This window comes from Perissodus microlepis, chromosome 18, assembly GCF_051167445.1.
Source record: "Perissodus microlepis isolate ML-2025 ecotype Zambia chromosome 18, ASM5116744v1, whole genome shotgun sequence".
NCBI classification, from domain to species: Eukaryota; Metazoa; Chordata; class Actinopteri; order Cichliformes; family Cichlidae; genus Perissodus; species Perissodus microlepis.
Genome location: NC_140478.1, coordinates 19,706,983 through 19,814,304, shown reverse-complemented (window position 1 = coordinate 19,814,304; position 107,322 = coordinate 19,706,983). Strand labels below are relative to the sequence as shown.

The window sequence follows — 107,322 nt, the reverse complement described above, 5'->3', positions numbered from 1 at the left end:
CTGAATGCTCAGTTTGCCTCTTAACAGTTTTGTTTTTGCATGTTGCAGCTGGCAAGTAAACCAGATAAGAGATGTGAAAATCAAATGATGCTAATACCCCATGTGGAGCCTGGGCGAATAAACTGTATGTGATAGTCCTCTGCAGACAAGAACCTTTGGATAACACATACTCAACTGATTGATTGTTAATATGAAATATTGATTAGACTGGCTGTTGATCTTGCTCTCAAGCAAACACATTTAATACTTTCCACAGCAATATCTGGTTTTCTGTTTTTGTAAGTCATCATTTTCATTGCTAATGGAACATAATGTCAAGATGTCTTATATTATCAATTATCTCACTAGCTCTCATCCGCTTCTGCTGTAAACGTGAATTTTCACAAATTTCACATATACCGCTTTATTAGTGGAAAATTACAGATTACATAAAGGTGTGAAATGACTGCAAAGAGACTGACTGACGCATCCTGCAGAGGGATGCTTTTCCAAATAGATTCGAGTATCATGCTGATGTCTCGGGGCACGTCTAATAGGCCCTTTGACATGAAATGTCATTATTCAAAGTGGATTTGGTGTCATTATAGCTCCATTTTTGCCATCCAGCCTTTTTCACATTCCTGAGTAAGTCTTTAATTAACAGTGACAAAGTACCTTGTCTTTGAATGTTTTCTTTATAGCTAAAAACAGTCTGAATTGTCCCTGTAATCACCAAAGAAACAGGGACATCGTGTATTATTTAAACTGATGGGTGAACACACACTTCTGTTCCTCCATCACACTTGAATCTGACTTCCCTGATCAAAATCACTGAGAAACGTACACTACTTTAGAAGGCAGAAGCCCCATCCTGAGGGGGTTTTGGTGATAATGAGAATCCTTATCTGCATGCAGAATTAGTCAGAAATAGCTCCCTGTGATTGGCTTTCTGACAGAGGTGTAGGATGTAATCACTATACCAGTGCAGGATCTGTTAGGTCCAACCACTGGCGTATGAAAGAGTCTTTCTTGTTGTTTAATGCAATATGCTTGCACAAAGCTTCTTTTTTGTTGTTGTTTTTTATTTTTGCCATGAAATTGCTATTCGTCAAAAAATGTTATTTCACAGGCAGTTTAAAAGAAGTCTTTGAAATTGTGTTCCCCTCACAGACTATATATATATATATATATATATATATATATATATATATTTTACACAGTGAGTGTCTCCTCTCTAGCTTAGCATTATATTTATGCGGCAAGCAGGTCTGCCGGCAAGCAACCCTTAGTGATAATGATGCTTTGTTGTGACATTTTATATGTAAAATGAGATGGTTATGAAAGACTGAACAGCCAATTCACACCCATTACACATTTGTTTTTGTTTTTTTAACCAAGGTTAAAGTATTAAAATGAAGCACCAGCTTAATATTTTACATTTGAAGCACTTCACATATCTACTGAATGCACCTCAAAGCCCTGAGCAAATCCAAATCTTGTTTGATTCTATACCACTGTCATCGTAATTGATGGTGAGCAAAAATATTTATACAACAGCATATCGCTTTGTTTTCTCTAATGAATATTGATACACTGGTGCCGAATGCATTAGATGAGACTTCCTGTGGTCCCTCTTATCAAATAAATCATGGAAAAGTGTAAGGAAATGAACTTACCTGCAACAAACACAAAAAAATCCCACAGGATAAAAATCGCAGACAGTGGTAGAAAACAAAGTCACAAGCTAATTAATTTATGATAATATACGATAATATACACATGCTATTTCATTTCAATGCAATGATTAAAACATCTGTTTTTTTCTTGGCTTTGTTGCTTTCAGGGATCTTTTGGCTTCTTGGATTAACTCTACCATGGTGCATCTATTCTAAGTAATTGTCTTGCACGTCACATAATCTGTGTTTAGAGATAACACTGTTAGTGTCGATATATGTGAGCATGAATTGCAAAAATAAGAAAACAAAGGGAAGGAAAAGGAAACTGCTCAACAGTACAATATTGCCATCTATATAGCCGTGGTGGCTGGCACACTTGCTTACTTTTTGTACTTTCAAGAGAACTATAAATTCCTTCAAAGATGTGTATTATTCTTCCTGCAAAAATGGCAAAATCATGGGTGATACATACATGTTAAAGTAGTGCAATGGTGCTTGTTAGAAGTGTTTCTTGCTTATGGACACCTGTACTCTTACCTGCAAACAGTGTACAAAGGGGACCAAGCGAGAGTCACTGAACTTTTTATTGCCTATTTATTTCGGAAGTTTAACAAAATGCTAAAAAATTGTTGAATGCGCTGCCCTTTGTGACTAAAGATAACAGTAGTATTGCTTGAGGTGGGCTTGAGGTTTGAGGTGAGAAAGAAGAACATGAAGACATGGAAATACGGGAGAAAAGAGAGCAGTGGTGGAGGAGGAGAAAGACATGATTACAAAGAAATGATCACAAAGAAATGATGAAAAGATACACTCACAAATGTTAAATGGTCATATGATGTTTTAAAAAGCTATTTGTGATCATGAAATTAAAAGTAACTTATAAGACATCCTACGTAACTGGCTGGTCATAGACTGTGATAAGGCAGAACAGCGATGTCCATCTCAGCCACCGTATTCAAGATAGCAAAGTTACATGGTAGCTTCCACAAACCGGCGTCCTCTCCTTTTTTAAAAAAAATGTGTTAATTTTAAGTTTATAGGAATGGATCATATGTTGGAAGATGCAATTACTCAGTAATAAATGTATATTCATGAGTACAATATTATTTTTTCTGTTAAATAACTTTAAAAAATGACTTAATGTACCTTTAAGGCTCTTGTTGAACTGTCTTCTTCTACATGCCTCATATGGAAGTCCGGGACTGATTGACAAATTTGAGATGGAGGTCCTCCCTTTTTAAAAAAGGGAGCAGTGTCGCTTCCAACTTAAAGGGAATTACACTCTGTGGCCCCTTGGGAGGGTCTATGTCAGAGTACTGGAGAAGAGAGTTCACTGGTTATTAAACTGTGGACTGAGGAGGAACAATGTGGTTTTCCTTCTGGAAAACACTGGACCAGCTCTTTATCCTCTTGAGGATATGCAGGGGTGTGTGAAAATTTGACAAATCAGTTTATATGTGCTATGTGGACTTGGAGAGAGCATTTGACCCTTTGGGGTGACCTGTAGGATATATCCTGTAGGGGGTACTTTGGAAGTATGGAGTGTCAGGCCCTTTGTTATGGGCTATTTGGTCCCTGTACAACTGTTGTGAGAGTTTGGTTTGCATTCCCAGCAAGAAGTCATGCTGGTTCCCAGTGGGTGTTGGACTCAGGATCCAGGACTGCCCTTTGTCACAGATTCTGTATCCACCTCAGAGGCACAGCATCCACTCCAGGGGCATTGTTCACAAGTGAGGGGGGGGGAAAAGAAGCCTGGCAGATGGATTGGTGCAGTATCTGTAGTAATGGGGATGCGGCCATAAGTTTGGTAAGGAAACTTATGGCAGCACAAGCTGTGAGTAGTGAACAAACAATTAGATCATAGACACAAGTGGCGGAAATGAGCTTCGTCCAAGGGTGGCTGGGCTTTCTTTTAGGGTAAGGGGCTCGATCATTTGGGAGGGGCTCAGAATAGAGCCACATCTCCACCACACTGAGTCAGTGCAGTTCAGGCATGCTCAACTGGGATGCGACCCAGGGCAGACCCAGAAGAAATTATATCTCTCAGCTGTCCTTTGCGTCCTCCAAGAAGAGCTGGAGGAAGTGGCTGGGGAGGAGGTGGTCTGGGAATCTCAGCTTAAACTGCCCCTGCGACCCAGATAAGCTGCAGAAGACAAACAGATATTTTCACCAAAATTAATTCACTTGCCCATTTTGTTTACTGTTTGACGTTGATTTGTTTTTGCTTTCTTCGTGTTGGTCAAAAACATGATAATAATGACTTGTTGCATGTTCATGCCTCAGAAAAGGTCAAATGGCTCGTCTGATTATTATGCAGGGAGTCAAAAGGTCTCCCAAAATGTTTGACATTTTTGTCCTATGGCTATGTGCTGAACTAGATTCAGTGCAAAAAAGGAAACATGCTCAGAGACATTATGCTATGGTAGTAGAAAACAACAATGGCAAAACACACACACACACACACACACACACACACACACACACACACACACACACACACACATATATATATATTTATTTATGTTTTTATTATGTATCAGGCTTCTTAAAAAGTGTCAGCTTTTTAAAATAAAGCAACTGTTAGTAGTACAACACACAGGGTGGTACCCTGTTTTACTAATTCAATATGAAGTCATAATCTGAATGATTAGCTGAAGAGTTCGAGAGTATCTGTTGTCTTGCCTGAGAATATTCAACCACTTTGCACCCTTACACGCCTACATAATGCTACAGTATATGATTTTGCACAGACACCTTGAGGACCTGTTAAGTGTTAATTAGTGGATGTGACTGTTGTGTCAAAACAAATATTCATACATTTATATTCAGAAAACATACACAGACAGCATCTCTGTGAGCAACTGGCCTCCTGGGGCTTCACTACATCTCAGCTGGTGTGTCATTCCCCTTTGTCTCCCCCAATTATTTCCATCTCTCTCTCTCTTTCTTTAAAACTATCAGACAAAGGTAAAACTAGAAAAAAAAAAATCACACCCTTGTTATCAGTGATGCTCTCGCACACATCTCCAGAAGGCTGCAGATCTCATTAACCGTGATCATATCTGTGAGCAAAATGTCAACTCTAACATGGAAGCATTCGTTAAGGGACTTATTAAACAATTTTTGCTTGTTAAAGGACCTCCTGCCACGCAGCTGCAGTCAGGCGGAAAGTCTGCTTGCAGGAACATAAAGGATATCTGCACCAGTGGTGATGCATACATATGACGAAACAAATGGACAGAAACCAACTTCCACTGCTGCCCAGTTATCATGAACATGATGGCATTAGCATTTTGGTCTCTTCATAAAAAATACATACACTGCATCTCTTCCTGACAACAATAGTTTTACAAGCGTGTTCAAAAGCAGTTGGGCAAATAATACTGAATAAAAACAAAGAAGCTTTTTTTATCCTTTTTTATTTCCCATGACCATCATCGGATATAAGGTGGAGTGGTTCCAGAAGAAATTGATTATTTCCAAGTTTGATACAACATGGTGAGAAATTCAATTTAGAGTGAGAAAATTGCTGGGAGGATTAGATGTGGAAGAGCCATGAGTCGAGAACAACACTGGGTTACTAAAGCGACTGGGGAGGGGGGGAACACAGCCTTCAATGACAGAGCACTTTGAGCACAGATTGTGAGGAGCTACAGTTTTTCATAAGACAGCATTTTTGTAAGCAGTCTGTGTTGTCCTCTCAAGTATCTCAACCAAAACATCACAGCTGGTTTAGTCTCCAGTATTAATAATTCTGTATTATAACTGTGTTCATCCTTTTTATCAACTCCAAAAGCTGGAAAAATCAATGATTAAATGACAACTGTGTCACAATAATGGCAATTAAACTCTGCTGTATGAACTGATAATGCACATATTTGCTGTTAGTGTCACATTAATCCTGCAGGATCCATTTAATTTCATTTTTGGCTTCAAATCAAAACATAGGAGTCGCCATCAAGTACTGTACTTAACTGACCACACTGCCATCTAGTGATGCTACTTGTATTTAAACATATCTGAGCAAACTGAAATTACTACAGGGCTCACGCAGTATTGACTCACTGCACTGTACATAAACGAAGTGTAAGCAAAGGAAGGAGTTTGAAAATGAACAAAAACAAGACTCAAAAAGTTTGAAATATAGGTGCAAGAGGCACAAATGAGTATCATGCTGAGGTGATCTGCTCACGAGCCTCACAAGGCTTTAATGAACACCTCCACACCTGATTTTTAAAATCAATTTCAGTGTCGTTAACTCACCCCGTACACTTTGATCTTTACCCTTTCCCTCACCGCCACCTGGAAAAGATAAAAACTCATTACTTTAATTCTACTTACTGTAAATGAGCACATTAGGACCCTGCTGTTTATTTTCTTTCCATTACATGTAAATGAGAGGGACTGGGAGATGAATGGACGCATAGAGGTCCAAACCGTTTTCTGGCCTGAGCAAAGTTCACAGATCCCTCATATACTGATGGCTAACTTTAACCTCTGCGTTCACAGCTGCACTATTTACTTTAGTTTCTGGATGCAGTCAATGGTCTGCAGGAAGCATTGGTCCAGAACGAGGGAATACCTCTGAGGAGAAGGATGGAGAAAGGAGTCATTCAAACTTGGAATGACAAATAGGTGAGGCTGTTTACGTATGCTGTGTTTACATAAGTTTGTGTTTGGTTTGGTGGGTTATTGGGCATTTTGGAATAAATCTACACCTTTCTGCGTAATACAGCTACATAAAACAATAATAAAATTGTCTGGCAAGGTGTAATTTATTTGAAAGTGATGACACTCTTAAATAACTGAAGTCAACATGAGCAGTCACATTAATCCCTGATATTAGGTCAACTGAAACTTCAGTATAACATGTCTGAAAAAGAAAAGCTCACTGAAAAAGGATGGAAATGATGTCCCTCTTGCAGTCATGCACTGCGTTAAAATTATATACGATTACAGGTTTGAGAAAATGCTCAAACGCTGGCTTCATATAAAGTACAGTTTTGTGGCAAAGTTTGAAAATGACCCCCCCAAAAAAAACCATAAGAAGTTGAACGCTTTCCTGGCAATCAGACGCAGTTAGGGACCGTGACAAGCATTTGCTCCATCAACACCCTTTCTGACGCACATTTCCTCACTTGATACGTATCTGGCAATCTTCATCTGTTCGTCTCTCATCTTGCTCTTACGGTGACACGTCTCACTCTGTTGCATTAAAGAGCGCCTCACCTTCCATCCAGGAGGTATTCAAACACAAGCTGTTTTTTGTTACTCTGAGCATAAAGGCTTTCTTCATCATGTCCAAACTCTGATATTTTTGTCTTGTGGCACTTTCTCGCTCAGTCCAATGGGGACCTGCCAATCTCCCACAGGGTCCTGGAAGACATAGTGCGGTATTTGAAGGAGCACACTAACTCAGCCATGGTTTTAAATTAAGCGTGATGTGGAGAGGGAGGAAAGGGGGGGATGTTCTGCTGAAACCCTTTTGGCTACATCGGAAGAAAATAACTCGGATGTTAGTATGAATGTAAGGGCCACTCCCACTGGGCATATCCAGACAACCTTTGGATTAAGAGCCATATACTGTACATGTGTGACCTGCTCTGGGGAATGTATAGAGGACTACAGTGGGAGTTTGTGCAGCTTGAGTTTGCAGTTATTTTCAACCGCTATTCCCACAAAACTGGTTTCAAGTCAGAAATGATTAGTGTTAATATTTAATAGGAATATTGAAACGATTTGGGAACTTAACTGTGGTGATTACTATTTAGCCTGGCCTGTCGCACATTTATTTACAACTGTATGGAGCCAAAAAAAAACCTTGAAAAAAGAAAGAAAAAAAATCAACCAAAGTCATCGCCATGAAGGTAAACAATGTATTGAAAATATTTGTTGAGGGTTCGGTTCCTTTTCACTGATTAATTTGGATGTTTCTTTGGTTTACAGAAAATATTTACTTTGAAAACAGACAGCATTGGTCTCGATACCTGTAATGCATTTAAGGTTACCAGCCGAGGAAAGACAAACATATATTTAATAAAATGTGACAGTGACATTTATAAAACAGCAAGCAGACGAGATGTGAAACCACGGGGAGACGTCTTATCAGCACCGACCGCTCCTGCAATCACACGGGACACTTGTCTGATGCCATCAGGGTTAAGTTGAAAGCTATTTTACTCAAGGTACTTAAGTCGTTAAACCGAGGTCACCCGACCTTACGTCGCAAACTGTCTTTCGGGGACTTAAATGGAGAGAAAGTCAGAGATGCATATAATGTTTGTGTGGCTGAAGAGGAGAGTTTTTTTTTTTCTTTCTCCTGCAGGCTGCTGTTTTGTCACATGTGACAGGAGAAGGTAGGGCTCAGCTGGAAGTGAGGCTGAGCAGGGACCAGCCAGTTCCCCTGGTTAGTGTCTTGTCTGTGCTGTCACAGAGCCTCCAGGAAAACATGCCTGACTTGTCTCATCACGTCACTGAAAGCTGCAGGTCATGGTGGAGAGTGCTCTTTAGGGATGCCCTCAGCGCCCGCGTTTCCTCCAGCTGAATGACCAGCCAAGAGACAACATACAAGAACAACATGAACATCTCCGTGCAACCTCGATGTGACGGGCAGAATGAGCACTGCTGTCTGCAGCGTGTCTACCGCCGTACATCATTATTTCTGTCGTCTGGTTAAATCTTATGGTTGGAGAAAGAAAACTCCTGAACCAGAACCAGTTTAAGGCAGTGTTGTCAAAGAAATAAAGTGTTTACAAATGCTGGACTGTTGGACAGTCTGTTCAGGTTTGTCTGTGGACAGTTCCTGTTGCTCAGAGACTCCATGGTGCTCAGGGACTCTACTCCTGCCGACAGAGCTGTGATAGCCATGAGCAAGAAAGATAAGGGGGAAATTGGAAAAAAAAAAAAGAGAGAAGAAGAAGAAAATCCTGATATTGTCACATCATGCTGTCACTGAGCCTTGGCATATCAGTCCTAGTCATGCTGCATGCACAGTGTTTACTTTAATCTAATTTTGGCCTCTCAAACTCCTCCAGGATCACTGGCCTGTGGTGCTCCTCTTGGTGCTTGTGCCTCCAAACATGTGTGGCTCATCACTTTCTCTCTAGAAGAGTCAGACAAATGTTGGATTGCATTAGAGTTAATGCAACGGAATTCTTCTTAATAGACACAGCTTTGGAGTGACAAATATAGATTATACTTACCCAGACAAGCTATTAGCTTGATAAATATGTGTAATTTTATATGAAAGTTTCATTTTTACACCATTAAATTTCTGACGTTAAATTGAAAACTGTAAAATAAACCACCACGCTCTCATTAGTGCACACCACAGTCATTACTGTGGTATGCACTGCATAAATAAAATGAACAAACACCAACAGAAATAGCCTCCCTGTGTTTGTAATCTTGGGATGGAAATATACAAACTGATTTAACATTTTAGTTGTGCAGCATTATAGCATTTAATTTTTACACTGACAAGAAAATAAAAGTGGCTACTTTAGCTTTGTGCAGTATGCAAAAGTGCAAACTTGAAATGTGAAGAAAGAACATTTGCGTGAATCATCCGACCACTTCATTTGGCAAAAAAACCCCCAACAACCAGCGCATGGGTATCGACTCAAGTGGCCTTTTTTCACCAATAAAGCACTCCTTCATCACCATCTTCGATGAGTAAGAGAGCCAGCAGCAGTGGCATAAAGATGCCGTTCCAGATCAAGCTGGAGAGCTGTTAGCTACAGCAATCTGGATCCCGTGTAAGAAAATGAAAACGATCTCGCTTTTGGAGACATTTCGTGACCTGTGCTGCTTGCTCGATGTTTTTATCTAGTTTTTTTTTGTTTGGGTACTTTGTCAGTACAGAGCAGACATGGTACACATTAAACTTACGTGAATTCTATGCCACTTCCCACAGCTGGCAGCACCAGTTTGTGACCAAATTTAGAAATTGAACTGAAAAACAAAACATTTGAAGGCGGTAAACAGAAATCCCACAGGAATACAGAAGTGTTTAACATCACAGTCATCAATACGCCGATAACAGTGCACCCCAACGTTAACCTTAGGTAATTATTTAGCCTTATGTTTCTAGACAAGACGAGAGATATCAGTGCTATGTGTGACACTTAGCCTCAGAGGCTGGTTTCAAGTGCAAAACAGAAGACGAGATGAACAAAAATTATCTGTCCTGAAGAAGTAAATCAGGGTTTCTCAAAGTTGTATGAAGCTAAAACAGTTCTTACTCAACACGTCATAATTCTTTCTCAAACCTAAAAAAAAAAAAGGTTCCCAGCTTAATTTTACTTAAGTAATTTTTTGCTTAAATATTTTATTTCTCACCACGTGCAATGGATCCATATCCCACAGATTGGGACCCACTAAGCTAAACTAAAAATAAGCATATTTTAATGATGATCAGATATTAAACCAGCACAAGTACCCTGAAGATGGAATTCTTTTGGTAATGTCTCCCTCTTCTGGGGAAACAGCAGAAGTACAGTTTGTTATCCTGATGGTGGGCTGTCTGTGCACATCATCGTTCTTCAACACCTATAAACACACGTTTAATTGCTGGTCAGACATCTCATGCTGAATCTTGGAGAATGCACAAAAATAAAAAAACAAAAACAAAAAAAAACCATGGTAATTATTTATTGATTACCTTATCAGAGAATTGCTGTTTTTTCTGTAGTTTTTTGATAATGACATCTTTCTCAGCAAGTATCTCCTTAAATCTCTGGATGATAGCACTGTGCTCTGAAGGTATGTTGCTCAGCTGTTGTCCTACACTCTGCTGCATCACCTTGCTCTGTACGTTTTGCTTTTGGCTGAGTTGTTTTAATACCATCTGCATCTGGGCCTGCTGCTTCTGCCAGAGGTAGAAAAGATATACAAACTTTATAGGAACAGTAGTAGTAAAGCATGGACACATCACAGGATATCCTCTGCTTTGCAGTATGTTGACTTCAACTCATAAATGTCAATTGAAATTGGTACTAACTGCCATGGTATTTAACAAAACTATTAATAGTGTAATCATGCATGAGATACCTTATTTAAAGTCTTACAATACCTACTTTCTTATTAAGATATACATTTATTAAAAAGGTAGAATCTATACGACTCTAACCAGATATTTGTCTCCAGTCTAATTTCTTACCATCAAAGCAGCCACGAACTCATCATCGTGTTTCCCCTTCTCCATCAGGGTTGATATTTGATGCTTCAGAATTTTGACTTCAGCAGATAGAGTTTTGTTCCTGGCTTTAGAGGCTTCCAGCTTTTGCTTCACATCTTTGTGTTCTTTCAAGAGCGCCTCATAATCCACTGAGAGCTTCTGCACAGTTGTGGAAGGAGAGAAGGGCCTTAGCACATTAACAATGTAATGTCTATGTTCATATAAAATCATTGCCTAAGTCCCAGTTAAACAGACAGAGAGACCAGTCAACAACCCTCTCGCAATCCAACATGCACGTGACTTCCAGCAGCCACTAAATGGCAGTTTCTTTTTTTGATTACATGTAAAGTCTGTGTTCTTAACATAAGAAATGAAATCAGAAAAACGTATGTAGGTTTGCACTGGCTCAAGGTGATTAAAAACACAGAGACATAAAATACAAGTCAACACACACACACACACACACACAATTAACTGTAAGCCTGTGAGGATAACATGGTTTGAGTCTGTTTTTGCATGTAGACACAGTTGTAGTTGACCTCAAGTCAGTGGGATGCTTGTTCCAAACAACAGGACCACAGTAACTGAAGCACCTGAGCACACTTAAATCTAGTTTTGGGAATAGCCAAAAGATCTGCACCTGCTGACCTGAGAGGTCTAATTGGGTTAAAGAGGCTGCGCAAGTCAGAGATGTACTGGGGGTGCCAAGCCATTGAGAGGTTTATGAACCAATAGAAGGGTTTTAAATGTAATTCTGCATTAAACTTGGAGCCACTGTTGTGACTTCAGTCCTTGAGTGCTAATAAAATGCTGAACTTGCAGCATATGTGTAAGGACTCTCTTACAGCAATACAGTTTAACCTGCTTGATATGAATGCATGGACCCATTTCTCATAGTCAGTTTGAAATAAGAACTTTTGATATATCTCTGAAATTCAAATTTTCATTTAATAAGTGGCTGGCATTGGTAAAAAAAACCAAAAAAAACCCCACACTTTCGCTAAGCAACAGATGGTTGGTCTGCAGGCCTCTGTGGTTGTGGCTATACATACCTCAAGGGCTTCCCTCTTCTCTTTCTCTATAGTGCGGATGTAGTTGACATTTCTTTCCCGAGGAGGAGTTTTCTGAAGAACACCCATGCCCAGAAACTCTTCCTCTCCACTCAGAACACTTGACTGCCTTTGTTGTGTTGATTTGTTCAGCTGCTGCTCAAGCTCTCGTACCTGTTGTTCAAGTTTTGTTCATCATCAGTTCAGTTTCAGGGTTTTTTTTTATGCTTTCCTGTGAACTCACTATTTTGAAAAGCACTTCATTGGTTATAATGTTCTAACTTTAAAATACATTTATGTAAAATCAAGTTAAACTTGAACCTACCCTTGTCTGCAGAGCAAGTATCTGCTGTGCTCGACCTCTAAAGCTCCCAGGGCAGCTTAGTAATTGCTGAAGGTTGACCTCCTCTCCAATCTCACTAATCAGAACCTGAAGTAGTTCATATTTTAGAATCTATAAGTCACTTGTGAAAAATCATTCAGATATAAAATATTCTTCTTGAGTGATTGCATATAAGACAGAAAATAAAGTAAGTCTCCTACCTTCTGTGCCATTTTCAACTCCTGCTTGGCAGACTGCACCTGGTTGCGGTACTCGGTCACCTTCAGTTGGGTAGTTGCTAATTTTTCCTGCAGAGATTTAACCAGTGCACTTTCCTGCTTTCAGAAACAAGTCATAAATGATCCTTTCAGTGATGCCATTATTTTAGTTAGGACCCTACAGCAAAATGTTCCTTTTGTTATTATTCCTTACCTCACATTCTTCAGATGAGATCTTAACTGGTGATTTTGAATCAACTTTTTGCCCAGGTACACCATGTACCAGCATGGCCTGCAGCTACAGAAAGTCACAACAGTTTTTCTGAGAAGGACAAATTTTCATGCATCAAATTATTTCAAATGATACACATAAAGCAAAACTTTACCTCTCTCTCAAGCTCTTTGATTCTGTTGCCGTTTTGCTTACATTTAATCTTCTCTTGCTCAATTTCAGCAGTTAGTTCTCTATTCTTCTTGGATAGTTCAACAATCTTGGTGGCAGCTACAGCTCCTGCCAAGCCTGAAGTACCTAAACAGATGAGTAGATGAAGCAGGAAGAAGCTGTCACATGTCTGTAACATCTCAATGCAAAAAAAAGCGTAAAACAATTTACATTATACCTGCTAAAGCCAGTCTTTCTTCGTCTCTTTTCCTCTTCAGGTGCTTAATTTCAAAATCTTTCTCGCTCAGAAGTTTGAAGAGCCGACCATTTTCATCCTTTAGCTCTCTCAATTGGTCAAGGAGGGCCTTATTCTGACTGTGCAACAGCCTATGGAAGACAAAATGAACAAGGATGAATGTAACATGACAGAATGGTTATTTACAACCATGTGAAAATGACAGTTTTCGTGGGATTCTATGCAGTCCTGTGAAAAATTGAGTCCACCCTTAGTGGTTACCTTTAAATGGGTTAGTGGCAGCCATGTGTGATTAACTGATCATCAGAAAGTGTGAGCGCCATGAAAAGCAGAAATTTTGGCAGTTTACTGGTCCGGACCATTCAGGTGCCACAATCTTCCAAAAAGTGGGTGTCCCAGCAAATTCATCCCAAGGACAGACTTAGCAACGCTCAGAGTCTACAGGCCTCACTTGGCATGTTAAATGTCGAAGTTCATGACAATACAATTAGAAAAAGACTGAACAAGTATGGCTTGTTTGGAAAGGCCAAGAGAAAGCTCTTTCTCTCTAAAAAGAACATGGCATGGCATTGTAGAGTTGAATCTCAACAAACCACAAAACTTCTGGAACAATGTCCACCAAAGTGGATGTGTTTGACCATAATGCACAGCAACATGTTTGGTGAAAACCAAACACAGCATATCAGCACAAAAACGCCTCATACCAACTGTCAGACATTGTGGTGAAGGGGTGGTGATTTGGACTTGTTTTGCAGCCACAGGACCCGGGCACTTTGCAGTCACTGAGTAACTATCAGCTTCTCTGTATACAGTACCAACGTATTCTAGAGTCAAATGTGAGAACATCTGTCTGAAAACTAAAACTTGGTTGAAATTTGGTCGTGCAATGACAGGACAATGATCTCAACCACAGCAGCAAATGTGACTGAACAACAACAAAAGAATGTGTTGCAATTCAAGTCAAAGTCCAGACCTCAGCCTGACTTATCAGGCCATGGGACCTACCCTGCAAACCTCAAAGAACAAAAGCACTGTTGTATGGAAGAGTGAGCCAAAATTCATCATACAGAAAATGATTACTCGAAGTTATTGCAGCAAGCCACTTAGTTTTTCACATGACTGCATGCAGATGACAAAGATTTCCAGTCTTGAATATATATTCCTTCATAGAGGTTTATGTAGCAACATTTATGGAAAATACCTTGAAAAACATTTAATTCCGCAGTTTAAGTCTCACCTGTTTTGGGGAGCATCACAGCTTGCCTGAACACCTTGGTTAGACAGATCCAAATCATCCTGAGCGCCACTGTCATTGAGCTTGTCTGGCTGTTTCTCCTTTTTCCTCTCCTGTTTCCTTTTTTCCTGCTGTTTTTGCAGTGCTTGAAACTGAAGCCGCAGTTCGTTCAGCTGATCCTCAGACTCCATGCTCTCTGATTTATGGCACTGGAAAGTTAAAGGTTGATATTATAATCGAATCAATGCTGAGGCTTAAACTATTATGTCGTGTTGTGCTTCTTATCTGACACAGGTAAAAGCAAAGTTCTTTAGAATGATCCGTGCCTTCGTTATTGTTTCACAGAGAAGCTAAGTCAGGCAAGACGTTTTCAATGATAAACAAACCATGAATCCAGAGAGAATGCCCTTAATACGATGTCTGTAGTCGACGTTTACAGTACGTAAACCGTACGTACGTACCGAAAGACTATTCTCTGAGCCTAAGCGAAAAGTTCCCTTTAAGAGGGATTAAGTTGAAGAGAAAATATCTCACCTGTTAATTAGTCAGGTCCGTGTAAACAAATTGGTTTTAAACTTCACCACAGGTGAAGACAACTCCTGTATCCATAGCAACTGCCGTCCGGGGACTCAGCTCAGCTTAAAACAACATCTCGCGGGAGCAGAAATGTAGTCATAGAGACCAGGGGACGCTTTTAAAGGCTAAAACATTTTTTCAATGGTGCCCCGGATATGTCACCTTTAATTCAAAGTCTGACTTTCTATGGCACAAATGTATTCACTTCATTTTTTTTAACTGCACTGACAGATAAAAGCACCTTCTGCATCTGCAGTGCTTCTTAAACCTATTGGGCACTGTGCTAGTATTCGTTCAGTATAGCCTGGGTTTTGCGAAACTTCCATTGTTTTTGTTCTTCTTTTGCTCTTTTGTTTTTATTTTCCAGTGTAGTGGGAAATAAGGAGGCTACTTGCACTGCAGCTCCCTCCGGTGGATTGTAGATTGTTCACCACTACAAAAAATGTAATTGGAAATTTTAATTTAGTTAGTTAGTTTAATATATTTCACATTAGATCTGTCCAGGGTGTACCCCAGCTCTTGCCCTCAGACAGCTTGAATAGGCTCAGTTTGTTTCATGTTATGTCACCATACATCACAGTATAGTGATTTTAACTCATTTTAATTAAGATCTTTTGTAAATGTGGTTTTAATCACAGCCAGAGGTACTCTTCTATGGTGTTTAAGCATGCAATCAGATCAAAGCTACTTTGAGCTACTCCTTTAGTCACAAGAGGTCAGCACAGCAGTTAGCTCCACATATTTGATTTGGCGGGCCCCTTCCTATCCTTGCTGTTGTTTCATGTTGCTATACAGCTAAGCAAAAAGGCATAACTTTTTGCTTAGCTGTATATTGCAGTGATAATGTAGGCCTGTAACTGTAACATCCACGGGTTGGATAGTTTTGGAAGTGATAGATACGTACAAATCTTAACAGTAAACTGGAGTGGTCATAACTCTTATCCTGTGTACAAGAAGGGCCAAAGTTGTCTTCATCTGCTGGTCAGCTGAAGCCTTTTGAGAGGTGCAGAACATTACAAGGACCTTTTATGACACTTTGACTCCATAGAGGAGGTGGATGAGAGTAAGTAAGTAAGTAAAATTTATTTATATAGCACATTTCACAGATAAAAATCACAAAGTGCTTTACAATAAGATCAGACATACAAGTTAAAATTAATTAAAAGCCCGTTTGTATAAAAATGTCTTCAGCTGCTTTTTAAATGAGTCAGTAGAGTCTAGACAGCGTAAAGACAACGGCAGAGAGTTCCACAGCCTAGGTGCCAGTGCCTGAAAAGCCAGATCCCCACGTGTTTTAAACCTAGTACGTGGGACCACCAGTAGCCTCTGACCTGAAGACCTAAGTGCTCGGGATGAAGCATGAGGTTTCAGCAGGTCAGAGATATACTGGGGAGCTTCACCGTGCAGAGCTCTAAAAGTTACAACTAAAATTTTAAAATGAACCCTAAAATTTACAGGCAACCAATGAAGAGAAGCCAAAACTGGAGTAATGTGTGACCTCTTGTTTGTACCAGTTAAAAGTCTTGCCGCTGCATTCTGTACAGACTGAAGGCGATCCAGAGCTGATTTGTTGAGACACGTATAAAGACCGTTACAATAATCCAAACGAGAAGAGATAAAAGCATGAATAATCATCTCAAGTTCTGCCTTTGACACCAGTAGTCTGAGTTTAGAAATGTTTCTTAGATGATAAAAACAGTTCCGGACAAGTTGTTTAGAGTGTTTCTCAAGAGACATTGAACTATCAAATATAACACCTAAGTTTCTGAGACTCGACTGAAATGAAGGGTCTAAAAAACTGATATGCTACCTAATTTCTGAGAGCATGTGATCAGGTGCAATAATCAAAGTTTCTGTTTTATCTGCATTTAACTGAAGGAAATTGTCATTTTACCATTGTTTGATTTCTGACAGACAATTATTTAAACAAGACAATTTATACAACTCAGAAGCTTTGAAAGAACAGTACAACTGAATGTCATCAGCATAGAGATGATAAGAAATATTATTGTAACATCTGATAATGTGGCCTAGAGGGAGTATATACAGCAAAAAGAGAATAGGACCTAAAACAGATCCTTGAGGTACCCCAGAAGGCAGAACTGATGTTTCCGACAGCACATGATTTATACAGACAGTAAAGGATCTCTCAGATAGATACGACATAAACCATTTTAAAACAACACCAGTAATCCCAAACAAGTCCTTCAGCCTATTTATCATGATGCTGTGATCAACAGTATCAAAAGCAGAGCTGAGATCCAACATAACCAGAACGGTGTACTCTCCAGTGTCTGCTGCCATCAGAATGTCACTAGACACTTTAAGCAAAGCGGTTTCAGTGGAGTGCAATTTGCGGAAACCAGACTGGAAAATGTCCAGAACATTGTTCTTTTCCAAAAAGTTGTTAAGTTGTTCTGCAACTGTTTTTTCCAAGATCTTTGACACCAATGGTAATTTTGATATTGGCCTGTAACTGCTTGGAAGAGATGGGTCCAAATTTGGTTTCTTTAATATTGGTTCAACAATAGCTTGTTTAAAATAGCTGGGAACTGAGCCAGTATAAAGAGAAGTACTGGGTGTTACTGGAGGATGTTAGCCAAACTAATGTCCATTATGGACAACAACTCTCACCATCTGTCCCTGAGCAGCTCCTTCAGCAGTAGACTGTTAAAGCTACAATGTAGGACTGAGCGCTATCATAGGTCCTTCATCCTGACAGCAGTCAGACTATACAACACAGTATTGGGGGTTTTTTTGTACACAAAAGCGCAGCCTTACCTAATGTCCACCATACTGTTACTCATTTTATATTAAGATTAAAAAATCTAGTTGGTATTGGTATGGAGAGTAACCTTCAGTAATAGTAGTAAATCACACAGCAATAGTACATTCATGTAGTTGTAAAGAAGCATGATAATATATACACGTAGACTTTATATGATATCTTGGAAATGCCTATTTTCACAGCAGCCCCATAGTCACAGTGACAAAGCATTTTCATACCTCAAAATGATGCAGCTAATTCCCCATTTAGAGGAAAAATTAATACAAATAATACAATAGTGTATCAGTTAACAGAGTTGAAAAGATTTATTTGATAGAAAGAAAAGCTAGAAGACCAGAAATGACATATTCTGAATAGCTTAACAAAGCATCAATTAAAGCACAAAACAGGTTAAACAACATTTTGGTGGCTACTACAAAGTATATATAGAATATCAAAGTAGCACAAATAACAAAATTAAAATCATTGAAAAAAATGAAAAAGAGAGTTCATTATAATTAAATTACATAAAGGCTACAGAATTACATCTCAAATTCTTTTCCAGTTTCAGTTTACTGTAATGGCTTTATAAATGTCTCCTTCGGGTTAATATTAGGCCACTAGTGCCAGTTATTTTAGAGCTCTACTCATTCTACAAAGCTAAATGTTGTGAAAAGCTTCCTCAAATGTTCCAAATGTACTGGGATGCCCATTTAATAATAAATGGGCTCAGGTGCAAACAATGTGAATGTGGCAAACATCCCTAAATGACTCTCTTAGGCAAGCTTTCTTGTCATTTCTTTAAGTAGTCTTTGGGAAAAGGTCTCCAGGCTTCTTCTTCACAATCCTTGTGAATGTTGGCTGGCTTTTGCTCCGTTTTCTTGCATTGCTTCATTAGTGTTGAGCACCGCCCTCTGGGGAGGCCAATCCATTACTGAGAGTGTTCTTGGTCTGTTTTTGTTCCCTAACAGCAGCTTGCCCACCAAGAGAGCAGGGAACTACCAATCACCAATCACCAAGAGAATTGGACAGCCAGTGAAAAGTTTCATCCAGTGTGCAAAATTACCTTTGGATCATCAGCATTTCATAATTTTCCATGGCCTGTCAGCATACAGTAGCCAGGCACGTTATAGTATTTTTTTAAATTGTTATTATTATCAACATGTTTTGTAAATGTAGCTTTAATAACAGCCAGAGTTGCTCTTGTATGTTTGTATTGCACTACGCTCAAGCCTGCTTCATCTCCATAAAACTGATACGTTATCACCATAGCTATGTTATTTTTTTTAAGGCGGTGGGGTCATCTGCCCTGGTAGTTAGTTGTGGTTTGCTCCACACAGAAAGCGTTTCATTAATCTTTTGCTATCCTTACTGCTGTTTGATATGTCATTTCATAACACCCCCTGGGTTACTTCTGGTATTAGCGGTAGTTTAGAGTTTTGGGGGGGAAATTGTTGCATACAAAGAACTGATTTTGTCAATTAATAATTATAATGTAGACCTGTAGCTTGCACAAACCCACCCACCTCCCCCATTCGGACATTCCTCAAACACCAGTGGGCCTCTGTGGACCACTGCTTTAGGCCATCATTAGGCAACATCCTGCATGAATATATGAACTGAGCTGCTATACAAAGCAGTTTTTGTTGAACTGTTAGAGGTAAATGTGATGTGACAATTTGAAACAGGTAACACACAAGAACATGTTTATTTAGTTTTTTCCATTTGGAAGATTTCCAGTATTTACATCTAGTCCATGTTTTTAGTAGAGATCATTTGGCAGGGATTCCCAAATGGCAGGGACGTCAAACTCATTTTACATTTGGGCTGCATACAGCCCACTTTGATGTGAAGTGGGCTGGACCAGTAAACTACATTATAAACACGTAATGTTACAGAAAAGGTTCTGGTAGATTATTGCTCAGACTTTGTTGTAATTATAAATTAATTATATAAACTTTTTATGAACTCACAAAAAATGTTATTGTACTTTGGTATGTTATGGATCACACTAGGTGGTGTGGATCTGTAACAATAGGCAAAGCATTAAAACTTCTGTAGTTCAAAATATATGCACTCCTTTGCATTTTCTGGTATCCCACTGGATAGCTTTGTCCAGATTGGAGCCAGGCTGATTTGGGCCCCTGGGCCCTATTTCAGGAAGCCGGTTTAGAAAACTCAGAGTGAAAAACGATACTCAGGGTTGAGTAACCCCGAACTGTCCAACTCAGAATATTCGGTTTCAGAAAGGCTGATAACAATTAGTTCAATCAACGCGGAGTTGCTTTAACCCCAAGTTAAGCGCGCGCACGAGGATACATAAAGCCCTGATTAGTGGAGCACAGATTAAGCGAGTCACCATGGAGACGGAGGGAAAGAAGGCGCGGTCAATGTATTTTACAGCGCTTGAGGCCGAAATTCTGATGGCAGCATATGCCGATAACATGCAAATTTTGCGGAAAAAAAGTAACACAGCCTCAGCTGCAAAAGAAAGGGAGCATGCATGGCAAAACATAGCTGACAGAGTCAATGCGTGAGTGTTAATTTAAACATTGATCTAGGGATTTCCACCCATTTAACACGTTATTTTATTATATTTTATTTTATTTTGTATTTTATACATTTTATTTTGTGACGTGATGTGAGCGCAGGTGCAACCCAACAGGCCCCAAATGTTCCTGGCAACAAGTAAAAATGAAATATAAAAATATAGTCCAAACAGGTAAGGTGTAATTGTATTATGAGCCATAGTGCTTGGTCTGTTTGTCCTATGTAAATCAATTGCAGTTAGAGGCTACATTAATTTTCTTTCTGTGAGCACTTATTGAAATTATCTGAGCACATTACAAGTACATATTTGCTTACTCTGTATGCTCAAATGTGACCCGTTATAGCCAACAGAAAAAAAGCGGAGGCCCGAAAAACAGGTGGGGGTCCTCCACCACCACCACTCACAGAGGCTGAGCAGTTGGCCCTCAGCCAAAACAGTGGGCGCCCAGTGGCTGAAGGCATCTCTGCGGGGACATCCTCTGAGTCAATAACCCCGCAAGACACAAGTGCCTACATAAGAGGTAAATTCAAAATAATACATGATGTGCATACATCCTTTCTTCACAGTCACCTTTGCAGTGCTACTCATTCATTTGATAAACTCTTTACCATAATGAATTATTTTGTAGTGAAGTTATTTTCCTACTGATTTTGCCTTCCCTCAGTCTTGGTTGTCTTTGAGAGCATAATGACAATGAAGTGTAAGGTGATTGGTATATGTTTGTTAATTGCCATTTGGTCCCTTGTAAGTTATAAGTGACCTGTATAAACCTCATATTCTATCAGTTGATGGTGTACTGCATCTGGTGCAGCCTCCTGTTGAGCCAGACCAACATGCAGTTGTGAGTACTCTTAATACTCCACAGATTATATGAGTTTACAGTAGAACAGCAATGTTGTTAATTTCTTTACTACAGGAAAATAATGAAGAAACATTGACAGCTGTTACAGAGGAGGAAGCAACAGAGACACTTTATGAGGTTTACATCTTACAATGGAAAATATAACAATTGAATAAAATGTGGTACTATAATAAAACCATGGACTTTCTATGTCTCTAACAGAGTGATGATGGAAATGAAGAGGAAGAGGGTCCAGCCACTTCTCCAACAAACCTTTCCTCAGTAAGATGTTCAGCACTGATTTACAACCAACCTAAGTAGCCATGTACTATGAATGTCAATGCTATTTTCTGTGTTTCAATAGCTCCCTGTAAAGCAGCTGTACAAGACCTATTTGATCAAGAAAATAAAAAAATGCGACTTGGAAATGGAACACTTCAAGCAGCAGATCCAAAAGACCAAGATTGAGATTTTACTGCTGGAACATCAGTTAAGGGTGGGTGAAGTGGTCAGAGATGGACGAATTATTTCAGTGTTTGAACAACATAATAATATACTTATTAATACTTTGTGTACAGGAAATACAGGCGACCAATAAAGCCAGTTGAACAAAAAATCTGTTTATTCTTCTTTCAACATGTTGAGGTGATGGGTCAAAGGAAATGATTGTGACATATGGTGTCTCTGACTGCTCTTCCATCTTGTATGTCCGTGGGAGGGTCAGGATGTTCATGGTTTGGATCACTGCTGATGTTTGGTTCAGAAGGACAGTGTTCTCCTCTAATTGTGGCAATGTTGTGAAGAATCACACATGCCACAATAATGTCACATGCCCTTTCTGGGGTGACCCTGAGTCTTTGAAGGCACTGGAACCGGGCCTTAAGCATTCCGATAGTCATTTCAACTCTGGCTCTTGTCCTGCAATGAGCCAGATTATATCGCTGCTGTGGGCCCGGTTCAGGGTCAGGGTAAGGGGTAAGCAAATAGGGTAAACATGGATACCCCCTATCACCAAGCAAGTAGCCAGTGAACTCTCCTAAGACAGAAGGATACACTTCAGTTCAAATGTCCCTGTAGCAATTGGTCTTTATATATTTTAAAGTATTTTCAACTCACCATGTCCAAATTTTGTGCTCAGTGTACATTCACGAAAAATTTGTGAGTCATGACCAGAGCCTGGCCACTTGGCTTCCACATTTGTGATAATGTTGGCAGCATCACATATGATCTTCACAGTGCAGAGAACACAAATTAGCATCCATTACTATAATGAAATAATTTGTTAGTTTGAAATGCTACAGGGAACTATGTACCTGTACATTAATGCTGTGGAAAGACTTCCTGTTCACATAGTCTCCTTCATTTACTGAAGGAGCAATGATTGGAACGTGAGTGCCATCTATACAGCCAATCATGCCTGGGAACCCTGAAAATAAATGTAAAATTTAAGTAGTAGTTCAAGTATCACCACATCATGAATTAAGTTTTGTTCATCCTGATACCTGCAATTTTGTGGAATCCCTCTTTGATAAATCTTGTGGGTCTATGACCGGGGAACACCACAAACGAGTACAGGAGACGTTTCAGTGCAACTGTAACATTCCTGACTGCCCGACAGACGGTAGCCTTGGAAACGTGCTCAGCGTCACCAATATTATACAGAAAGCTCCCGTTTGCAAAAAAACGAAGTGCAATACAAATAATATGTACAGTACTGAGAGAATGTCCGCGATGTGTCACATGAGCAATATTAGGCCTGAGGATGTTATTCAAATGAATTATAGATTGTGCTGAAAAACGGTAACGTTCACACAGAAAATCATCAGGAAATGATAAAATGTCCAAACGCGCTCTAATCACTCTCTCCCGGCGGAGAGCTCTGCGGAGAATTTGGGCTTCAACATCTACTGGCTCTTCAAGGAAGGTGCACGCCATGTCTGACACTTCCTACAGTCAGGTTTCCGACAAAGAGGCGGAGAAAGTCAGGGTAAGTTGCAGTAAACCTGCTAGGGGGCAGGTTAGCTTCACGGAGTGTGTCGTCATGGTGACTCACTCAGAATTAATCTGAACTCGCTTTGTGAAACCGAAGACCCAGAGTTTTCGTTCACTCAGGGTGTACTTACTCAGAGTTTGCACTAAACCGGCTTCCTGAAATAGGGCCCCGGACCTTATGCAGTCACCCGTGCCACGGGACCCTAACTATGTGTCACTTCACATACATTCAGATGTGGAGTCTGTTTGAGGTCACCACTCTACTCTACCACCTTTCTTACTGATGTTGTTTTTGCATAATTTTGTGCAAGATAACTAAATGAAGATAACAGCAGGATCTGTGCATGTTTACGCATGCCATTGATAGGTGTGCTCTTTTCGGTACAGGATGAAACACGATACATGGCACGTGTCAGGTAGAATATCAAGGAAATGCCTGTTTACACACTTTCCAAAGTCACAGTGACAAATCATTTTTCCCAGCTTAAAATTATGCCAGGCATTCCCTGATAAGAAAGTGAATAGAAACAGCATATGACTGAGCAAATCACAGAAGCTTTATTTGGTAGAATTGGAAAGAGAAGATTACCTGTTAGAAACTGTGTCGTCAGTGAGAAGCTCAAAAAAAAAAAAAAAAAAAAAAAAGACCCTAACAACAAAAAGCTGCAATGTTATATTGTGGTTCAAACTTGGGGAGAACTTTATGATCACTGTAGAGTCTGTCCTTTCATGCTGTTGAGTTTATTAGTTTAGAGTGTTGTGAGCCTTTCCTGTTAACTGTAAATGTTTTAGCTGCTGTAGGTGTACTACACAACCCAGAAGATGGGGGTGATCAATAACAATATAATGGCACAAAGACAACATTTAACAGTCAAAACACATCAAGGTACCAAAAACCATACACAAAAAAAAAAAAACTTTTTTTCTTTAACACTTAAAAAAAAACAACAACTCTCAAATGACATCCTGTGCTTGTGTACAACTTAGCTTAGAGAATAACTTCACAAGGCAACTAATTAAACACAAGGCTGCTACACAGTGTATAGATGTTCCACGGAAGCCAGTGCTAAATTGAAGTGAAAAAATAAATAAAAGAATTTCACCATTACAATAAAACTGCATAAAAGCTACAGAATTAAAGCCTTTTTCTCCACACAGTTTCAACATAATGGCTATATAGATTTTTTCTATAGGATAATATAGCTCAACACCACCAGTATCAGTTATTTTATCACTATCATTATTTTTTACTTTAGGGCTCTGCTCCATCTGACAGCCAAGTGCTGTGAACGGCTTTAAATACTCAAAATGCACTGGGATGCTCATTTAGAAATATATGAGCTCAGGTGCAATCAATTTTAATCTGGCAAACATCCCAGTATTAGTACAGGAAATGAACAGGGATGGTTAGCTGATACGAGACAAAAATAAATATGTAGCATTTGGTGGTTAATTTTTAATCCAGGCCCAACTCAGTAACACACATGTTCAGCAAAGTTTATACATTTTCATTTTGATATTTTGTAGATATTTCACTCACAGCAAGAGCAGATGAACTTTCAGTAATGCCCCCAAACTATCAGGGATATTAACACCAAGAAAAATCTGATGGGATCAATACAACTCCTACTATGCACAGTGTCATCAAATAGTTTCAGCTATTTACAGCAGACATGTGCATATAAAAGTCAGGACATCTGTGAAACAAATCTTGTGCACACCTTAATATGAGGCAATACTAAGGGACATAAAATATGAGTCCAAGAGGCCATGTTCACTTGGGTTGGGTTGCTTTCTGTTCTTGTTCAATAGGCTTTGCAAAGTAATCTCTGTACATGGAGAACAGGACACCTGAAAACAAAACAAAAAAATAAATAATGTAAAATGGCCCGTGTTTATAGTATTATGATTTCAGGTTCAAACCACAAATCAAAAATAAAGAAGTGGTTGCAGTTTGGTAGTAAGAACTGAAAGATGACCCACCAACAGTCATTGCTCCCACCACAAAGCCTTGGGCAGCTACACGCATGTGAATCAGGTGCACCGACATTTTTGTATCTCCACGACTTTTCATTTTCATCAGCCTGTAGCCAACAATAGCAACAAATCCAGCCATCCCTGCAAAAAGCAAAAGTCATTAAAACAAAAATAAGACAGCAACATATCCCCCAAATCCTCTGAAAACTCACTCAATAAACCCCAAAACTTAAACTTTTGTGTTTGTGAGCACATATTTTATTTGTCCTTGTCATAATATGTACTCACCGACTGGGACAAATGGATTCTCCTTTGCCTTTCGCCAGAATTTGGACTCACTCTCCTGATAAGAAGACATCTCGCCTGAAACAAGAACGAGGTCGACTGAGTTCAAACGTTTGTTGGCCGTGTAGCAGTACAGCATGCAAGCTAATTCAGTGCTGATAGAAACCAATAAAACGCATAGAGAAACATGTCAGGAAGTATCAGGCGGTGCCTCACACAAAAAAAATCTCCAAAATCAGGCTTTAAAAGTCGTTCCCACGAAAGATGTCCGAGAGTCGCTATTAACAGGACATGAAAACTTCAGAGGTGACAGATGAAGGGCACGGACTAGACCTATCTTTCACAGACCTAACATTAAACAACTGTGCCTGATATGACGCGACACTTTTAAGTAGTATTATATTTAAATATTATATATTTTGAAAGGGAAGAATTTTTATTCAGCTGCGAGGCCTTTCCGTGTGGTGCGGGAGAAAAATGTGGAAAAGCAACAACTCGAGAGTTAAGATGAGCTACACTTTAAAAAGCACGTAAAGACACTTCCACCGAACTGAAGAGGGCTCCCTCTTACCTGCTTTAAGGTGTCGTTAGCTGGAAGCACCAGTGAAAGAATTATCCGCGGAGATCTACGTCTCCTCCGAGCAGCAGCTTGTAGTTATGGAGGAAGTAATAAGCCGGCATCTACGTGATACATTCTGCGTGCTACATAACAGTTCCCCCGTACGCATGCCTGACGTCAGCAACCGCTGTGTTGTGTTCACGTTCCAAGAGAATGTAGTAAATACAGGTAACATCTTCGAAAGCCTTGGACCTACAAGCTCAAGAAGGCGGAGAAAGTGGATGAGGTCCTGTTAGCATTTTCACAACATGTGGAACATGACCCAGTGTGACCTAGAGTAATGTGTGTCTACAAAGGATATGCTGGAGCACTCTCTGTATGTGTTAATGTGCTCTGGTTTTGTTTCAGTTTACTATACTGTCATTGCTGTAGGTCAGGGATCAAAATCAGAAAGACTATTTATCCCCAAGGGGCAATTAAGACACAATAGAGCAGCATGACGTTGAAGATAAGGACAGGCATAAACAGGCAACAGTAGTGAGATAATAAATACACAGAATATACAGCATATATACAGTTTTAAAATGACACAGTTTTAAAATTAAAGTGACTGAAAGGTGAATAAATAACTGTAAGTGAGTAAAGTGTCGGCAGTATAAAAAGAGTGTAGAGTAGTTTATGTTTATGGGTGTGGAAAATGGTCTTATTGGCTGGAGTTAAAAAGCAGGGTGGCTTTGGGGACAAAGGTGGCTCTCCTCCTCTCAGTCCTGCAGGAAATGCAGCGGAGGAGTCATAATGCTTTCCAGGAAGGCATAGTAAAATGTCATCATGATGGGTGTGCTGACTCCAAAGGAGTTGAGTTTCCCAAGGAGGTATGGCCGTTGGTGGCACCTTCTGAAAATCTCCTCTGTGTTGGCAGAGAATATCAGGAGGTTGTCAAAGATGGTTCCCAGGTATTTGTACTCCTCAACTACCTCCGCTGGCTTCCCATGGATGGTGGTGGTGACTGAAGCAGCCAGCTCCCTTTGCCTACTGGAGAAGGTCACCACCATCTCTTTGGTTTTGCTCACATTCAGTTCAAGTTTGGAGCTGTCACACCACTACAAACTCCTGAAGAGCGGGCCCATGGTGTTGTGAGGGGCCTGACAGCAGTGACAGGAGAACCTTGTCATCAGCATATTTCACCAGGTGACAGTTGGGCTGTGTGGATCTGCAGTCATTGGTGTAGAGGATGAAGAGCAGGGGGGAGAGCACACAGCCCTGGGGGGAGCCAGTGGAGGTGGAACGAGAGTTGTTGACCCAAACTTTCTGAGTCCTGTTGGTCAAAAAGTCCAATATCCACAGGATTAGCTGATCATCCAGGTGAAATCAGGAGGAAAGTTTAGTGGCCAGGATATGAGGCTGCAGAGTGTTGAACGCTGATGAGAAATCAGCAAACAGAAGACTGGCGGAGGAGTCAGGGAGCTCCAGATGTTTGTGGATGGAGTCCAAGATGAAGATTTTTCCATCATCAACACCTCTGCATGCACGGTAAGCAAACTGGAGTGGGTCCATCAGGGGGTCAGTTGCTCTTACAATGTGCTGTTTTATGATCTTCTCCATGGCCTTCATCACCAGGGAGGCGAGGGCCACAGAACGAAGATCAATCAGAGACTTTGGGTTGTTTCTTTTGGGGATGGGGGTGACTGTGGAGTGTTTCCACAGCTGGGGGACGGTGTGACTGTCAATTGAGTGTTGAAATAGAGTCCGGAACACACTTCCTAGTTGCCCTGCACAGTGCCTCAAAACTCGACTGCTGATGTTGTCATGGCCGGGTGAGCTCCTCTGTGTTTGAGGGATGTCTAACTCATTTTACATGGTGTGGGACATAAGTGGGCCAGACCATTTAATCCTGGAGATATTTTATTATAAGCCAAAAGAAGTGTTAAAGAATTTCAAGAACCTTTTTGAACAATCTCATACACTTGCACACCTTCGTACATCAAGTTTCTTTTTGGACAATGCTAAGTACACTGAAATACAGGGTAAGTATGTTACAGTTTAAACTGAAATGATAAGTCATTCGACACTGGAAGAACATGTAAGCGCCACACAGAAGTGAACCTGCTGTTTTTTGTTTTTTTTTGGGGGGGGGGGTTAGTAACTAAAAGTTTAAAAAGAGAGAGAGAGAGAGACATATAAACATTACATAGAGTAGTAAATTCAATAGCCAATGATAGACATCTGTGCATCATGATGACCCCTCCCACTCGATTTGTTCTCCTGGTCATGTGCCGGAGGGTTGTAGAGTGGCGGAGGTGGGGCTACAAAAGAGCCACGCCTGACACTAATTCACTGAATTGCTGTAAGGAAACGTTTCCGAGGTGTCCTAAATGCAACGTGAGTTCGGTAAAACGCCTTTGAATAAAAAGTAAAAATGGGGACACATGATGCAAAATAGCTCTCTGCCTGTTGTTTCTTAATGTGGGTTATCGGGTTGCAGTTTTAACGAAGCGAGAGAGCTGTATGGTGTGAACTAATCTCTATTTAACCGATCGCGGAAGTAGGTGTAAGGGAATCCTTTTGCTTCTCGTGTTAATCTCGGGGATGACGTAACTGTGGCCTCAAGTCACGTGCAACGCCTGCAATGTGCTGCATATGCTGTTCCATGATGCTGCTGGAACAAAAAAAAAAAGGAAAGAAAAAGGACTCTGTGAACCCAACCTCTCCATCTAATAACAATACACTGAGAACGAGAACTGTGGAGGCTTCACTGTGCCAGAATAAATCACAGTATTTGATTAGAAAATTACTTATTATGATGAATTTAATATCATCAACTCAATTTATATACTATGATTGGTTTGTTGTTGTATCAAAAAATAGCTGCCTATATTCCTGATGTAAAAGATTTCACTGCACTTTACTTTTTGTAAATTACACCCCAAACAAGCCAGTTATCTGAAGCAGAGGAATAAATTGTTTGTTTCTTAACAATAGTAGTTGGCCATGCCTCTCCAAAAGCTTCTGCGCTGTGTTCAGCTTTCTTGAGAATGAACATCAAAAGAATCTTTCAAGTCTTAATGAGCCTGTGGTATTTCCTTCATGCAATTATGGTCCAGTTACCACTGATTATATGCCAGAACAGAGTGTACACAGGAGATTAAAGTAGAAAAGTAGAGATACAAAAGTGGGAGAGCAGCAATCGGCCTTCCAGACAACCTTATGACAGCACAATTAAATAAACATGGTTCATATTTATTCCCATTTCCTTTTAGAACTTTAGTCTAATACCTTCTGAAGTCCTTTGTGCTATACAACCCATAAGATTCTCATGATTTCAAAAAAGATTTATTTTAAGAACTAATGATTAATATACTATTATACTATAACTCTTATCAGTGACCAGGACAAGTCACTGATGCTGTTTAGCACAGACCTTAACCCCGTGATCCAGCTCATTGCAAAGACTCGATACAGATACAGATTTAGAAGCAGACACCAAGCTTTACACAAAGAGGAAACAAGACATCAAATCACAAATCAACCTCACCAGGATCTACTGCAAGGATATCAGGATGTCCTAAAGATATAGTAACTCTGGTAATTGTCAGAAAGCCTTCCTACAGTAGATGGCTACAAGTTCCTAGACCACAAGTCAGTGAAAATCACGATGGAGATACTGAGGACGTCAGCTAGATACAAACATCTCCTGAAGGTAAAACGGATGATGTGAAGTCAGCTCAGTGAGCTTAGTCAGCCTTACATATATGGCCTACCAGCCACAGGAGGACATAGATAAAACAGATATGAAGACATAATGCAAAGTCCAGCACCCTAAGACTATACATTGTTGCAATAAAAAAGAGACAGGGTAAGGATTAGCAAGGGTGGGATCCACAATGGAGGATGAAATAAGGAGTTCATCAGAGGGATGACAGATGATGATGGGAAGGAATAAAAATATAGTGGAAAACCAAGTCTCTGGGATATATCACTGGGACGTAGTGGAAGTGGGTGACATAATCGTTTATATTAGCTCTAATAAATGAGACAAATGCCAGAACTAAATTTCTCGTGTTGCCAAGGCCGTTCTTAACCACAAGGGGACCCTGTGCAAAATTTAACTTAAGGGTTTCTTATCAGATCCTGTAACTAATGAATATCTCCACCTCTGTGAGACTCAATAGCTGAAGTGGGTGACATCAAGAAATCCTCCCAGTGGTTAGAAATGGGTAGCCTGGTGAGCAGCACGGAGGCTACATATCTGATCCATAGAGCAGACAAAACCCAAGCTTCAGGCCCTGCAAAGATGAGACAGTCCAGAACATAAGAGCAGCAGGGAAGTAGGAAGCAAGCTAGGCAAAACTAAGTTCATGGCATAGTGCAGAGGAAGACCTATTTATGGATTTGAAATCCCAAAGGTACAAACCTCCAACTACTTTTAGATTTCTCTTCTTCTTCTTTTTCTTTTAGTGATCCCTTTGGGGTTGGCCACCGTGGATCATCTGCCTTCATCTTACCCTTTTCTGTCACACCAACCCTCTGCATGTCCTTTATCACTACATCCACGAATCTCTCTGTGGTCTATTTCTTTTCTTTCTGCTTGGCAGACCCATATTTAACGTCCTGTGGCCAGTATATCAACTATTCCTCCTTTGCAACCAATATCACATGAGTGCTTTTTTACACACATATCAGAGCACCAAATATGCATTCATCAGGGTGTCTCATCTGAAAATCGATATTTCCTAATAATGAAGTGGAAAACTGCAAGGGAAGCTCAGTATTAATTTTTTCTTTTCTTTTCTTTTCTTTTCTTTTTTTTTTTTTTTGCAAATTTTGAGAGTTTAGCGAATTGAGAATTTCTTCTGAAAAGGGCTTTATCAATGGCCATCCCCAGAATTAATGAATGAATTTAAAATTTCCATCCAAAATTCACCATATGTAAGAATTGGAATTTACATACATTCAACTGATTTTCATCTGGTATTGAGAAACTGCCCTGCTGAGCTATCAGGATTCTATATTGACCTTAAAAAACAGATGGTTGCCAGACCTAAAGGTTTTGTGTTGTTAAGGCTATCCTCAGCCATTTGGGGACGATGGCTGAGATTTAACCTGTAACTATCTGCACCTCTGGGAAACTGATATCATTCACTTATATCACTTTTATATCTTTGTGATATACAAACTATCAAAGTACACATAAATTTGCACATATTAGGCTAAGCATCCCTATAATATTCTATTCTTTTGATTATGTTAAAAAAAATAATTTCATTTAAACAGTGTAACACAGAAATGTGCACAGTTGTGTTTAATGGCAGACAGCTAATGTAGTTCACATACAGTTCATATATGCTACATTATACAGTTGATATAGCAGCATACTCTGCTTTTAAGCCACATTGTCACTTGTGTTGATGTTTAGATTAACACCTGTACTGCTTTCTTTTAAAAAATAAAATAAAATAAAATAAATGGCAAGCTGAAAAACAGTCAAGCACTCAATTATGCTGATTCTTTTTATTGTTCGCCATAAAAACAAAAGTCCAGCAGATGGTGCCACATTCCCACTGAATTCAGTAGATCAGCGTGCAATTAAATTAATAGAGTTTAACGTTCAAAGACAAATCTCTAATCATTTATGATCGGTAATAGGTTTCAGGGTCAGTCACACAATGCATGCGAGCTTCCAAATGCAGGCCGAAGTCAGCTTTTTTTTTCTTTTTTCTTTCTAGTTATCGCAACCATAAAACTACACTGAAAAAAAGTGGATTTATGTAAGCATCTTGCATGTATTTAACACAATTGCCTCGTGTTTTAAAGTTAAATGTAACTAGATAGTGTAAAAACTACATGATATGCAGAAAGGGTGTATTCTGTAACATGTTGACCTCCATAGATTTTAGCTGTTGTTTTGCTAGCTCGTGTGTGCGTGCATTTAATAAGAAGCTCGGTATACAGACAAGGATAACACATGGTGTCAGAGTAGCGGTTTTCTACGCAATCCCTCGCCGTCGGACAGCGCAGTCATGGAGGCTTACGGCGTTCCCACACCGCGCATGGATTGGGACTCTAGCAACCTGCCCGAGGCATGGCGGCGTTTCAAGCAGCACGCCGAGCTAATGTTCGCTGGTCCTCTTCGGGGGAAGGAGGAGGCAGACAAGTGCAGCTACCTTCTTCTATGGGTCGGTGAAAAAGGACGGGACGTCTACAACACGTGGACGCTCACCGCAGACGACTCCCGAAAGCTTCAGACGTACTACGATAAGTACACTGATTACATCATACCGAAAGCTAACCCAATCTACGCCAGATATAAGTTCCATGAAAAGATGCAGGGTGAAAATGAGGCGTTTGAACAGTTTATTACGGAACTGAAACTGCTTGCTAAAGACTGTGGGTACCCAAATACAGATGAAATGGTCAGGGATCGCATCGTATTTGCCACTAACTCGCCACACGTCCGAGAAAAGCTACTCAGCCAAGGCGCAGAGCTCACGCTAGAGAAAGCTATAGATATAGCACGATCACACGAGCTAGCAAAGCAACAGCTAAAATCTACGGGTCACTCCAGGGGCCAAGAAACTGTGCACGCCATCGGCAGGAAACCGTACAGACAAGAAAATCAAACAAGAAGCGTGAAACCAAAAGAACACGCTAATGCAACACTAAAAACGTGCAGCTATTGTGCCGGACAACACAGTAATAAAGACACCTGCCCAGCAAAAGGGAAGCAATGTGCAAAATGCAAGAGAATGAACCATTTTGCAAGAGCATGCAGGTCAAGACTCCCTTCGCAGACAAAAGCCCACCTCAAATCAGTACACACTGTGAGAGAGAACATAGAAATGACAACTAAGGACACAGATGAGGAGCAAGACTGTTTCTACATTGATAGCATCACCATAGAAAATGAAGGAAGAAATGATGAGCAAGCATATGCAGACATGCAACTTGGTTCCCCCCCACAGACAGTGAGGTTTAAAGTTGACACTGGGGCACAAGCAAACACAATTCCAGCCAACATGTTCCAGACACTCTTCCCACGTGTGACACTGAAGCCTGTCACACACAAGCTCACAGATTACGGGGCACTCACTCAGCGTGGAAGGGAAATGCCAGCTAAAATGCAAACACAAACACAAAACCTGCACGTTGGAATTCCATGTTGTTAACACAAGCGCCCCACCTGTATTAGCAATGAAAGCTTGCCGTGACCTTAACCTGGTCAGGATCGTGATGGCAGTGACGGAGGAAAGAGACAAGACAACCAACAGTTCACAGGCAATACTAGACGAGTATGCAGACGTATTTAAAGGGATAGGAGAATTTCCTGGTGAATGCAGTTTCCATGTAAACCCAGACGCACCCACAGTCAGCCCACCTCGTCGGATTCCCATCGCTCTGCGAGCCCGACTCAAAGACGAGCTCGACAACATGGAAAGGAATCAAATCATATGCAAGGTCACAGATCCTACGGACTGGGTGAATGCACTTGTTGTCGTGGAAAAACCCAAGACAGGCAGACTCAGAGTATGTCTGGACCCCAGACCCCTCAACAAGGCTATACAAAGACCCCATTACCCTCTACCCACCTTGGAGGATGTCACCACAAAACTTGCTGGGGCCAAGTATTTCAGTGTTTTGGACGCCAGATCAGGCTACTGGGCCATTAAGCTAAGCCACGAATCATCTCTGTTAACCACATTTAATACTGTGTTTGGCAGGTACCGCTTCCTCAGGCTGCCATTCGGCATAATCTCAGCCCAGGATAAGTTCCAGCGACGCGTGGATGAGACCTACGAGGGCCTGAGGGGCGTGGCAGCCATTGTGGACGACGTATTGGTCTTCGGAGAAACCAAACAGGAGCATGACGACAACCTGAGGGCCATGCTGCAGCGCAGCAGGGAGAGAGGTGTAAAACTGAACCCTGACAAGTGCACCATCTGCGTCAAAGAGGTCAGTTACTTCGGTCACACATTGTCACACGAAGGACTAAAACCAGATCCACAAAAAGTAAAAGCTGTCCAAGACATGGCGCCCCCACAGAACAGGGCAGAACTGGAAACAGTGCTGGGGATGGTTAATTATTTAGCAAGATTTGCCCCACACCTGTCAGAGATAAACGCACCGCTCCGCCAGCTGTTAATGCAGGACAGTGAGTTTGTATGGGACAAGAACCATGACAGATCCTTTCAACGAATGAAGGAGCTGATCACTAGAGAACCAGGCCCAGTTCTCTCCTTCTTCAACCCCAAGAAAGCGCTACGACTCCAGGTCGATGCATCCAAAAGTGGCCTCGGTGCTGTGATGCTGCAGGATGGCAAGCCAGTCGCCTACGCATCCAAATCACTTAACAGCACTGAGCAGAACTATGCCCAAATAGAAAAATAGCTGTATGCTGTTCTCTTTGGCTGCAAGCGGTTCCACGAGTACATGTACGGTCGACATGTGACCATTGAATCGGACCACAAGCCACTCGAGTCCATACTCAAAAAACCACTAGCATCAGCACCACCACGGCTACAGAGGATGATACTACAGCTGCAAAAGTACGACATCAGCATCATCCACAAGCCAGGGAAAGACATCCCGGTAGCCGACACGCTCTCCCGGAAATCCATAGAGTTCCACGATAAATCACTATGTGACGGGATGGATGCGCAGATCCACTCAGTCCTCAGCAACATGCCTGTCAGTGATCAGAGACTCTCAGAGATAAGAAACGAAACAGCCCAGGATCCTCAGCTCAACACCCTGACAAGGACCACATTGAGTGGATGGCCGGATAAAAGGTCTCAATGTCCGCCTGACATCCAGGAGTTTTGGAACCACAGGGATGAGATCTCACTGATAGACGGGATCATGTTCAAAGGAGAGAAAATGATCATCCCAAAAAGGCTCAGAAAGGACATGATAGATCGGATTCATTCCAGCCATATGGGCATAGAAAAGAGTAAAAACAGAGCCAGAGACCTTCTGTTTTGGCCAGGCATGGGAAAGCAGATTGAGGAAGCAGTCGGAGCCTGCAGCACATGCCAGGAGAGACAAGCTGCTAACCCCAAGGAACCCCTGTTGTCACATGCAATACCAGAACGACCGTGGCAGGTCATAGCCACCGATCTGTTCACTTGGAACTCGGAAGACTACATCATCATCGTAGATTACTACAGCAGATTCTTCGAGTTGGAAAGACTGCACAGCTGCACTGCAGAAGCAGTGATCCACAAACTAAAGTCAGCCATGGCTAGGCATCGTATTCCAGAGTCAGTGATTAGTGATAACGGCCCGTGCTATGCTTCAAGTAAGTTCCAACAGTTCGCAAAGTCATGGAGTTTCACCCACACCACTACTAGCCCCCATTACCCACAGAGCAACGGCCTAGCCGAGAAAACGGTCCAGACAGCAAAAAAACTACTGGACAAGGCCAAAGCTGAACATAAGGATCCCTACTTGAGCCTATTAGAATACCGGAGCACCCCTGTGGACAACTTAAAGTCACCTGCACAACTACTCATGAGCCGGAGACTCCGCTCCATCCTCCCTGCAACACCAAAACAGCTGGAACCCCAAGTAGTTTGCCAGCAAACAGTGCGTGAGAGGAGAGAAGTCTGCCAGCAGCGCCAGCAGACTTATTTCAACAGAGCCGCCCGACCTCTGCCTCAACTATATCCTGGCACACCGGTCTGGTTCCGGCAACAAGATGGTTCCTGGAAACCAGCTGTGGTCACAAGTTGTGCCGACACGTCCAGAAGCTACAACATAACCACAGATACAGGACAAGTTTATCGCCGTAACCGCCGACACCTCCGCGAAGGCAGAAACAGCGTAGGAGGTGAGGAGATCATTTAACCAACAGTCAACAGCGATGACAGCTCTGTGGTTTCTCAGCCCCCGCCTGTGGTGCCCCCTGATAAAGACATTACAACACCCGGATACACGACTCGATATGGGCGTGTTACTAAACCAAGACAGGTCTTGGACCTGTAATATTGTAAAGGGTGCAGGCGGATCGCTGCCCTAAAAAAAAAAAAAAAAAAAAGGGGCTGGTCACATGTTTGTTGTTCCGATGATGTCACTAAATGCATCTGTTTATTATGGTAATGATGTAGCCAGTATTGAGTCGAATGCTATGTTAGTAATGGATGTTGCTCAGGATGTTATTCCCGTAATTTCAGTTGCCTTAGAAATTTTACAAGCCTGAGTTGTTTTGTTGTTTTGGTTTTTTTTTAAGAAGGGAGCTGTAACATGTTGACCTATGTTTGTATCAGCCACTAGATGGCACTGTGTTGCTGCAATGTGTGTAATTCACTGGCGAGCAAGAAGCTCCAGGAAAAAATGAGAATAGAAAATAAAGTGGAATCGGAGCAGAGATCGGTGTGTGCGTGCATTTAATAAGAAGCTCGGTATACAGACAAGGATAACACATATTCAATTGTTCATATCAACGTTAAATCTCGGGGAACCACGCGTGATTTCATCTCGCGGGCTGTGGATCGTGGTTTAAAAAAGGCATCCATCTCAGTCAAGTCGAGCAGCCAACTCTACTTTTTTTTGGTATGTCTTGATTTTTTGAATTAATATTTACCATATTTCAGCCAAATGTAGTTAAACGTCTAGAGTGTCGCCATGTAACATGCTAAAAAAGAGCTGTTAGCTTATTTGCTGTTTTATCTGTCATCAAAGAATTGGCGCTTTTTCATTTGAATTTGTCTTTGGCACAAGAGCCGTAATATCACATTAAACCTAATTACGAGGCACTCATAACATAATTTGGTTTTCTGTGTGAATAGATTTGCCAACTGACTCTTCAGTTACATTGTGTATTTACTGCACCATGGTGTTAGTGAGATTTTGGACATTGAACAGCTTTAGCTAATATCATCAGCGGCATTATGCTAGCTTACATCCCTACCCCTCCTGCCCTCACCTACTGTCCTTTTGTTTTTGTTTTTGTTTTTGTTTTGTTTTCTTTTGCTGCACATTGAGAGATGACCTCTATTCTGCATTTCAACAGGAGTCAGCTGATGGATTGTGGGTTCAAGGTGTTATGGTGAGAAAGTATATTCTATTTTCGCTTAAGGTTTCTGTAACTTAATTATAATAGATTTTTTTTAATTATTAGGTGCATGCATACTCAAACAGACCACCCTATTAATACAACTGAGAAATCCAAAATCTGCCATAGGTTTAACTTATACCCGTATGTATTGTCAGAAAGGTGATTACTGGACTCACATTAATGCACACTTGAACTAAAATGAGGTTGTAACTTGTGGGTTGTTGGGTTGCAAATCAGAAACAAACATCTTTGGATTTTTTTAGTCCCATAAGATCAGGAAACACAGTTTTTATTCAACAAAACATTACTGATTAACCAAGCACAGTGCCTGCTGTTATTTCAAAATAATTTAATGTCATTTCAGATAAAATGCAGCATCCCAGTGCATCCCAACCATGCCTTTACAGTCAAGGTTTGTGTATATGTATTGCATTAGGGCAGTAAAAGATTTTTATGCTGCATCCATTGAAACAGTCAACTATTACCCGTGAGTACAGATTCCACTAAAAGGATGCCATAATTTTCGTCATGCATTTACTGGCCCACTGAGAAAAATGTATCTTTTTTTAAAAATATATGTTCTGGAAACTATATATCCATAAAGTTGATGTCAAACAGGAACTTTTGATATTGCTTTGTTGGATGCTGGTGTTGCATGTTGACTGGTTTAAAAAGTCAAGAGTTTTTGTCTGGGATCATTTTCTTCTGTGCTACTGAAAAGTTCACAAATCTCTGTTTTCTTTGTTATAATACTTAAGGATGACATTAATGCTCGAAGGGAGTCCCTCATCAAAGTGCTCCGCATCTGTGTGAAAGACAATTGCAACATCTTGGTGCAGGAGTTCATGGTGAGTGTTTTATGAGTAGATTGTGGCTTTGCGACATTTAAAAATGCATTTAGTTATCCACTTGATCCTCATTGGACTGGTTAGGACCAGTAGTCCTCTTTAGTAATTTGAAGTTCACATGAAGCCTGGTAGTGAACTCGGCCGCCGGCCCTAGAGGCCCCACCCCTGTATTAGGGGTCACATCAGTGTGAAAAAACTTTCAATTTCTCATTCTAGTGAACAAAGGAAAATCCCACCAATATTTACATTAGCTTTTGTTTGGGGAAAAAAAAATGACCAACTGACCAACAGCTAACCAAATTGTGGGGCTGAAAGTCTAAATTCTAACATCTTCTCGGTGACATAACCTGTATTTCTGATGGGCCGGTGTCTTTCTAACAAAAACTAATGTAAAGCATTTGAAATTATTATGTTTTTCACTCTCTCTTAGAAACTCTGTTAGACCATGAATGGCAGCATGGCAGGCCACTCTTTGGCTATAGCTATTTACTATGGTTTAAATTACTCTAACATTAGAACTGGTAGATGAGTTTAAAAAGGAATCTTAAAGAAATGTTTTGTGTTTAACCAGGACTTGACTGAGGCCACTGCACAGATTGAGAAAACCACAATGAACATCTGTCTCCAGAGATGCGCCAGGCAATGACTTTTCTGATGTTGGCATCATCATCAAGGGTATAGTAGTTCTTCAAGATCTGGATAACGTGACCTTTGCAGTAGCCATGCTGTTTGGACCTTTTTTATTCCTTCAATATGAATTACCCATCACAACTCTGCTACACTTTTGAGGTGATTCAAAGGGTGGTAATGGAGTTGGATGCAACTCAGCTCTCAAGAAAAGCTCACAACTAAGACAAAACTGCTCTTGCAAGGAAAGCTCACTGTTATGCATGTGAGGTGATCAGCTCTAGGTGAGAGGACATTTAAATCTCAGACTTGTTCTGCTGCATTTTTGAAGCTCAATTCCAGGAACAGATCGCAGGGTTCATTGTTATATACTCTGCAACTGCCATGAGGACAGGGCCGTTTTTGTTGTTGTTGTTTGTTTTTCCTTTTGCTCTGTACAAGTTCTCTGTTTGTCTGTTTGGCAGCATTTTTCAATTTCTGTTTGTATTTTTTCTTTCTTTTACTAGTGAAGAGATGTAGCGTGAACAGTTATACAGTCTAAATATCCCATATGGGTCGTGTGAAATGGTATTTTCAGTTTCATTCAGTTGAAGTAAAGAACATTGAATATTTCTAAGTGTGCTGTTTTGAACCAAGATGTCACAGTATGATCAGTGCTGTAATTTCTGACAGTCACTGTATCAATGTTATTTTTGCGTCTCTTGAATAAAGGTTTTGACCTGCAAGTGCTAATTTCTTTAGTTATTGGGGTAAAATGGGTAATGTTAATAGGAAAGTGTTTGCCAATTCAGTAACCTAATTTAAGGTAATGGAAACTAACATTACCTCAAATTGTTTAGTTATAATTGTTGTTTAACTGAATCTTGACGTCAGAGGCCTTAAATAGAATGTTTTGTATTGTTCTTTCCCAAGATGGTTATCTGTAAAATTTCTTTGCTGTGATTGATTCCAGAGAACACGGAAGAACTGACATTATTTAACTGTTGATTTATATAGATTCAGTAGAGGAGTAATGTCAGTTTAATTCTTTACCTACTGTCAATGCAGTGAAATTAGACATTTTGTTTTGAAAGGTTACTGGTGGATGCCAGCAACCATCTTGGAAGAGAACAATACAATCTGTTATAAGGCCTCCAGTTGAAAATTGTGTATTTGATACTAGAATATAATAGCAAAATGTAATTTGAAGATAACATGTAGTATTTAAGTGACCAAGTAGTATTAGGTAAAAGTTATTGAATCGTGTTGGGATAAAGTGAGAAAATTGTGAAGGATTAAAATATTCCAAGAGCTCAAATTACTTCATCAAAACATGTTTAAGTCACATTTTATCAACACAAATTGCACAGGTTCATTGAACATGAATAAATTGTGTTAATTTAACTCAATTGTTTAAGTTGCTGCCAAAGCAAAACATCTGTGTGCAACAAATGTCCACTATTGAATTAAGTAAATCCAACAACATATTTTTTTCAGTGTAAAACATGTATAATAATCTCCAGGAAAGTCTGTAAAACGCGTCCTTCCTACATGTTTCAGCTCAATAGTTTCCCTTTTGGACAAAACAGTTTCTGAGTATTGGCATGTTTTGCTTGCCTTGAGGAATCTGCAGTTTTTCTTTTCTTTCTTTGTTTGGTGCTATGAAACATTCAGTCTGTAATGAAGCTGGACTCGATACGTCCGATCTTTCGTCGGGGAATAAACGGATGAGAATGGAATTCTGCTGCATGCCAGATGTTAACTGATTGAAGAACTCAGTTCCAGAGAAATTTGACACTGACTTCAAAGACCATTTACGGGTTGTTGATCTTGATTTTAAGGATGTTTGAATATTATCGGATTGCATAAAGGTAATTATAAGCAATTAAGATGAAAATTATTCTTCCACGAAAGTACATTGTTGATTGAACATAATGTGAATTGTTGCTTGTATTCAGGAGACCTTTGCTTTTTTTCCGGGACTATTTATAGTAATCAGTTCCAGGAAAGCTGAAACCCGTTGGGCTTGTCAGAGGGGAGGAGCAAAGGTCTGCTCATTAAAGCAGACCTGAAACTTTCCTTCAGATGAATCTGTGCTGGTTAACTGAATCAGTCATGGAGCTGCTGCTGCCGATACTTCTTGGCTTTCTTGCTTGTCTGGTCGGAGGGCTGTACCTTCTCGGAGTGTTCAGACAGCGGCGACCAGGAGAACCCCCCCTCGATAAAGGGCTCATTCCTTGGTTGGGTCATGTCTTAGAGTTTCGCAGGAACACCTTGAAGTTCCTAGAGAGAATGGAGAAGAAGCACGGTGATATATTTACAGTACAGCTGGGAGGGTTTTATATTACATTTGTCCAGGACCCTTTTTCATTTGGGGGGTTCATTAAGGAGAGTCGGGACAAACTGGACTTTCAAAAGTTTGCAGTGCATCTGGTGCACAGAGTGTTTGGATACAAAGCTGTTGAAGGGGAGCACAGTGTTCTCCACAATTCCAGCAACAAGCATCTGAAGGGGGAAGGTCTGCAAGAACTGACCCAATCTTTTATGAGTAATTTGCAGAACATGATGTTGCACAACATTGGATCAGCTGCAGAGGACAGGACCTGGAAAGAAGATGGACTGTTCAGGTACAGCTACAATGTTGTTTTCAGAGCTGGATATTTGGCCTTGTTTGGCAATGTGCCACCCAAGTCAGAACAAAGTGAGGAGAAAGCCAAAGAGAAAGACAGAGCTGAATCAGAAGCTTTGTTTCAGGAGTTTCGTAAATATGACCAGCTCTTCCCCAGACTGGCGTATGGGGTCCTCCCACCGATGGAAAAGTTGGCTGCAGAGAGGTTGAAGGCATACTTCTGGGATGTTCTGTCAATACTGAAAATTAAAACCAAGGACAATATCAGTGGCTGGGTGTGGGACATACAGCAGGATAAAGAGGAGACAGGAATGGATATGTCAATGATAAACAGATACATGTTTGTGCTTCTTTGGGCCTCTCAGGGCAACACAGGGCCTTCTTCATTCTGGCTGCTGCTCTTCCTCATGAAACACCCAGAAGCCATGAAAGCAGTGAAGGAAGAGGTGGATAAAGTTCTGATAGAATCTGGACAGGAGGTCCGGCCTGGTGGTCCTATGGTCAACCTGACCCGTGAAATGCTGTTGAAAACACCGATCCTGGACAGTGCTGTCGAAGAGACCCTCCGACTCACTGCTGCACCCCTCCTCACCAGGGCAGTGATAAAGGACATGACCTTCAAGATGGCTGATGGGCATGAATATTTACTTCGCAAGGGTGACAGAATTGCAATCTTTCCTTTCAGTTCTGTCCACCATGACCCAGAGATCCATCCTGAGCCGCACTCATTCAAATATGACCGCTTCCTGAATCCAGATAGGACCAGGAAAACTGATTTTTACAAAGCAGGAAAAAAAGTAAAATATTACACCATGCCCTGGGGATCCGGGGTCTCCATGTGCCCTGGCCGTTTCTTTGCCACCAATGAGCTGAAACAGTTTGTTTTCCTCATGTTGGTCTATTTTGAGTTTGAGCTGAAGAATCCGGATGCGAAGATACCTGAAATTGACCTCAGTCGATACGGATTTGGAACGATGCAACCTGTAGCCCAGATGAAAAAATCATATTTACTCTTTATTTTAACTGTCCACATCAACAAGTGTCATATTTCCTATGACCATTGAATGCACCTCTCAGTTCACCCCACGTGAGGGCACCTAGCTCAGCGACCAATCAGAGCCTACCCAGGCCGCATTGACCCTGTCAGCCAGGAAGTGAGGTGAAGGTGCATGGTGCTCCCGGGTTTTTTTCTCATCTCAGCAAGAGGAGTGGAGGCATCTGCTACTCAAACCGAGAAATCCACGGACAAAAGAGAGGAAAAACTCAGAATTGAGAGGAAGGAAAGCCAGCCTACTTACCTGCTGGAAGTCCGGAGTCGAGTGGCTGGATGAAGGAGAGAAGCAACGTCGGTAAGACGAGTGTTATTCCGACAGAAAAAACTTGTAGAGACTTACCGTCGTGATCACGCTAATGCTAGCTCGGTGTCTCACAGGCTAACCACTCACCTTTCATCCGGAGAGCTGCTGCAATTCTGACACCATTGTGTGTTGGGCTTTTGTGAAACAGAGCAACGGTGAGCAACATGTTCTTAGCCGCTCTAAAGCTAATTTTTGTCAGTTCACTGTGAGTTTAAAGTAATCTAGAGGGTAATTTTTAGTGCATTTCTCTCTCACGAATAGGCCTATAGTGTGGAGAAATTAAGCACACTGCTTTAATGCCTCTGAACTGAACTCACATGTATATTTTGTTGCTTATTTGCACATAGTTCTGAATTTGTTATGGTGTATTGTATTTTGAATGTCAATGGTTACTTACCATAAGTATTGTTTAATTAATGTTTACATGAATAGAGAAATATTTGAGCAACTTAGATGTTTAGTTCTCATATTTGATATACTTGAAAATTGAATGTTGTACAACATAACTGTGAGATTTGATAAGATTTAAGATGTTGATGCAATGAATATGAGGTTGATGCAATATTTTGATTTTGTATTTTAACCTTAAACAATGCATCTGAAACATACTGATTAGAATGTACATTTTATGACCTGGATTATAGGTCAGGTTTTTGGAGAGGACAGAAAAGTCCAAGGACCAGGACGATATTCTGGTTGTGATAGATGGCGAGCCAACCACTTTGAGGACGATCTACCCCAAAGAAGATACACACCCACACACTCATACATTCCAGTTACACTCACAAGGACCTTTGAAGTTGGCTATCGCCAGCTTAACTCTAAATTCTTAAAGGGCCCCAACGAATACTTTTATTTTGTTTGAGTGTGCACACTATTTATTTTATTTTATACTTTATCTGTACAAATTGGACAAATACCTGTTATACCTTGTAACAATACAAGAGTGGCTACTCAAAAGTTAACATTGTGTCCAGGTCATTATTGCTGCTCAATACTTTGGCTCCATACGAATTTGGTGTCTTCTGATTCTGGCCAGGGTCTTATTACGAGCCCAAGTAATTATTGCGCTGTAATTCACCTTTATACCTTAAAGTTGGTTACAGAGGTGGCGAGCCAGCCAGGAGCCATTTGATTTGAGCATCAATATTGAGGTAATGACCAGCATGGATTTCATACAAAAGTCTGGTGTCAAAATACCTAATGCGGTTGTTGTCGCTGGGATAACACAGGTATCTGAGAAAGATGAACAGGTCATTGACTTTCTGAAACAGTATGGTAAAATCGCAAGAGTCCTTTTTGTTGATGATTCACTGTCCGACTTCTACCAAAACCTGATCGTTGAATACTCTAGCAGTTCAGCCTTAGAAGGTTTAGAACCTCGTTTGCCATACACGTACACAGCACAAGTTGATCCCAGCGTTGTCTATGAAATTAAAACACTCAGTAGCATGTACACTACCAAGGTTGGGAGTAATGTTACAAAGACCTACTTGGCTGAACTCAAGGAACTAGCCAAGCTGAGTGGCAAAGACTACGGTGAGGTGTTGAAGGAGATGATGTGTCAGATTGGGGAGGATGTTGAAGCCATGCGACCTACCACTGAAGAACCTTCCCCCACGTATGTCGAGACTACTGTTGTATCTCTGCCCGCTCCTAAAGAGCGACAGTGTCACACCTCACATTCAGATGTTACACCAAGTGATATTGGTGCTACTGATCATGTTCCCCTCACTAATGGAAGGAGAGCAGCGTCCCTTTCAGTAAGTGACTTGAACCCACCTGACATTCAGAAGGTCGTGGTAGAGCATATCGTACGAAGGCAAGATGTTGTCCCACACATCCAGTCTCAGGTGAGACTCCGTTCTTTCTCCGGTAAGGTTCCCAGACCTAACAACGAAACTGATTATGACACATGGCGCACACAAATTGAACTGCTCCAAAATGATCCCAGCATGTCCCCCCTGCAAATATCCAGAAAGATCCACGAGAGCCTGCTCCCACCAGCAGCTGACATAGTTAAGAGTTTGCGGCCTGAGTCACCATCTGTGACTTATTTGCAGCTTCTAGATTCAGCCTTTGGCACTGTAGAAGATGGCGAGGAACTTTTCGCTCAATTCCTGAACACCCTTCAAGATCCAGGTGAGAAGTCATCCACTTACCTTCACCGGCTACAGCTAGCATTAAACAGAGCCACGAAGAGGGGGGGAGTCGCATGTGAAGAAGTGGACAAACATCTACTTAAACAGTTCTGCAGGGGATGTTGGGACAACGACCTACTCAGCGCCCTGCAACTTGAGCAAAAGAAGAGCAGCCCACCCCAATTCTCAGACCTGTTGTTAATGATTCGCTCTGAGGAAGATCGACAGCAAGCAAAAACTAGCCGTATGAGAAAACACATTGGCACCACAAAGCAGAGAACTCAGTTACAGTTCCAGGGTGCACATGTTTGTGAACCAGAGGAGAAACATGAGAGTAGCATTGCTGCTATTGAGGATCTGCGAAAGCAGGTGGCGAGTCTGCAAAGTCAACTAACTACATTCATGTCACAGAAAAAGACAAAGTTTGCAAACAGCAAGGGATCTGCAGGGAAGCCGCAGAGTAAGATGTCAAAGCCACATGATGTAGATGGACGTATGCAAAGACAGACTTCAAAGAGGCAAACGGGCAGACCCAAGCCCTGGTATTGTTTCAACTGCGGTGAAGATGGACATATCGCTCCATGCTGTGTTGACCCTGCTAACCCCAACCTAGTAGCAGAAAAAAGGAAGCAGTTGGAGGAGAAACAACGCCAGTGGGAAGCGCGAGATTGTACAGATTCGCCTTTAAACATCTAACAGTTCCTGTTGTGGGACAAACAGGAGCTGAGGAGAGTCAACAACGTCCCTCAGACGCAAACAATGGCGACAAATTCACAGCTGAGGTTAACAAAATAAGTACCCCAGTAAAGATTGTCAAAGCACAAACATGTTCTGGCTTAAACCATTCGGAGCAGAAACAATCTTTCCAACTCCCTAAACAGTTGATTGGTGCCAGAAGTACATCTCAAGTGACAGTGAGAGGTGAAGAAGTCAACTGTCTTCTTGACTCAGGCTCCCAAGTTACCACTGTTCCTGAGTCATTCTACCAGCAGCACCTTTCAGAGCAAAAGATCAAGCCACTACATGACCTCTTAGAAGTGGAAGGTGCTAATGGCCAGCTAGTGCCTTACTTTGGCTATATAGAAATGACCATAACTTTTCCAAAGGACTTTACAGGTGTTCCAGTAGATGTTAACACACTTGCTTTAATCGTCCCTGACACTTCACAATCCCTCATGCTCATAGGCACAAACACCCTAGATGTACTGTTCGACATCTACTCAAAGACTGACTTAGCCAATCGTCAACCCCTCCCACATGGCTACAAAGTAGTCTTCAAAATCATTGAGTTGAGACGGAAGCAGACAAGTGACACCCATCAGGGGGTAGTGAAGCTACTAGGCAAGATGCCTCAAGTCATTCCAGCTGGTTCAACTGTAGTGGTGGAGGGAGTCGCCCTTGGCAAGGGCCTTCAGGATGAAAAATCAGTTGTCATTGAGTACCCGTCATCGTCCCCCTTGCCCGGTGGCCTGCTACTTAAAGCCGGTCTGGTTGACTTTCCCCAGCGACGGCCCCACAAGTTGCCAGTTGTTATAAGCAACGAGTCTGACCACGACATTGTCATCCCTGCCAAGTGTACTATTGCAGAGGTTAGTGCTTATCAGACCATCCTATTAAAGGAACACAACAAGACCAAACAGTCAGAAACACCCCAGAGAACTCCAGAGACTCCGTCTTCCCAAGAGCCCACCATAACTTTCAATTTTGGTGACTCCCCAGTTCCACTGGAATGGAAACAACGCATCACTCAGCAGCTCAGCGGCATGCCTGAGGTGTTTGCACAGCATGACCTGGATTTTGGCCGGACGGACCAGGTGCGACATCATATAAAACTTTCGGATGACACGCCTTTCAAACTACGTGCCCGGCCAATCCACCCGCGGGACATTGAGGCTGTCCGGAAGCACATTCAGGAACTCCTTGATGCAGGAGTTATTAGAGAGTCAGAGTCCCCATTTGCGTCACCCATAGTGGTAGTCCGGAAAAAGAACGGCCAAGTCCGGTTGTGCATTGATTATAGGCGTCTAAACCTCCAGACTATAAAAGATGCGTACAGCCTTCCGAAGCTAGAGGACACGTTCTCAGCCCTCAATGGTTCACAGTGGTTCTCTGTTCTTGATCTAAAATCAGGGTACTACCAGATCGAGGTCGAAGAAGCAGACAAACCGAAGACGGCCTTCGTGTGCCCTCTCGGCTTCTGGGAGTTCAACAGAATGCCTCAGGGTGTGACGAACGCCCCCAGCACGTTCCAGAGGTTAATGGAGCGGTGCATGGGGGATATGCATTTGAAGGATGCATTGGTCTTTCTTGATGACGTGATAGTATTCTCCCGAACCCTTGAGGAACACGAAGAAAGACTCATGAAAGTGCTCACTCGTCTAAAAGAGTTTGGGTTAAAGCTGTCACCAGAGAAATGCGTCTTCTTCCAGACTTCAGTCCGTTATCTGGGACATGTGGTCTCCAGAAATGGAGTTCGGACTGACCCTGAGAAGATTTCGGCTCTTAAAACATGGCCTGTCCCACAGACTCTGCGAGAGTTAAAGTCGTTTCTTGGTTTTGCTGGGTACTATAGAAGGTTCGTTAAGGGGTATTCCAGCATTGTGAAACCTCTCCACAACTTAACTTCGGGGTACCCACCTAGCCACAAGAAATCAAAAGCAAACACAAGACAAAGTGCACATCAGTACCATGACCCAAAAGACCCTTTCGGAGGTCGCTGGACGTCAGCTTGCCAGCAAGCCTTCGAGTCAGTCATCCAAAGTCTCACCACTGCCCCTGTACTTGCCTTCGCTGACCCTCAGAAACCCTATATTCTGCACACTGACGCCAGTACCACCGGGCTCGGTGCTGTGTTGTATCAGGAGCAAGAGGGACAACTTAGAGTCATAGGCTATGCAAGTAGAGGGCTGTCACGGAGCGAAAATCGCTATCCAGCGCACAAGTTGGAGTTTCTGGCACTCAAGTGGTCAGTTACAGAAAAGTTCAGCGACTATCTCTACGGCAACCACTTCACCGTTGTAACGGATAGTAATCCGCTGACTTACATACTGACTTCAGCAAAACTTGACGCAACTAGCTATAGGTGGCTAGCAGCACTGTCCACATTCTCTTTCAAACTCCTCTATCGTCCAGGGAAGCAGAATGGAGATGCGGATGGATTATCACGCAGACCACACGGAGGGCTAGCGGACGATCTGAAATCACAAAAAGAGATTGAACGCATACAACAGTTCACTCAAGATCACCTTTGTGATCCAGACAACATCAATGCCGTAAATCAGTCTGTGGTGAAAGCAATCTGTGAGAGGCAGTTCACCTACAGCGTCAGTCCTGACAATGAAAGAGAGGCAGATGCAGATTGTGTTGCCTTGGTGGAGGTGCTTGCTATGTCTCCTAGTGCTGTACCTGATAGCTATGGGCAAGAGGAACAGTTTGGAGGTCTGCCAACCATTCCCCATCTAACTGAGGCAGGGCTGGCAGACGAGCAAAGAGCCGATCAGTGTATAAAGCATGTTATTTCTCAGATCGAATGTGGGGACACACCACCTCCAACCGTGCGTACACAGCTCCCTGAGCTTCCACTGCTCCTCCGAGAGCTTAACCGTCTTGAGCTCCGCAACAATGTCTTGTACCGGCGACGCCAAGAGGGGTCCCAGACAACCTACCAGCTTGTACTTCCAGCTGAGCTTCGCAACACAGTCCTCACCAGTCTGCATGACCATATGGGTCACATGGGAGTTGATCGTACACTGGACCTTGTAAGGACAAGATTTTATTGGCCAAGGATGGCTTTGGATGTGGAAAGGAAAGTGAAGACGTGTGGCAGGTGCGTGCGGAGGAAGGCACGGCCTGAAAGAGCGGCCCCCTTGGTCAACATTAATACGACACGACCTCTTGAACTCTTGTGCATGGACTTCTTGTCCCTGGAAGCTGACAAGAGTGGAACCAAGGATATATTGGTGATCACGGACCACTTCACTAAGTTTGCAGTTGCTATCCCAACACCTAATCAAAAGGCCCGCACGGTGGCAAGGTGTCTGTGGGAGAACTTTATGGTACACTATGGCATCCCAGAAAAATTGCATAGTGACCAGGGTCCAGATTTCGAGTCCCGCACAATCAAGGAACTCTGTCAGGTGGCTGGTATCCACAAGGTGAGGACAACCCCATACCATCCTAGGGGCAATCCTGTGGAACGATTTAATCGTACCATGCTTGACATGTTGGGCACTCTCCGGGATCAAGATAAGTCCTGTTGGCGTGACCATGTAAGACCCCTGGTCCACGCTTATAACTGCACCAGGAATGAAGTGACTGGTTTCACACCGTACGAACTGATGTTCGGGCGCCAACCTCGGTTGCCAGTTGACCTTGCATTCAACCTGCCAGTACAAGAGGAACAACACTCATCTCACTCTGAATATGTGCAAAAGCTCAAGTCACGTCTCAAAGAAAGCTACAAGTTAGCTATGGACAAGGCTGCAAAGATAGCTCATAAGAACAAAATGAGGTTTGACAGACATGTAATTGCCTCAGACTTGGAAGCTGGAGATCGGGTATTGGTCAGGAATGTCCGTATCCGGGGCAAACATAAGATTTCAGACAAGTGGGAACTCACTGTGCATGTAGTGGTGAGAAGGGCAGGCAACCTCCCAGTATATACGGTTAAGCCTGAAAACAAAGATGGTCCCCTAAGAACACTACACCGTGATCTGTTGCTACCATGTGGCTACCTACCTGTGGAGGAAAGCAGTGAGCATGTACAAAAGCCAGTGTCACGCAGGCCAAGAACCCGTGCAAATCCAGCGCTAGAGGAAGAGAACTCCTCAGATGAAGAAGATGATTTGCTCATTCCTGTTTGGTTGAGTTCCCCTGTCCACACAGTGAGTGAGAGTCCTGTCAATGTTCCTGATATTGACAACCCACCTGTTTTTGACAGCCAATCTGATTTTGGCGACATACCTGATATGCCTAACAGTACTACAGATAATACTGAGTCCTTATCTACCAATGGAGTCACACCGACCGAACAAGTGGATGAAGCAACCTTAACTGAAAATGACTCACCTGTTGATGACCCAGACGTCCAAGAAAGGCAACTTCCATTTCAGGAGGCTGGCACCAGAGGTGCGAATCCTGAGGAGAGAATTGAGGAGATAGTCCCAGTGGATACAGGGGAAAACACAGATACAAATGATTCTGTAAGGAGATCTGAGAGAAACCGTCGTCCGCCACGACGGCTTGACTATACGGAGCTAGGCAATCCTCTGATCACTGCAGCAAAATCATTCTTGCAAGGACTGTCTTCAGCTTGGGCAGATGTCATCAGTGATGGTGAAGAGCCTGTTCCGCCCTCTTCCTTGACCCGTCAAATAATCATCATTTAACTGTCTACCATGCACAGGGACGTGCATGAGTTCAGGAGGGGAGGGTGTAGCCCAGATGAAAAAATCATATTTACTCTTTATTTTAACTGTCCACATCAACAAGCGTCATATTTCCTATGACCATTGAATGCACCTCTCAGTTCACCCCACGTGAGGGCACCTAGCTCAGCGACCAATCAGAGCCTACCCAGGCCGCATTGACCCTGTCAGCCAGGAAGTGAGGTGAAGGTGCATGGTGCTCCCGGGTTTTTTTCTCATCTCAGCAAGAGGAGTGGAGGCATCTGCTACTCAAACCGAGAAATCCACGGACAAAAGAGAGGAAAAACTCAGAATTGAGAGGAAGGAAAGCCAGCCTACTTACCTGCTGGAAGTCCGGAGTCGAGTGGCTGGATGAAGGAGAGAAGCAACGTCGGTAAGACGAGTGTTATTCCGACAGAAAAAACTTGTAGAGACTTACCGTCGTGATCACGCTAATGCTAGCTCGGTGTCTCACAGGCTAACCACTCACCTTTCATCCGGAGAGCTGCTGCAATTCTGACACCATTGTGTGTTGGGCTTTTGTGAAACAGAGCAACGGTGAGCAACATGTTCTTAGCCGCTCTAAAGCTAATTTTTGTCAGTTCACTGTGAGTTTAAAGTAATCTAGAGGGTAATTTTTAGTGCATTTCTCTCTCACGAATAGGCCTATAGTGTGGAGAAATTAAGCACACTGCTTTAATGCCTCTGAACTGAACTCACATGTATATTTTGTTGCTTATTTGCACATAGTTCTGAATTTGTTATGGTGTATTGTATTTTGAATGTCAATGGTTACTTACCATAAGTATTGTTTAATTAATGTTTACATGAATAGAGAAATATTTGAGCAACTTAGATGTTTAGTTCTCATATTTGATATACTTGAAAATTGAATGTTGTACAACATAACTGTGAGATTTGATAAGATTTAAGATGTTGATGCAATGACTATGAGGTTGATGCAATATTTTGATTTTGTATTTTAACCTTAAACAATGCATCTGAAACATACTGATTAGAATGTACATTTTATGACCTGGATTATAGGTCAGGTTTTTGGAGAGGACAGAAAAGTCCAAGGACCAGGACGATATTCTGGTTGTGATAGATGGCGAGCCAACCACTTTGAGGACGATCTACCCCAAAGAAGATACACACCCACACACTCATACATTCCAGTTACACTCACAAGGACCTTTGAAGTTGGCTATCGCCAGCTTAACTCTAAATTCTTAAAGGGCCCCAACGAATACTTTTATTTTGTTTGAGTGTGCACACTATTTATTTTATTTTATACTTTATCTGTACAAATTGGACAAATACCTGTTATACCTTGTAACAATACAAGAGTGGCTACTCAAAAGTTAACATTGTGTCCAGGTCATTATTGCTGCTCAATACTTTGGCTCCATACGAATTTGGTGTCTTCTGATTCTGGCCAGGGTCTTATTACGAGCCCAAGTAATTATTGCGCTGTAATTCACCTTTATACCTTAAAGTTGGTTACAAACCTGTCAGAGATGTCCAGTTCAGATTCAGACTCAGATATTAAGCCAATCAGATGAAAATAAAACTGTGATTTTCTTTTTCTTTGGATCAAGATGGTTTGATGAGCACATTATAGAAACTATGGAAGCAAATTTAAATATAAAGTTTTTGACGTGTTGGTCAACTGTAACGATTCCATATGCAATTGCACTGATAATCTAGACATGTATATGTATATTGAACACATTCTGATCATAACTCTTCATATGTAATTTGCAGATCAGCAATCAGATTAAACACATTAGAAATGATATTGATGGGCATTTTTTAAGATAACAACAATTATGATTATTGGTTATTAATTATTATTGAAATGCCTGTTTACACACTGGTTCCAAAGTCACAACGACAAAGCATTTTTCCAGCTTAAAATGTTGGCAGCCATTCCCTGATAAGAAAGTGAATAGAAACAGCATATGACTGAGCAAAGAAAATAAGCTTTATTTGGTAGAATTGGAAAGGGTTAGAAGATTACCTGTTAGAATGTGTGTCATCAGTGAGAAGCTTAAAAAAAGACCCCAACAACAAAAAGCTGCAATGTTATATTGTGGTTCAAACTTGGGGAGAACTTTATGATCACTGTAGAGTCTGTCCTTTCATGCTGCTGAGTTCATTAGTTTACAGTGTTTTGAGCCTTTCCTGTTAACTGTAAATGTTTTAGCTGCTGTAGGTGTACTACACAACCCAGAAGATGGGGGTTCAACAACAATATAATGGCACAAAGACAACATTTAACAGTCAAAACACATCAAGGTACCGAAATCCATACACAAAAAACCTTTTTTCTTTAACACTTAAAAAAAAACAACTCTCAAATGACATCCTGTGCTTGTGTACAACTTAGCTTAGAGAATAACTTCACAAGGCAACTATTTAAACACAAGGCTGCTACACAGTGTATAGATGTTCCACGGAAGCCAGTGCTAAATTGAAGTGAAAAAATAAATAAAAGAACTTCACCATTACAATGAAACTGCATAAAAGCTACAGAATTAAAGCCTTTTTCTCCACACAGTTTCAACATAATAGCTATATAGATTTTTTTTCTCATCAGGACATCTGTGAAACAAATCTTGTGCACACCTTAATACGAGGCAATACTAAGGGACATAAAATATGAGTCCAAGAGGCCATGTTCACTTGGGTTGGGTTGCTTTCTGTTCTTGTTCAATAGGCTTTGCAAAGTAATCTCTGTACATGGAGAACAGGACACCTGAAAACAACAACAAAACAAAAGAAGCATGTAAAATGACCCGTGTTTATAGTATTATGATTTCAGGTTCAAACCACAAATCAAAAATAAAGAAGTGGTTGCAGTTTGGTAGTAAGAACTGAAAGATGACCCACCAACACTCATTGCTCCCACCACAAAGCCTTGGGCAGCTACACGCATGTGAATCAGGTGCACCGACATTTTTGTATCTCCACGACTTTTCATTTTCATCAGCCTGTAGCCAACAATAGCAACAAATCCAGCCATCCCTGCAAAAAGCAAAAGTCACTAAAACAAAAATAAGACAGCAACATATCCCCCAAATCCTCTGAAAACTCACTCAATAAACCCCAAAACTTAAACTTTTGTGTTTGTGAGCACATATTTTATTTGTCCTTGTCATAATATGTACTCACCGACTGGGACAAATGGATTCTCCTTTGCCTTTCGCCAGAATTTGGACTCACTCTCCTGATAAGAAGACATCTCGCCTGAAACAAGAACGAGGTCGACTGAGTTCAAACGTTTGTTGGCCGTGTAGCAGTACAGCATGCAAGCTAATTCAGTGCTGATAGAAACCAATAAAACGCATAGAGAAACATGTCAGGAAGTATCAGGCGGTGCCTCACACAAAAAAAATCTCCAAAATCAGGCTTTAAAAGTCGTTCCCACGAAAGAGGTCCGAGAGTCGCTATTAACAGGACATGAAAACTTCAGAGGTGACAGATGAAGAGCATGGACTAGACCTATCTTTCACAGACCTAACATTAAACAACTGTGCCTGATATGACGCGACACTTTTAAGTAGTATTATATTTAAATATTATATATTTTGAAAGGGAAGAATTTTTATTCAGCTGCGAGGCCTTTCCGTGTAGTGCGGGAGAAAAATGTGGAAAAGCAACAACTCGAGAGTTAAGATGAGCTACACTTTAAAAAGCACGTAAAGACACTTCCACTGAACTGAAGAGGGCTCCCTCTTACCTGCTTTAAGGTGTCGTTAGCTGGAAGCACCAGTGAAAGAATTATCCGCGGAGATCTACGTCTCCTCCGAGCAGCAGCTTGTAGTTATGGAGGAAGTAATAAGCCGGCATCTACGTGATACATTCTGCGTGCTACTTAACAGTTCCCTCATATGCATGCCTAACGTCAGCAACCGCTGTACTGTGTTCACGTTCCGAGAGAATGTAGTAAATACAGGCAACATCTTCAAAAGCCTTGGACCTACAAGCTCAAGAAGGCGGAGAAAGTGGATGAGGTCCTGTTAGCATTTTCACAACATGTGGAACACGACCCAGTGTGACCTAGAGTAATGTGTGTCTACAAAGGATATGCTGGAGCACTCTCTGTATGTGTTAATGTGCTCTGGTTTTGTTTCAGTTTACTATACTGTCATTGCTGTAGGTCAGGGATGTCTAACTCATTTTACATGGTGTGGGACATAAGTGGGCCAGACCATTTAATCCTGGAGATATTTTATTATAAGCCAAAAGAAGTGTTAAAGAATTTCAAGGACTTATTTGAACAATCTCATACACTTGCACACCTTCATACATAAAGTTTCTTTTTGCACAATGCTAATTACACTGAAATACAGGGTAAGTGTGTTACAGTTTAAACCAAAACAATAAGTCAATAGGGAAAAAAAATAGGGTAAGGAAGAAAGTGGTCGGCTGCAAAACAATAACAACTATATCAGCTTAAAGAAACTACAGAGTACACTCAGACTGGAAAGCTGTTCTAACAGTTATTTGGCAATAACAGGAAAAAGAAGCTTTTTCATACCCAGTCGTAGGGTGTAATATGTAGCTATAAAAAGTTACAGCACATGACAGTACTGAGGAGCATGAGCAAACTCAGACAGTGGACAGATCACCAGATTACCCAGAGGTGAGTTTAGCCAGAATACTCAGAGAGCAACTCACACTGATCCATAGAGCAGACAAAACCCAAGCTTCAGGCCCTGCAAAGATGAGATTGTCCAGAACATAAGACCAGCGGGGAAGTAGGAAGCAAGCAAATAATCAATATTCTTTTGATTATTTTAATAACATTTATTTCGGTTAAACAGTATAACACAGAAATGTGCACAGTTGTGTTTAATGGCAGACAATTAATGTAGTTCACATACAGTTCATATATGCTACATTATACAGTTGATATAGCAGCATACCCTGCTTCTAAGCCACATTGTCACTTGTGTTAATGTTTAGATTTACACCTGTACTGTTTTCTTTAAAAAAAAATAAAATAAAATAAAATAAATGGCAAGCTAAAAAACAGTCAAGCACTCAATTATGCTGATTCTTTTTATTGTTCGCCATTAAAACAAAAGTCCAGTAGATGGCGCCACATTCCCACTGAATTCAGTAGATCAGCGTGCAATTAAATTAATAGAGTTTAACGTTCAAAGACAAATCTCTAATCATTTATGATCGGTAATGGGTTTCAGGGTCAGTCACACAATGCATGCGAGCTTTCAAATGCAGGCCGAAGTCAGCTTTTGCTTTTTTTTTTTCTTTCTTTCTAGTTATCGTAACCATAAAACTAGAACATGTATAATCTCCAGGAAAGTCTGTAAAACGCGTCCTTCCTACATGTTTCAGCTCAATAGTTTCCTTTTTGGACAAAACAGTTACTGAGTATTGGCATGTTTTGCTTGCCTTGAGAAATCTGCAGTTTTTCTTTTCTTTCTTTGTTTGGTGCTATGAAACATTCAGTCTGTAATGAAAATCAGCTGGCCTCGATACGTCCGATCTTTCGTCGGGGAATAAACGGATGAGAATGGAATTCTGCTGCATGCCAGATGTTAACTGATTGAAGAACTCAGTTCCAGAGAAATTTGACACTGACTTCAAAGACCATTTACGGGTTGTTGATCTTGATTTTAAGGATGTTTGAATATTATCGGATTGCATAAAGGTAATTATAAGCAATTAAGATGAAAATTATTTTTCCGCGAAAGTACATTGTTGATTGACATAATGTGAATTGTTGCTTGTATTCAGGAGACCTTTGCTTTTTTTTCCAGGACTATTTAGTAATCAGTTCCAGGAAAGCTGAAACCCGTTGGGCTTGTCAGAGGGGAGGAGCAAAGGTCTGCTCATTAAAGCAGACCTGAAACTTTCCTTCAGATGAATCTGTGCTGGTTAACTGAATCAGTCATGGAGCTGCTGCTGCCGATACTTCTTGCCTTTCTTGCTTGTCTGGTCGGAGGGCTGTACCTTCTCGGAGTGTTCAGACAGCGGCGACCAGGAGAACCCCCCCTCGATAAAGGGCTCATTCCTTGGTTGGGTCATGTCTTAGAGTTTCGCAGGAACACCTTGAAGTTCCTAGAGAGAATGGAGAAGAAGCACGGTGAAATATTTACAGTACAGCTGGGAGGGTTTTATATTACATTTGTCCAGGACCCTTTTTCATTTGGGGGGTTCATTAAGGAGAGTCGGGACAAACTGGACTTTCGAAAGTTTGCAGTGCATCTGGTGCACAGAGTGTTTGGATACAAAGCTGTTGAAGGGGAGCACAGTGTTCTCCACAATTCCAGCAACAAGCATCTGAAGGGGGAAGGTCTGCAAGAACTGACCCAATCTTTTATGAGTAATTTGCAGAACATGATGTTGCACAACATTGGATCAGCTGCAGAGGACAGGACCTGGAAAGAAGATGGACTGTTCAGGTACAGCTACAATGTTGTTTTCAGAGCTGGATATTTGGCCTTGTTTGGCAATGTGCCACCCAAGTCAGAACAAAGTGAGGAGAAAGCCAAAGAGAAAGACAGAGCTGAATCAGAAGCTTTGTTTCAGGAGTTTCGTAAATATGACCAGCTCTTCCCCAGACTGGCGTATGGGGTCCTCCCACCGATGGAAAAGTTGGCTGCAGAGAGGTTGAAGGCATACTTCTGGGATGTTCTGTCAATACTGAAAATGAAAACCAAGGACAATATCAGTGGCTGGGTGTGGGACATACAGCAGGATAAACAGGAGATGGGCATCGATATGTCAATGGTAAACAGATACATGCTTGTGCTTCTTTGGGCCTCTCAGGGCAACACAGGGCCTTCTTCATTCTGGCTGCTGCTCTTCCTCATGAAACACCCAGAAGCCATGAAAGCAGTGAAGGAAGAGGTGGATAAAGTTCTGAAAGAATCTGGACAGGAGGTCCGGCCTGGTGGTCCTATGGTCAACCTGACCCGTGAAATGCTGTTGAAAACACCGATCCTGGACAGTGCTGTCGAAGAGACCCTCCGACTCACTGCTGCACCCCTCCTCACCAGGGCAGTGATAAAGGACATGACCTTCAAGATGGCTGATGGGCATGAATATTTACTTCGCAAGGGTGACAGAATTGCAGTCTTTCCTTTCAGTTCTGTCCAACATGACCCAGAGATCCATCCTGAGCCGCACTCATTCAAATATGACCGCTTCCTGAATCCAGATAGGACCAGGAAAACTGATTTTTACAAAGCAGGAAAGAAGGTAAAATATTACACCATGCCCTGGGGATCTGGGGTCTCCATGTGCCCTGGCCGTTTCTTTGCCACCAATGAGCTGAAACAGTTTGTTTTCCTCATGTTGGCCTATTTTGAGTTTGAGCTGAAGAATCCGGATGTGAAGATACCTGAAATTGACCTCAGTCGATACGGTTTTGGAACGATGCAACCTGTCAGAGATGTCCAGTTCAGATTCAGACTCAGATATTAAGCCAGTCAGATGAAAATAAAACTGTGATTTTCTTTTTCTTTTGATCAAGATGGTTTGATGAGCACATTATAGAAACTATGGAAGCAGATTTAAATATAAAGTTTTTGACGTGTTGGTCAACTGTAACAATTCCATATGCAATTGCACTGATATTCTAGATATGTATATGTATATTGAACACATTCTGATCATAACTCTTCTTCTTTAAGTAATTTGCAGATCAGCAATCAGATTAAATCCAGTTAGAAATGATATTGATGGGCATTGTTTAAGATAACATCAATTATGATTATTGGTTATTAATTATTATTGTGAATGTTCTTTCTTTTTTTCCGTAATTGATGTGACATGTACACTTAGAAATTGAGACGATTCATGTATATCGTAGTCAGTTTCAATTTTTAGTTCAATTTTCTATGTACATTACAAGTTTTTGTTTTTTGTTTTTTCCAAAATAATTTTTTTTTGTAAATGTCAGATTTTGGAGTTTTATGTGAGCCTGTTTTAAAACTCAAAAACCCAAAACAAACAAAAACAAAGTTATAGGCTGACTTCAGTCAACTCAGTGACATAGATTCTTTTACTTGTTCCCTACAACAAAATCCAATAGATGGCAGCAGATTCCCATATTCCCAATGTTTTTAAAATAAACAATAAATTGTACAAAAACACAGAATCTTAGAAGAATGATACAAATGAAAACTAATATATGCGATTTTATATTTAATTTATTTTAAAATGAATGTCAGGAGTTTAAATACGTACTCCAGTTTAAAAATAAAAATAAAATTAGAAACTTTTGGCAGTTATTTTATTGTTCATGCTTTACAGGTTTAAAAATTCCATTCACAGAATGGCTGGCTCACCACTTTAGTGATGAAACCTCAGTTACAAAAATGCTTTTGTGAATTTTGCTGAAGTTACAGATAAACAGTAAGAATAAATGCATTTGCCTGATTAATAACTCAGAAGGTTATAATAAGAAGGATTTTGACATTCAAACACAAATTGATCATGAACAGAAATGATTTCAAGGTCATTCACACAAGGCAAGTCTGATTTCAAATGCAAATCAGGGTCAGATTTTTTTTACAACCATAAAACACGCACACATCGATAATCTCTAGAAAAAACACAAAGAGTTTGTCTTCTGTGGTTCAGCTCAGTGATACTCATTTAGGCCAAAACATGACAGTTTCTGAGTCTAATTGGAGTAAGCCAGACACGTTTTTGTTTGCCTTTGCCTTTAGTGTTCTTTGGTCTATGACCGATGCTGTGAACCATCTTTTGTAAGGTTCATTTAGCAAAACCAACAAAAACACTCCGAGTGCAATTCCCCCTGAACTCGGTGACCTTGACCCGATGTTGCACCACATCGATTTTTAGCTTTCACGTGTTTTCTCGATCCCTTTGGTGCTCTTATCAGGAAAGTTCAATCTCACCACTAATGAAAACAGTTAAGACATTTTTAATAACACAGATTCATCAGTGCAAAAGAAAATGAAATGAAATCTTTATCAAATATGTAAAAACATGCAAAGCCAGTCAATCATTTTTGAACTTCAGCAGACTGTCTCGACTATCTACCAGACATGTGCAGGGGGGCCGGCAGGGCCTTGAGCATCTGCCCCTTTCCTGATGGGTGCCCTTTTCTTGAGCCTTTTTTTAATGTGTGTGTGTAGAGTCCTGCCTGTGGCCCTCAACAATAACATTAAACTATTAATCACAACTTTGCTAAATGAAAGGATCTGGCTTGCATAAGTGGTTACGAGCCAGGAACAAGCTTGGTGCCTTTTTTGCCACCTGGGCAGTGCGGAGCTGTCGAAGAAACACAAAAATTGATTGGGAGACGGCTGATGCAACAAAAACCAGGAAGTAGGGTGTACAGAGTACACTATAGTCAGTGTTGGGGAGTAACGGAATACATGTACCGCCGTTACGTTTTGTTTGACAGCTATGTTCTGTTGTTCCAGGCGGCAGCGTTACGGTTGCCATGGTTACAGGGTGACGCTCTCTCTCTGCGTGTTTCCTGGGTGAGAGAGCGCCTTTTTGTTGTTGTTGTGCTAAGCTACAGAATGCTACAGGTATAGCTCTAAAGAATGTAGCATCATAGGTAGTGTAGTCCGTGCTGCAGGGAGAATGGACTGCCATACCCTGTTATGTGTGGCTGTGTGCAGACAGGAATAGGACCCAAGGTGCAGACTCCGGAGACAGTCGTGAACTCAAAACAGCTTTAATGTAAAACTCGAAATATAACATAACTGGAAAAAATAAACTTAAACCGGAGGACTGACAGAACACGCAGTTAGGTAAACGGTAGATCGCGACCCAGACACAAAGAAACACAGGGCTTAAATACACAGAGGGAGCAATCAGGGAATGGGTAACAGGAGGGAAACACAGCTGGGGCAAATCAGAACTGACGAGACAAGGAAGCGTAACCTGAACACACTGAGATGAGACAGAGACCTTCAAAGTAAAACAGGAAACACAAAACACAGACTGAACAAAAGACACAGACTCACATGCAGGCACTACAGAGGGAACAGAGACGTGAGACCAGGGCAAACACAGACACTGACTGGACACGGGGATATAGCAACTAAGGATACACAGAGACGCGAACTAGACAAGGGAATACAGCTGACAGGGGAGACAGAGCAACTAGAGAAGACAGAGACATAAACCATAAAACAGAACTCAAAGAAACCAAAGACTAGAAATTATAAATAATATAATAAACTCAAAAACCCTGGGTCAACGACCCAGGCATCCTAACATACCCGTTATGTGTCTGTGAGCGAGGGAGGGAGAAAAAGGAAAAGTACGAGCTGTCATCGAGCAAAAACGTGAGCTGGAAGCATGTAAATATAATAATAACCACTGCAGCCAAGAAGAGTGCCTGACGAGCCCAGTTGTAAGTAAGCTATTAAGACTCGACGGTACACCGTGTTCGTGTTTTCCTCCAAAAACAATAAGTTCCGTTGGAGCAGCCTTTCAACGCCTCTCTCTGTCTCTCGCAAGCAAAGTTGACCCAGACAACAAAGTAAAGCTATTTTTCGGCTACGAGCCCGACACAGAACCCACCGTATTAGCCAGAGGTCCCTTTACTACGGTTCGGAGCCGCGGACCTTCAGTAACAGTAATAAATCACAGCAATAGTACATTCACGTAGTTGTAAACAGCATGATAATATATTAAGTAATCCAAAGTATTCAGAATACGTTACTCTCATTGAGTAACGTAACGGAATACGTTACAGAATACATTTTGGGGCATGTATTCTGTAATCTGTAATGGAATACATTTTAAAAGTAACCTTCCCAACACTGACTATAGTCTATAGCCCACAGGAGTATTCTTTTTTTTTGTACACGTGGTTAAGTTCTCTTGTGGCAACTGATGAATTGAAACAAATGAGCATTGTTGTATGTGCACTGAGCGACAGGGCAACAAAACATTACCTGTCCTTTTATTAACTACAGAAGTAGTGGTAGTCATTAGCCGCTAGCTAACTGGGTAAGGGTGTCAGAGGTTTGTAGCTCTTATTATAATTACGATATTCAAACACACACACACACACACACACTGTATTTTAAAGAAAATACAGATTATATTAGATTTATATTTCAAATATAACAAAATGATGATTCTTCAGCAGTAAAATTATTGTATCTCTACGGTTTAAATATTGTACAAATTGAATCATCATAAATACATTATTTTATATTTATTACTTTTTTTTTTTTTTATTCTTATTACTTTATTTTTATAGCACTAGGAATAAATAATAAGGGAAGAATTCTGGAACAGCATCATGATCGAAACTTTTGGCCATAGTATATACAGTGTTCTGGAGAAGGTATAAAATGTCACTGTATGCACATGCGTGTGTGCACTTGTTTAATCAGCTAGCATCTTTCCTATGGACTTTTTAATGTCTACAGTCACAGATCGACAGCAACATTTTACCCCATCAGGTGAAACATAGGCTACGTTTGCTTTGCTTTGACCCCACCTGATGACAGTGATATAGTATGACGCAATTCCATATTAGATTCTTGATGAATTTGGGTTGTTGTTGCTCAGCCTGGTTATATGTGACCCTTTTTAACTTGTTTTGTGATGCTCTCCTTGTAATTGCATATGTATGCAATTTGGAGGGGGGGGGTTGTCTCCCCTCTCTCAAAACATACAACTCAGACGGCAGGTATCAGGAAAATGAGGACAAGTGAGTTGGACATTGACATCAGCTGTTGTTCTAGTTCATTCTATTAAGAAAACAAGTTTCGACTCTGGTCATTTTCTGCACAAGAGATAAAAAAGGTTTGGGTCATGACTTTATTGTTTTGAATTCCGAGATTAAACCCCACTGGCTGAGCAGGTGACCATATTCTATACAGCTCAATGTTGGCCCTTTGCTGTGTGTCTTTCCCTGTTCTCACTCCCCTCTTGACTGCTGCACTATCAAAATAAAGAAGCTGGCACCTGGGAGGAGTCAGTTCAGTTATAGATAATGCAAATGACAAAACAGACCACGTGGCTTGCAGATGTGTGCAGTTCTGCATGGCAATGGGTAAAACTGAAGAAGATACAAAGCCCTAGAAATAACAAATATAACAAATCAAATCAAAGAAAACCAAAAAACCATGCATATACTATGAATAACAACTGTGCTGAGGTCAGTTCCGGAGGCTTCCCACCAGAGAACTCCATATGAAACTCTTTGCTAACCTCAACAAACCAGACTAGATGAACAGATATACATATGTAATGAGACCAGTACAAATGCAATACACATGTAGATTTATTCCAATTAAAGCCTTGTTTATTCACAGAGTAACAAAGTGTGCAGAAGCAGAATCAAAGAAAATTCAAAAATCTGAAATTTTAAGAACAAAAAAACAAAACTGTTTTCTCTCCATTGTGTATCCAGCCTCTTGCCCTATAGCAGTTGGAAAAGGCTCCAATTCCACTGCAATGCTGGACTGGATAAATAGAAGGAGATGGACAGCTGGCACTGATTTTCAGAAAAATTCTACTTAATTTGCATATGGAAAATGTAACAGAAAATCTGCAATACATGTGTTCCGATGCTTCATTTTATAAGTCTCCATGTATCATCAAAAGAATTATACAAAAAAACGGTGTTTAAAGATAAGACTTTTATTTTTATCTGATTGGCTTAATATCTGAGTCTGTATCTGAACTGGACATCTCTGACAGGTTGCAACGTTCCAAATCCGTATCGACTGAGGTCAGTTTCAGGAATCTTCTCATCAGGATTCATCAGCTCAAGTTCAAAATAGACCAACATGAGGAAAACAAACTGTTTCAGCTCATTGGTGGCAAAGAAACGGCCAGGGCACATGGAGACCCCAGATCCCCAGGGCATGGTGTAATATTTTACTTTCTTTCCTGCTTTGTAAAAATCAGTTTTCCTGGTCCTGTCTGGATTCAGGAAGCGGTCATATTTGAATGAGTGCGGCTCAGGATGGATCTCTGGGTCATATTGGACAGAACTGAAAGGAAAGACTGCAATTCTGTCACCCTTGCGAAGTAAATATTCATGCCCATCAGCCATCTTGAAGGTCATGTCCTTTATCACTGCCCTGGTGAGGAGGGGTGCAGCAGTGAGTCGGAGGGTTTCTTCGACAGCACTGTCCAGGATCGGTGTTTTCAACAGCATTTCACGGGTCAGGTTGACCATAGGACCACCAGGCCGGACCTCCTGTCCAGATTCTTTCAGAACTTTATCCACCTCTTCCTTCACTGCTTTCATGGCTTCTGGGTGTTTCATGAGGAAGAGCAGCAGCCAGAATGAAGAAGGCCCTATGTTGCTCTGAGAGGCCCAAAGAAGCACAAACATGTATCTGTTTATCATTGACATATCCATACCCATCTCCTCTTTACCCTGCTGTATGTCCCACACCCAGCCACTGATATTGTTCTTGTTTTTAATTTTCAGTATTGACAGAACATCCCAGAAGTATGCCTTCAACCTCTCTGCAGCCAACTTTTCCATCGGTGGGAGGACCCCATACGCCAGTCTGGGGACGAGCTGGTCATATTTACGAAACTCATGAAGCAAAGCTTCTGATTCAGCTCTGTCTTTCTCTTTGGCTTTCTCCTCACTTTGTTCTGACTTGGGTGGCACATTGCCAAACAAGGCCAAATATCCAGCTCTGAAAACAACATTGTAGCTGTACCTGAACAGTCCATCTTCTTTCCAGGTCCTGTCCTCTGCAGCTGATCCAATGTTGTGCAACATCATGTTCTGCAAATTACTCATAAAAGATTGGGTCAGTTCTTGCAGACCTTCCCCCTTCAGATGCTTGTTGCTGGAATTGTGGAGAATACCGTGCTCCCCTTCAACAGCTTTGTATCCAAACATTCTGTGCACCAGATGCAGAGCAACCTTTTGAGCGTCCAGTTTGTCCCGACTCTCCTTAACAAACCCCCCAAATGAAAAGGGTCCTGGACAAACGTAATATAAAACCCTCCCAGCTGTACTGTAAATATATCACCGTGCTTCTTCTCCATTCTCTCTAGGAACTTCAAGGTGTTCCTGCGAAACTCTAAGACATGACCCAACCAAGGAATGAGCCCTTTATCGAGGGGGGGGTTCTCCTGGTCGCCGCTGTCTGAACACTCCGAGAAGGTACAGCCCTCCGACCAGACAAGCAAGAAAGGCAAGAAGTATCGGCAGCAGCAGCTCCATGACTGATTCAGTTAACCAGCACAGATTCATCTGAAGGAAAGTTTCAGGCCTGCTTTAATGAGCAGACTTTTTCTCCTCCCCCAGGATAGGTTTCTACGAATTTTCTTGGAATTGTTTACTAAATAGTCCAGAAAAAATAATAATGCACTTAAGTATCAATTGAGGACACGATTTTCCTATTGTCCTAGAGATTCCCCTCTTTCGAAATCCAAAAGAACATACTGTAGCCTGCAGTGATATTATGTTTATGTTAACAGCTCTATGACAGCAGGTATGAAGAGATTGTGGAGCAATGAGTGCACACTGGCAACAAATATCACTCTAGTTAATCATAAGTAAGAAAAATAAAGTTTTGAGGGGCCAATGGCATTGCATGTTGTTGACACTAGACACGTGATTCTGGTATATGTTTTACCAGAATTGTTTAGGAACAGTCAGTCATTGTTCAAGTAAATTATAACTAAGAAGAAAACTGTCACGGTTCTGAGTAATTTTGACCTAGCTTTTTCGGTTTCTTTTATTTTGGTGTTTTTCTAGATTATGTTCATTATATTTATGTTCTGATTCTTTAGCTATCCTGTGTTGATTATTGTCAATGGAAAATTGTACTGAGTAGCCAGTATAAGCTTTTAGTGATATAAGTTTACATGTGATAGAATACTGCATGATGACCTTTTCCTTGCTTAGAACTGATTGTCCTTTATAAAACGTGTTCTGATATTTCTATCTGAATCTTCCCCAGTTCTGACCTCGCACACACACGCACACACACACACAATCACATACGCACATGCTCACGTATCAACATTCCACTGAACAAATGTTTTCATTTTTCTTGTGTCTAAATAAAGTCAAGTGCAAGAACAGAGCGCTGATCACAGGGCCCCCACTCTCATGTGAGCGCTCTGCGACCACCCTTGCAAGAAAAATCTGCAGCGTGTGTGTGTCTTCATTCTTAGACTCTCAGCTGAAGAAGTGTCTTTTAGAATAAATCTCTTGACATTTATTATAATTATTCTGGTTTAGGCTTTGTTCTCTTGCCCTCATGTTTAGTTTAGGTTTAGTTCTGTGCTTAGTCTTCTCTGCTCGTGTGTCCCTCTGTGTTTCTCAGTCCGCATCTTTGTGAATTGTTTCTGGTTTCCTGTTTTACTTTGAAAGTTCATGTCTCATGTCAGTGTGTTCAGTTTTACTTCTCCCTTGTCTCGTTAACCTAATTTCTCCCAGCTGTGTCTCCCTCCTGTTTCTCATTCCCTGATTACTTCCCTGTGTATATAAGCCCTGTGTTTTCCTGTGTTCTCTGTTGCGTTGTACTTTCTCCATGCTGTGTGTTTGTCGTGTTCCAGTATTCCAGCACCTCTGTTCAGAGTTTTTGTTCTGTTCTTCTAAGTCTTATTTTGAGTTTTGAGTTTTTCCAGCAATAAAGCTGCGTTTTCAGTTTAAGTCCTGTCTCTGAGACTCCTGCATTTTGGGTCCTTTTTCCTGCCTGCCACACAGCCAACCATGAAAAAAACAGGTTTTGACACTAGGCCTGCCAAATGGGCTTTTTTTTTTTTTGCAGAAGAGTTTAGGATAGCTAAATAAAAATATAAAATATCAGCTCATTCGGGTCATGCCTTTTTTCTTTTTAGAATTCTGAGATTAAAATCAAATCAAAATTGAGGCACCAGTTTAGTTCTCTGGTTGTGAAGGTGATGATCTACAAGACCGCTGAAATGCAGTCTTTCTTTGCTCTGTGTCTTAACGATCAGTCTCTCCCTTTCTCATTGTGCCAAATCTAAAGTTTGGTGGAGGGGGGATTATGATGTGGGGGTGATTCTCAGGAGTTGGGCTTTCCCCTGTAAATCCAGTGAAAAGAACGCTGCTGCAAGAATGCTCAAAAATTCCCCTAAACACATTCCTAAACAATATGGCAAGCCTTCCCAGGGGAGTTAAATTAATATTAAACCCTATGGATCAAGAATAGGATGTCACTCAAGTTCATATGAGTGGGAAGACAGACCAGCAAATACTTTTGGCAGTATGGTGTATCTGCAAACTTGCATCTTCCTAAGAAAGTTAATAGGCTTTGTGTTAGGGGGGAGTGAGTTTCCACACTAGATCCTTGGAATGAAACTCTTCTCCAGGTCTTACAGTAGGTGCTTTCATGGTTTTGCAATTAGGAGGTTGTCCACCTCCTAATTGCACAGGAGGTTTTTTCTCCTTACACTTCCATAGCATACAGGTTCCTACTGGTGGTTTCCAGTCCAGTCCTTTGTTAAAAACTCAACATAAGCCCTAATTAAAATGGATCCTCCATACAAATAAAACTACAGGGTGGGCCATTTATATGGATACACCGTAATAACATGGAAATGGTTGGTGATATTAAAGTCCTGTTTGTGGCACATTAGTATATGTGAGGGGGCAAACTCCTCAAGATGGGTGGTGACCATGGTGGCCATTTAAAAGTTGGCCATCTTGGATACAACTTTTGTTTTTTCAATAGGAAGAGGGCCATGTGACACATCAAACTTATTGGTAATGTCACAAGAAAAACAATGGTGTGCTTGGTTTCAACGTAACTTTATTCTTTCATGAGTTATTTACAAGTTTCTGACCACTCATAAAATTTGTTCAATGTGCTGCCCATTGTGTTGGATTGTCAATGCAACCCTTGAGGAGTTTGCCCCCTCACATATACTAATGTACCACAAACAGGACTTTAATATCACCAACCATTCCCATGTTATTACGGTGTATCCATATAAATGGCCCACCCTGTATTTATTATCATTGTCGCAGGTACAACAAAATTAAAAGTGGTCTCCGATCAGTGCATCATCCATAGCAGCGGTCCCCAACCTTTTTTGCGCCACGGACCGGTTTATGCCCGACAATATTTTCACAGACTGGCCTTTAACAAAATAAAACTAGTACCGGTACCGAAAAAAGAAGATTTATTCGTAACACACGTGAAAAGACCCAGGAAAACCAAGTTAACGATAAAAACGATAACAAAATAACGCTGAAAACCGATAAAAACCCTGAAAACCATACATTTCACACACGAGCATCAACTCTCGCGGCCCGGTACCAAACGACTCACGGACCGGTACCGGTCCGAGGCCCGGGGGTTGGGGACCGCTGATCCATAGAAATATAAAAATATTAAAAAAACAACAAAATTGAATAAAATCAATGAAAAAAATACTTAAAGTGCTAATAAAAATAGTATGAGCAAACATTCACATACATTCCCACACATGCTTCAGGCAGTGCATAGATCATTACAAAAGTGGTGTGATTTTTTCAGAAGCAGCATTCAGACATGTTATTGCGGTTGGGTAAAAGCTGTGTTTGACTCCATTTGTCATTACACTGATTGCTCTGTACTGTCTGCCCGAGGGCAACAGTTCAAACAGGGAGTGTGAGGTATCTTTTATTATGTTCTGAGCTTTTTTAATACAGCGGGTATTATGAAGATCTTCCAGTGTGGGGAGAGGGCAGCCAGTGATCCTTTGAGCGGTGTTAATGACCCCTTGGAGTGCTTTCCTCTGAGCCACTGTGCAGCTAGTGTACCAGATGCAATAGATTATTACACACTCGATGGTGGCTCTGTCGAAGGACAGAAAAAAAGTTTGTTGCTTTCTGCTTTTTTTTGTATTCTGTTCCTTTTGCCAATAAAAATACACTCTGAGTTTCAGTCTGTCGTCACTGTCTGCATTTGGGTCCACGCTCTCTCCACTCCACGGGTCTGCCAGCGAAGGCGTGACAAGTCCTTCATTCTGGTTTATTTTCACCAGAATTGGACATCAACATCACATGTTGTTCTAGCAAATTATAACTAAGAAGTAAACAGGTTTTAACACTGTTTACTTGAGGACATAGTTTTTTTCTGGACTATTTAGTGAAAAATTCCCAGAAACCCATCCTGCGTGCTGGGGGAGGAGCAAAGGTCTGCTCATTAAAGCAGGCCTGAAACTTTCCTTCAGATGAATCTGTGCTGGTTAACTGAATCAGTCATGGAGCTGCTGCTGCCGATACTTCTTGCCTTTCTTGCTTGTCTGGTCGGAGGGCTGTACCTTCTCGGAGTGTTCAGACAGCGGCGACCAGGAGAACCCCCCCTCGATAAAGGGCTCATTCCTTGGTTGAAGGGGAGCACGGTATTCTCCACAATTCCAGCAACAAGCATCTGAAGGGGGAAGGTCTGCAAGAACTGACCCAATCTTTTATGAGTAATTTGCAGAACATGATGTTGCACAACATTGGATCAGCTGCAGAGGACAGGACCTGGAAAGAAGATGGACTGTTCAGGTACAGCTACAATGTTGTTTTCAGAGCTGGATATTTGGCCTTGTTTGGCAATGTGCCACCCAAGTCAGAACAAAGTGAGGAGAAAGCCAAAGAGAAAGACAGAGCTGAATCAGAAGCTTTGCTTCATGAGTTTCGTAAATATGACCAGCTCGTCCCCAGACTGGCGTATGGGGTCCTCCCACCGATGGAAAAGTTGGCTGCAGAGAGGTTGAAGGCATACTTCTGGGATGTTCTGTCAATACTGAAAATTAAAAACAAGAACAATATCAGTGGCTGGGTGTGGGACATACAGCAGGGTAAAGAGGAGATGGGTATGGATATGTCAATGATAAACAGATACATGTTTGTGCTTCTTTGGGCCTCTCAGAGCAACACAGGGCCTTCTTCATTCTGGCTGCTGCTCTTCCTCATGAAACACCCAGAAGCCATGAAAGCAGTGAAGGAAGAGGTGGATAAAGTTCTGAAAGAATCTGGATAGGAGGTCCAGCCTGGTGGTCCTATGGTCAACCTGACCCGTGAAATGCTGTTGAAAACACCAATCCTGGACAGTGCTGTCGAAGAGACCCTCCGACTCACTGCTGCACCCCTCCTCACCAGGGCAGTGATAAAGGACATGACCTTCAAGATGGCTGATGGGCGAGAATATTTACTTCGCAAGGGTGACAGAATTGCAATCTTTCCTTTCAGTTCTGTCCACCATGACCCAGAGATCCATCCTGAGCCGCACTCATTCAAATATGACCGCTTCCTGAATCCAGACAGGACCAGGAAAACTGATTTTTACAAAGCAGGAAAGAAGGTAAAATATTACACCATGCCCTGGGGATCCGGGGTGTCCATGTGCCCTGGCCGTTTCTTTGCCACCAATGAGCTGAAACAGTTTGTTTTCCTCATGTTGGTCTATTTTGAGTTTGAGCTGAAGAATCCGGATGTGAAGATACCTGAAATTGACCTCAGTCGATACGGTTTTGGAACGATGCAACCTGTCAGAGATGTCCAGTTCAGATTCAGACTCAGATATTAAGCCAGTCAGAGAAAAAAAAGGTTGTCACTGAGAAAAATTGGGATTATTTTCTATCAGTTATAATTGAATCATAGTATTATTGTGAAAGCTCATTTTTTGTATAATTATTTAATTGACTGAGTTTACCTGAACCCTTATAAAGTGAAGCATGGGGCAATTCGATTAAAACCGATTTACTCACCATGACCACAGTCCCTAGATAGTTCTTTGTTTTTCTTTGACTTACTTTATTACCACTACCATGGAGACTATATTTTTGGTAGCGTTTGAATGAACGTCAATCTTTCTGTTTGTAAACATGATAGCTGGAAAAACTTTCAGTGATTTCTGAAAGTATTTAGAGTGTGGTCATATTAACAGTCCATTTGTCTTATGTCCAATGAGATCTTTAACTTCATCTTATTGATTTAAGATTTTGGTTTAAAATGGACTAAATGTCTAAATGTTGGGTGTAAAAATCATATTAATGAATGTTTCAGGTATTTATTAAAGCTGTGAGGGGATCAAATGCACAACAACACACACAGAGGAAGTGACTTTATACCCTAAATTCCACTATATTGTTACATAACACACAGCCTTGTGTTTAAAATCTCACATATAAAACCTTGTTAACTTGGATTTTTTTTGGTCTAAATCTTGCTTTGTTGTTTCGTTGCCTTAAGGCATAGTAGACCTACATAGATTTTTTTAATGATTTAATCTTATATGTTAAGCACATTGAGTTTACTTGGAATGAAATGTGCTATATAAATTAAATTCACATTACCATTGTAAATACGGGTCTCATTTAGAAACTCAAAAGTGCCTCAATAGTTTGAAGAAAGGAGAGGTTAATTTCACTCTCACACTATGTTTTACAAGCTCCTTGAGGGTTAAAATATTTAGTGTTGTTCATTGCTGAGCACACACATCAGAGATCTGCTTGCTATATGCTCTGTTTTGGTGTTTAGATCTATTTCAACTGTAGGGAACAATACTCACCTAAAAGTGGTCATCATTATCAAAGCAAAGCAAGGAGGTTCAGATTTCTGATGCAGTTCTCACATCAGGAGCACATTTCCCAATCGATGTTAGTCCTTCTCTTTGGGTCTCACTGCTATTGTTTTTACACCTATTTCACATTGTAATCTGGAAAGAAAAGCGTCTAGACTACACAGACCTGGCTGACTGAGAACCTTCACGGACCTATTTCACATTGTTTTTTATTTATTACGCCTTAATTTCAAACAAAACGTCTGCTGAGATTAACATCTCTTAAACTAAGCTTAGCATCAACACATAAAACAAAGAATTTACATAGGCAAGAAAAGAGATCACCCAGTAAGACTTTATACATAAAAAATATACTTTAGGCTAAATGTAGGGAAAAAAAAAAAACAAAAAAAAAAAAACCACATCATAAAGTACACAGTAATGTCTACAGGACAAAACATTTGAATTGAAAAAGAAAAAAGCTGACACATTTGCTGTCACAAGCTTTAGGTATGAACAGAAATATCATATGTTATAAACATGTAATATTTTAGAAACAGGTAGAAATGGAGGCCACAGTTCTGCAAGCCTTACTGCTCGTCACTGCTTTTGTGTCCTTTTGAAGTTTAGGGTCTGGCTGCTGGACTGGGGTCAGCATGCAAGCATGGTTCTCATCTAGATTTGTGTTAGGATACTGTCTGTACAGATGCTTGTGTGGCAGCACGAGGTGAGAATAAAGTAAATACTCTTCACAGTTTAAGACAACGCCACTCTGGGAATTTCACCCAGAGAATACTGGAAGTAACACTAATCACCAAGAAGGCAGTTAGGTTTGTTATACTCAGTACAGAGACAAGGTTCAATGATAAAAACAAGTTAACAATTTATTAATAATTATTTAAAACACCGTATAAAAGCACAATCATAAATATCCATGTACAAATATGCTTAAAAAGGTATTCAGAGCTGAGGCTTACCAGTGGAGGGGCAGGGATGCCACGCACAAACTCCAAAAAAAGAAAACACACCAAGACACAAGTGCAACACAAAATCACACACACTAATAAACTAAACAAGGCAGGTGTGTACACTCAAGGATCCCACCACCAAGGCACCCTAGTCTCCTCCACGTCGGCACTCCACATCTGAATAAAAGAACAAAGAAAATTTTAATATATTACAACAAAACTAATGTAGCGCTGGGGGATAACCCAACTGCAGGACCACACTGGTGATCTGCAGCTAGAAAAAGGGCCTCCCACCAGTGGCGTAACAAAAATCAAAACAACAGAAAACATACAATCGGGATAAAACTTTAAAATCTGGAGCAAACGGAATCGCCGTGTTGCTCCAACTTGCCGTCTGCCCGACTATAAGTTAATCATCCGGTCCATTAATATGTACGCCAGCCGATTCCCATAACCGGCATGCATATGGCCGCTGTCCACGCCGACGTCCACTTTAAAAAGCTGGCAGCAGCAGGAAAAGAAACCTCACAACGGGGACAGACGGTAAAAGCAAGGCAAAGCAAAGCAGCAGCACTTCTGTTAGCGTGGCGTTGCGTAAAACTAAGGCCCACACTTCCTGCAAAGCATAATAAATAATTACTATAAACGAACAGTAAAAGGCAGCGATCGTAACAAAATTGAATTACGTACCGAGTAGAGCGCGTCATGAAACATGAGCAGAGTGGCTCAAAGGAGGCTTCTACAGCTATGACCTAAAAACAAGATCTGTTTACCACCAAGTAAGGTAATGTACACACTACAATGAGTAAACACCTGCCAGCTGCGATGGAGGCTTCAGAATGATCTCTGCAACACCAAAGGAAGTCAGGTGACCAAAAAGGAGATCATAGGTAAGAGATCCAGGAATGCTCAAATGGCCACTATTTATACTAGCGCCCCCTAATGCGCCAGGCTGAAAGTGGGTTGAACCAAAGAATAACATTCATCCTGCCACACTTGCAAAGACCAAAGTTGTGTTAACAGTAAAATGTAAGTTGTTTCTGTCTTGAACACAAATTTTTTCCTTTCTCTCCGCTCAGAGTGCCGATGACTGTACAGCCGTTGAAATGCATTTCAAATAAATGACATAAGTGACATAAATGTATCTGTAATGTAATTACTGAATTTAATACAATAACAGATTATATTACTGCAATACTGTGTAACTGTGTACTATGTGATTACACCATGATCAGGAATAGCAAAGTAAATCTAATCACTATTATGACAAAAAAGCAGGGCCCTATCGGTTTTAAAGAAGCTGTGCCAATGATTCCACACCAATCAATAATTCGATCCTTCCTTTGCCTATGTTTCACATCTGCATTAATTTGTATGAACTGTGGCTTGGTAGTTCTTACCCAACCTCAGGGTTAATGTACTCCTAGTGCTGGTCCCAAGCCTAGATAAATGGGAGAATTGCACATCTAAATCCACCCAATCTGGCAGCTAGTTGGGAAATAGGTAAGCAGCTGCCACCAGGTTTTAGTTCTTGTTTAACCTTTCTGACAGAAAAAAAGACAAAAAGAAAAGCTACTGAGGAGGAATTAACATGAGGCACATATATATTTCAAAGTATTATTGTTATTAAAGCTCAGGACATTTACATACTTAATCACAATTTCTTCAGCTTAAAACAACACAAAGTGATAAGTGTTATCTGCAGAGATAATCCGATTACTTTTTTCAAGTAACGAGTAAAGTAAGGGATTACTATTGCAAAAAAGGTAATTAGATTACCGTTACTTTGCAGCGTTTAAAGCGTGGAAGTACTGACCTTACTTTGAGTTTAATTCCGTAAAAAGTGACAAAAACATTAGCGTCCGCTGTTCACTGCGTGGGAAGATAACTTCTTTTTACAGCGAAAAAAAACCCCCTAAACTTCCAAGCAAGCACCGAGTGCGCTACCACGGGAATGTGAAATTCACAGAGAAACTCCCGGATTCTTCCACTGACATAAAGGCTGCGACACACCTGCACCAGGGCAAACCTCCGCCTGCCCCACTCCTGCTCAACTCCTGCTCAACAGATAAAAAACAGAGCAACAGGACCGCTGAGTCTTTGATGTTATTTAATTTCTGCTGTGTTTTACTTACTTCTATTTGAAAGAGTGAGTGTAAACACAAAAAACTATTTTATTTTATGTGCTGGAATGTGCAGAAAATAGGTTTAAATGTTAAACAAATTTCTTCCAGTCAGAGAATGTTGCACATAATTAAATTTTTGCTTGATGCATAAAGTTAAAATATTAAAACTAATAAAACAAGTTTTAAAAAGAGACTTTTTCATTTGATTACATTTTATATGAAGGATTATGCAGAAAAAGTAGAATCGGGCTGAAGGATCTATCGCTTTATTACCTATTCAGGTTCTAAATCATGTTTTTAAAAAGTAACTAAGAAACTAAGTAACTAATTACTTTAAAAAAAATAAGTAATCAGTAAAGTAACAAGATTACTTTTGGGGGGAAGTAATCAGTAATTAGTTACTGATTACTTTTTTCAAGTAACTTGACTAACACTGGTGGTTATCTGCTGTTTTAACCAGCAGATAACAGTTTATAATTTGGGGAAGTAATCTGACTCATGCACCTACAAATATTTCTTAGGTTTAATGTTAACTGATAAATATCTCAGTAAGTTAAATAGGCCTGCTCCTGGAAACAAAATAAACTGTCGGTGGTCATGGCAATAGAGGCACATGAGCCGGGAACAATGGGGCCTTTGGCAGGATGCTGCTTTCCTGAGTGTCCTGCCTGTACTTGGTGGTGAGGGGTTTTGGATAAAAAGGACCCTATTGTCTTGCTCATCCTTCTTCTGAGCTTTAGCAATGAAAGGATGCTTCTGGATGCCTGCCCAGTGTGCGTTACTATAAATTCTAAACACATTTTCTTCTTTACCCACATGGACAGGTAGGTGCAAGTCTTTTATTGTCCTTTGACTGTAGTGCTGTGGATTATGCTGAACATTAGTTTTAATGCTTAAAAATTAATTTATGCGTCGGTAGACGGGAAATCAGTGAGTGCCTCCCATTGATCCCCTCAGAATAAGTCAATTTTTTTTCTTTTTTGTACTTTATAGCTTTTTTTGGCTTCATTAAATAGGAGACAAGAAAAAAGACACGCTGTGGAAGAGAGCCAAAGATGAATAATAACTACTGATAACCAGACTTTGGCAAAGTGGTGACACATCTGAATAACTTGCAGTTATGCATAATTGTTTGAACTGATGATCTGGGATTCTGCAGTTTTTTTTAGAAAATACTTCAAGTGACCTTCTCAACTTGTGCACAACAAGTTCTCCTTTTTACGTCTTTGCTGAGTTCATTGTGTCCCATTGTTCTGAGTATTAGTCAATCGAGTGAATTTTATCAAATTAACAAGGTAACATTATTACCAAGAGAAAAAACATCCGCTGGCCTTCTCAAGTTAAAAGACGTTGTAGAAAATTAGTTCCTTCACCTATTGTGAAGGATCAGGTGATAAGTTGGGGCCTGATAATTCAAAATCTTGTATGTGAGGAGAAGGGCTTCAAGCTTCTATTGGGCAGTAACCTTCATGATAGTTCTCCAGTTTTCTTGAACAATTTTAAAAGCTCTTCTTTGGGTGTTGGCTGTTTTTTGTTCTATCCTCTGGCAAGATGATTGTACACTTCTTAAATAATAATACTGATAATGTTTTGGGGAGGTCAGTCCATGACTGATAGTTTTCCATTGTGTGTTTTTCTGTCCTCGTATGCTTTACTGGATTGGTAGTGTTTGAGATCATTGTGATGCTGAAAAATAAAGCTGTTGTCAGTTAAATGCTTGCATACATGGTGGATCAAAATCTGACGGTATCTTTTTGGGCTCATAATTCCATCATTTTTTTTTACAAGATCCCCAACACCATCGTAGTTTTGTCTCCACTTTACGGTAACATATTTGCGTCACTGTTGCCAGTGTCATACCGTGACACCGTGTTATGGTAAGTTACCGTTCTTCAGGATGATACTGTTGCTGTTGTGCTATAATAGTCTTGGAAAAATTATGCACTGTAGCCTCTTTTACGGTGATAGTGACGCCAGTGAGATACCGTTATGCCTTTTGTCATAAATTACATCGGCAAAGTAACATCATACTGTGGTTAAGAAATTGGTACACTACCGTTTATTCACGCTATGTCACTGTTACCACGCTTCAAGGTAATAAACTGCAATATATTTACTTTGGCTGAAATGGAACCAAAGGCTGAACTATATTTTACCAATGACTGTAGACACTGCTGTTGTACTTCTCTGCTGGCCTCCTCTTTACACTGATTTTCAATACTGAAATGGTCTCACTTCCACCAAGATCATTTCTTTTTGAGGTGTCAGTGAACAACTGATGGACCAACTGCAGGGCTAGATGCATCTCTCAGGTCCTGTGTCAGAGCTTTTAAAGACATTACTTTCAGATACTCTTCATCTGCTGTAGTTTTCTAGGCCTGCCACTTGTTCTTTTGTCCTCCACACATCCAATTTCCTCTGATTTTTAGGAACACACTATGAAAAGTACTGAGATGTGACAAGTTTGCACATTGGGAATCACTTGTTGATGGAAAAATACTATTTTATACCAGGTGAATTACCTTATCTTTTTTTATATTTGATATATTCAACAAAAGAAATGGGATAAAAATATGTGTTTTGCAAGAGGCTACTAATAACAAAGTGCCTAAAGATACAATTTAAAACGGAGTCTCTTTACATTTTCTGTTTATGTGTAGACACAACACCGTTCATCCCTGCTTCAGGTATCTTTTTATGCTTGAAGGCTTCATTGGTGAGTGTTACATGGCTTTAATGACCCCAGAAAGTTTGGCTCCTTAGAAGTAAAATATGAAGATGATGAGAGAGATGAGATAGCCTTTATTTGTCAACTGCAGTTGCCCACAATCGAGATGACAGACCTTACCAACCGTACATACAATACACACACATCACATTGGGGAGACAGGTCACGGGAAAAAAAAACATTGAAATGTGTAACACAAAAGGATAATCTAGGAATGCACAGATATCAACACACCATAACACAATAAAACACAGACAAGCAACATGGGAGAATATTCCAGAGTGTACAGCTGGATCTGGGACCGCTGCAATCTTCAATCGCGCCTCCAGCTGATACGCTGTCCATGGGAGGTAAGCATGGGAGGAGGCGTTAGATTCGGGGGAGGGTTGGTGATAGTATCAGTATCACTGTACATGTTTCGTGCGTGTGTGTGTGTGTGTGTGTGTGTGTAGGTGGCCTTGATGGAGGGACAAAGAGTTCTGACAACAATCTGTTATCATGGGAAGAATTTGTTGTTCCAGTCAGCTTCGACCCTGGCAGGCCTTCAGCTGGCGCCAGTGGGATAGCCGCATGAGTAAAGATGGTGAATGTTTGAGTTAGTGCGAACAACTGCATCCAATTTTTATAGTTGGTCTAATGTCCGTCAGTGGTCACCAATTCTCTCAATTCCCTTAATTCCTGTTCTTCTTCTCCAAGATCTTATCCATATTGTGTTCAATAACACAGTCTTACTCACAGCCTTGCCCATCATCTATCATGTCGGCCAGCTTTATGGGATTTTGAACAGCTGTAGCCGCTTCTTGTTCTTCAACAAGCCAAGTCCGAGCCAGCTCCGATCAGCCAGAACTCTGTTATCGTGGTTCCGAATTGGTAGATGTCATTCAATGTCCTCCACCGAGAGTGTCGCCAGACACACGACGCAACCGACCATCGAGTATCCAGCAGCAACCGTCCCCGCAGGACAATCGGGCACTCCCAAACCCAGGAGGGTGTGAATTTTGTTATGGGACCAGTTGATCAAATCCATAATTCTTTAGGTATTAGACAACAAAGACTGAGAAACTATTTGAGGGTTAGAGTTAGACGAGACTAGACGAAGACATAGAAGCAGCAGCAGGGAAGATAAGGGAGGGAGAGGGCGAAAGATGCGTCCGAATCCTCTGAGAGCCAAAGAGAAATGAGACATGACTCAAAACCTTTTCACAGTACTGTTACTTCAATATTTTGTGCTATATTGCAGTTCCTACATTTCTTAAACAGAAAAACTGAACAGCAAGAAAAAAACAATAGTGCAGAAATGTGGGGAGTTTCTCAGGAAAGCAATGTGTGAAAGCCTGAAAAAGCACGCAGTCATGCCTAACAACCTCGCTTGCTCTACTCTAAATCTAAATGTTGATTGCTAGGCAGTCTCTGCAGGGATTTCCGTCTGAAGTTTTTGTGCCATGTTAACATAGACTGTGATAGAAAATAATAACATCAATTTCAACTGTTCTGCACTCCTTGGTATATAATCTGATGCATTAAATGCCTTAAAATATTCTTCCAGAGCCCTCTGTAAAAAATTTAGTTGTTAACTCTGGAACAGGTTATTTTTATTGTTTGCACACGCTTTCAAAGTTCTTAGAAAAACAGGGCTGCTAGTATTCCAACTAATCAAAGCCTAAATAGGTCAGTCACCTGTTTGCCTTAGGTTGTGCAACAGTCAAACACCTTTTAAATGTCTGTTAAGAGTTCAGCAGGAGTCAAACTTGGTGTGTTTTAAATGAGTACATGCTTGCCATCTAGTGGCTAATAATGCCAATGCCAGAAGGATAAAATGAACAAGATTTAACACATGTAGTTGTTCAAATCTAAAAAAATATTAATACTACTGTACACTTAACATGCATTCAGTGGTATAATGAATAGCTGCATGAATAATTGAATATTTACTTGGTAACAATCACAGTGACCTTGAAGGTTAATATTCTCCGGAGTAGATTAATTTTTCTTATCACAAGATTAAGACTTTAATTGTTATATGTGTTAAGTACTATAGTACTATACAATGTAATCATAGGTGGAGTTATGATCTGAACTGATTGTATTAATTTACAACATTAGAAGATTAAAGATTTTTTTTAAAAAGTATCTTGCTGTTATCTGAGGATGTCCCGCAGCGTTGCTATCAGTGTCTGGAGTTCACTCAGTTAGAGAAAGGCAACGGCACTAAGATGCCCAGAAGAAGGAAGAAGCTGCCTTAACATACCCCTGATAGTGCAAATGAACCCTGACTAGGTCTGCTGCTCTTTTGAGCTTGCCCCAGCTCATTCCCTGACATAGACATTTAAGACAAGATAACGTCATGGCCTCACAGCTCTGCAAGCAAAGCACTGTTATTTTAATTCTTTCTTTTTGATGGCTAGTTGTGAGTTGGATTGTATTGCTCTGATGGAAAACCTAATCAGAAAGTCATCATATGAATAACGGTGGTCAAGTTACACAGTGAATGCCGTTATGTTTATACATTGACTTTTACAATATTAGTCAAAGCTTTTATGTTGCTACCATTTTTTTATAACATTTTGAAAACTTTTAAAATTTCTCTAAAATTCGGTTATCTTTCAGAATTTAACACTGAAACTCTATATTAGGTTATAGCTTACAAACAGACCTATGAGCTCATACCCATGGAGGAGGTATCTGTCAATACTTCCTCAACAGTATTGGTCAGAATAAACACACATGATCACCTAATCGGTCGTTACACAAATCAAGGTTAAGTTCAAGGTCATATTTCACAAGAATCTGTGCTCCTCCCAGGGCACTGGCCAGATTTTCGTGAAACCTGCACTCAGTAATCACCCAGTGTGTTTTCATCCAAACTGTGCCTGAGATAAAGTTCAAGGTCAAGGTCATTTTATGGATACTAACCTGTGAACTGTGAGGGATTGTGAACTGGATAACCTACAATTTCATTTCTTTTCTTGTTTAAGACGGCAAATTTTCTTCTGCTTTCCAAACTTTTCAGCATCTTTTCAGCTGCTTTGTTTTCTTCTATAGGGCTCAATAGCTCTTTTGGTTAATAAAGATTACTCTGTGTTAAGGTGTGTTACTCACTTTCAAATTTAACTAGACAACTGGTTCCATGCAAATATTTTCATTTAAACTCAAATCAAATGACATATCTGAGAAGATTTAACTAAAAACATTGCATAATTCATCCGTGTCACATTCACCACAGCCATACAGTCAGTTCTACAGGTGAGAATAGTTCAATATTGTAAACTACCTAATGAGACAACTACTAATGAGTTAAATTTTAACTGGCAATGAAGGCTGGCCTGATATAGCTCTGAAGTTTACATAATAATAATGTTTTAATCTTCCCCCTATAGAGCAATGGGAGTGTGGATATATTATCTCTGTTAGTAATAGAGTTTTTTTAAAATCTCTGTGACTGCCAGATTTGCTGCAGTGTTGCACGCTATTTGTCATATTTATCTTTAAGTGAATATGGACGTGCATGAAGACGAGAGCTTTTACCTGCATGTCGGACTCTTAATGTTTTATTTTCTCTGTTCATTTAACACATTCAAAAATAATAACCAAGTCGACACTTTAATATTGAAACTAAACAAATTTGAACTTTCAGTTCCTTTGTCAGCGTAATGTAATGCACACTCAATACGAGTTGCTTTGCTCATGTGTGGGGGACGCAGAGCCCTGTCTGAGGGAAGTTGTTGGCATCCTCCTCAAGGCTTTTCATGCAGTCGCTTCAGTGGAGTCCAGCCTTAGTGAAACTGGCACGGGACGCACTCACCCCGGGGGTAGGAGATGCTCAGCTGAGAAACTGGGAGAAAAATGAACAAATGCGATGGGACTGCCACCACTCTCAGGCTGCCTGTGGGACAGCCCTTCACAGCCTGGTAAGAGTAGTTTAATGATAGTGGTAGCAGAGGATCAGAGAGGAGGAGTCCAAGGGCCAAGTTGCATGTTTTTGCTCGGGTGTCTTGTGTCACTCTTTTCTCCCAGAGGGTGGGACACATCCAAGTCACATGGTGGAGCTTGATCTGTTACATAAACACAGACCTTCACAGCCCCCAGTCTACTCGCATCAACTTTGTTCAGTAAATACATGCGGATAAACCTGTTGTGATGTCATCAGCGGCGTCCAAGGACAGTTGTTGAGATGTTCGCTCCTCCATGCTGCATCATTCAGCAGTCACTATGCCACAAAACTTAAAAGCTTGCAGTGACCTCTTAAGACGTAACCGTCTGCGACTCAAAACTTACATTTATTTGGTTGGAATATTGATGCATGAAGTATAAGTATACAGTATACATGAACCAGGGGCTATGAAAATGGTTATGAAATGGTTTATATAGTGAGTATTCAATTCAGTGTATTTTTAAAACCTTTTTTTTAAATCTGGTAAATTCATGAGACATTCCAGTGTCTTTTTTCTCTTTATTTTAAGTGATCTGTTTAACATATAACAATAAATATAACCTTAATGAATATTAAACACCCTCTTTTGGCTGTTAGATGTGGCCAGTCCTTGTAATAACAGCAAAGTCAAACAATGTCTTACAGGGGAATACTGTAATATTTTCCTGGCTCAGGGCAGTCCAATCAATACTTATCAACATGAACTTCAGTTTCCCAAAGCTAGAACAGTCCAAGGACACAACGACTGTGTATTCAAAGCTAAACAGCCAATGGGTTGACTCTATGGGTTGTTTTTATTCAGTAACTTTGTGCATCTCATGCATTTAAATGCACGCATTTTAAAGCTGAGTTTTTATTGTTTGTCACTGCCACTATCAATTTTCATATCATGTCAATTTTTTCTTAATCTTCTGCTGTAAAAACAGTAATCCTGCCAACAGTTATTTATAAATAAAATTTAAAAAGCAATACTCAGGCATACATTTTTGATTACATAAGGTGTTTTAGTAGATAATGGTTCTAATATCTTGACTGAATACATCTGCATATTAATCTCTTCTAATATTCTGAGTGCTTCCTTCGCTCAGAATGTTATAATACCAGAGTGATAAATGCAGTTCACATCAACAGTGAGCAATTTATACAACTGTTGAGGAAAATAAACTCTAACTGACTTCAATTTTAAGTCACACAAATGTTCACTTCTTAGCTATCTTCACTGGACCATCTGCATCTTCTGGATGATGGAAGGACTTTAGAGGGAGAGCAGTGCGTTACAACTTAAAAACACGTGCCTAATGGTCCCTTAGGGAAAGCACATGTCCAAACGCCAAATGCTCAAGCCCTTCCAGAAGCATCCCCTATCTTCTTTTCCTCACTGCTGCACCAGTGGTGCTTGCTACACCGCATCTCCTCAGTCAAATGGAGAGGCGAGCCTTGAAGGCGAGGCCTCTGGAGGAAGGCTCCTACAGGCCCAGATGGCTAGCACTCAAAGATTTATTAAGACCACAAATGACTCAAAAAGAATGAGATTTTAATGCAGACTTCTTTTTTACTGCTATTGTTTTAATCTGGGCATTTATTTCTGTTGGCTTCCCGCGCTCATAATATTGCAACAGTGTTTAAAGACACTGGATATCAAGAATTTTGCATCATTTCTGAGTTGAAACTGTGATTTGATTGATGGTGGACTTGCTGATGTTGTTGAACGTTATTCTCTGCTTTATAGCTGTACACAGATCATAATTAAAGAGTTATTGGGGATCTGGTGAAAGTAACTTTATAATAATATGGCCAACGTGACAATGACCAGGCACATTTCATTAATGCAAGCCAGACACTAACCAGTTTATCTGTCTTCTATTAAAAGTAGTCGAGTTTAAATCTCTTTCAAAACTTGATGGCAAGGTCTGGCACATAGAAGAAAGCGATGGAGAAATTCCTACTTCTAATCTTCCACGAATCGCTTCATCATCTGTATTTTGGTGTTTCATTTCTGAAGCAATTAATGTAATGCACGTGTATGTGTGTGAGATTTCTGTTCATATAGCACAAGTCTTTTCATCATGATAAAATTATGGCCATTACGTCTCTTTAGTAACAATTTATGCCGCTGCACTTCACAGACCAAGGTGAAAGCTTTAAGTATAAACACCAAGTTGGGAAAAGACGTGCAGCCGCAGCAAAGACTGCGACCTGTCCACTGCTTCTATCTGGCCATCTGCCTGGACAGAAGATCTAAATATTATGACACTTGATATAACTGAGCATACCTGCTGGTGACATTCTAGCGGATCTGTATTGAGGCAAGGTGGCTTATATCTCAGTGACACTGCTGTCCTTACACTTACTTGCCTCCCCAAAGTTGTTTTTTCATGACCGTCACCCACTGTAAACTGTTATGTAATTGATAATAGAGAGGTTGCCTGTCTGCATTTATTTTTTGTTGATATGCTTGTATGTGACAGAAAGAGTGGGATAGAGGAAAATGTAGTGATGTCTTAAATGATCTTTTGAGAGAACTAAAACTGTTTATCAGTCATTAAAATATAAAGGTGCTAGAAGCTGAGGTGCTTACTGTATGTTGTCGGAAACAGAACGCGATAAAGACGATGACAAAGTGAGAAAAAGTAGAGAAAGAGAGAGAGAGCGATACTTCCATCATCTGCGTTACAAATGTTGCACACGAGCATTGGGGGGAGGTTGACTGTGTTGAGATTAACGTCCTCCCTCAGCTGGGTGTTCGTTTCAATCTGCAGTACCATATCCTCAAGTCTGAACCCTTGGATGAGGGTCAGTTGCCAGAGGAGGATTTTTTCTTCTCTGCCTCTCTGTTTTTTTTATACTTCCTTCTTGGGCAGGAGGCTGGTGTAATAGAAACCAGACACAGGCTAGAATGTGAGGCATTCACAGCGGCGAGACTTCACTTCTCAACAGAGTGAAAAACGGGATGAAAAGAAATTCCAGTTCAACAGGTTTAGTCATTTTTCTTATTTTTTTGTGATTCTGGAAGTGATCAGTAAGACGGAGAAGGCCAGGACATTAGGATGGAAGTGGTATTCCATGGATCAGACTGTGGAGGCGATATCTAGAGAGGGCAAAGGAGACCTTCAGGATGGGGAAAACATGTGCAACTTTTCCAGGTGAGTTGTTTCTAGACGACTTTCTTCTCTAGTCTAAACCAACTAGATATTTTAGTATTTGTTCAACTACAGTCTTGCATCATGGCAGCATGGATGTGTTTGCGTGGACGTGTTTCTGAAAAAAAAAACCTTGCTGAAAGACATTTTGACGCTACTGCAGCAGTCTTTCACATGTCAAACACTCTGACATATGCAAAGCAACTAAATGGAAAAATGTGTAGCAGTTGTTTTATATTGTACAGTGCAAAAAATATGTCCCAATCCGAGAGAATATTTTACGATTCTACTCTAATTTAGCCAGAGTTCCCTTTCATAATATGGTTTTATGTAAAACATTATTGTCAAGATGCATAAACCACACATTTTAAATATTTTGTGTAACGTCCTATATAACTACCTCTAACTGCTTCACTAAATACCTCCCTGTTATTTACACAATAAACAAATTCTGGGACATTTGACAAAAAATATGGTAACTCTTCCTCTTTTTAATGATTTGGAAAAATATTACAGCATTAAATTAAATCAAATTAAATTAAATATCCAACCTTAATTTTTTTTTTTACATGTAATTAATAACAATAGTTACTCTACTACTACTGTAGGCCAATTTATATTAATCCTAAAAAAAAACTAAGAGACTCTATCAGGTTCCACAGACATTTAAAACTCAAGGGCCACATTGGGCTGAAATTGCTGCAGCTCTGCAATACAAACAAAACTGCACAAAACTGATATTAAATTTTCTAAAACGGTTTTCTAAGCACATCAGCAGCGAGTGTAAATGTATAGGAGTTGTTATAAGAATAAGGTTGATGTTAAGATACACAGCAAATTCATTGCATCCTACATGAAACAGCCCTTCTGTCATGCCATCCTGGGGCAGAAGTGAACTGCCCACCATAGGTGCCATCTGCCTCCATGACGCCGTAGCCCTCCCCAGCGTCAGCAGTGCTGGATCTGCAGGGGAGGCCTCGTGGCAGAGCAACAAGCCTCTCCTGTTCTCTCAGATGGCAGCAGAGATGGCACATCACACGCCAGGGAAAGCAGTGTTGCATTCATGAGATCACCGTGAACCATGAATGAAGGGACAGAAGTACTACGCTGTTTCCCTCCATTACAGTTGCCTCACTGAGTCAGTTGTGATGCAGGCTATGAGAAGAGTATGACACTGTGAGATCTCATTTCTGTGTAGGATCATTGGCGTGGAGTTTTATAACAAAGCTTGCAGTATGTTTCTGAAGAGGCGCTCTTTGGTATCCGAACTGGCTCGAGTTCTTTTCTTGTAGCAATCGGTTTTGTTCTGTCTAATCAAATGATTGATGGCGCGTTTGTTTGTTTGGCTGATGGAATGCTTTCTTTTTGTCTTTTAATCTTCCCTGAGCTATTTTGTACTATTTCAACCATGTCAAAAACTATTCCAGGATGTCCTAATGACTTTACCCTATGCATCAACACAAGCCTTTGTTTATTTGTGGCTGTGCAATCACTTGAAAAGAGAAATATCCTTTACAAAAAGAAGTAGCCAAGTGAGCTGGTCACACGTCCATACTGTATGTTTCGGCAAGTATGCTTGCAAAGTGACTGTTTAAGTCTGAGATAGCAACGAAATCAGTGAAACACCTTTATCATAAAATTAAAATTAATTTGCTATAATTGCCTTTCTCTTGAAAAATGACGCCACACTTTTCAGCAAAAACTTCACTAACAGAAAATATTTTAAGACTATAATTTGGTCTTAAGTTTAAGGAAACTCAGATGCTTTGCTGTTCAGGGACTGTAAATTACATCTGGGTTTGTTTTCTTGTCATCGTCTTCCTGGGATCTAAAAAGCTGTGGGATTTTTTTTAATACTATTTTTGTATATTTTTGGTAATTGTATCTTTATACAGGAGAGTAAAAAAAAAGATTAATTTAATTGTCACTTAAAACCATTTTAGTTAGAGAACACCACACAATGAATACAATGGGTTGATTAGTCAAAGACTAGAGTTCATTACAGTTCTAAATGACAGTTTGTTAAAATGTAAAATGTTCACATCATCAGTCCAAAACATCTCTTGAATAGTTTCTTACTTACATTTAATTATTACTTATCTTATTTTCTTTTTAACAGATTCTAGTTGAAAAGCTTCTTAGAGCAACATGAGCTGGAGCTTTCTCACTCGCCTCCTGGAAGAGATCCACAACCACTCCACCTTTGTGGGGAAAGTGTGGCTGACTGTGCTCATCATCTTTCGCATTGTGCTCACAGCAGTCGGAGGTGAGTCCATCTACTCGGACGAGCAGACCAAGTTCACCTGCAACACCAAACAACCAGGCTGTGACAACGTATGCTATGACGCATTCGCTCCCCTCTCGCATGTTCGCTTCTGGGTCTTCCAGATCATCATGATCTCCACTCCCTCTGTCATGTACATGGGTTATGCCATCCACAAGATTGCCCGAAGTTCAGAGGAGGAGCGCAGGAAGCAGCAAAGACTTCGCAAAAAGCCACCTCCTCACTTGAGATGGAGAGAGAGCCACCATCTGCAGGAAGTCTTAGAGGAGGAGGAAGATGACGATGCGGAGCCAATGATCTATGAGGATACACTGGAGGTGCAGGAGGCCAAACCTGAACCAGTAAGCAGTACTAGCAAAGACCCACCAAAATATGATGGCCGCAGAAAAATAATGCAAGAAGGCCTGATGAGAATCTATGTCCTCCAACTCATGTCAAGAGCTATTTTTGAAATTGCTTTCCTTGCTGGACAGTACCTCCTTTATGGTTTTCGAGTTAATCCTTCGTATGTATGCAACAGGGTGCCCTGCCCACACAGAGTGGACTGTTTCATCTCCAGGCCCACAGAAAAAACAATCTTCCTCCTAATTATGTATGTGGTAAGCTGTCTTTGTCTCGTGCTAAATGTCTGTGAGATGCTTCACTTGGGGATTGGCACTTTTCGGGATACTCTTCGCATGAAGAGGAACCGTGGCCAGCGGATGTCATACGGCTACCCATTCTCCCGTAACATCCCAGCGTCCCCTCCAGGGTACAATCTTGTGATGAAGACAGAAAAGCCTAGCAGGATCCCCAACAGCCTCATCACACATGAGCAGAATATGGCCAATGTGGCCCAGGAGCAGCAGTGCACCAGCCCAGATGAGAATATCCCCTCTGATCTTGCAAGTCTGCACCGGCATCTACGGGTTGCACAAGAGCAGCTTGATATGGCTTTTCAAACCTACCAAACCAAAAACAACCAACAAACCTCCAGAACCAGTAGTCCTGTGTCGGGAGGCACTATGGCTGAGCAGAATCGAGTTAATACAGTCCAAGAGAAACAAGGAGCAAGACCCAAGTCAGCCACAGAGAAGGCTGCATCCATTGTAAAAAATGGGAAGACTTCTGTCTGGATCTAGTGATAAATTTCCTTTAGTAGATAACAGTGAAAACTATCAAGTCCCCAGAATTTCAAAGTGACCCAGGTGGAGTATGTGTTTGTGTGAGATACAACTTTGGACGATAACAAGTGAAATATCAGTCTCACTATTTTAAAGAAGTACAAAGTAGGAAGACAATTTGGGGGAATAAAAAATAAACACGAAGGAATTATTAACTCCAGTATCATAAATCTTCTTTGTTACTGTAGCGTGTCATATTGTGCTTGCCATAGATTTTGGTTATAGGCTAACAAATGCTTGCTCAGTTTATTCATCTACTTCCAATTAAAATGTCAAAGCATAAACAGACTGCTTCAAGCTAATTACCATGACTGATTTGAAGAAACTTTACTTTGAAAGGACACAACTGGATCTAAACCTGAAAATGCAGTCTAAGACACTGTACACATGCACAATGGCTCATTCTGAAGAATGATGAATGTTATTATTATTAGAAAGATGCATGTTTAAAATTAGAAGTATTTCTGGATGTAGTATGGACGAGTGTCCCCTCAAGAAAATTAAATGTAAAATTATATATACATAACTGTTTGACACTGAAGGCTTTAAATCTTCTTAGTGTCATCGCCAATCAATGTGTCCCAAAGCCTTGCAGTGTCACATTTGAACAGAAAGAGGTAAGTAAATAGAAAATACACTAAATCCTGATTTTATGCAATCTGAAGCAGATGATGCATGCTTTGCAGCTGGGAACATACAGCATAGACATAGGCTATAGTAAAAATCCTGTCCTTAGCTATTCAATAAGCTCCTAAGTCTTGGCATGTTAAATGAGATTATTACCTTTTTTTCTGTTTCTATAATTGCTTTCATAATAATGGTTAATCCTGCCTTCGCTGTTTTCATACAACAAAGTGCCTCAAACCTTAAAAGACTGTTCAAGTATTTTATTTATGAAACAAAGATAAACTTGTTTGAAACCTCAGATTTCTGTCTTTACAGCAGCACTCTGCTTTTGTCTCACTGTGCTAATAAAGAAAGTGTTTCTAAAAGTGCAAACGCTTTAACGTTGTTTTTTTTATTGAAGTCTGACTACAAATTAGAGCATTGAAGAAAGTTAGGATGTTACTGCAGGTACTTCTCTATCACTTCTGACCATCTGCTGGTTGAGCCTTATCTTAAAATGGGGTCATACCTTTGCTGTCATTGCACCAGGACTTTGGAATTTCTCCCAAGTGACCTCAGACAAACATAGACTCTGAACCTTTTTAAACCTAAGCTGAAGAGATACCTTTTTTTGTTTGTTTGTTTGTTTAGCTTTTAGATATTCTTACTTAAGTAAATAAATAAGTAAATTCACTTACTTACTGACATAGTTTAATTTCTATTTGTGTTCATATGAATCTGGGCAAACTGCATTCAGATAAAATAAAGGCTATTTCTCCTTTTTATGTAATCAATGCCAAACCTTAAGCTCTACAGGCTGTGCATATGCATCTATTAAGGTACATGTAGGAAATTTTCAGATTATCTCTCATTCCATTTGCCCCAAATAATATTAGTTGCCCTACATTTAATTATTTCAAACATTTAATCTGTTGTCTTATAAAATCACAGCTAATGAAAGATCAACATCACAATGTGGGAGCTGGCCACTCCGCTGACTTACAGATTCACAGCACCACGATAGTATTAAAACAAGAACATTCACAGAGCGTTACTCCCCCTGAAGGCCAAGGCCTAGACCACAGGTGTCGAACTCCAGGCCTCGAGGGCCAGTGTCCTGCAGGTTTTAGATGTGTCCTTGATCCCACACAGGTGATTTAAATGGCTAAATTACCTCCTCAACATGTCTTGAAGTTCTCCAGAGGCTGGTAATGAACTGATCACTTGATTCAGGTGTGTTGACCCAGAGTGAGATCTAAAACCTGCAGGACACCGGCCCTCGAGGCCTGGAGTTCGACACCCCTGGCCTAGACTAAAACTTTGATGTTTTTATTACAAACTGGTATCAGCCTGTTATGGTGTAATTCTACAGAGGGTTGTACAGCTCTCTCCATGCCCTTTCATATGCTATATTACTCAATATGGTTTCTTTACATTTTATTTTCAAAGTCAATTTTGACCTTGAGCACTATCTGTCATATGTTTAGCCAACCTAGGTACTCATGTCCCTCAAGGCCTTTGTGAAGTTTGAAGATTGTAATAAAAAAAAGTGTGTAATACAAAGTTTTTACTGATTATTTTTACATTTGGTGAGACGTTCGACAAAATTAAATCAGCTCGAGCTGTTCTTGTTGTCTACCTATCACGCAAAATTTGAAAATGACATCATTACTGAGAAATATGCAGAAAACTCGCAAACAAGCAACTTTAATAACTTTGATTTTTGCTGCTTTGCTGTTCTGTGTGTCGTTTTTATGTTTTACAATCTGATAACTATTTATAAAGGGATAGTAGGATAGCTTTTATTCTATCAATAAGCGTCCTTTACCTCACGAGAAGACGACGGGAACAAATATCGCTCACTGACACACACGTGCTATCGAGCAATGCATTGTGGGATTTCAAAATGGAGCTGTCTGTGCAGAGTACGCTGTGATATCCTTGGTTATTTAGCTGTCCACTGTCGTTTTTAGTGGAGTAGGCAGTCTTTTTATGACTCAGTACACTCCCGTGCCACTGTACATCATGGGGGTTTTGTGCTTTGCTCGGGGAGTGCTGGCGTCCGCCTCCGGGCTCGGTGTTTACGCCAGGAAAAAACCCGGAGGTTTGTGTGTAACCCTTCTCTCGAGTGTGTTAGCTCCAGCTGGGATCCGTGTCAGGAGGTACAGCCAGGACACGGGTAATCCTAAACACTCCCCGGGGCAATTTGTGTGCTATTACCTTCCGCACAGGAGCCTGCTGAAAATTCAGGGACAAGACACGAGCGCGTTTCTCCAGGGTATTATAACCAATGACATGGCGGTGCTGGATGAGCCTGGACACAGAGCTTTATACGCACACATGCTAAACGTACAAGGAAGGACACTATATGACATCATATTGTACAGGTAAGAGCAAACTTAGAGCACTGTTCAAACGCTTATAAGTGCATTCAGTAAACGCGTTATCAAGAGGGTGTGTCTGCTTACAGCCTACTTACGTAAAGGCGTTTTTTTCCGAGGCGTCACACTGGCCGACATAAGCTTATTTTCTTTTTTCCTTCTATTTTTTAAACCCCGGAAAAAACCAAATGTATGACAGAAAACGAGCTCAGGCTGACAAACCCTTTATTTAATAAGCTGTAAAATTCAGCACAGGAACAACAACAGCTCGTCTTTATCACTTGCCTATTTTTACTGTTACTAAAAATAATGTTAATAAAACTTTAAAAAGCAAAAAACGACTAATGTTGATGGTTGAAGTAGAAACCATTTTTAAAATTCTATATTAAAAAGCGTTTGTCATGTATGCTGTACTTGAGTACATCTAAATTATAGAGTATAACTTCTCTAATAAACTGCAAAAAGACATTTTGCAATATTAGCATCTTAAATTTTTAGTGACTGACACATGATCAATGTTCTTTTAGTTTTGATGTACATTGTTGGGTGAACCACGTTTTCTATACCTTAAACTATTTAAGATGATATTCTTGTACACCTGGTTGTAAATATCCCCAGTTTTGAATAGTTGCAGTTGTTGCAGTTCTCACTACTCATAACTCATCTTGATATCTAAACAGCATTTTTACTAGTCTTTGTAGTACTTTGTAAAGCTGTGTTTAAAAACTCCTTGCTCTGTTTGACAGTATTTGCTGTTACAGCAAATCCTGTTAAAAATTACATTCTCATAGGAGGGCTAATAATTCTCTCCTTATCTGTAAGACACAGTGGGTGACCACAGATGCTCCATCAAAGTTCCACCAAAGGTCACCCAACCAAAATAAGTGAAAACATCTGCGTGTGTTTTGCTTTCATGTTGTTTTGCATTCTTCTGAGTCACTCATCCAGTTATATTTGCTTTCAGATTAAAAGAAACAGAAGGAGGATACGGTGTTTTCCTGGAGTGTGACAACACAATTAAGGACTCCATCTTGAAACACTTGAAAGTATACAACCTCCGCAGAAAAGTCAACATTAGCCCTTGTTCAGAGCTCTCTGTGTGGGCTGTGCTGTCCCAGCAAAACAAGCCAGGTCAAGAGTTCAGTAAGCCTGAGCTTTCTTCCCCTGATAAAGCTCTGGCATGGGAGGCTGATCCAAGAACTCAGCAAATGGGCTGGAGATTTGTGCTACAGAGTGATGTTGATCCTCTCAAAGTCATTGCGTCCTGTCAGAAAGGAGACACTGAAGACTATCACAGACATCGCTATGCCATAGGTATGACACCAGCTTTGAACAAAGACAAACAAGATCACCCCGAAAGAGAGAGCAACTTATTCTGAAGGGCGAGGGCTTTACTAAAACTCTGAATTTTTTGGGGGCGGGGGATGTTTTTATTACAGTGGGAGGACAGGTTGCTTTTAATACAATATGCTCTATTATCTTTAGCCAGATAAGGACAAAAATAAGATTTACCCGTATGGGCAGCACGGTGGCATGGTGATTAGCCTCACAGCAAGAACGTCCTGAGTTCAATTCCACCACCTGGCCAGGGCCTTTCTGTGTGGAGTTTTATGTTCTCCCCGTGTTTGCCTGGGTTCTCTCTGGGTACTCCAGCTTCCTCCCACAGTCCAAAGACATGCAGTTAGTGGGTTTAGTTTAATTGGCCATTCTAAATTGCCCATGAGTGTTAATAGTTGTCTGTCTCTCTGTGTTAGGCTTGCGACAGACCTGCCACGTGTCGCAAACTGTTTTATTGGATATGCTATTATACCCTATTTATAGTGTTTATTGTATCGATTGATATGCTTTTATACCTTTTTTATACCATTTTTATTGTTTCGTTTGATATGCTTTTATTCCCATGTGAAGCACTTTGAAAAAACGTCCTGTTTTAAGAAGCGCTATATAAAGACATTTTACTTACTTAGTTACTGCCTCTCGCCCTACCGTAGCTGGGATAGGCTCCAGGAAAAAAAACCCACTAGCTAGATCCTGAGACGAAGATAAATTCATGCAGTGTGTGATTTTGTTGTGAGGTCATAGGGTGTTGTATTGAAATAAAGTATCGTGCAGCTCTCTCCATGCACTTTCATATGATATGTTATACTCTATGGGTTTTTTTATTTCCAATTTCTTTTCTAGGTCAACTTTGACCTTGGGCTATGAGAAATGAAGGTCGAGGTCAAATGCTTAGCCAACCTCAGTGTCCCCCAAGACCTGGAATATTGTTGCGAAGTTTGACAATGATCTATAAAAAATTGTGGGTAATATGAAGTTTTTGCTGATTTTTAGTTTTGGTGTGACCTTTACTGTATTCTCACCAAAGTTAAAATCGGCTCGAGATGGCATTGGAATCTACCATCACACAAAATTTAAACATGATATCTTGAAAGCTGTGGATGCTAGACTGCTAACAAAGAGACAGACAAGCACAGACAAAAGGAGGAGGGGGTGGTTCTGAGAAGCATTTATTTGTCTGAAAAAGTACTCTTATTTTATGACGCATGTTTGTGTCCTTTGCTGTTTTTGTTGTCTAGGTCTACCTGAGGGAGTCAAAGACCTTCCTCCTGGGGTTGCATTACCACTAGAGTCCAATCTTGTCTACATGCAGGGTATCAGCTTTAGCAAGGGCTGTTACATTGGCCAGGAACTCACAGCCAGGACTCATCACACTGGTGTGATTCGAAAACGCCTGATGCCAGTACGCTTGTCATCTCCAGTGGAACACCTCGAGGAAGGAACGGCACTGCTAACCCAGTCAGGCAAGCCAGCTGGGAAGCACAGAGCAGGGACAGGAGAACTGGGCCTAAGTCTGATCCGCATGGCGCACGCCAAAGAGGTGTTGACGCTCAGATCTTCTGACGACACTACAGTGACACTCGAAGCCTCCGTGCCAGACTGGTGGCCTGAAGATGCGAAATGTAACTGAAGGGAATGTTTTAAAGCTCCCTAAAAATGACATGCATCACATCTGACAGACTTCTCATGGATATAACCCTCAAGTACAGTATGTTACACTGTCATTGCTTAACAGCTGTGTGGCACTGGTCCATGTTTGGGTATTTTTTTATTTTTTTTTTGCAATAAAGCCCAAGTTTGTGTGTGTTTTTGATTTTTTTCTTAAGTATTATTTACCACTGAACTATGCACTATTATAGATTTATCACAGCTCTGTTCATACTGGACACAAATAGTGTTGGTGATTATTCAATAAATAAATATTTTAAAGAGAAAACTCATATTTTTAATGTGTTTAATCTGTCAGTGCAAAAACAAATGCAAGACATTCACAAACAATATTTGAGATTCCAGTTCATCTCAACCCAAAGATGCAGTAACAGATGTATCATCTTTTTTTTTGCACTTTTGCAAACGGGCACTTTTCATTCAAGCTATTTCCAGTCAATAACAATGGTGAGAGGCCGAACACATTACTCCTGATAAAGGAGATGCTGCCCTCTTGTGGACTGTATGGTGTCACGAATTTGCTGTAACATTGTTTCTGGCTGCAGAGTCAATGTTGAGTGATCGAGTCGCTTAAAGTCTTCATTGCACAGGAGGCATTCGATTATATGAGCTACTCTTTGTAGGTCAAAGGCCGCGTGGTAAGGTCCCAACGTGGTGAGAATCTCTGAGAGATGACGTGAGTAATCGGAGGAATCCCCAGAGGAGCAAGCGTTAAGGAAAGCCATTCTGTTGTTGGCAATGATTTTCAAAAACGAGGCAAATTCTCCATAATTGATACCGGAGCAAGCCTTCATAATTACCTAAAAAGAAACGCACCAAGCAATTGCTATTATGATCAGAGCAGAAGCACATTTAAATGACATGACTGAAAAGTTCCATGCATTGTACCTGGCAGTGCTGATGCCACGAGTCCATCGTGTTTCTCCACTCATTTATCTCTTTTTGAACAGATGACAGTTCAGTCTGAAGAAACTGCCACATGATGTCAATGTTGCAGCCATTTAGCCAGTTATGATTAATAGAGATGGTGTCCTCCTGTATGAAACAGAATGTTTTAATATGTCAAACTGGTGATAAATAAAACGCAGTGTTATACAACTTAGAGTAACTGTGATGTCATCATTTCCTGCAAAAAGCCATATTTCTACCAAAAAATATACACAAGGTTTAAATTTATGAAACATATGTTGACTGGAGGAGATAAACCAGAGCTGCTGTATTGAAACATGAGTGTGTCTGTACATGTGTGTAATGTTAAACAAAACATGAATTTTGTTTAAAACCTAATTTGAAAAAACATTATTAGGGCTCTTGTCATCTAGTAAGTAGTAAGTAATCCAGTCCATTAGATTTGTAGGCATCTGAACTTATCACTTCCTTTCATCAATCTTTGTTTTTCCGACTAGAACTGAAGACTATTAGGCTATGTTCACACTGCACGCGAAAGCGCATCAAATCTGACTTTTTTCACCCAATGCGACCCATATCCGATCACGGTATGACAGTGTGAACAGCACAAATCCAATATTTTCGTATGTGGTACTTAATCCAATACATATCTGATGTTTTAGAAAGCGACTGCTGTTTGAATGGTCATGTCGCATTAAATCCGTCTTTTACGTCACTGACACAAGACAGACACCAATTGTCAGCGCCAGAGAAGTGCCCAAGAACGCTTCCTGGCCATCCAGTGAAACTGTTGGGAAGACAACGTTGGAGAAACGTGAAAATTTTATTTGTACTGTATAATCTGCAGATTCTGACAGCAATCTGCAACTATCCTTTGAAGCACCGCTCCTCTCTAAAACAGCAATAGGGATAATTATTAGGCCATATGCAAATAACAAAATAACAAAATAACTTAAAGCAAAATTGGGAAACGTAAAGTCTGAAACAAGTCTTTATATTAAGGGCCATCAGTCAAACAATACTGTTTGGTCTGGGTCTGAACAGAGCGCGTTGTGTGTGACGTTTTCTTTTGCGCATACGGGCCACTTTGAGGGTTCTTAGCTCAAAGGAGTGGCCAGGCATGGTGTTCTGTTGCTGTCGCCCTGTCTGACATGTTTTAAGTTCAGAAGTGCTATTCTTGCAAAACTTGTTTCTAACGAGTGGTTAATTGAATTGCTGCTATCTCATCGAGAACTGTCGCTCACTGGATATTTTGTTTTTCAGAGCATTCTCTGTAAGCTGGGAAAAGTTTCTAAAATACTAAGACCAGCCGGTATGGCACAAACAATCACATTCAAAGCCACTTAAATGGCCTTTTTCCCTAATTCTGATACTCAATATGAACTTCAGCAGGTCATTTTGACCATGTCTATATGCCTTAATGCACTGAGTTAGATAATTGTGTTAAAAAGCAGCTGAACACGTGTACCTAACATTGTGGCTGGTGTTTACATTCAGTCTAACAGAACACTTCTCATAGTAAGAAATGCAACTTGTATTTTATAATACTTGGCAGACCATTTTCCTCTAGATCAACAGTAGATATCCCTCTACAGCTCTTACCAGGTTATAAACTTGATGATGCCAACCACTAGGCACAAAAATGATTTCTCCTGCCTCCTGAATGATTTCAAGAGGTTGGCAGGCTTCTTTAGCGTGTGGAAAAAGGCCTCTGTCTCGAAGTTCAGCTGACGTAACATCATAAGGGAGGTTGCCGTGAGTGTCTCGTAAAAACTCCTCCTGACCTGGAGGATACAGGAGCCACTTCTTCCTGCCACAGATGTTTGCAGACCAACTGTATGAACGGAACACATCAGAGTGGAATGGTGTCCTGGTAACAAGGAAGTGCACTGGGTCAGATCATGAAACATTTTATATAAGCTTATGTTTTGTTTTTTTGAAATAATGTTTTCATACCATGACCCTTTAGGTCCCATGTAGACAAATCGGTAGTCATCCACTTCGAGGGTGTCCCAGTATTCATTGAGCCAGTCAGAAGTAAAGAACACTGGTGTGGTGTAAACATTATGTTCTGGAAAGTCCCTGTGGAGAAATTTACAAAGGATAGTTACACATTTTTCATACAATGGTGTAAACATTTTTCTTTGGATTAATATTACTGTGATACCTTGACATGTGCCAGTCTTTAAGATAGAGGCATCCTTTGGGTGATGAGTGTCCATTCAAGATGTATTCCCTCCAGTAGTGTATAAATTCTTTAAAAGGCATGACTTGTTTGGGGTTGGCATTGTACTCCTTCGCATTGCAGTTTGCAACAGGGACTGGAGTCTCATCTGTGATTGAAACAGTAACAGTTATTAAGAATTATTACAGATTATCTTTGCAGACATTTACACAGTAATGCATGTTTGTTTTACCAAACTCTTGCAGCAATTTCTGGAAATTAGGTTTCCCATCCTCAGTCACCCACTGTTTCCTACACTTCCACTCCTCTGTGAATCTCCTTGAAAACATACAAGGGTGATTGGGGAGCAGATATTTCTTGAAAAACTTGGAATAGCTAAGCTCCTTGTCAATGTAATCTACAAAATGCGAAGACCAAAACTGTTCATATGACTGCCTTGGTATTTTGACCAGGCTGCTGCAGTTACGGTACGCCTCCCTGTCCATGATGGTAAACAAGCCCTCGGCTAGCTATTTAGCAAGCTCAGCTGTCAGGGCTTGGACAGCGGGGGAACTGTGAGGGGAAAAGCTAACTGGAAGATTAATTCGCCATTACACCGCGTACGTATTCTCACGTTTCTGCCACATTTGAAAATCTGGTTAAGCTAGAAAAAGATACTAAGCTAAGAAAAACGCAATTTTCCACTATGACAAGCCGCTACACATTAGCGCATGTTGGGACTCCTGAACGACGCACATATAAAACCGTTGCTATTTATATTTTGTCACGACACATACATATATATATTTAATACATTTATATTAACGTTATGTTTTTCGTATCGATTGGAAAGCGCCGAAACCGCCGCCGCTGTCATTATTTTTCGCCAGACATTTTCGCAATAGCGCTTCTTTTTTTTTTTGACAGCAAGTTTTTTCCCCCCCCCCAAGTCGGACGGTAAATACGGCCGTGCTCGAGCGTGACGTCACTTCCGCAACAAACAGCCGAGTTACTGAGAGGACTACGAGGTAACGTAATGCCCAGCCCGGTGTTGACGATTAATGTGGTGTGGGTTTAATTGCACCGAGAGGATATAAAACACGTTAAAAGGGTTATAACATTATAATGACGCACGCGTAATGCGGTCAGCTGGCTACAGAGCTGAAGCTGCCAGTGTGAACGCCTCGACTGAGCTCATCTTGCTGTCTGGATTACACTCAAAAGAAAGTATGTTCTTCATCACGACTCGTAGATCACTCAGTACAAAGTGCTTCTGATGTAATTTCATCTTAACCTGCAGCAGTACCTGTTTGTATGATGTTGTCATGTTAAACTGATACCTATTTGTCCCCCTGACAGGTGAATCTGTCTTATCTCCTTCCATCACAATGAGCCGGGAAGTTCCCATCCACAGCTGGCCAGGCTCCTATTACATCAACAGTGAGAAACGGTGGGAAAACGGAACCCTCTCTCTCACCAGAACCACGGTGTGCTTCGTCTCCAACCAGAGCAAGGAGAGTCTTGCCAGCTTCCGTCTCTCGAGGATCGTGGAGATCAAGATGGAGTCATCTAGTTTCATCTTCAGCACTCTCACAGTACTTGAAGAAGGCAACGTGAAACATTGGTTTGGTTCCCTTAAGCCCAATAGGGTGGTGGTTTATAATGTGTTAGAGCATTTCTGGAGAGAGCGGCTTCTCTCTCCCAGCTCAGAAGCCCAGCGGGCTGAGGCTCAGCCTTCGAAGGGAAGAGAGCTGATCAGCCTGGTGGAAGGGGCCCAGAAAAGATTGGAGGACACTGGCAGAGTCCTTGGCCATCAGGGAGAGCAGTTTGACAATATGATGCAGGGCCTGGAGAAGATTGACTCTGACTTGGGCGTGGCTGACAAGTAACTATCTTAAGATATTTTTAGTTATTGAAGTTTTGCACATGTCTTGTTTATATTGCTTGGCTAACTATAACAAGGCCTAATTTATGACTAACATCAGTTCCTCCTGCCTCTGTATTACAGACTTCTGTCAGAACTGGAGTCTCCTTCCTGGTGGCCTTTTGGTAAACTCCCCTGGAAGACCCAGCAGGATGCAAAGGCCGATGATGCTGCGAGAGCTGCAGCTGCTGCTTCTTCTTCAGCAGCCAGGGGCTCCAGCAGAAATAAGTTAATCACAAGCATCCCAGCAGTGCTGTCCAAAGGTGGAGAATCGGACTTGAAGCCTGGATGTTTGTCGGTGCTAGTGTCCTCGCTGGAGGTGCGAAACACAAACTGCCAGCTCCTTCACAGATTTGAGCGAAATGAAATTGATGAAATCAGGGTGCACAGCCCCTATGAGATTACCATCAGGCAGCGTTTCATCGGGAAGCCAGACATATGTTACAGGCTCCTGTCCGCCAAGATGCCAGAGGCTTTGTCCGTGTTAGAGATGCAGTACAAAAAGAAGATAGAGTTCACAAGCGAATACACAGATTTTAAGACAACTCCAGTTTCATCGCCACGTGACACAGAAGGGAAAAGCTGGACTGAAGGTAAGGAACACATCAAAAAATAAATAAAGACACTCTTATTCCACAGTGGTTTCCATGCCTAGTATAGATTTGACCACTAAGTGGCAGTAAAGGTCTGCGTTTCCACCTCTGTGTATTTATAAGTGTGCAGCCACATGTAAAAACATTTCATCATGTTATTGGTGTCTCCTTGACAGAAATGTATTTTGATGAGTCACTTCACCCTGATTGCCTCAGTTGCTGTACTCTGAGTTTACTGTCTGGTTTCCTCATAAACAACATATGTACTCTGCACTTTTTCACCATCTCCACCCATGGAGTCAGGTTTACTGCAGACGTGCCAAGAGACAGAGCTCCCACTGGAGGTCCCCGCTGGAGAGCTGTCCCAGTTGCAGGTGCATGTCTTCCAGCCATCTGTCAGTCAGGCTGAGGCCCAGGAACTCAAACAGGTGAGAAAAGCTGGACTCCCAAATTTATGACTACACTACCGTGGCCTTAAAATGTTTCATATTTGTATTCACAAGACAAGTAACACAAATGAAGAGCCGTGTGTGCTCCGGGAACAGATTGATTCAAATAGGGGTAGCTGCTATTGTAAATAATCCCAGAGTCTCAGCAACACGTATTTTGATGTTTCCAGTCCAAACCACAATTCACCATAATGATTTTTTTTATTTTTCATCCTGTATGTTTAAAATGTTATTTGGTGAGACCACAAACCAATGTCCATCCTGGTTTTAAGAGAGGAAAAGAAACACGGTTAGTTATTTGGTCAGAACCTACAATGTCTTTCCATTCAGAACCTCACAACGCTGAATGCTGTTACAGACACGGTCTGTGGTGGCAAGACCTACACAGTGACGCAAATTCAGACCCGTGATTCGGACACACATTTTTTTTTATAATGTGTGTGTGAATCGCTATTACAGGTTGCTTAGACTAGGATTTTTCATGTAAAACTTTCAGAAAGTTGCTCTTTGTTTTATCATATAATGTTTAAATGATCAAAGTTAATGAGTGACTTCAGTCTACAAGGCTCTACTATATGTAAAGGAAAAAAACTATATTAACATTTACAAGTGAGAAGAAACTAAGCAAATACAGTTAATAATGGTACAAATGTGCCAGTATTGAAATTTGTAGCAGACAAAGATGGCTTTGCATTACATATTAACACATAAACATATTAACTCAAAGTTTTTCATAACATCATTACCGCCCTCAACTCCTCAAATCAAAAACCGAAGCAACAACATACAAATGTCTTGTCAACAACAGCAGTGACACCATAGACAAATACTTTGTTGGGGTTAACAAATAGCTTCATGCTGTAGCTCAGGAGGTAGAGTAGGTCATCTACTAATCTAAAGGTTGGCTGTTTGGTCACTTTGCCAAAGTATCTTTGGGCAAGACCCTAAGTTGCTCTCAGATGCATTTATTGGAGTGTGAATTTTATAGATAGAGGGATAGAAAAAAGTGCTTATATGAATGTGTTTGAATGGGTGAATGAGGCAAGTTGTATAAAGCGCTTTGAGTGCTCCAGTAGAGTAAAGCAACACTATATAAGAACCAGTCCATTTAAGATTTTCTTGCAGCCTTATAGTAGTATATAAAATAATATCTCTGAGGACCTAACAACATTCCTGGCAAGAACTAATATACACAGGGAAAACCTGCAACCTCCACACAGAAAGGCCCCAGCGAGCCAGTGGAATGAAACCCAGGAATTTCTTACTGTGAGGCAACAGTGCTAACCACTGCGCTGCATGTTCGGTCAGTCGGGGATTCTTAAATGTACGTAGAGGTGAATATGAGCGTGAACGGTTGTCTCGCTCTGCAGTAAACTGCCGACCTGACCTCTCACCCCATGACAGATAGGCTCCAGCCCCCTCCTCTGCCTCCAACCTTCTTCATGATAAGCAGAAGAAGATTGATGGATGGATAATAATATAAAAAAGAAACAAGCACACCATAGCAATAACAGCACCAGGCCAATCACTGGCTAGCCTATTGTGTTTTAAATGCCATGTTATCTGCGGCTGATAATGGGTTACATTTCAAAGCGTGCCAGTTTTGCCTTAATGCTATGCTTTTGTACACACCCTGCTCTTACTGTAATCCATGTCAAGATTAGAATCACTGTGGGCCAACTGGTACTGATAACTTGTACTCAGTGTCATGTCCTGCCCTAAGTGCCGTGCCAAATAGTCTTTTTGGTGTCAGCATTTGTATGTTTTATTATTGTTTGTGGTTGGAAATTCCCACTTGCTAAAAATATGCTGTAAGAATATGAAATTGAGTGTGCTGCTAATGCACAGTCCCAAAGTTACCGCACCTAATACACAAGACACTCAGACTTTTTTTTGCTAATATATTTTTTCTTTTAGCTCTAGCCTAAATGTTTGATTTGAAGGGTTTCTACATGACTTAAGTCCCCTAGCCATTATATAAACAGCGGCGAGAAGTGTTCATTTTTACTGTTTTTCTATGACACACTGAAGCTCTTGTGAATGTTAACTGCAAGGTGTGATTCAGTCATGTCCTCTCAGTTTAAATTGTAAAGTCACAGACCTGAGTGAATGAATATCGTTGTTCCTTGGTGTGTATTGACATATTATCTGTTTTTCAAACTGCTAACTCGAGCTGTTTTTGTGCTCAGCTGAAATGTCCACATAAACCAGCCAGAGAACATAATGACATAATGTCAGTGGAGTGTGTGTGTGTGTGTGTGTGTGTGTGTGTGTGTGTGTGTGTGTGTGTGTGTGTGTGTGTGTGTGTGTGTGTGTGTGTGTGTGTGAGGCAGATCATGTAGCATAAAATACTACCAGTTAAGTAACCATAGTGGTAGGGTTTGAGGTGAGTGTTTATTAGGCTTTGCTTGGCACATCACAATATATTAAAACTGTTCCATCAACTACAGCATATGTAGTTGATGGATCATGGTCATGTAGTTGTGATATCCCTTAAAGTCACTGAAAGTAAGGGAAAAAACCCAGTATGATATCACCGATCCCAAGAATCAAGCCAAGACTTCCCCCTCTGTGTATCATCAAGTTTCATCTGCAAAATGAATAACAGCTATTATTGTGGTGAATTCCATTGTTCCTTTCTGATCAGCGCACAATTAACAGCAAGCCTTTCTAATGCTTAAATCAGATGGTTTAAGCGTTAGAAAGGACCAATGTCTATGTCTCTCCATATGTGGTTCACCCTGGTCCACCACTGTGGTGTTGTTTTAATGTGCCTTACTTCTTATTAACACAAAACGTGTCTTTTTATTGTGCTGTGGTGTGTGGGTGTGCTTGCAGATGCTCATGCAGCTAAAGAACCTTGCCTTGGAGGCCGAAACTGAGCTGGAACGCCAGGATGAAGCCCTGGATGTCCTGACGAGCTCCACAGACCGGGCCACCATGCACATAGAGAAGCACACCTGTCGCATGAAAAGACTCCTGTAGTCCTGACGCTTAAGGAGATGCACATAGGCTCAGTGTCCTGAGAAAAACACCGTACACCTTCTTACTGTTCACATGCAGTTTGAGAACCATGAAAAACGCACATCAACAAGGACTTGTGTGTAGTCTCAAAATTAATTTAGTTGCATTTGATGGTCACCAATTCTTGGGAAGTACAGCAATGGCCACTTAAAACAAGACATCTTTAAAGTTTTCACTTTGGTATTAAAAAGAACACAATTGTTTGTTTTAGAGAAAGTAGATAACATGTGGCCGTGCACATTTCTACATGAGAAAACTTGAACTTTTTGCTAAATTGCATCGTATCAATTCTAAATTTGCCTTTCTCAGTTGGAAATGGTCAAAACATTCAATTGGCCATAGCACGAGTAAATGCTCTCCCTGTGAATGCATATTTTTCAGCTGTGGCCTTTGCATTTGACTTTAATTCTCTCAGCTGCACAACATTTTGAAAGGCAGATGTCCTCTGAATACTGGCAAATAGGTGTTAGTATATAAGCCTAATCGGCACATGACAGAAAAAAAATGTAGCCAGTTAACCCCAATTTAAAATATTACCAGTGGGAACCCAATGATGGAGCACATCGATTTTAATGCCCCAGTGATTCATACCGATCAGTCGTGTCACCTGAGTGGGAGCCGGCAGGAATCTCAAGTGCACGTCGTGCGCTCCCTGTGAAGTTGGCAGGTGAAAAATAAGCAGATGATTTCATATTTTCAGGGTAGACAGGCAGCAGTGTACACCCTCCACATCTGCAGTACAGAACAAGACATCCCGAAAGGAAAAGAGAATATATTGTACATTCATTCTGCAGTAACTCATTTAAAACAAGCTGCATGTTGGGTCTCTCTTTGATAATCGACTGCCATTATTTCCTTTTATAACCGTCTCTGTCTTTCTCAGGTTCTGTGTATCACGTATCCCTTTTAGTGTTGCATGTCCCAATAATGCTGCTTTGTATAACATCGAGGGAAAATCTTCCATCAATATCAATATATTGCTGAAAAATGTAAATTTGCAACAAGTTCTTGGACCTTTAAACAGAAAACACTACCGATCCACATCTACTGTATATACCTCTATTCTCCTCTAAGCCTGTATTATCTGTAAATGATACATACAATGTAATTCTGTAATGTTATAACAGTCTGTTGTCGCTGTGAATGTGTAATTAGACACTAGGTTAATTTAAATATATGTCTAGTTTAAAAATCTTATCAATGTTTACTTTTTCCTGTGATAATTACCGTGTCAACGAATGAAACTAAACCGCTCATTCTAAATACAAGGGAAGACCGTCTGCACTATACTACCATTATAAGCAATGAATGAATTCCTTTCACCATTCAAGGTCTGGAAAGCATATAATGTAAATAAAACTGAAGTTAAACAAGTAGTTTGTTTGTTCTTTTTTGAAAGTGCTGCTTACAGTTGCCATAATCTGTATCATTGTGCTTGTCAAAGGTGTGTGCTTCAATGATATGATCACACACTGCAGTCTCCCTTTGCAGGCCTCTTAGCGTCTTTGAGTCTTTTGTTTTGGTTCACCCTCAGTACTTTTGTCAGCAGTGCAGGGTGACATTACTTCGACAAGCAGCTTGTTACAGCATGTTCTTGTTACACTCATTACCTCAAATAACACCCCCTTGAACTAAGTGTAATGTATACTGTCCAGACTAAGATGTGTACTGTAGTACTGTATATTATTCCGTTCACTGTTTTGACTTTATTTCATCAAATAACGAGTCTGGTTTCATTTTTATTATTTTTCTCCACCACACAACCACCAACATGCTTGTTAGTTGCATTCGGGGTGACAGCATTAGCTATAGTGCTGTGCAAATGTCTTGGGTTACCCTTTTTTTTTTAGGGAAATAGGAACTGAAGACTGGCTGCCTTTTGTTCCATTCACTCCCAAGACGATCTCACACTGCTTCAATGATGTTGCTGTCAAGCTCTGGGGAGTATTAGGGCCACGTTTAAATATATATATATATATATATATATATATATATATATATATATATTGTTGATCCTTTTGAGAATAAAACTGATCAGTTGTCTTGTGATACAACATACATCCTCTTAATTGCATTAGGATGTAGACATTGATAACCTTGCATCTGTCCATTAAAAGCCATTTCCTTTTGTGCAAATCCACTCTCCCACATTTGTCTGTTTTTCCATCTGACCAGATGGAGCTTTCTGCACCATCATTTCAACATTCTTAAACTAATCACCACACTGTGTTTATGCACAAAAAGAGAAATGTCCTTCCTTGATGCTCAAACCCATTCTGAAGTACACGTTCACTACTTCACAGGGTATCGCAGCTGTGGTAGTGTGTCTTTAAACAACAACTTTAATCTCCACATCTCTTACTGCATTGGCCATGTGTATGAGATCATTGTTGTGCTGAAAAATTTAAACTGTTGCCCATCAGATTTTTCCAGCTGGCATAGCATGGTTGATGATGGTACTTTCCTGCCTTCACAATTCCATCAATTCTGACAAGATCTACAACACCACTGGCTAAAATGCCCTAGACCATGGCAGAACCTCCACCGTGTTTAACAAATGGCTGTAGACACGCACTTTTGTACCTCTCCCCCGACCTACTGCATACATACTTGCAATGTTGTGAACCATCTGGAGCCTATCTCAGCTGTCACAGGGTGAGAAGCAGGCTACGCCTGCATAGGTTACTAATCTGTCACAGTGAGACAGATAACTAAGGCTGCATCTGAACCCAGGCTTCACTGATGGAGACAGTCCTAATCATTGCACCACAATGACGTCCTACAATAAAAACCAAAAATTTCACATTTGGATTAATCACTTCATAAGACCTGTTACCTGATTTTCAGTCTAGCTTTTATGTAATCTGACATACCTCAGCCTTTTCTCATCTTTCCACTCATTAAGAATGGTTTATTGAAAGTCATCTTTCAAATGAGACCATTTCTGATGAGGCTCACAGAAATTAAATGACCTGACACAGTCCTGTGTTAGGTCATTTTTCCATTTGTATTTTTTTGCTATTTCTTAAAGACCTAACTTTCAGATACTGTTCATCTACTGTAGATGGGTTTTAGTCTTGTCACTTCTTCCTTTTAACTCCACTTGTCCAGTTTCCTCAGATTTTTTAAGATACCCTCCACACCATGCAAGATATTAAAAAAAAGTATTTTTTTTAATTTTAAGTACAAATGAGTGAAAAAGCAGCCAATGTCCAAAGAAAAATATTGAAACACCTTCAGAAAACCTGGAGAACTATTGCTTAAGAAAATCTTGCATGGAAAATGTAAAGAAATGATGGATGATTCAACACTATTACTCAACACTGTATCAGCTAACCATTGTGTTTTTTGGAGCTTGTGAATACTTCTTTATCTCTCATCTTGCTTTGTGACCATAACATGCTCACTCAGCTGTTGCTATTTATAGAAAAAAAAACAACATTTTTTTGTAACAGCTAAAAAAATCTGATTTTCTTTCCCATAGAAAAACAGTGATAAAAAATAAATGACAAACAAAGTAATGCTAAATCTGCTATAAAAACATCACTGCACCAACGCATTAATCATATCTAATTTACCAACGTATATGTCATTCTTTCTAGCTAAAATGTCACATTGGAGCCTACTGATGATGGGAAATGGCAAACCTCTGAAAATGTAGTTTTTCAGGGTGTTTTGCTCCATGATACACATGAACTATATTTATCACAATTTCCATCTCTTCTAAAAAGTGTTCCCCTATATAGCGTCTAGAGAGAAAATGACCATTAAAGAAAGAGATACGACTGACTTTTTTAGATGGAAAAATAGGATTACTATTTGTGGGGACTTGTGAAATGGGCCAGTGAAATGAATTTTAACCAGGCTTTAGGTCTTAACAGAAAGTAATTGGGAAACACACCTCACAGTCAGCTCACATGTGACAAACTGTAACAGAAGACTTGAAAACAGTTCATTATGGTATCGGTCGCTGTGCATGCTGTTGTGAGGAAGTCGCTCACTTTATTCCCTCTAATATTATAACATCCTGTTGGCACCGGGGCTGTTGGCATTGGTTTGACCACCCCAGCTGGACTGCTTTTACCAGAAGGGGGGACTACTTCATGTCAACAGGAGACCACATTTGATTTGGCAAGTGTCTGAGTAATTAATTATGAATCAGGAAGAAGTCTTTCATAAAGAGGTTTGAAAGACTGGCAGCCTCATTCAACAGTTTGGTCCCTGTTAGCATGAACTTATCACTTCTATTAAACAGAGCCCACCAGGAAAGATGTGACACTCAAAACTAAACAAAAAAAGGAAGGCCTCAGTGAGATGTTATGCTTTCTTCTGCACAAGTGAGAATGTTTTTACTGTGGGTCATTTTTTGGTTGATTTCTGTGATAAACAGAGTTTTGAAAGTCCCAAACTCCAGAAGCATACCACATGGTTATGTGAATTCCAATCCTTAAAAAAGGTTAGGGGAAATAGAACACACACTGGCGTGGCTTTCAAGCAGCCTTGCAATACGAGGAAGTGGTGGCGGTCTTGTCTGACCACAGATACACGAGATCCGGCTTTACTTTCCCAATGGATGGTATGAAGACACAAGGGATTTTGCTGGCCTTGACTTCCAAGCCTGTTTACTTGATAGTTCTGTGGTGAGCGCTCTCATTCAAGGAGCGTGTCTGCACTGATGGCCAATCAATCAACTGCTGCAGGGGGAAAAAAAACAGCCAAAGTTTGTGGGCTACAAAGGGCACAAGTCGGTTGCACTGCACTCCAAAATATGGAGTCATGTGACTGCAAGAGAAAAGGGTGTATTCATCATCCCAGAAAAAAACATCCAGCTCTTCAGTGTTTTATGTTTATGTTAAAGTTGAAGCACTTTTCTTTGTGTTGCTTGGCAATGTGTAAATGATGCAGCAATTATAGTTTGAAATTAATGTGTTTTTATATAAATGTGTTTTAGTATTACACATCTATTTTCATGAGTAATTGTTGACGAGGAGCAGATCTGCTATACATAAATAAAATATTAGAGAAATTTCACTTCCACTGCACTATTAGACCATGTCTGAGTCTAATGGCCTGATTTTTGACTCACGTCCTGGACAGCCTGTTTCTAGTGCAGGTGTTTCTGGGTTTCCTTTTGCTGAGGGAGTTTCTGGTTTCAGGAAATAAGGCCTGTTGGTTAATGTTAGAACTGGGAGAAAACATTCCTGTAGGGAAGGTGCTTGAGTCCAACTAGGCGGTGTGTATGTAGTCTCAAACAGAAAATGAGATGACACCAAACATCCTCTTCTTGTTTGTGCGTATCAGTTTGATAACCTTGCCTCTTTTGCTTAGGTCAGATACAAACATTTTTTGCAAGGATGAGATTTAAATTTGAGTTTTATTTTTAAAAATATAAATACACAATGTTTATGAAGCTGCTCTTTGGAAATGTTCTTTCTTTCAGTTTAGTACAATCATAAATGTGCTTTGGTAATGCGGTACTTTCCCAAATGCTGAGCTGCATGATGATATCATATGCCACTGCACATCATTATGCTTTCCTTGGTACTTTGGTTTTCTGGCTTTTGTTTCACCAA

The 107,322-nt window shown here is 40.7% G+C and overlaps 10 protein-coding genes, 1 long non-coding RNA gene and 1 pseudogene across 15 annotated transcripts; 6 read left to right on the top strand and 6 right to left on the bottom strand.

Annotated features, from left to right (window-relative positions):
- Nucleotides 1-7,517: 7,517 nt before the first annotated feature.
- ccdc13 (coiled-coil domain containing 13) lies at nt 7,518-15,167 on the bottom strand. 2 transcript variants are annotated; one of them, XM_084913540.1, is made up of 13 exons: nt 14,829-15,167; nt 14,298-14,503; nt 13,043-13,191; nt 12,809-12,951; nt 12,637-12,720; nt 12,426-12,542; nt 12,208-12,312; nt 11,886-12,056; nt 10,816-10,992; nt 10,318-10,524; nt 10,096-10,205; nt 9,546-9,608; nt 7,518-8,757 (listed from the first exon to the last, which is right to left on the bottom strand). In XM_084913540.1, exons 2-13 carry the CDS (start codon nt 14,483-14,485, stop codon nt 8,676-8,678), a joined length of 1,596 nt encoding a protein of 531 aa, XP_084769666.1. In that variant the 5' UTR covers nt 14,486-14,503; nt 14,829-15,167; the 3' UTR covers nt 7,518-8,675. The 2 variants fall into 2 exon arrangements, with proteins under 2 accessions (XP_084769666.1, XP_084769668.1); XM_084913542.1 differs by having other exon boundaries at nt 12,426-12,539; nt 14,829-15,166.
- An 8,389-nt stretch (nt 15,168-23,556) lies between these two features.
- On the bottom strand, nt 23,557-25,981 carry LOC146367745 (HIG1 domain family member 1A, mitochondrial-like). Its single transcript, XM_084912764.1, has 4 exons — nt 25,855-25,981; nt 25,287-25,361; nt 25,005-25,139; nt 23,557-24,872 (listed from the first exon to the last, which is right to left on the bottom strand). Exons 2-4 carry the CDS (start codon nt 25,354-25,356, stop codon nt 24,796-24,798), a joined length of 282 nt encoding a protein of 93 aa, XP_084768890.1. The 5' UTR covers nt 25,357-25,361; nt 25,855-25,981; the 3' UTR covers nt 23,557-24,795.
- A 14,435-nt stretch (nt 25,982-40,416) lies between these two features.
- On the top strand, nt 40,417-43,298 carry LOC146367744 (5-beta-cholestane-3-alpha,7-alpha-diol 12-alpha-hydroxylase-like). Its single transcript, XM_084911289.1, has one exon. The coding sequence runs from the start codon at nt 40,432-40,434 to the stop codon at nt 42,037-42,039; it is 1,608 nt and encodes a 535-aa protein (XP_084767415.1). The 5' UTR covers nt 40,417-40,431; the 3' UTR covers nt 42,040-43,298.
- Nucleotides 43,299-43,490: 192 nt separating this feature from the next.
- Nucleotides 43,491-45,170, top strand: LOC146367743 (zinc finger CCHC domain-containing protein 18-like). The gene has a single exon (XM_084911288.1). It carries the CDS (start codon nt 43,491-43,493, stop codon nt 45,168-45,170), a length of 1,680 nt encoding a protein of 559 aa, XP_084767414.1.
- A 6,678-nt stretch (nt 45,171-51,848) lies between these two features.
- LOC146367742 (HIG1 domain family member 1A, mitochondrial-like) lies at nt 51,849-53,760 on the bottom strand. Its single transcript, XM_084911291.1, has 4 exons — nt 53,625-53,760; nt 53,057-53,131; nt 52,775-52,909; nt 51,849-52,640 (listed from the first exon to the last, which is right to left on the bottom strand). Exons 2-4 carry the CDS (start codon nt 53,124-53,126, stop codon nt 52,564-52,566), a joined length of 282 nt encoding a protein of 93 aa, XP_084767417.1. The 5' UTR covers nt 53,127-53,131; nt 53,625-53,760; the 3' UTR covers nt 51,849-52,563.
- Nucleotides 53,761-55,670: 1,910 nt separating this feature from the next.
- On the top strand, nt 55,671-69,819 carry LOC146367740 (7-alpha-hydroxycholest-4-en-3-one 12-alpha-hydroxylase-like; annotated as a pseudogene).
- On the bottom strand, nt 62,130-64,098 carry LOC146367741 (5-beta-cholestane-3-alpha,7-alpha-diol 12-alpha-hydroxylase-like). Its single transcript, XM_084911290.1, has one exon. It carries the CDS (start codon nt 63,732-63,734, stop codon nt 62,526-62,528), a length of 1,209 nt encoding a protein of 402 aa, XP_084767416.1. The 5' UTR covers nt 63,735-64,098; the 3' UTR covers nt 62,130-62,525.
- Nucleotides 69,820-70,557: 738 nt separating the features above from the next.
- On the bottom strand, nt 70,558-72,306 carry LOC146367739 (uncharacterized). The gene is made up of 2 exons (XR_014797489.1): nt 72,012-72,306; nt 70,558-71,937 (listed from the first exon to the last, which is right to left on the bottom strand). It is a non-coding gene; the product is annotated as an uncharacterized LOC146367739 (long non-coding RNA).
- A 1,828-nt stretch (nt 72,307-74,134) lies between these two features.
- gjc2 (gap junction protein gamma 2) lies at nt 74,135-87,692 on the top strand. 3 transcript variants are annotated; one of them, XM_084911836.1, is made up of 3 exons: nt 74,136-74,271; nt 83,120-83,249; nt 85,366-87,692. In XM_084911836.1, the coding sequence occupies exon 3, from the start codon at nt 85,395-85,397 to the stop codon at nt 86,649-86,651; it is 1,257 nt and encodes a 418-aa protein (XP_084767962.1). In that variant the 5' UTR covers nt 74,136-74,271; nt 83,120-83,249; nt 85,366-85,394; the 3' UTR covers nt 86,652-87,692. The 3 variants fall into 3 exon arrangements, with proteins under 3 accessions (XP_084767964.1, XP_084767962.1, XP_084767963.1); XM_084911838.1 differs by lacking the exon at nt 83,120-83,249 and having other exon boundaries at nt 74,135-74,271; XM_084911837.1 differs by lacking the exon at nt 74,136-74,271 and having other exon boundaries at nt 81,134-83,249.
- A 1,448-nt stretch (nt 87,693-89,140) lies between these two features.
- On the top strand, nt 89,141-92,954 carry iba57 (iron-sulfur cluster assembly factor IBA57). Its single transcript, XM_084911839.1, has 3 exons — nt 89,141-89,686; nt 90,645-90,994; nt 92,257-92,954. The coding sequence occupies exons 1-3, from the start codon at nt 89,292-89,294 to the stop codon at nt 92,646-92,648; spliced, it is 1,137 nt and encodes a 378-aa protein (XP_084767965.1). The 5' UTR covers nt 89,141-89,291; the 3' UTR covers nt 92,649-92,954.
- Nucleotides 92,955-92,958: 4 nt separating this feature from the next.
- jmjd4 (jumonji domain containing 4) lies at nt 92,959-96,265 on the bottom strand. Its single transcript, XM_084911835.1, has 6 exons — nt 96,013-96,265; nt 95,763-95,928; nt 95,552-95,677; nt 95,198-95,465; nt 93,575-93,721; nt 92,959-93,486 (listed from the first exon to the last, which is right to left on the bottom strand). Exons 1-6 carry the CDS (start codon nt 96,263-96,265, stop codon nt 93,151-93,153), a joined length of 1,296 nt encoding a protein of 431 aa, XP_084767961.1. The 3' UTR covers nt 92,959-93,150.
- A 5-nt stretch (nt 96,266-96,270) lies between these two features.
- Nucleotides 96,271-103,125, top strand: snap47 (synaptosome associated protein 47). 2 transcript variants are annotated; one of them, XM_084911834.1, is made up of 5 exons: nt 96,271-96,379; nt 97,119-97,644; nt 97,768-98,276; nt 98,580-98,704; nt 101,564-103,125. In XM_084911834.1, the coding sequence occupies exons 2-5, from the start codon at nt 97,148-97,150 to the stop codon at nt 101,708-101,710; spliced, it is 1,278 nt and encodes a 425-aa protein (XP_084767960.1). In that variant the 5' UTR covers nt 96,271-96,379; nt 97,119-97,147; the 3' UTR covers nt 101,711-103,125. The 2 variants fall into 2 exon arrangements, with proteins under 2 accessions (XP_084767960.1, XP_084767959.1); XM_084911833.1 differs by lacking the exon at nt 96,271-96,379 and adding an exon at nt 96,745-96,986.
- Nucleotides 103,126-107,322: the final 4,197 nt, after the last annotated feature.

Excerpts from the sequence above, each read along its gene's own strand:
- snap47 (XM_084911833.1), top strand. The coding sequence starts at position 96,899 with ATGCGGTCAGCTGGCTACAGAGCTGAAGCTGCCAGTGTGAACGCCTCG. Across the intron at positions 96,987-97,118 it reads TGGATTACACTCAAAAGAAA|GTGAATCTGTCTTATCTCCT; the intron begins GTATGTTCTTCA and ends TCCCCCTGACAG. Across the intron at positions 97,645-97,767 it reads GACTTGGGCGTGGCTGACAA|ACTTCTGTCAGAACTGGAGT; the intron begins GTAACTATCTTA and ends TCTGTATTACAG.
- LOC146367744 (XM_084911289.1), top strand. The coding sequence starts at position 40,432 with ATGAATCTGTGCTGGTTAACTGAATCAGTCATGGAGCTGCTGCTGCCG.
- LOC146367745 (XM_084912764.1), bottom strand. The coding sequence starts at position 25,356 with ATGTCTTCTTATCAGGAGAGTGAGTCCAAATTCTGGCGAAAGGCAAAG. Across the intron at positions 25,140-25,286 it reads GAATCCATTTGTCCCAGTCG|GGATGGCTGGATTTGTTGCT; the intron begins GTGAGTACATAT and ends TGCTTTTTGCAG. Across the intron at positions 24,873-25,004 it reads GGTGGGAGCAATGACTGTTG|GTGTCCTGTTCTCCATGTAC; the intron begins GTGGGTCATCTT and ends TTTTGTTTTCAG.
- gjc2 (XM_084911838.1), top strand. The coding sequence starts at position 85,395 with ATGAGCTGGAGCTTTCTCACTCGCCTCCTGGAAGAGATCCACAACCAC.
- LOC146367742 (XM_084911291.1), bottom strand. The coding sequence starts at position 53,126 with ATGTCTTCTTATCAGGAGAGTGAGTCCAAATTCTGGCGAAAGGCAAAG. Across the intron at positions 52,910-53,056 it reads GAATCCATTTGTCCCAGTCG|GGATGGCTGGATTTGTTGCT; the intron begins GTGAGTACATAT and ends TGCTTTTTGCAG. Across the intron at positions 52,641-52,774 it reads GGTGGGAGCAATGAGTGTTG|GTGTCCTGTTCTCCATGTAC; the intron begins GTGGGTCATCTT and ends TGTTGTTTTCAG.
- jmjd4 (XM_084911835.1), bottom strand. The coding sequence starts at position 96,265 with ATGGACAGGGAGGCGTACCGTAACTGCAGCAGCCTGGTCAAAATACCA. Across the intron at positions 93,722-95,197 it reads ATCATCAAGTTTATAACCTG|GAGGACACCATCTCTATTAA; the intron begins GTAAGAGCTGTA and ends TGTTTCATACAG. Across the intron at positions 93,487-93,574 it reads CGTGGCATCAGCACTGCCAG|GTAATTATGAAGGCTTGCTC; the intron begins GTACAATGCATG and ends GTTTCTTTTTAG.
- LOC146367741 (XM_084911290.1), bottom strand. The coding sequence starts at position 63,734 with ATGTTTGGATACAAAGCTGTTGAAGGGGAGCACGGTATTCTCCACAAT.
- ccdc13 (XM_084913540.1), bottom strand. The coding sequence starts at position 14,485 with ATGGAGTCTGAGGATCAGCTGAACGAACTGCGGCTTCAGTTTCAAGCA. Across the intron at positions 12,721-12,808 it reads TCAAAGAGCTTGAGAGAGAG|CTGCAGGCCATGCTGGTACA; the intron begins GTAAAGTTTTGC and ends GACTTTCTGTAG. Across the intron at positions 12,057-12,207 it reads TACTTGCTCTGCAGACAAGG|GTACGAGAGCTTGAGCAGCA; the intron begins GTAGGTTCAAGT and ends CTTGAACAACAG.
- iba57 (XM_084911839.1), top strand. The coding sequence starts at position 89,292 with ATGACTCAGTACACTCCCGTGCCACTGTACATCATGGGGGTTTTGTGC. Across the intron at positions 89,687-90,644 it reads TATGACATCATATTGTACAG|ATTAAAAGAAACAGAAGGAG; the intron begins GTAAGAGCAAAC and ends ATTTGCTTTCAG. Across the intron at positions 90,995-92,256 it reads CAGACATCGCTATGCCATAG|GTCTACCTGAGGGAGTCAAA; the intron begins GTATGACACCAG and ends TTTGTTGTCTAG.
- LOC146367743 (XM_084911288.1), top strand. The coding sequence starts at position 43,491 with ATGACCAGCATGGATTTCATACAAAAGTCTGGTGTCAAAATACCTAAT.